General features: G+C 45.0%; 2 protein-coding genes and 1 long non-coding RNA gene across 10 annotated transcripts; 1 reads left to right on the top strand and 2 right to left on the bottom strand.

Annotated features, from left to right (window-relative positions):
- Window positions 1-47,424: 47,424 nt before the first annotated feature.
- On the bottom strand, window positions 47,425-49,253 carry LOC135395693 (uncharacterized). The gene is made up of 3 exons (XM_064626789.1): window positions 49,079-49,253; window positions 48,548-48,823; window positions 47,425-48,452 (listed from the first exon to the last, which is right to left on the bottom strand). The coding sequence occupies exons 1-3, from the start codon at window positions 49,251-49,253 to the stop codon at window positions 47,425-47,427; spliced, it is 1,479 nt and encodes a 492-aa protein (XP_064482859.1).
- Window positions 49,254-63,740: 14,487 nt separating this feature from the next.
- On the bottom strand, window positions 63,741-69,556 carry LOC135394333 (uncharacterized). Of its 2 annotated transcripts, none has more exons than XR_010422843.1 (2): window positions 69,434-69,556; window positions 63,741-68,903 (listed from the first exon to the last, which is right to left on the bottom strand). It is a non-coding gene; the product is annotated as an uncharacterized LOC135394333 (long non-coding RNA). The 2 variants fall into 2 exon arrangements; XR_010422842.1 differs by having other exon boundaries at window positions 63,741-65,037.
- Window positions 69,557-78,073: 8,517 nt separating this feature from the next.
- Window positions 78,074-135,611, top strand: LOC135394331 (RAD51-associated protein 1-like). Of its 7 annotated transcripts, XM_064625026.1 has the most exons (9): window positions 78,074-78,202; window positions 78,260-78,382; window positions 95,006-95,055; window positions 95,122-95,168; window positions 96,382-96,473; window positions 106,404-106,454; window positions 106,571-106,717; window positions 112,437-112,565; window positions 126,557-135,611. In XM_064625026.1, the coding sequence occupies exons 3-9, from the start codon at window positions 95,026-95,028 to the stop codon at window positions 126,727-126,729; spliced, it is 669 nt and encodes a 222-aa protein (XP_064481096.1). In that variant the 5' UTR covers window positions 78,074-78,202; window positions 78,260-78,382; window positions 95,006-95,025; the 3' UTR covers window positions 126,730-135,611. The 7 variants fall into 7 exon arrangements, with proteins under 7 accessions (XP_064481096.1, XP_064481095.1, XP_064481094.1 ...); XM_064625025.1 differs by lacking the exon at window positions 78,260-78,382; XM_064625024.1 differs by lacking the exon at window positions 78,260-78,382 and having other exon boundaries at window positions 95,122-95,287; window positions 96,340-96,473.
- The last annotated feature ends 8,568 nt before the right edge of the window (window positions 135,612-144,179 follow it).

Genomic DNA, 144,179 nt, shown 5'->3' with positions numbered 1-144,179 from the left:
TGTTCTTGAGAATCGAATAATTCCAATGTCTATTTGCGATCAATAAAAAAAATCGTCTCTGTACACCGGTCCAAAGAATATTTCCTTTTGGAGGAAAGAATGTGAAAAAGAGAGGGTTTCCCCACTCCATAGATTGACAAAGGATGTGCGGTTTCTTCGCTTTTGGGCGTATAGAGGGAGAGAGTGACCCCACCGGGCTCAAGTAGCACAGATTGGCTGTACTGTGTAAAGCATAGCTGTGTTGCGTGTGTACCTCTGTCAAAGTAATGTTTATAGTGCCTGAGTAAGATGAAAATTCTATATAGTTAGGTCGCAAGCTTGATTTTATGATAGTTCAAAAGATAGATTACTTCCATTTCAATTTATTAATGATTGATAGTTTGTTTCAATAATATTTTCCTGTCTGTTGTTTACATGTTGGCAGATGCGCCGTTTAGAGTATTTCTCTGCTATTCAGTGTTAAGTGCGTGCATGATTCTCGTTTTGATAGATTGTTCTTCAACTATTTATCCTTTGTGTACCTCTTGTTTACGTGTTGGGTTTTGGTTCTCTATTAGCTGTTAATCTTGTTTCAATATTATTTTCCTGTCTATTGTTTACGTGTGGATGATGCGCCGTTTAGAGTGTTTCTCTGCTATTCAGCGTTAGCTCCGTGCATGTTTCTCGTTTTGATAGATTCTTTTTCAATTATTTATCTTTTTTGTACCTCTTGTTTACGTGATGGGTTTTGGTTCTCTATTAGCTGTTGATCGTGTTTTTTATTATTTCCTCGCGTGTGTGCTATTGTTTACATGTGGATGGTGTGCCGTTCAAAGTGTTTCTCTGCTATTAATTCGTGCATGTTTCTCGTTTTGTTAGCTTCTTTTTCAATTATTTTCCTGCATGTGTCTGTTGTTTACACGTTGGCTAGATGCGCCGTTTAGAGTGTTTCTCTGCTATTCAGAGTTAACTGCGTGCATGTTTCTCGTTTTCATAGATTGTTTTTCAATTATTTATTCTTTGTGTACCTCTTGTTTACGTGTGGATGATGCGCCGTTTAAAGTGTTTCTCTGCTACTCAGCGTTAGCTCTGTGCATGTTTCTCGTTTTGCCACCGGGTGCTCTGAAGTCAAGGTTGCAGAGCAGTACTGTGCCCGCCTGACGTCGACACCTGCCGCTCCTCTCGCGTCTTCCGTTGACATCCCTGTAGCCCTTGAGTCCTCCGCAGATCCGTCATTGGATGTCCCATTCTCGCTTACCGAGCTCGAATCTGCTATAGGGCTCTCGCCTGTGCACACGTCGCCGGGTCCTGACGGAGTCACCTACAAAGCAGTGCGGTATCTCCCGCTCTGTGGCCACCAGCTCCTTCTGGACCTCTTCAACGAAACTTGGCAGGCCAGCTCCATCCCGCCGCACTGGAAGTCCGCGATGATCGTGCCTATCCTTAAACCTGGCCAGTCCCCTCACAATATCGACTCTTTTCGGCCAATCGCACTTACAAGCTGCGCAGGAAAAGTCATGGAGCGGATGTTCCAATCTCGCCTTAACTGGTTTTTCGAAGCCTCGAACTTCTTCCCTGAAGTCATGGCCGGCTTCCGTCAAGGCAGGTCGGCGATAGACAACGTCATCGACATTGTCTCTAGTGTACAACAAGCGCGATCGGAAGGGAAGCTCACAGCAGCGGTCTTCCTCGACGTCAAAAAAGCATATGACAGCGTGGTGCACAGCACTGTCGTTGCGACGCTCCAAGAGGCTGGTATTGGGGGCCGCCCACTCGCATGGATTCGGGACTTCCTCGTTGATCGCACCTTGTTTGTGCGCACCTCTGAAAGGGACACCGCACACTACAGAGTTCTGCGAGGTGTCCCGCAAGGGAGTGTGTTGAGCCCACTGCTGTTCAACGTCATCATGGCCGCTTCACCTGCTCAATTAAGTGAACATGTCAACATCACAATATACGCCGACGACCTCTGCATCTGGGCATCCTCCACCCGTCGGGATGCAATCCAGCGTCGCTTGCAAGGTGCTTTATACACTATCGTGTCCTACCTCTCCGACCGTGGTCTTTCTATCTCACCTAGCAAGACTGTTGCCATGGCATTCACCCGCCGATCCTTCCGCAAATTCCCCCTCCGCGTTGACGGCCAACAGCTCGCCTTCGTACGTCATCACAAATACCTGGGCATAACCATTGACAGGGAGCTGACTTGGTCCAAGCACGTCAAGGCCCTGTCTACCGCGGCGACTACCATCGTGAACGTCCTCCGCCGCATCTCTGGTTCGTCCTGGGGCCCATCATACCCTGACCTTCGCCAGGTGCATACCTCACTCGTCCTAGGGCTCCTGCGTTACAGCTTACCGGTATTGCACGGTCTAAGTTCAACAACAGAGCGCGAACTTTTGAACATCCAGGCGCGAAGCCTTCGAGTGTGCCTTGGTGTCCCCAAAACGACCGACACCTTCCTGGTCTTGGCTGAGGCGAAGGAGACGCCAGCCCACGTCCTACGCGACATGGAGACCCTGCGCTCTTGTGCGCGGTACCGCACACGACATGCTGCCCACTACCTACGGGACATTCACCTACTGTATGAAAGCTCAGCTTTCGGGGCTGCTGTTTGCAGACTGGCACAGTCTCTTCCGCCCCCTCCGTCGCGCCTGCTATACGCTCCACCTTTGTGGACCCTCGAGCTGCCTCCGACGGACCTGCATATTCCCCACATGTCCCGCAAAAACGACACTCCTGTCCTCGCTGCGCGCCAGTTTGCTCTTGACCATTCGAACTGGGTCCACGGTCAGCGTAAAGCAATTTTCACAGATGGCTCGGTTGTGTACGGCGCGTCGTCTGCAGCTTTCTACATACCTCACAGCGACACTACGCAGACTTTCAAGCTGCCGCATGAAACTTCATCCATCGAAGCGGAACTGACAGCCATCTATGAAGCGCTCAACGCCATATCCGGTTCACAGGCCGACTCGTGGTCCATCTTCACGGACAGCAAGTCAGCATTGGAGACCTTGGCGTCGTACCGGTGCAGTGCTATTTGCGATCTCCGCACGCTTGTAATCGCCAGATACAACGAGCTCCTGGCTTCCGGTCACAGCGTACGGCTCCAGTGGGTACCCAGTCACGTCGGGTTGCCCGGAAATACCCGTGCCGACATTGCTGCGAAACGTGCCCATACCACGGCTGCCTTGAGTCTCAGCATCCCGCTTTCAATGTCTGCCTGCCTGCTCCAAATACGTCGCTTGCGCTCTCGCTGTGTCCAAGATTTCATAGAACGTGCCATCTCGCCCAATACATTTCTGCACTCCATCGACCCAAAAATGCAATACGTCCCTCCCCCAAACATCACGAGGAGGGAGGCGTCCGTTATCCACCGTCTGCGGTTAAGCGTGGCTCGAACGCCAGCACGGCTCTTCCAACTCAACACGCTTGACACCCCTACATGTGCAGCCTGCTCTACCGAGGCCAACACTTCCCACCTACTCCTCCACTGTCGCCTGTTCGCTGCTCCCCGTGCCACTCTGATGGAGCGGCTAGCTGCCCTAGGGCTGAGGGAGGTCTCGCTGTCAACGCTACTGGGCCCTCTGCAACGCCCCATTCAGTGGCGCGTCGGAAGGGAATTCGTACGCTTCCTTACTGACACAGGGCTCGCGCTGAGCCTGTGACTGCGCCTCTTCTTTCGTTCTTTTCGTTTTGTCTTTCTTTTTCTTCTTTTTATTTTTCTTTTTTTTGTAAGCGGGAATAGCAAGTCGGCTTCTGGAGCCAGGCTAACCTTTCGCCTCTTTCCTGTTTTTTTTTTTGTTTTGCAATAAACCTATATTCCCCCCCCTCGTTTTGATAGATTCTTTTTCAATTATTTATCCTTTGTGTACCTCTTGTGTATGTGATGGGTTTTGGTTCTCTATTAGCTGTTGATCGTGTTTCTCATTATTTCCTTGAGTGTGTGCTATTGTTTACGTGTGGATGGTGTGCCGTTCAAAGTGTTTCTCTGCTATTCATCCGTGCATGTTTCTCCTTTTGATAGATTCTTTTTCAATTATTTTCCTGCATGTATCTGTTGTTTACACATTGGATTGTGCATTGTTTTGGCTCTCTATTAGCTGTTGATCGTGTTTCTCATTATTTCCGTATGTCTATGCTGTTTACTTCATAAGAAATTGATTAACTAAAAGTTGTGTAATGTTGGAATAATCAACTTATCCTCTCTACTGCGCTCGAAAATGTTCATAACTGTCACAAAACAGTCGTACGCCTCCCGTCTTCAACAAATCAGGGCAGATATTATTAGAGCTGGTTATTGGCTAGGAGTGTGCTATGCGGTGAAGTTCATTTTTTAATCTATTTTCTGTGTTGGATTCATAAAACAAAGTAAGGTTTGTAGTGTCTCTTAGAATGAAAATTGTATGGGGTTCGACTAGATTAAGTCACGAGGATGATTTTATGATAGTTAAAATGATAGATTATTCTCCTCATCTGATTGATTGATTGATTGAAAGAAAGAAAAAAATGGGGATTGTAGCCCTCATTCTCCTCATCTGTTGTTATGATTAAGAATAACTTCTTTGGTTAAATGTAGTGTTATAGATTTTATTTCCTCTTGTGTTCGTGTCATTCGTGTCCCATGGTCTTCCAGGTTCTCTGCTGTCCACAATTAACTACATACATCTATCGGCAGTTGTAATTAAAGCTCCCCTATGGTGGTCACGTATAATATTGTTAGACTTTTTATAATAAAACTTTTAATTTTGATTGTAATCATATTGATTAAAAATATCTTCTTTGATTAAATGTGTCATAATGGAATATTAGCTATTGTTCTTGAAGTTAGATACATCCTATTATAACTTTGTAATTAAAACTCCACTATGGCGCTCACGTATAATAATGTTAGACTTTTTATAATAAAACTTTTAATTTTGATTGTAATCGTATTGATTAAAAATATCTTCTTTGATTAAAATGTGCTACTCATTCTGCTTAATTGAAAACTTGCGTGATTATCACTAATAAAAAATTGTGATACCCCTTCAATGCTGCTGCATCAGATTTTTGGCTAAGGTTTTGTCCTTCACACAGAGTCATAACATAATTCCTGACACTAATGACTTTAATAAATATATTTTCACTTGTACTTTTGTGTATGGCTATCCTTTGCATGTAAACCGCCTACTGCACACCTGTTGTATCAGAAAAAAATTGTGAGGGAAGTCGTCCCAGGCGGAGAAATGACGAAAGAAGTCGGCCCAGGCTGAAAAATGTGAGCGGGTAAGCGCGCACGCAGCCCTCCCCCCGCCGATAAGCGCGCGGACAACCCTCCGCACACGCACCGCGCGGGGAAAAATACGCGCAGGGCTCAGGGGCAGGGGTGGCAGGGGAGCCGTAGTTTAACATGGCCGTAGTTTAACACAAGTCGTATACTACCTCTACGGCTATCGATTGGAATTGTCTTCGTGCTTCTCCCAACTTAACCATATAATGTTCTCATTACATGTAAAAGACAAAAGAAATGTTTGTGGATAAGTTGAGAAGTAAATTAAAAGCAAAGTAATGAAGTAAATTATGTTTGTATTGCTTACTATATTGCTACATTTATTGTATTATTGTTGTCGCATGTCAGTGTCTGTTAGCATTTTTTCTGTGTACATGTACCCACTCCCCCATGTAATGTCCGCGAGGACCCCTGGGGTAACGAGGAATAAATAAACAGATAAAATAGGACCAGGACTGAGGGGGAACATCAAATAGACATAACATTCAGGGAAGCATACGGGAAAACTTGTCAGTTAAACCTTTTGAGGTGTTTCATCTTTGTAACTTCATTTTTTACTCCAAGGTTACACCACTGGACTGTGTGCGTTTTATTTTTATGTTTATTACATTACCAAAGCAGTTGTGAATGTATTTTGCAATAGAATGGGGTGAATCCGGCATGCGCTTCCTGTTTCCGTCAATAAAATGTGAGGTTGACTTGGCAAATTTCGGAGTTCAATTGGGAAAGCTCAATTTCTCGCGAATTAAATTTGACAAACGTGCTCAGAAGTCATGGTAAAATCTTCCCAGAGATAGCGCTGACCCCATAGTGTGCAAACAAGTAGATTTTTTAATACGATTTTTTTTCACGTTAGGTGAAACACCCTGTATACACGCAGTCATATGTAGAAAAATTCATTCTCATTATGCCGTATGGTGCCTTTGTGCGAATATGCAACAACAACAACAATAGATGCTGGCGATGCGATGCGAATATGCAGTTCCGTAAATTATCCCATTTTCCGATATAACACACGATGTTACAATGAATGGATATACCAAAGATTGATCCCTATGTACCACTGCTTTGACTTTCTAAATGAAATGATCACAAATGAATGAGGATGAACAAGACGAATATTTAGACTATGCGATCGACAATAATTGCAATTAATTTCTAGTGTTGAGGACTGTTCCTTCTTGGAATACATAGTCATTCACAGACAGTGTCTTCCTAGACCCTTCCATTTATCCTTGATCATTCCCAACGCACTATATCTGCAATATATACATGAGAGTGACCTACTAACATAGAATATATCTCTTACATGCTGGACAGTTTCACAGTTTCGTTTCGCATGCATGTTGCACAAGTGGTAGCCATAAATAACAGATTTCGATCACACCAAACGAAAATTTTCATGGCCTTTATGTTGCGTACGGACATGCATGCACAGAAAAGCGAAAGCTGCTCAAGGCACTTGGTCTCAAAGCAAAAACATACGCAGAGCAAACGGTCACACCTTAGTCACATGACACGAAACGTTCGCAAAATATTTATCATAGCAGCTCAACTTGAACAGCGAAACTGTCCTCCACAACAAAGCCATTGTTCTCGATATCTTGCATATCCCACCGCACAGAACCTAGCAAAGACCCACCACTTATAGGGGGCCGGACGCTCGCTATTTTAAAAATGTCCTCAGCGGCTACAACATGCGTCATGTTTTTTGTTTCCTCCGCAGGGTGGACAAGGGACAACGTAAAAGATCTCCTGAAAGGCCACGCAATCAGTTCATCATTGGGGCCTTCGGTTAGGTAGAGCCCTGTCTGCAGCTGAATTTTATCACTCAAGACCCACATGGAAAGACGAAGATACGTGCCATACTCATCGAGCACAAATTTGTCACTGACTCTTTCCGCAAAACCTACCTCTTTCACCCGGGTTTTAAGCTCTTTAAGGCTGTTGAAGTACCAGTAACGCACACTTCTTTTTGATTTCACTGACAAGTACAAACCACTAATGGACTTCTTCAACCAACTTAAGTCCTGTTTCACGGCCAGAACGCTTTGGGCTTGTTTGCCGATGCTGTTAATGCTGGTGCGTAAACTATCAACCTTCTGATGAATCGTTTTTAAGGCACCATTTTCTCCATTCAAATGGGAAAATTGTTCTTCATTTTGTCTGGCTAATTCAGATATACATTCCTCCAGTTTTTCGAACATTCCTCGAACGTTAACCGGTTCGTGTGTCTTCATTCTGTCTTGGTCATACGCAGCAATCAGTTCTGCAATTGCTTTGGTGCTTGCAGCTGTGCTTGTACCTTGATCAGCCAACGTGTTAATCTTATCTTGCAGCAGCACATGACTGTCGCTGAGCAAAGTCAAGTTTCGGTCTATATTTTTACTCACTTCGATTATATCTAGCCGCTGAACGCCTCGCCCTTCGTCTGGAGATATGGCAACCTGACAATCGTCGAGATAATGTCGTAATATTCTGGATCGGAGCACATTTCCACCACATTTTCTACACATCACAACATGAAAGCAACATTGATTAACGAAGTGGGCACCGGTCGCGGGTATATCGCCAACGAAATCGCATCCAAACATCCAGTTCTGACAGCGGACATTGTGTTTCATAAGTTGCCTCTTCTTGAAGACGTGGTCCCTTACGGAGCTTTCGTCGAAGTTTCCATCATGATGGAGAGGACAAGTATGACCTTGTCGAGCTATTTCTTCGTAACACATCTCGCAGAATGAGTGGGAACATTCCAGAAAGAAAGTACGCTGCGCTACGACGCCGCAGAGTTGACAGGATCTTGTAGGTGGCAGATCATCGACGAAGTAGAAAGGTTTCCAATCTATATCCAGGCCAAATCCTGACAGGTACGTCGGATTTTCTCGTATCGTACTTCTGCTCAGAGCAGATGCCATCCCGTGTATGCTACGACGAAGGAGCGGCTCGATATGGTATCTCCGACTCAGCGGATTTCCGCAGTGTGTGTATGCGTCTGTCAGAGTTCCGCGTTGCCGAGCAAGCCTATATCGTATCCGATTACCAGCGAGAGAGGCAGCACTGGGGGAGAGGGTCACAACGGTGGCTTCTTCAATGTGCTGAGCTAGAGGTAGAGGTGTGCGCCGATGCTGTTTTTTTTTTTTTTTCGGCGGCGGCGTTGGGCCCATTTTCGGCCGGCGGCGGCGGCGGCGTGATCACTATTGACGCGCTTTTCAAAAATTACATTTTTTGGAAATACCCGAAATATCTGGGGGCCTTATAACGGTGTCCGTTTCAGTTTCTTTTCTCTGTAGGTGATAAACTACTTATAAGTAATCGAATGCGTAGAAAGGCAGCGAGCTGGTTGGTATCATCATGTATCCTGGAAAAAAGAAAATTCCGAAACTGGGAACGCGAAAGAAGCACTCGAACAAGACCTCTTCTTTGTAACTTCAACGTGAACACTATAGATTGTGAACTATAGCAGGTTTGAACACGTTTTGCTTCAGCTATCCAAATTACAGATTTGCTATGCAAACGCGACAGTTGGATGTAGCTGCTGAACATTTCGCAACAAAAGAGTGTGGCATATAAAATCAACTATACAGGGTGTCTTAGAAATCATGGAAAAATATTCAACAGAAAAACGATGGGGAAAAATATGCGATCAACGATACAATTACGTACTACGTCACGGTCACGTACTACAATTAGTTTTATCAAACTTTAATTGAAATTAATTTAATCACGTCAATTGAACCCCGAAGTTTGCCATGGCAACGTAACTTTTTTTTTCGTCAGAAACAGCACATTCTACCCCATTCTATTACTAAATACATTCCACCCACCCACCCCCTAGTAAAATATCGCTGAAAAAATGCGAAAACAGTCGTTCTGAGACCCATACAGCAACTTTATTTTGATGATTGACGACTTTTTGGCGCGATTTTCCTAGGACTACCGTGTTTCCGTGTTTCGTTGCATACATAACCGTTTTTTCTTTCTTTTTGGAACATAGAACAAGCATCGGGATATACGACGAATAAAGGATAGAATCGATGGACAAGCATCGGAATAAACTATGAGAACATAACTAAACTATAAGAACATGCAGGTCCATGCGTACCCATTCGAGAGAGAGAGTGTGTGTGTGTGTTTTCTACACCCATAAATGTCTAAAGAAGATACTTTCTCGCAATAAGTGTCAACTGAGAAAGAACATTTCCCCCTTCCGAGACATGTTCCTCAATCATGTACAACAGTTCGCCTATTTTATGTGAATATTATCGGGGAAACAGCTCAATCTTGCTAAATAATTGCCTTGACGGAACGAGGTACGTCCACCAAAAAACCTGGATGAATTTTTAGCCTTAGCTGGATGAATATTTAACATTTATAATAGCATCAGCCTTTGAACGGTAGTTTATTTTCTAGCCCATTTTCTTTTGTGTGACACATGGTTGTAGTGTATACGCCCAGCGCGGCTGGCAACAAATAGAATAAAAGATGGCGGACTTGACCGCGTACCCGTCTGCGTATTTCGAAACCCTGACCGATACAGAAGAGCGGCGGCGGCGGCGGCAAAAAAACCCTGAAAACCCGATGCCGATGCATCGCGTTGGCGCAGGACGCTGCTGACATAATGGCGGCTGTAGGCGGTGTTACGTTTTGTGGTGTTGGGTTGGGACAGATGAGTTGAGCGAAAAGAAACAGAGAGATTTGGCTTGCTGGTTGACGTGCCTTGAGATTACGCGTTAAGTAATGGGTTGGGACAGATGAGTTGAGCGAAAAGAAACAGAGAGATTTGGCTTGCTGGTTGACGTGCCTTGAGATTACGCGTTAAGTAATGGGTTGGGACAGATGAGTTGAGCGAAAAGAAACAGAGAGATTTGGCTTGCTGGTTGACGTGCCTTGAGATTACGCGTTAAGTAACGCGCAAGTTCTTCCAACATTTATGCTCCTTGTGTTTGAAAGCGTGAGTCCGCAGAGAGTCGGTGTTTTCAGTGTATGAGAGCGATGTTGTGCTGCTATTTGGGTGGTCGTTGCCATTAATACACGGCATGGAAGTTGAAAATGTTCGAATGTAAAAGTGGGACAGAAACTGAAAATGGGTCCTTGCGGCGTGTAGAGAAGTTTGCAGTGAATCTGCAAAAGCAAAGGCGCCGTACTGAAGTCTGTGCGTAGTGCGTGCACAAAGACTGTGTGTGTGGTTCCGACTAGAGTCTCTCTGACGTTTTCAGGTTATATTCCTTTTGTCTTTTTTTCTCTCGCAGAGAAAGTTGCATGTAGTGGTCTTGAGCGTCAAATCCAAATAATGTGCACCCAGTTTAGTTCATGATTGAAACGTGATTGAATTCAGGGCGATACTTGGTTTAACACGAACTCTGGGGTGGAATCGGGTATAACACGTAATCAGGCTGTATTTATGGTGCATTTCAGTGCACTTCACATATCTTTCTGTACCAATATTTATAAGCTTTTATGACCATAGTGTTGATACAGCTTACTTTTGTGGTTACATGTTGGCAAAAAGTCGACTACACTTGCCTTTCATTACTAAATGTTGTGGATAAATGTACACAGCATGACAAATAATGTACACAGGTTTTTATATTGCTATATTTTGTCCTTTATTCAGTGTTTCTGACTGCTAACAGGGAACCGTGGCCTGAACTTGAGAAAACATTATGCATAATATACACATGCATACCTAAAGAGGCAAGTGCGCCAAAATAGCAAGACTAAAATGAATGAAAAGCATACTTCTACAAAAGCTACCAGTAAAAGCAAAAACAATAATGAAGTCAGTATCACTGCATTGGTCATCTTATGATGAGGAATGACATTCACATTGTTTGTTTTCTGGAGAGAGAAGGGATGCTTCGAGTTGGAGCATTTAGGTATAGCTACTTGTGTCTCACTTGATATCACCCAACCAGAAACCTTTCCCTTTCCTTCTTACTTTGCATTAAACATATCCCCCCCCCCCAACCAGAACTGACCAATTTTGTCACACATTTATTCCTGAAATGTTTGTTTTCTCATTTGAACTGCACAAACTAAATGCAAGTATTAGTTACGTTACTTGTTTTAGATTAGTTCATTACTACGCAGCTCAACAAGACATTACTTTGGTAACTTTGTGACTTAGCAATTGCACGTTCCATGAGGAATATTGAAATCGCCATTTGTGGTGTAAATTATATTATCTGATTTCATTTTTTACTCTGTATCCCATGGCTATGATAGTCTCTGTGTCTCATGGTCAACTCTCATCTCTGCTCATGACTGTGATGGTAATGGACAGAGAGACAAAAGTGGTTATCACTTCAGGACGAAAGATCATCAGTTTCACCCGTCACCTGTTTATGCAATACGTCATTCACATACCAGATTCACCACGGAATTGTTCATTGGAGACAACCATTGACCATTACCAGTCATAACTAGAATTGTAGCTCCAGAAAAACATGTCTAAGTGAATTTGGTTAGGAATAGTGACAAGATGTATTCGACATGGTCATGAGATGCTTACAACTTGCTTTTCATGTTTGGCTGGGCCACTGCTGGCTGGGTATTACTGGGAGCCCTCTGTTTTGGCAACTAACACATGACACATTGCTCTTGTTTTTATTATTTAGGAAAGCTGTCATACAATGGTTTCTACAAGGGGGTATCTAGCAAACTTAGAAATCCGTTAACTTATCAAACCAGGGTGGGAATGGGAAGGTGTCTAGGTTCATATGTTTACTGATCAAGGTAAGGGAGGGGGTTAACTAAAAAAAATACAGTGCCAGTGGTTGCACCCACTTGACACAATCTTGATCATACCCACACCATCACATGCTGTACGTATGTATGCACATAAATTAAGCTTTAAGTACAACATGTTGCTCACAAATGCAAAGGCACTGCAGCTCTGTAAAACAGTAACATGCACTGCCAGGTTATGAAACAAAAAGGGCTCGACTAGACAGCAGTGTCTTCAATATAGTGAAGGTGTTGGGACTTTGGGCACCGAACACTAGGGATGCTGCCGTGGAGGCACTTGTGTTCAGAGCTGTGGGATGGATACAACCTTTTAGGATTCTCTGTGCATGATCCTGGGATAATTGTGAATAGTGGACTGCTAGTGAACGTATGCCTAGTGGACTTCTGAACAGCGACCATGTGCATAGTGAATAGCAAACTTGCGAGCAGAGCACATGAGCAGTATTTTTAGGGAGTGGGGGGGATGAGAATTTATGTTAGGAGCAGCAGAACAAGTCTGGAGACAAGTTCAATTTCTCCTCTTTTTTTCATTACAAGCAAACAAAAGGGATTATTTATTCATGTCACTAGAGTAATACTTGCAATGTCACACAGCAATGTCGTTTCCACGAAACCCCCACATGTTGCAGGATAAATTACTTGCTTGGGCTTCATGCATGTCGTTGCAGTTGGACGGCATCAGTGAAGTCCGTAATTCCGTGTAATACAAAAACATCACAACTGTATTCCCCATGTTTTGCCGCTAATAATGGCCTTTTAATATTTCAGTTTGCTGTGCACAAACAACATATCAATTATGGTAGCATCATATCGCTAGAGTTACAACTTTTTGGTTTTCCTATAGGCTGTGTAAACACCTGCCAGAAAGCTTTAAATCGATGAGATTTTCTTTTGAAAAGTGTTGAGTTTTCTGTGCTTAAGAGCATGGTTTTGATGAATTCTGGTCCCGCTCACTGCTATAACGTTCAGATTGTAGGGGGAAACTCGAAGAACACACAGCCTCAACAACACAAAAACATCTATTGGTTAGTCGTAAAAGGTCACCGGGGGGGGGGTATCTTTATTATGTAAAAAAAATAGGAAGGAAAGGTTAGCTTGCGCCATGGCGGGTTGCTATTCCCAGCAAAGAAAGGCAAACAAAAAGAAAAACAAACCACCAAGGGCAATGCGATGAACATGTACAGTACTGGCATGTATATGGCTATCAGGTAACAGTTGTGTTAGTGAGCTTCACGACGTGTCTTTAAGCGGGCCATCGTTGCACAAGAAAGGGTAAATATATTGCGTTTTATGATGTATGGTGCTAATGCCATACAAGCATAGCCCAGGCAAGTTCACGGCAGTTAATAAGATAGACCTCAAACAACCGACAAAAACTTGTCTGGTACCTGCTACATTTTAATGTAGGTGTTCTCTCATTACCTCGAGCTACGATAATTCATACTTTTGCATACTTCATGTCACCTCCATGTTTAGCTCACAGTTTTCAGTGTATTGAAAAGCTTATTAACTGAACGGCATTTTTGCCTAATCAACATTTTTCATTCCCTTGTGAAACCCTCCTACTGGCAGAAGATGGCTTCCGCATGTTGCTGACGCCACCTCTTGAGACACCCTCCTTTGAACATAATGCTCACCTCCAGATGCCTGTCTCCTAAAGAAGGCACCCTTACTGCTTGGGCTTTAGCTGACATCAGACATTTTGTTTTGAGGACTGACGTGTTAAGCTGGTAACCATCGACATGCTTCTTTTGAATATCTCTGCAGTTATTAACTTATGCCTGCTTTCTTGTGTCCCCACTCGTAATAGTGCTTCTTTAGAGGAAAGGCTAAAAAATGTGAGCTGCATCATATATTTGGAGTAATTTATGACAATTTGAACAAAAATATGTAATGACCTGGGGTTTGAATTAATGAGTCTACTGTAATTTGGTGTTCTACACAACGTCTTGCAATTATGCCCATATGAAAAAGTTGCATGCAGGGCCAGTCCATTCGTTTTGCTTCGTTATGCTGCTTCCTTCTGATTTGTTTATTTATGCCTTCAGGGCAGAGCAATGTGATGCTTGATGAACTTTGGCAATTGCTTTTGTACTGCACCATTTTTTGAAACCCGCAAAAAACGTGCTCTGAAAACAACATGACAGGATGCAGTCTTTTCGTGTTGTCTTCAACATTTGCCCATTGCTCAGGGTTGTTTGCATTGCAGTTTGTCCACCAGCTTGCCTGCATTTATGCTGCTCTATCAGTGATTGTAGGTCAAGTTATTGTCATGCAACCACATTATTGATGGAAGTCACTGAAAAGGCTAGTGAGCTGTAGGACTCGAACCCACATCTTCTGGATTACCGGTCCAGGGCTCTACCAATTGAGCTAAGCTAACACACCTCCCCAGCGACTTCCAAGGGTGCGTCATCTGAAGGGACACATTAACTACTCTCTCTCTCTCGCTCATCCTTCTTTCACTCTTACATTTTTGCTCACTCATACACACATTCATACGACGGTATCGACACAAGTGGCAACTGTTGAACATGAGAGAATTAATGTTCTGAGGCTGGAACACTTAGAAAGGACAAATACATAAAAATACATTATTGTTTGTTTGTTATGGTCATGCTTCCTGCTTCTAAGACCAGATAGCACTTGTCTTTGCTATACTATCTGAAAGACAAATGAAGAAACACAATGTTGTAACACAATTGTGTTTAATAAAGCTCATGTCTTGCAGCCACAGCAACCATTTTGTTGAGTGAAATGATCAAGCCCACACATGCTCTGTTGTATTTGTTGTTTAATATTATACTATTATTGTTAAACTAATATTAATAATATAACTAATTATATACTATTATGTTTTATTATTATACTGCATAGTCTTATACGTGGTTGCAGATACCCAGCGCAGGTCTCATCCATCATACAGGCTACAAAGCACACTTTTCGTAAAAGCAAGGGATAGTGGTGTGTGTGTGGGGGGGGGGGGGGGGGGGGGGGTATGTTTATTATATTAAAAAATAGTAGGGAAAGGTTAGCCTCTGCTATGGTGGCTTCCTATTCCCAGGAAAGAAAGAAAAGGGAAAGACAAACCAAAGAAAAACAAGTGGTGTAAGGTTTTTAACAAAAGCTCTGTCTTTTCAATGCAGTCAACTTTTGATCAAACACGAGCATGCGTAATGACAATGAAAACATCATAACCACCAGGCCTATCAACACAACCCCTTTGTTTACATTGATATAATGTATGTCTGTATGTATGCAGGTGTTGGAAGGTGGGTGCAGGAGAAGACTTTCCTCTTGATCTCAGGGCTTTGGGGGAATGGCCCCCCTTTTCGTACATAAGCATTAGACAGGGCACCTTATATTCTTTCATAAGGCATATTTTTACAGGATTTACATGCATTTTGATTACTACAGGTAGCGTCTATTAAATGAGAAGGTTCTGTTATGTGTCATCAATATATTTACTAATAGAATTACTACCCTTCTGATACCAAACATACCTAAATATGGCCTCACATCCTGTGAGTCCTACCAGAAGTCTGCTTACCACAATTTACAATATTGCAGATTAGATTTCAAAAACTGCAGCTGCTACATGGAATAAACTGCCAAAGTGTAAACACCCCATTTAATTGTTACTCCTTTTGTTGTCCACGTCCCATTTCTTTTGGACTTCTTTCGTGAAGGTCCCCAGTCTGAGTATTTTTTTTTTTTAATTTACTGACACATTGCTCGTACACTGATGAAATGTGGGAGTATGAGGCCGCAGCCTGAGTTCATAAACAACAACTGAATTCATAAACAGTTGGTGCTATTGGAGAGCTTTCTTATCGCTAAAGATGAGTTTGCAGTGAGTAGCTTATTTGCATATGCTCACTAATTAAATAAATATCATAACTTTTGAATTTTACTTTGAACACTTTTGGGTAAGTACCTGGGCCTGCTTGCACTAGACTTCTGCTAGGGTCCTAACCTTGAGGAATTCCCTTTGGCGCAGGCTTGCTAGTGCTTGTGTCACATGCTACTGACATAAACTTTCCTATAAGCGAAATGCACTGCCAGAGCTGTGTCAAAGGAAATGCCTCAAGGTTAGCATCCTAGCAGAAGTTTCGTGCAAGTGGGCCAGTACCTCCAGCAAAAAATATTCTGAGAACGAACTGCATTGACACTAAGTGACTTTTTCAAGTTATTAGTTGGATTCTGTTTACATATTTCTTGCGTGAAGCATTGTACAAATGTGCTCTTGGGCTGCTGTCAGTTGTGTGTTCATCCGCGTGGTTCACACATAGGGGGCGGAAATTAAGGGTCACATGGAAGATACACTTCGCTTTTCATTCGTCTTCTCCAGTGGCGTAGCCAGACCTCCAAGGTAGAGGGGGGTCGATACATTAAAAAAAAAATCCCCCCTCCTCCGCTGATCCTGGGTACGCCCACAAACTCATGCTTGCGCACACAGCGAGATGAGAGCTGAAAATACAGAGTATTTGAACGTTTAATAATGAGTTTATATATGGGGTGTCATGAGCTGTGAGGCCGCCTCACGAGATTTCAAGTAGTTTCGATTGAAATACATGTGTCAAGTGTGAACAATACACACTTGTTTCCTGACTGTAGGTCCTCTATGCCCACTCCGAAGGAGAGCTCGATGCAGCGACAGCCAGCCCTCAAAGTCAGTCTCACCCAAAGCGATGCTGCTCGATTACAATTTCTGTCTCTTTACTACAAATATCCAATCATTACATTATGCTTTATTTGACACAATATCATTTTCCTTCAATACAAGTCACGCCACATCTGTCGTTCGATTGACTCGCCTGCAAGTTTGTTGCGGTTGTTGATGTTGCAAAATATAACAAAATTTACAAAAATTCCCTAGAGTATAATAACTATTGGGACCTGTCTACTAGTGTGTGCTGACATTTGTAAGTACTTATTATCTGTATGGAGATATAATAAGTACAACAAGGTCTTCACTTTTGCATTGAAATACAGATAGCCTGTTTGTGTTCCTGCCTTCAGTGTATGTCTCAGCCTTAGCATTACGCACTCTAAAGCAACACATAGCATGACACATCGTATTGACAGTTCAGTACAGTGGATCAATTCTACGCACCCTGTTTACTCACAGCATATGAATTATCAGTGGAGGCTGCTAAATGACAACTGTTTTGACGCAAGAGACTGTTTTGATGTGCTTCGAATGTGGGTCGAGGCACATACTAAATCAGACAGGGAAAGAATGACATTGACATTAACAGTGCGACAGGACATACTGTTCCTTGTGTGACAGTTTCCCAACGTTCAAATTAACAGTTGTTGCCCTATTGCTTCATATGGCGTAACACATTCTCCGAATATCTGTCTGGTTTCAACTACAACTTCGTAACGTTCCGTCTCATCTACAGTCCAAGGGGTAGTCAAATTTGACCCACCCTTGCTTGTAATCCAAACACATAGTAAAGAACTTCAAAATTACGTGCGTGTTCCAACCTAACCTTGTTCTCCAGTACATTTCACCACCCTCCGCCCTGCCCTGTGGGCGATGCGTACAATTTACAAATAGCCACCGTCGGCGCCGGCGTCCGTACAGCAAACGCATCGGGTTTTCGGGGTTTTCTGCTGCCGCCGCCGCCGCTCTTCTGTATCGGTCAGGGTTTCGAAATACGCTACCCGTCTCTCTGTGCTCCAGGGCTAAACTAGAGGTGTGCGCCGCCGCGCCGAAGCGCCGCCGCCGGAGGTCGGGGCCTCGCCGTCGCCGCCTCGCCGTCGCCGCCGTACCAAAACTGTCGGCGCGCCGCCGCCGCCGCCGCCGATGTTGAAAAATCGGCGCGGCTGTGTAATGTGCCCATTTTGATCCACTTTCTATAAACGAATATCTCCCATACCTAATATTTTGTTTGTTTTCCTTTCATCTTAGGCTTCATTTGTGGTGTTTTTAGCAGTGACAATTTCATCTCCTGATATGCTGTTTATGCTTTAGAGTTTCGTTTCATAGTCGACCCTGGAGGCACACAACTCCAGGAAAACTTGTCATTCAATTCTTGCAGGTTGTTTGCCGGTCATCCACCAACACCATAGCACTGGTCATTATCCAGATACAGGGTGTTTTGTTTTTTATTCGTCACAGAATTTTTGTTTAAAAAATAGCAGGACGAAATACATGCCGCTTTTGAGTTGGTCATGCGAATATTATCTCGAAGAAAGTATGTAACTATAAGATCATTAATTACCTCAAATTCATTAATTCTTTAATTAAGGAATTTCGCGTAAAAACGGGATAGCAGAACGGAAGATACTCATCGTTGAAAGCCATTCCATGTTTAAGAAATTCTTAAACGCGCACGTGTGTTGAAATATCCGACGCTGAATGTCGCTATGTAAATGAGCCGAAACAAGAAGTACGCCATTTCCGAGCGCAGAAATGACGCGACTTTCGCCTTATCTGGGTTGGAAAGCGGTCTATCTCATCAACAGATTAGCGCCTACACCAATCAGCTCGATCGCTCCAAAGCACTTGGTCCTCTTACGTGGATTACCCGTCGCTCTTTCTGCGCTCGAAAAGTGCGTAGCAAATAGTGCATTTTGTGTGTGCCGGCGAAAAGCACACAGTCAGAGAGGGTGTTTTCAATCGCGGAATTGCGGGACTTATAATGACCGCGAAGCATGGCAGACTCAACCCACTCGTTCTGGACAAGTTTATGCTGTAAAACCCTTTAATTTCGCGAGACCTTAATTTTCGCGAATTTTGCGAATCGAGAAAATTCGAGGAACTCGTGGAGTGCGCGAAATTTAGTTGTTGCGAATATATCCCTACTCGATTCGCGAAAATTTAGGGCTGCGAAATTAAATGATTTTACAGTATTTATTCATGATAACTACAGCCTCTGCAAAAATACTGTTCAATGACGTGGTGGGTGCGCCTTATGTCATATCGTTTGCTAACGTTCGCATATTTATATGGTTTCCCAAAAAAGAGCCACTGGATCAGTGGACAGAGCGTTCACGCGTTGCCGTCCTGTGAACATTCGATCAGCACTCGCTATCACTGTTACGTGTAGTTGTCATTAAAGGGATGGCTCGTCGTTCTGATTATCTAGCTATGTTGTTTTCTCCAGCGCTTAACGCGCACGTAACGCGCCCAGTCGAAGTTCCTGGGCGACGACCTTCTTGAAGTGCTTTACTTCTCCTAATGTTCCTTTGTGTGTTCGGTTTTCTTTCATAATACTATCCAGTGCTGATGCACTTGTTTGGTGCAAGGTACAGTAAATACTGCCACCGTCGCGTTGACTATGATGGAGAAAATACCCCCGCTCTGAGGTGTTCGTGCGTCTCCGTTGGAGAAGAGAACATATTGACAGCCCACGGGGCGCACGCCGATATGACAGCATCGGCGTGACGCCGCTGACGCCGCCGCCGCCGAGCCTTCAACGTGGTCTACGCCGCCGCCGAGAAAAATGTCCACGGCGCACACCTCTAGGCTAAACCCCGTAGAGTAACCCACGAAATAACAGATTAAAAGATGGCGGACTAGACCGCGTACGCATCTCTCTGTGCTCCAGGGCTAAGCCCCATAGGGTAACCCACGAAATATTACATTGGCGAAGAGGATGGTGCAGAAGGCTCCAATACCTGCAGTGAGTCCTTTCACCATAACAGGAGGGAATCTAGCAGAGAAATGGAAGAGATGGAAACGAAGCTTTGAGTACTACACGCTAAGCCTAAACGTAACGGGCGACGCACGGAAAAGAGCTCTACTATTGCATACAGCAGGAACAGAAGTTCAAGATATCTTCGAAGACCTCGAAAACACAGGCGAGTCTTATGATACTGCACTAGCAAGCTTAGACGCGTACTTTGTGCCGAAAACCAATGTGTCATATGAGAGGCACGTGTTCCGCAGAACAGAGCAAGAAGAGACAGAATCGATCGACACGTTTATTGCTCGTCTCAGAAAACTGTCAACAAACTGTGAATTTAAAGAAATGAGGGATCAGATGATTAGAGATCACATCGTGGACAAATGCAGAAGTACAGAACTGCGTCGCAGACTTCTAGAGGAAACGGAGCTGACATTTGAGAAGGCGACAGCCATAGCGGGCTCGATGGAGGCAAGCGAAAAACACGCAACAAAGATCGGGAAGAAGGAATCCGACACCTCACCTGTGGAGGAAGTGAACTACACGAAAGGCAAACAGCACACAGAGAAGAGAACGTATGGAAAAAACAGATAGGCAAAAAGAAAACGGCTATCAACGCTCAAAGTGAGCAGACGTTTTCAGTAGACACCAACTTGCTTTTTTTTTGCATTTTTTCAACCTCCGCCACCAGCTTGTCATATTCCATTTCACTTCGTTTGTTCAACGTATTTTCGATGACAAAGAATGGGTGCCGGCATTTAAAAAGCAAGACACATAAAAGGTCCTGCGCCATAATAATAAAGGAGCCCACTGCGACAGTGGCATTTCCTTTCGAAGGCGAAACGGATACTATACAATTGCTTGTCTTGCGAACTCCAGCATATGCGAGAGTACTCGTGGTATCGTGGTCGGAATCGTAGCTCCATAGACTCTGTTCTCGATCTCGTCACCACCGTCGAGCAAGCGAGGAGCCAGAAGAAAATAGTCATGGCAGTGTTCCTGGACGTCAAGAGAGCCTACGACACCGTCAGTCATGCCAACGTTCTGCATCTTTTGTTGCAAGCAGGCGTTCCCGACAGAATGTTCTTGTGGCTGGCTGATTTTTTGCGCCATAGAACACTCTCTGTTCGCACAAAAGAAGGAGTCACTTCGAAAGTTGTCTTGACTCAGGGCGTACCACAAGGCAGCGTTTTAAGTCCTATCCTTTTCAACCTTGTAATGGCAGGCCTAAAGTCCTGTATCGCCCCTAAAGTCAATATATCTATCTATGCTGATGACGTCTGCATTTGGACTGTTGGGAAATCGAGGCCTGCAATCCTACGCCGTCTCCAGCATTTCCTGGATAACATCTTGCGGTACCTAACGGAGGCAGGCATGGATATATCAACTGAGAAAACAGCAGTCATGGCTTTTACTCGGAAGCATATGCATCGGTATCAGCTCTTCCTTGGCGATACGCCTCTTAGGCTGGTAGCACACCATAGATTCCTGGGTGTCATCCTAGACTCCAACTTGTCCTGGAAGAAACACATCGATCACCTGGACACAAAGGCACACCGGTGGATTTCCGTCATTCGCCACTTTGCTGGGCCCAAGTGGGGAATGAATGAGAAGTCTCTTCTGGCCATCCACAAAGCCCTAGTCCGAGGGACTCTGCTATATAGCCTACCAGTCTTGCACGGAATTTCACAGACGCAAGAACAACGACTGCGGTGTATTCTAGCACGGAGCTTAAGGGTATGTCTTGGCGTCCCGAGAGCCGCGGAAACGCGGATGGTGATAGCAGAAGCCCGCGAAATACCCATTGAAGTCTTACGGCAGAGGGAGACCATTCGCCATTACTTGCGCCTCAGAGCACACCACCGCCGCCATCCACTAATAGCAAAAGTTTGTCGCCGGAAGCAATGTAACGCATACAACTGTTTCATGGAAGTGAAACCTAAGGTTCCCCCGTTTTCTGCAAGATCAGCGGTGCCCACGACGCCTCCGTGGTCGCTTCCAGTACCATCGATCGCATTGTCAGTTCCTGGTCTTAATGTCAAACGAAACCAAGTGCCTACATCAGTTCTGAAACAGCTTGCAGCGGATATGATGCACAATCGCTATTCTGATCACACTGCAGTTTTCACTGACGGATCCTCCAGTCATGAATGTTCATCGTCTGCATTTGTTATTCCAACTGACGGTGTGTCACATGGATACCGTCTCTCACACCGCACATCATCAACGTCGGCTGAGTTATATGCTATCCTGTTGTTTCTACGTAAGACGCCCTGTGACGATCCGCGGGCCTGGGTCATCTACTCAGATTCAAAGGCTGCTCTTCAATGTATAGCCAACATGGGAATACGTGGATCGCTCGCCCCAGTTGTCACTGATATCCTCCATCAGGTTCAGCTTCTAAGCAATCACGGTCATCATATATCCCTGCAGTGGGTCCCGGGTCACTGTGGTTTGAGCGGAAACGAAGAAGCCGACAGAGCGGCAACGGCTGCCCAACAGTCTCGGACTGTTGTACCAACGGTGTTATCAAGAGGACACAGGAGATCACTTGTGAATGAGCTCATTCAGCCACTAGCTCGCCAGCAGTGGAGTCGGGACATCACTGACAGGTCTCTCATGTATTCGGTGGATCCCACTATGTCCTTCTCAGTTCCTGACCGTTTACCGCGCTATTTTACGTCCCTTCTGCACAGGCTTCGTCTCAACGTTGCCTTCACTCCCCAATTCAAGTGCCGAATCGGATACTGTGACAGCTGCCTATGCTCCAAATGTGGCGTTGAAGCGAACATTGAGCACGTCCTAATAGAATGTAAGCTCTACGAAACGGAGAGGCGGCAACTCTGTGCTCAGCTGAGTGGTGCTAGCCGACAGACGTTCAACCTGGCTGCAATTCTTGGCCCATGTCAGAGCCATGTCCAACACCGTCGAGGACTTCTGATGTTCTTGGAGTTCCTCTTGGCTACCGGCTTGCTCCAGACGCTGTAGGGTCCACCCCTGCATCTCAAGGACCATTGGCTTCTTTCATGTGCATCTTCCTTTTGTGCGACGTATAGCGTTGCGCAACCAGACGACAGGAGTTCGAGTTGTACTTGCACATAACTTCATTTTCATATTTCACATCTCATGCTTCTCGTGTAATGGGGTAGGGTACTGCTCTCAAGCGCTGAATCACCCCAGGCCATAGTCATGATTTTGTTGTTGTTGTTGTTGTTGTTGTTGTGGTATCTGAGTCAAAACGAAGGACAAGGTGCCTAAGTTTAATTTGACTTCATGTATAAGCAACACCGAAGTGACGAATTGCTTGGAGTATTAAATGACAACCAAGAGAAAGTCCATGTTTCTTCCTCAGTTGGTTTAAGACTTCCATCGAAAGTCAAGCACTTGCTGTACGATGCCGTCATTTTTCTGTATCTTCGACGGAAATGCTCCGTGTAGCATTCCGTCAGGGACCTTCCTCGGATGTTCATGGCAACAAGATCACAATGAAAGGTCTAGCAAGCTATATTTTATCGCAAATTGAACCCTGTGCATGGAGCCATTAAAATCATTCAAACTGAATTTGTACCCCTGTATATTTGTTCGTATTTTGTTTGTAGTATTTTTGTAATTCATACAAGTAGTATAGATAGGTTGAGAAACACAGACAATGTTAAACTCAGACATGGACCCCTGGGCCCTGCCCTGAGCCCTGCGCGTATTTTTCCTCGCGCGCGGCAGGCGGCGCTCGGGTGGAGGCTCTTAACGGTGGCGTATTTCGAAACCCTGACCAACGCCTCCTGACGCCTCCAACGGCGTTGCCCTGACGCCCTGACCGATACAGAACAGCGGCGGCGGCGGCGGAAAACCCTGAAAACCCGATGCGTTGCGTTGGCGGCGCAGGAGGACGCTGCTGACATGATGGCGGCTGTAGGCGGTGTTACGTTTTGTGGTGTTGGGACAGATGAGATGAGTGAAAAGAAACAGATAGATTTGGCTTGCTGGTTGAGCACGCGTTAAGTAACGCGCAAGTTCTTCCAACATTTATGCTCCTTGTGGTTGAAAGCGTGAGTCCGCAGAGAGCCGGTGTTTTCAGTGTGTGTGAGCGATGTTGTGCTGCTACTTGGGTGGTCGTTGCCATTAATACACGGCATGGAAGTTGAAAATGTTCGAATGTAAAAGTGGAACAGAAACTGAAAATAGGTCCTTGTGGCGTGTAGAGAAGTTTGAAGTGAATCTGCAAAAGCAAAGGCGCCGTACTGAAGTCTGTGCGTAGCGCGTGCACAAAGACGGTGTGTGTGGTTCTGATTAGAGTCTAGATCTGACGTTTTCAGGTTATATTCTTTTTGGCTATTTTTCTCTCGCAGGGGAAGTTGCATGTAGTGGTCTTGAGCGTCAAATCCAAATAATGTGCACCCAGTTTAGTTCATGATTGAAACGTGATTGAATTCAGGGCGATACTTAACACGAACTCTTCAGACTCTAAGGTGGAATCGGGCATAACATGTAATCAGGCTGTATTTATGGTGCATTTCAGTGCACTTCATATATCTTTCTGACAAATATTTACAAGCTTTTATGACCATAGTGTTGATACAGCTTGCTTTTGTGGTTTCATGTTGGCAAAAAGTCAAGTACACTTGCCTTTCATTACTAAATGTTGTGGATAAATGTATACAGTATGACAAACAATGTACGCAGGTTTTTATATTGCCATATTTTGTCTTTTATTCAGTGTTTTTGATTGCTAACAGGGAACTGTGGCCTGAACGTGAGAAAACATTATGCATAATATACACACGCATGCCTAAAGATAGCAAGTGCACCAAAATAGCAAGACTAAAACGAATGAAAAGCATACTTCTACAAAAGCTACCGGTAAAATCAAAAACAATAATGAAGTCAGTATCACTGCATTAGTCATCTTATGACGAGGAATCACATTGACATTGACAGTTTGTTTTCTGGAGAGAGAGAAGAGATGCCTTGACGAGTTGGAACATTTAGGTATAGCTACTTGTGTGGATGTGGCCGGAGGGCTGCATGCGCGCTTACCCGCTCACATTTTTCAGCCTGGGCCGACTTCTTTCATCATTTTTCAATCTGTGTTGACTTCAATCGCAATTTTTTTCCCCGCTACAACAGGTGTGCAGTAGGCAGTTTACATGCAAAGGATAGCCATACACAAAAGTACAAGTGAAAATATATTTATTAAAGTCATTAGTGTCGAGAATTATGTTATGACTCTGTGTGATGGAGAAAAACTTAGTCAAAAATCTGATGCAATAGCATTGAAGGGGTATCACAATTTTTTATTAGTGATAATCACGCAAGTTTTCAATTAAGCAGAAGGAGTAGCACATTTAATCAAAGGAGATATTTTTAATCAATACTATTACAATCAAAATTAAAAGTTTTATTATAAAAAGTTTCACATTATTATACGTGAGCACCATAGTGGAGTTTTAATTACAAAGTTCTGATAGATGTATGTAACTTCAAGAACAATAGCTGGGCCGACTTCTCTAGCGATTTTTTATTATTTTTTTCAGCGCGCGGTGGGTGGCGCGCAGGTGAGGGGCTGTCCGGGTGCTTACCAGCAGGCTGACGGGCTCGGTGTGCCCTGGGCCGACTTCTTTGGCGATTTTTCCGCATGGGCCGACTTCTCTAGCGATTTTTTTTCAGCGCGCGGCGGGTGGTGCGCAGGTGAGGGGCTGTCCGTGTGCTTACCAGCGGGCTGAAGAGCTGGGCGTACACTTATGGTTGTACACACTGGGCCGACTTCTTTGGCTATTTTTCAGCCTGGGTCGACTTCGTTCGCATTTTTTTCATGCGGCGCGCAAGTAGGGGCATGCACACTGACAACATCGGGCCACATCTTTGGTGATTTTTCACCCTGGGACGACTTCGTTCGCAATTTTTTTTAGGTGGTGCGTGTATCAAAATTAAAAGTTTTATTATAAAAAGTCTAACATGATCACCCTAGCGGAGTTTTAATTACAAAGTTCTGACAAATGTACGTAACTTCATGCACAACAGCTAATATTCCATTATGACACATTTAATCAAAGAAGATATTTTTAATCACTATGATTACAATCAAAATTAAAAGTTTTATTATAAAAAGTCTTACATTATTATACGTGACCATCATAGTGGAGCTTTGATTACAAGTGTCGATAGATGTATGTGAACAGCAGAGAACCTGGAAGACCATGGGACACAAATGACACGAACACAAAACGAAATAAGATCTATAACACTACATTGGTTAATCAAAACAACAAAGGAGGAGAATAATCTATCATTTTAACTACCATAAAATCACCCTCGTGACTTAATCTAGTCGAATCCAATACAATATTCATTGTAAGAGACACTACAAACCTTACTTTGTTTTATGAATCCAACACAGAAAATATATTAAAAAATGAACTTCACCGCATAGCGCGCTCCTAGTCAACAACCAGCTCTAATAATATGTGCCCTGATTTGTTGAAGACGGGAGGCGTACGCCTGTTTTGTCACAGTTATGAACATTTTCGAGCGCAATAGGGAAGATTATTCCACCATTACACAATTAATCAATTTCTTATTAAGTAAACAGCATAGACATGCGGAAATAATGAGAAAGAAAACGATCATCAGCTAGCATTAATAGAGAGCCAAAACAATGCACAATCCAACATGTAAACAACAGACACATGCAGGAAAATAATTGAAAAAGAATCTATCAAAACGAGAAACATGCGCGGATGAATAGCAGAGAAACACTTTGAACAGCACACTATCCAAACGTAAACAATAGCACACACGCAAGGAAATAATGAGAAACACGATCAACAGCTAATAGAGAGCCAAAACCAATCACATAAACAAGAGGTACACAAAGGATAAATAATTGAAAAAGAATCTTTCAAAACGAGAAACATGCACGGAGCTAACGCTGAATAGCAGAGAAACACTCTAAACTGCGCATCTGCCAATGTGTAAACAAGAGACAGGAAAATATCATTGAAACAAGATCAACAGCTAAGAAATTGAAATGGAAATAATATATCTTTTGAACTACCATAAAATCAACCTTGCGACCTAGCAATATAGAATTTTCATCCTACTCGGGCACTATAAACATTACCTTGACAGAGGTATCCAAACACGCAGCACAGCTAAGCTTTCCACTGTACAACCAGACTGGAGTCCGGCGGGGTCACTCTCTCCCTCTATACAGCCCAAAGCGAAGAATCCGCACATCGTTGGCAATCTATGGAGTGTGGAAACCCTCTCTCTTTTTCACATTCTTTCCTCCAAAATAAAATATTCTCAGGACCGGTGTACAGAGGCGAAATTTTTTATTGATCGCAAATAGACATTGGAATTATTCGATTCTCAAGAACACAATAAGAATTCTATCAAAAAACAATAGCACGCAAAAAATCTAAGAATAGACTTTTATGTCAGTGCAAACTGGTTTTAGAGAAACATTATCTACGCAAATGAAAAATATTTAGGCCCCGATGCCGCTTCCAGGTGTGTCGACTGCCTGTTACGTTTTCATAACAAGGTGGTCGATATCAGTCGTCATAGAATATTTTTATTAATATCAATCGAGTGATCATCGAAACAAAGTCAAAGTCAGTAATTAATTTAGGCAAACATTTTTCGTAACCACGCAGCGCAAATATGCATCACAGAAACATGTATTTTTCATTCAGGGCCCACTAGTGGAAACGAAGTGAGAGAGGGAAGCTGAGTTCCCGTACACTTTCGTTAAGGTTACGCCCGCAGGGAGTAGGGGAATCCAACAATGGTCTTGGTACACAATGTATAGTTGACAACCATAAACTCGCTCCTGCAAGTCAAGTTCGGGAAGGAGGGTCTCTAGCGCTGTCTTGTATATAGAATCATTGAAAGCACGCGTTTTTTTCCTTACACATCACGTCTTTTTTGTAAATTGATTTTCATAATTCTCACGGCAGGTGGAACATTCTAGACCTGATAACATAATAAATTTTTGTTAAATAAAATTAGCACCGATATGATTTAATTAAGTGTCGAGGCACACTACAAAACAGAACAGACAATTGCTATACATTGAAGAGATGGACAGATTTTGTACTCGTTATCATAGGTCATGGGAGGACCTGATAAAAAGCTGCTTCGAAAAGGAGGAGCCTCGAAACGATTCAATTACCGCTGCATTTCAATACGTCCTAGACATGGTCGTATTCGGAGATATGGTGCAAATTATGGAATTCAAGATGCGAGAACTTGTATGCCGAATCTACAATAGTTATAAAAATATTTGCACGTCAACATCGGAAGGACCACTGGGATTGATGGTGGAGTTTTTGCTAACGAAGAATAGGCCGTATGCAAAATGGGAAACGCCATCTCGGGGACGTGGTTGCAACTGGGGCGGCCATCTTCGTGTTGTCGAGAGGCAAGTGCGCGCTATTGCCTGCTGCTTGACGGGTCGCTCGCTGGCACGTCCTGAGCCTTCTTAATCCAGCAAAAATGCCTCCACACTGTTGCGTGCCAATGTGTAAACAACGTGGACTCGCAGACAGCGATGGCAACAAGGTATGCATTGTAAACGAAAATATGGAACCATTCCTCAGGCTTAATGTGCGCCTACGACAAGCAAGTAGCAGCAGTTATACGCATATTTGCTAAACCGTGCGAAAATGCAGGCTCTGGTCTCAAATATTCCCGCGTCGTCATGATCTACGAACGCTTAACTTCAGAAGAGCAAAAAACGTTACGTACCTGATGTCGCACGCATTTGTAAATATCGACGAAGATTGGGCGTACGCCTCGACGGTGAAGACGTAAGATTTCTTCTGTTGCCGGACCGACGGCTCTGCCAGCGCGCACAAGCCTCCCAGCGTATCATCTGACAGACAGCGTAGAACTTCCAAGTCGTTTTTCCACATGTCATGGCCAACAGATGGAAAACGCAGTCGAGCAGTCATCGTAGAGCCGATAGACTGCGATAGAAGCACGTTTACCGGGACGATTGAGTCGACAACACAAAGATGGCTGACTAAATCTCGGCGCTCGTTGTTGCCAGACGCAGAGTAATTTTGCATAGCGCCTATTGAAATACACTAGACCAAACGTAATTGTAATCGTTGCAATGGGCATTGCATTAATCAAGAAAGCAATCAGATCAAATTATCATATACAAGCAGTCTATATCGCACGATTCATTACGGATTTGTTGAAATTACACCTAACGGTTGAAATGGAAAGTACATAAAAAATCTTATCACGTGATATATTCCAGCTAGAACCTCTACACATTTATTTTATTCTACCAGTCAATGATGTCGAATGAACAGAAGTTCAATATTGTCGTGCAAGGTCTGATGTATCATCACTTATTGAAACTCAACAAACATATCAATTGCGGTGGACCACCGGACGATTTTCATCTAATACTCTCTTGTACGCCATTCAAGAATCTTCATACAAAGAAAGGAAACATCAATAAGAGACTGTTCAAGTTCATCGCAACAAAGTGCAAGTTGTTGAAGCAATACAAACACGGCGACAACATATCACCTGCGTTAATCAACGCTGGATTCAAGCGCCCAATAATCAGAATAAACTACTTGATGTCTTCAGAATTCATCAATCAATACAACAAACGGAAACTTCAGAGTTTGGAATAGAATTGTAATTTATCGAAATAAACAAGTGTATAACTGAAATAATAAATGTATTCTTTGTCATCATTGTAATGTATTCTACACATCGCAACGAAAACAGCTTATGATTAGATTGAAGATTGCTAAGGAGACACTATGTACAAGGATCTTCGCATGGAATCAGCGCTTGCAATCAAAGAGATTTTACACGATCAAACTCTATACAACACCGACACCCGAAGGAAAGAATTGTAGAAGAATCGCTAATTGAAATTTAGAGGTATGTTACATCAATCTTTGTTTACAAAGAGGATCACTAATATTTTGCGAAAGCTTATTTTATGAATTAAATTGCACAGTGTGTATATTTTCTCAGACGATTGGACAGTTGACAATACTATATTGAAAGGAATCTATTATCAAATGACGCGCAGTCTACAATTCTAATCATTACTGATTTTGACTTTGTTTCAGATGATAACTCGATTGATATTAATAAAAATATTCTATGACGACTGATATCGACCACCTTGTTATGAAAACGTAACAGGCAGTCGACACACCTGGAAGCGGCATCGGGGCCTAAATATTTTTCATTTGCGTAGATAATGTTTCTCTAAAACCAGTTTGCACTGACATAAAAGTCTATTCTTAGATTTTTTGCGTGCTATTGTTTTTTGATAGAATTCTTATTGTGTTCTTGAGAATCGAATAATTCCAATGTCTATTTGCGATCAATAAAAAATTTCGTCTCTGTATACCGGTCCTGAGAATATTTTATTTTGCAGGAAAGAATGTGAAAAAGAGAGAGGGTTTCCCCACTCCATAGATTGCCAACGATGTGCGGATTCTTCGCTTTGGGCTGTATAGAGGGAGAGAGTGACCCCGCCGGACTCCAGTCTGGTTGTACTGTGGAAAGGTTAGCTGTGCTGCGTGTTTGGATACCTCTGTCAAGGTAATGTTTATAGTGCCCGAGTAGGATGAAAATTCTATATTGCTAGGTCGCAAGGTTGATTTTATGGTAGTTCAAAAGATATATTATTTCCATTTCAATTTCTTAGCTGTTGATCTTGTTTCAATGATATTTTCCTGTCTCTTGTTTACACATTGGCAGATGCGCAGTTTAGAGTGTTTCTCTGCTATTCAGCGTTAGCTCCGTGCATGTTTCTCGTTTTGAAAGATTCTTTTTCAATTATTTATCCTTTGTGTACCTCTTGTTTATGTGATTGGTTTTGGCTCTCTATTAGCTGTTGATCGTGTTTCTCATTATTTCCTTGCGTGTGTGCTATTGTTTACGTTTGGATAGTGTGCTGTTCAAAGTGTTTCTCTGCTATTCATCCGTGCATGTTTCTCGTTTTGATAGATTCTTTTTCAATTATTTTCCTGCATGTGTCTGTTGTTTACATGTTGGATTGTGCATTGTTTTGGCTCTCTATTAATGCTAGCTGATGATCGTTTTCTTTCTCATTATTTCCGCATGTCTATGCTGTTTACTTAATAAGAAATTGATTAATTGTGTAATGGTGGAATAATCTTCCCTATTGCGCTCGAAAATGTTCATAACTGTGACAAAACAGGCGTACGCCTCCCGTCTTCAACAAATCAGGGCAGATATTATTAGAGCTGGTTGTTGACTAGGAGCGCGCTATGCGGTGAAGTTCATTTTTTAATATATTTTCTGTGTTGGATTCATAAAACAAAGTAAGGTTTGTAGTGTCTCTTAGAATGAATATTGTATTGGATTCGACTAGATTAAGTCACGAGGGTGATTTTATGGTAGTTAAAATGATAGATTATTCTCCTCCTTTGTTGTTTTGATTAACCAATGTAGTGTTATAGATCTTATTTCGTTTTGTGTTCGTGTCATTTGTGTCCCATGGTCTTCCAGGTTCTCTGCTGTTCACATACATCTATCGACACTTGTAATCAAAGCTCCACTATGATGGTCACGTATAATAATGTAAGACTTTTTATAATAAAACTTTTAATTTTGATTGTAATCATAGTGATTAAAAATATCTTCTTTGATTAAATGTGTCATAATGGAATATTAGCTGTTGTGCATGAAGTTACGTACATTTGTCAGAACTTTGTAATTAAAACTCCGCTAGGGTGATCATGTTAGACTTTTTATAATAAAACTTTTAATTTTGATACACGCACCACCTAAAAAAAATTGCGAACGAAGTCGTCCCAGGGTGAAAAATCACCAAAGATGTGGCCCGATGTTGTCAGTGTGCATGCCCCTACTTGCGCGCCGCATGAAAAAAATGCGAACGAAGTCGACCCAGGCTGAAAAATAGCCAAAGAAGTCGGCCCAGTGTGTACAACCATAAGTGTACGCCCAGCTCTTCAGCCCGCTGGTAAGCACACGGACAGCCCCTCACCTGCGCACCACCCACCGCGCGCTGAAAAAAAATCGCTAGAGAAGTCGGCCCATGCGGAAAAATCGCCAAAGAAGTCGGCCCAGGGCACACCGAGCCCGTCAGCCTGCTGGTAAGCACCCGGACAGCCCCTCACCTGCGCGCCACCCACCGCGCGCTGAAAAAAATAATAAAAAATCGCTAGAGAAGTCGGCCCAGCTATTGTTCTTGAAGTTACATACATCTATCAGAACTTTGTAATTAAAACTCCACTATGGTGCTCACGTATAATAATGTGAAACTTTTTATAATAAAACTTTTAATTTTGATTGTAATAGTATTGATTAAAAATATCTCCTTTGATTAAATGTGCTACTCCTTCTGCTTAATTGAAAACTTGCGTGATTATCACTAATAAAAAATTGTGATACCCCTTCAATGCTATTGCATCAGATTTTTGACTAAGTTTTTCTCCATCACACAGAGTCATAACATAATTCTCGACACTAATGACTTTAATAAATATATTTTCACTTGTACTTTTGTGTATGGCTATCCTTTGCATGTAAACTGCCTACTGCACACCTGTTGTAGCGGGGGAAAAAATTGCGATTGAGGTCGACACAGATTGAAAAATGATGAAAGAAGTCGGCCCAGGCTGAAAAATGTGAGCGGGTAAGCGCGCACGCAGCCCTCCGGCCACGCTCCACCCACCGGTAAGAGCCTCCACCCGAGCGCCGCCTGCCGCGCGCGAGGAAAAATACGTGCAGGGCTCAGGGCAGGGCCCAGGGGTCCATGTCTGAGTTTAACATTGTCTGTGTTTCTCAACCTATCTATACTACTCATACATCATCACTGCTGGTTACGTTGAATTTGGTAATTACAAACAAACCAGAACACTAATTAATGGGCGCAGGCATTAAAATGCACAGCGCAGTATTAATCTAATTTGGTTCTCCTGTATATGTCCTTCGGTTGACGACCGCAGGACGTACGCAAATGACCATCACTGGAAGATCCCATCATGACACTCTATGGACCTCCTCCGGACATCCCATCACGGAGGAGGACGCGATGACACTTTGAGGGCGTCCTGAGAGTCGCGAGTGTTATTGGGGATGTTGCAAGACGTGATGCCACAAGTGCTGCCAACAACTCAAGTCTAGGCAGCGTGTCTCTTCAAGGCGGCTACGCGAGCCTTTGGCAGTACAAATATTACGTAGGTAGTGCTTCCTGTGCCTATTCGAAGGCACACGATGGCCACGTAAGCCTGTAAACTTGCATCACAAAAGATGTTGTCAGGATCGGGACAGGTGTCTGCATACGTTACACGAGGCAGTGCAATAACACCATCGCACCAGGACGATATCCACGTAGAAGTATGTTCAGGCTGAAAGGCTTCATCCCATCCTAAACGATCTACCCATAGTTGTTGAAACAGTATCTTTCCGGTCACAAGAAAGGGAGATACGAGTCCAAATGGATCGTATACGCGTGAGACTCCTTGCAGGACGCCGCGAGCAAGATTGCAGTTTTCTCTTGACCAACTCACATTCGTAATGGCTGGGCTACTGTCTCCACTTACAGAGGAGAACAGAACACTTTGTTCGGCAACGGCAATGCAGTGTAATAGCGTGAGAAATTGCGTACATAATTTGCCTCAGCGTCCTGGATAAAATTTCTTACATATTTTGTTCGCGTATTTTTCTGTCATTGGTTCGAATATTTCGCGTTTAAATTCGCGAAGAAAAGAGCGCTCGAGAATTTGGCGAAAATTCTTACTTATAGAGTATGTCAAAAACGATGCGGACCTTTTTCCTTGTCCCGACGTATTACAGCGTGATGATGCATGTGTACAGTCGAGTGACCGATTATTCGTATTCGCGCACTATCAGAGCATGGTCATTCTGGTGATACAGCCGAAACTCGTTAATATGACCATGTCCATTCCCGCGGATATTGGTCATAAAGGGAATTTTCGGTGTCCACCCATGGTCGAACGCCGTTTGATCGAAAGACGTTTGTTTGAAGGGAGTTCAAAGCTCGCAGCGTGTCTTTAGCACCTGTTTTTCTGTAACTTTTAATTCCAGCATACGGAGCAGGCAATCAGTGTCCTCTGCTTTTCTGTTTGTGTTCTTTTCTTCCTTTTTTTCAGCTAAAAAAGGGCAGACCACTGGTTATTTGCAGACCTTTGTCATTCACGAACAGCACAGTTGAATAGAACAATGCGGAAGAATTCGGCGAACCAGTAGGATACATATTGAAGAAAATGGCCTCAGGTTGGAGTTGGAAGCAGCCGATGGTCTCTGCATCTTCTGGGCACCCTTTTCATTACTGGCGACAAATTTAAAGGGAACGACCTGAAATAGGATAGCCATATGTGCGCAAAATCCACTCGAAGTCTGTAGATGCTAAGAAGGAAATTTCGACATGGTACGAAATAAATATATTAAATTAACAGCCATATAAAACCTCAGTTCAACGTTGTTTAGAGTATGCATCTACAGTCTGAGATCCCTACACATGCACGCTATAAAAAAAATAATAATGTAGAGAAAGTACAGAAATCTGCTCCCCGGCTTATACTGTCTGGATTTCGAAGGACTTCTTCGGTAACATGTATGTTGCAAGAACCAAATTTACATTCACTTGTACATATGCGCAAAGTAAATAAACTAAAACTGTTCTTTCTCCTATACAATGGTCAGTTAACTACAAACATTAATACATTGTTAAAATTTGTCCACGTTCGACGCGAATAAATCATTCAAGAGTGTCATTTATTTATTTGTCAAACATATGTATTACAGTATTTGACAATTGACCCCAATTTGAGTGGGGGATTAGGGTTGAAAGGCATGTATGCCATGTTTGGTCACTACCTGTCAGAGCGGAAAAGCCTATCAAATTGTCGAACAGGAGAGGGTGAACAACCCAGGCACTTGGACTGCTTTCTGGAAACAAAAAAGTGAGTTAGGTTGAGGAACGTGTTTATGAGCAAGCGGATTACACAGCGTTAAATATTCCTTAGGATAACGGCATTTAAAACTGAAGCCTTCTTTTGTTGTTGTTTTCTTTTTTTCCTTTCTTTTGCTTTTTTCATTTTTTGTCATCAACGCTCCAAGTGAACTAATAAAAAATCGATCAAAGGACCGCTGTCGTTTCGATCAAATGGCTTTCGATCAAATGTCCCGCGTTCGATCAAACGGCTTTCGACCAAACGACGTTAGATCAAATGTCTTGGAACCCTGGGTATCAACTATTCCCAGGTGTTCAAGGTCCCACAATTCTTGCATCTTTCTTTAAGACTAAGGTTGCCAGTATACAGGGTGCTTCACGTAAGACTGACCAGAGTTTTTATAAAAACCATATGAAAGCAGCATAGATGCTGTTTTTGCAGTTGAGTTCTACGGCCAGGAGGACATCCTCTCGAAGAAAGTGTGCAACTACGAGATGACTAATTTACTAAAATTCATTAATTAACTTTTTAATTGGGGGATTTCGGGCAAAAGCGAGGTGACAGATTGAGGGACTATCCTGGTTGCAAGCCATTTCACGTTTAACAAATCCTGAAACCCGCACGTGCGTTAAAATATCCATCCTCGAATTTTGATATGCAAATGAGCCGAAACAGGCGACTGGGAACGCGGGGAGTACAGCGCTCATTTCACCTCAGAGGGCCACGTGATTTGGAGCGGTGGAGATAAGTGGAGTAGGTACCGCTCAGCTGGCCAGATAAACAGTCTTCCGGTCCAGATAAACCTCCGTCGGCGTGGGTGATTCGCTTCTCAGGCGCGCTTTTTCGGTTTCGGCTCATTTGCATACAAGAATTCGGGGATGGATATTTTAGCGCACGTGCGTGTTTTCGAAGTTTTTTAAACGTGGAATGGTGTTCAACGAGGATAGTCTCTCAATCTGCTATCTCGCTTTTGCCCGACATTCCTTAATTAAAATTTTAAATAATGAATTTCAGGTAGTTAGTCATCTGGTAGTTACATACTCTCTTCCAGAGGATGTCCGCATGGCCGTAGAACTCAACTGCAAAAACAACATCTATGCTGCTCCCATAGCTTTTTTATAAAAATTCTGGTCAGTCTTACGTGACGCACCCTTATGTACGTGCATGACCCCGACACTTGAACAACGTTGGTTGCTTCTGTAGGATCCCTGAAGCGCCCGCCGTTTCTACGGCTGCAAAGGCTTCTACGGGGCTAACCTGAAAAGAAAAAAAAAAGAGAGAGATAGAACGATACTGACATGCCATCAACGTGCTGTGATGTTCTCCGTTCGCACAAAAATTAGGCAACGCTTCTTTTTTCTCATTTTTCAGCTGTTCTTGTCACCCTTGGCTATCTGATTTTCACAGCCTCGTGAGACAACGTTGTGTTCCTCCTGTATTTTTATGACTGCATGTAGTGTATTGTAGTACTCGTTGTAGAGCCGTTCTGAGGGGAGGGAGAGGGGCAGCCGCCCCGGGTGCCTTCCCTAAGGGGGCGTCGGACGGCGAGTCTGAACACGGTGGGAAATAAAGCTGTAGCCGGCATCAATGTCATGTACCCGCACCAAAAGAAAAAAAAAATTGGTCGTGTGCTGTGTTGGCAACAGCGCCTAGGGTTTATGGTGCCCCAGGCGGACTTTGATGTCGCGACGGCTCTGGTGTGTGGTTATGATATACAGGTTGTCTTTTTTTTTATACAGATTTTTCATTAAAAAAACTAAGAGCTATAGACACCCTGTTTTCACTTCTATCATCTCTGGGCCGGCGGACGTTCTTGGCCACCTGTTGCTCAACCGTCGAATGACTAATTACCTAGAAAATCGTTAATTAACTTTTTAATTATAAAAGCTACAAGGTCGTCCCAATGAGAACATCTGGTCCGTTCGGTCACCTGATACCGTTACCGTTTTCAGAACAAAAATCCGTTCGATAGATCCGCCGCAAAAAATTCGTTAAAGCACACCATTTTTTTTTTCCTTATTTTGTTCATTGCGTCTTCGGAGACGCGTCTTTCCTTCACCCCCAATGTGAGAGGGTGAAGGAGCACAGTGTCGCCTCATGCGTCGAAGATGAGCTTGAACTTGCGAAAAAAAAACAAAGATATATATCGGGTGACGCTATCCTTATCTTGGGTTGCATTTTCTATTTTCTTTTAATCTTTTTCCAGGACGCACGAGGCGATAGTGTGCTCTTTGCCCTCTCGCATTAGGGGTGAAGGAAAGCGCGAAAACGCGTCTCCGAAGATGCGTAATCCGCCGTATTCTCACTTGCTCCTCAGAGCACAGTAAAACCAAGTGCGCTTGAAGGGGTCATCTCTTATTGCTCCAGTCACTCTACTTTTTCCGTTGTGGAAGCTGGCCGTCTTCGCTTAACCTAAAGATGTGTCCCACAAAGTCAACAACAATGTCGCCGCAGTCGTCCGCTCTTTCTGAAGCTCACTCGGGGCTGCTGGAAGGTAGTCCAGCACGTTTTTCAGTGGGGGGGGGGGGGGGGGGAACGCCAAAGGCTCAGTGGTAGCCGGGCGTCCCGGGCCTTCGGAATTCACGATCACTATCATCTGATAAGGCGTGAGTTCGGGCCCTGCTACACACTCATGTGAAGGACGACATGACGAATCGGTGAGCTCGATCATGCCGGATGTTAGCGCACTCACCAGATAACATCACACCTGCTTTATTTACAAATGTGATGTTATCCGGTGGGTGCACTAATATGCGGCATGACCGAGCTCACCGATACGGCATGCCGACCTTCACATGAGTTCGTAACAGGGGCTGAACTCACGCTTTATCAGATGATTGTGATCGTGAGTTTCGAAGGCCCGAAATGCCGAGCTATGGTGGTAGAGCGCGCTTCGAGAATCAAAGAGAGGACATCCTCGAGACGCTATTCACTGCGAGCCTGGGAGGTGACACACCTGGCACCGGCTGTGCTGTCTGAGGGTTTCCCTAGGTATTCCGAATACTTTCCAGACGAATGTTGGCACAGTTCTCCATGAAATCGGCCCAGGACGCATACTAACCCCCTGTCCTCCACTCCTTCCTCCTGTCATCTCTCCGTCTGTCCACTTCTGTACTTCGCTCATAGCCACAGTTGCTTCGCGTCGCTAACACGGAATAAACAAAAAAGAACACCCTCAAGACACACTAGCTCTAGAGATCGCCCATAGCGGAGCGAGAATACGGTGGAAAGAGAAGACCCCTTCAAGCGCACAAGGTTCTGGGAATCGCCTTGGGGGGGGGGGGGGAGCGAGAATACGGCGGAAAGAGAAGGCCCCTTCAAGGCACACAAGAAGGGTTGGGATCCCGAAATCTTAGGATCGAGGCCAAATGCCGGGATTTCGGGACAATGCATTTCGGCTTTCTGGACAACGAATATGCAGTCGTGCGAGTGAAAAGGAAAGAACGATGTCTTACCGACTTTTGGTTTCAACCGGCCTCCATCTAAAAAATATTATTTGCAGTCCCAAACCGAACCAACGTTTCCACGACACATGACAAAGACGTTACGTGCTGAGTTGTGTAAACCACACAAGCCATATCCGAGAACAGCCGTCAAGTTGCACCAAAACTCCTACGAAATCATGACCTCAACAACACCGAATATGTACGATTAACTTCTTAACGTCCGTGGTCGGATTGGTCTGTCTGATGGATATCCCTCTGATATCCAGCGTGGATGAAGAAAATAAACCGCGGAAATGATATCCTCAGGATATCCAGAAACGGACATACGCGGTGATCTATGACCCAACAACACATGGCAGTCCTAAGGACATCCGATGTACGTCTGATGCTGGATGTTGGAATATATGTTTTTGTCTGAGATTCAAGCGCTGGATATGACATGTTTAGTGAAACTAGCATTTTTTTGCACCGTTAGCGTCAGTGGTTTACCCAGAATTTCGTCCTTGGAGGGTGTTGGGTTCTGCAAGGGGATGTATTTACATGCTTTTCACTCAATATTGCGCAATCTCACAACATTTTTCCATTTCTTCCATTCAGTCGAAAGAAAATGAAGACTTTTCAATTGAAGCTTGACGACCAGCCAGTAAGGAGAGTGTCTCATCACCGGTTTTTGGGAGTAATAATCGACTCGCAGCTCTCGTGGGCTGCGCACATTAAACACCTCAGGGAATGAACTGACGCACGCATCAACATCCTACGGCGCATCAGCGGCTCCCGCTGGGGAATGTCGACAGCGTCTCTTCTCGCCGTACATAAGGCACTTATTCGGCAGATGATGGCCTTCCATTTGCCCGTACTGCATGGAATAAGCGACACGTCAGAGAGGACACTCCAAAGCGTACTATCGAAAAGCTTAAAAGTCTGCCTCGGTGTACCTTGTGCAACGTCAAATGTCCTAACTACAGTAGAAGCCAGAGAACTTCCATTAGATGTACTAAGGACGCAGGAAACAGTGCGGCACTACGTTCGTCTATGCACGCGGCATCACAAACACCCCCTTGCAAGGAAGGTGGCACGTCGAAATTCGCAATCCATCAACGTGATAGCTCCATATCGCAGTGCTTTACCAAAAGCACAGTTGACATTAACGGCGGTCGATCCTCCGTGGACACTGCAACTTCCTCCTATCGCGCTGACTGTTCCTGGCGTATATCACCAAAAAGCTTCACTACCATCCCCAGTGTTGAAACAGTACTGTCTGTCTCTGATGGAGAGCCATCGTGCTAGGACCGCAATTTTCACAGACGGGTCGACGTCAACGTCTGGGTCTTCATCAGCGTTTGTTGTACCACAGCATAGTAGAGAAGGAATGGCAAGGCTTTCCCACAGAACATCGTCGACAGCTGCGGAATTGGTAGCCATGCAGCTTGCAATGCAGTATGTGGCCGCACGCCAGGAGCCTGCGCAATGGGTCATATATTGCGACTCAAAGGCCGGCCTCCAAGCCATAACATCATTCTTGGGAAGTGGCTGTATGGCGCCAATAGTACGGGACATTCTCATCGCATACAAGAAAGCAGTAGACACTGGCCACGACATACTGCTTCAGTGGATTCCTGGACATGTTGGCATACGCGGTAATGAAGCTGCAGATGAGATGGCGGACATAGCGCACCTATCGTCAACGGAACACACGGTGATATATTCCACGTCAGATGTGAAGCACATGTTAAAATTGCTGACAGAAGACATTTGCAGAAGGCAATGGTTACAAGTCGACAGGCGGTCATCCTTGCTTCATCAAATTGACCCGGATCTGAAATTCCGTGTTCCGTCCAGCATACCGCGACCTATACAAACACTCTTGCATCGGTTTCGCCTTAACGTTCCGTACGGTCAACAGTTTCTCCATAAAGTCGGCAGGGCTAGTTCAGGAAACTGTCCAGTGTGTGCATCTGTGGAAAACACGGAACACATCGTTATGCACTGCACAAGATATGCATCCCAAAGGGCTACATTGAAGTTTGCTCTAGACCGCTTGGACAATAGAACCTTCGATATAGCCAAGGTGCTGGGTGTATGGGAACCCGGGAAGAGAGATGCGGCATTGTCAGCGCTTGTCAAATTCATAGTGAGCAGTGAGATGGAATCTGTATTTTAGGACCGCATGCTAGGCATGTGTCGTCGAGTTCCCCGTTGCAGTTTTGTTTCTTGCACTTCAGCTCACTTGTAGGGGATGTAGCTACGCATATGCACGTACAGTTCGGTGATTGGGAGGGGTGATGTGTTTCTATTTTTAGCTTTTCACCTTTTCTTTTCTTTTCTTTCTTCTTTTCTCCTTTTCTTTCTCCTTGTGGGAGTAGCAGAATTCGTCAGTGACGAATTCAATATCTTCCGGTTTTTTTTCTATAATCAAACTCAAACTCAACTCACAACATTTTAGGGAGTCTCCTCCAGATTTTGGGGTGGTGTTAGGGGGGTGTAGGGGATCTGGATAAATCACTGGTTAGCGTGGATCGACAGTTCCGAATGCCGTGACTGAAACCGGAATCTGGAATTTCATCATTTTCGAAACATAACACACAAGAAAAAGTGACGGTAGCTGTGGCAGTAGAATCCCCCTCCTCTACGATTACTGTACCCTATAAACGCGCCTTTTCTTTTTCGCAAACATCAGAGAACCAGTATAATGGTGTCTCTTGGAATATTCGAACATGGCAAGTGCGCACAATACGTCAGCGAACCGACACAAAGCGAAAAACGAACGATGGGAGCCGAGAAATTGAGGGGCTCTCCCGTTGGAGAAGTCCACGAGGTTCTGGGCGTAGCATTTACTGTGTTAACAATTAATTGAATGAAGTCCAAAGATTTCGTTTGATTAATTAAATAATTCACATTAGTAATATAGCATGTGTACCTTAAAATTAAGAATATATTCTGCCTGCTTTATTAGGAGCATTAGCTGGAAGAAATGTTCACAAAATGTCCCCTTAACGTTCCTATGGAAGTCTTTCATGCGTCCCAGAGGGCTCCTTTCTCTCATTTGGACATGCGAGCCTACATATGTTGGATGAAACTTTGTTATCTCCAGGATATCCCAACATTCAGTTTCAGATGTACAGCGGATAGGACAGCCGTGTGTTGTTGGGGGAGTCCTCCGATCCATAAGGCTTACACAAAGTATTGCAGATTCTCGCTCTTTATGTCCAGAAGTCCTCTTTTTTGTTCTTTTAACTTCCATGAATACGTATGTTTGAAAGTGAGAAGAAAAACTAAGACAGCCTTTTGGAGAAAACTATAGACTGGGATGCTCCAGACCAGAACACAATAATCACTATGTGGCTGAGTAAAATGAGAGAAGAGCAAAACGCACCAGTCCCCTGAATACTGCTGGAAGATGCGAACAACGTCATTGCTTGTAGAAGCCGCATTAGTATATATAAGTGCTGATTCTGCTGAACGTCATGTATTGTCGTGCACTGCTAACCGCGGGAAATATCCTGTGGCGCAGCCACAAGATATTCTGTAGCGAACGAGAAGAGACGCATTCCAGCGTAAAGTCGATATTCCTGCACGGTGCGAATGCTCGGCGAAACTTTTGCCCGGTGAGCAGTTTTTTTGTGTGTATGTGTGTGTGTGTTTTTCTTCTTCCATTAGAAGGTTCCGCGGAGATGTTCCGCACTGTATCGCAATTTATGATAGTATGGATCTGCTGGTACGTACAGTCGTATACGACATCCTGGGAATAGCTGCAAACAAATCCCGGTCACGTCCCGGGATCCACACTTAGAAATCCCGGGATTGTAAAAACGGTCCGGGATTCCGAACCCTACGCATGAGGCTCTGGGATCGCCTAGGGCGGAGCGAGAATACGGTAGAAAGAGAAGGCCCCTTCATGGCGCACAACGCTCTGGAGATCGCCTAGGGCGGAGTGAGAACACGGCTGAAAGACAATGCCCCTTCAAGGCGCACAGCGCTCTGGGGATCGTCTAGGGCGGAGTGAGAACACTGCGGAAAGTCAAGGTCCCTTCAAGGCGCGCAAAGCTCTGGGAATCGTCTATGGCGGAGTTAGAATACGGCGGAGAGAGAAGGCCCTCCAAGGCACACAAGACTATACGGATCACCTAGGACAGCAGGAATACGGCGGAGAAAAAAGGCCCCTTCAAGACGCACTAGGCTCTGGGGATCCCTAATGGAACGAGAATACGGTGGTTAACTTCAAGAATATTGATAGCCATGTGCGGTTAATGAGTCACCCTGGTATGACCAGGTAAGCAGGCCCTACATCTCCCTTTTCCCTGCTACCACATCATCACTAAAGTATATTAGACGCTGACGATTTCAAAAGACGATGACAGCCGTACTCCAACCAGTCATTGGAAAATTTGTCCATGTCTACATCGACGACATCCCCGTCTATTTTATAGGCCCACAGAAGAACACCGTCAACATCTTCATCTATAGTCTTACAAGCGCTACGCGAAGCGAAACTCAAGATCAACCTGCTTCCAACCATATGCAGTGGTTTTCCTAGGCAGGAGCATCAACGGGGAGACAAAATCTGCAAAGAAGTAGACAAAATGAAAAACATGCAGAAACCACACGATGTACACCAATGGTTTACCCAGAATTTTGTCCTTGGGGGGGGGGGGGGGGGGGGGGGTTGCGCTCCGCAAGGGGATGTATTACATGCTTTTGACGAAATATTGTGCAATCTCACAAAATTTTAGGGGTCTCCTCCAGATTTTTGGGCGGTGTTACGGGGGGCTCTTGATAAATCACTGATGTACGCAGATTGAGATTATTCCTAAGACTTTCGGGCCACTTCCGTGCATTTATCCAAGGTTATGCTGCAAGAACAAAATGTTTAACGGCACTCCTTCGGAAAGAAACTCAATTCGTTCATTTCTTTTTTTTTTTTTTTTTTCTATCACATCACATCACATCGTTTGGACAGCAGAGCGTGAAAATGCTTACCAAGACATCTTGACTGCCATTTCCTCCAACCCTATTTTGACCTCCCAGACTTCTGCTTACCCTTCCAGTTGCATACCGATGCCTCCCAGTTCGGCACGGGTGCTCTTTAAACATGACATGACGAGACCAACCGCAACAACTCACCATTATCGGGTACCACTCGTACACCTTCAACGATACGGAGCTGAACTACGGTACTACAGAAAAGGCCTCATCTGCACTTTCCTGAATGGAAGAACGTTCAAATTTCACAGACCACCAGCCATTACTCACATACACGGATCACTCACCGCTACGGGAAGTCTGCCCAACTGACACTCAAGATGAAAGTTTCGAGGGGTATCCTGAGAATCGCATGTTTCATGCGAGTGATCATGAAAATACTGTAAAAATTTGTCTCACACCGTCACAACACGGGATTCCCGCACCCTGCCCGACCTCTGTGCGTGAAGGGGGGGGGGGGGGAATTTGTGCCCCGGCCCACTCTGGCAGATTGAAAACTCTCCGCTTATGTCTGCGACAGTGGCCCAGGGTTTACCATCAAGCATTTAGCCATGCGGACCCAAAGCAAAAAGATCCAGCTCAAGTTTACAGCCCCTACCACCCTGCGGCAGACGGACAGGCTGAGCGTGTCACCTCGATTTCCCTGGAGGCTGGACATCCTGCTTAGAAGCAGCCACACATCATCATAACCGTTCCCACAACAAAGCCATAGGATGTACACCCTACTTTGCTGTGCATGGTATATCATCAATCCTTCATGCAGACCGGTGCCTGCACATTCCTGAACACACACGCTTAAAGGAGCAGCGAAATACAAAAGTGCAGGATTGTCATGAAGAAACAGTTTGATCGCCGTAACAGTTACCAGATCCCAGACGTCGCTGTAGGGGATTCTTGTACAAAGGCATCTGAATGGTACTCGGGTTTACCCCAAGGCCCTACCCGTCGTACAAACGGCATCAAAGCAAGGCATATTAAAGACTGTCGGATATGTGACACCAAACAATCACATGCACATCACCTCTATAAAAAATATCTCGAAATATCATCCCAGGGGGGATGACGTATGTAGGGTGTCACGGGAGATGATAAAAGAGAGAGGGAGCAGAAGCGAGCGTAGGGGGCTGTAGACTACTGTATTTTTAGGGTTCTTCGTTTTCGGATTAAAGCCGATTTTTCACGATAGTTCCCCCCGAACAAATTATCGAGAATTCGGGTAAAACCCGATATGTACCCGAAATCCTTGCGGTCCTTCAACTTGTCGTTCTCGGTAAACATTCGGAAAAGTTAATCATAATATCAGCAAAGAGAGCTATTTGTGACAACCTGTATGTCCTCCTTTTATAACCCCCTCCTGCAGGAGTCAAAGACGAGCTTTTGTGGAGCTCCGGCAAGTGTTTGAATACCGCGGTCATTCAGTGCCTCAGTTCTGAGCGGAAATATAAAGATTCTTCGACGAAAGATTCTTTCATCGTTAATTTCTTAGGCAATTCGAGGCTTTGTATGTATTTGTCCTTTCTATGTTGTTCCAGCCTCAGAACATCAGTTCTCTCATGATAAAGATTCTTGTTTCTCGTCCCAGTATCACAGCAGTGGATTGTTTCATATGCCTTCCGTTTCACCCGAAAATTCCCCGGTGACATATCAAACAGAGATCATAGCGCCCGATTTCTCCCCGAATTCTCGTGTGTAAATAGCACCCGATTTTTCCCTCACGAATTTGAAAAATCATAAAACCCGAAAACGAAGAACCCTATGTACGTATTCTTAAACAATGACTCTGCGGATGTTGGATGGATTCATTGTTTTCTATTTCGTTTTCAGTTCGTTGTATGAATTAAAATGCTGATATTTTTCATTAACTATTAGACCTTACCTAGTTTCTATTTGTTGTTGTTTTTTCTAGTTTTACGACGAAAAGTTTCTCCTCACCACACTTAAATCTTTTCCTGTACATTTTCCTCACATCACCTCATCGTCCGTGAGGGAAGAGTGAGGTGAGGACGCCGACACCCTCATCTGCCGTTGTAAAGATATCCACCTCTGGCCATTAGGGGAACTGCCGATTCCCGAAGTTTTACTAAAGCAGAGAACGGCAGCTACCTCGGCCTCATTATACATACCTTAATGACAAAATGCACTTGAGAACTTCGAATACATGGTTTTCACGTGACGTCATATCCTGCCTATTAAACTTCCGTCCGCCATTGCTGGGTACCACGATGTTCACGATGTCGCCTTGTTTACGCGCCGTGTGATTGTATTGACAGCAGGATGTCGAAATCTCGAGTGCGTGAATTTTGTCCATCATACTACGATGAGCTTGTGGGTCCTGTACGTGCCCGTTACCAGTCAAAGGTGGAAATGTGTGAAGGCGTCGATCCGTACAGGCTACAAATCGGTGTAGATACTACGTCGGAGGTTGATCTACTGCCTGCTACGACACATGTCGACATAATCAACTACCTCGTGCTGTCTACAAGCTACGTCTCACTCCAGCAGATGAAGGCGTACAAGTCATTAGAAGCCCATAATTACTTTACGAGCGGTTGGGTGCGGAGTCTGACGTCGAAACAACTACCGTCTAAACGGATCGTCGTGCTCGGCGAGGTAAGTTTGTCGTATCGGTGTCTCAAAATTTATTCGTGACTACTGCCAGTGCAAATATATGTCAAATTTTTAGCGTAAAAATCTGAGCATCGTTCTGAGCATTGGTCACTTTTTTCAGGTCGACCATTCTCAGCGTTTGCGAGAGTCGCCACTGAAAGCTTGGATTTTGGCCAACTCCGACGGTAGCATCATCACCGCCCACTGCAACTGCATGGCAGGTGAGGCCTGCTCACATGTTGGTGCCATGCTTTTCGCTGTTGAAACTGCAGTACGTTTGAGGGACTCCAGGACATGCACAGAGAGAAGTAACGCGTGGCTCCCTGCACAGAGACCTACCACAGCCTTTAAGAGACTTCGTGATATTGACTTTTCTTCGTCCAAGATGAAAAAGAAAAATGTGGAGAGGATTCACTTGGCAAACCTTCACCCAACAGCAAAAAAAGCAGATGACTGTCCTCCACGGGTACCACCGCCTGCTCCAACAGAAAAGGAACTTGATGAGTTCTATTCCAGAATTGCAGATAGTGGAGCTAGACCTGTAATATTCATGGTCCACCCTGTGTACAGTGAACTATTTGAACCGCCACGCATCAAGGAGCCACGTCTTCTTCGTGGCTTGCAATGTGAAAAAGCACGATCAGAAGATTTGGAGGCATTGCTTCCTCGTGCTAATAGTTTCCTGTGCGAACTTGTCATCACAGAAGCTATGGCTGAACACGTCGAAGCTACTACAAGGCTCCAATCAAGGTGTCCGAAGTGGTACGCATACCGTGCTGGTCGCATTACAGCTTCCGTCATGAAAGGTGTCTGCTCAACGAGCATAACACGGCCTTCAATGAGCCTGGTGAGGAAAATTTGTTATCCTGAGCAACACAAATTTTCAACTGCAGCGACTGCATGGGGTTTGCAATATGAGGGCTCTGCAATTGAAAGTTATGTAGAGGCAACTCAGAGTGACCATGTGGAGTTTACACATATTAAGACAGGTGTATTTTTAAGTACGCAATATCCCTATCTCGCAGCAAGTCCTGATGCTCTAGTCAGTTGCTTGTGCTGTGGTAAAGGCAGCGTCGAAGTCAAGTGCCCCTATTCTTTAGCTGCAGCCAATATAGTGGAGGCAGCAAGTAACCCAAATTCCTGCCTCGAAATCGTTAATGGGGAGGTATGGCTGAAACGTGCCCATCCATATTTTTATCAAATCCAGACTCAGATGGTAGTGTGTGATATTACGTACTGTGATTTTGTTGTGTGGACTCCATTGTGGATGCATATTGAGAGAGTGAAGAGAGCTGATGCATTCCTGGAAAGCATTTTGGCACATGCAAAGGACTTTTTTGTCCACGTAATTTTGCCTGAGCTGTTCTCAGAGTACTATTCTAGAAAAGATGCAGGCAGTTGAAACCAAAGAGAACGTTGACTCAGGCCCCTTTTGCTTCTGCCAAGGTCCTGACAGTGGGAAAATGCTTGCATGTGATGGCGAACAGTGCAAATATAAATGGTTTCATTACAGTTGTCTTGGCATCAGGCGTGCCCCGAAGCAAAAGAAATGGCTGTGTCAAGACTGCAGTATTGCTGGTGCCAGCACTTCTCAGTGAACATGTGTTCCTCCCGCAACGCACTGAATGAATCCTGAATGCCCAAGTACTTCCATGTTGATGGTACTTTTAGTGTTACATTAAAAACATCTAGTCAATCAAATAGTTGGTTTATTTACATCACAGTGACACAGGTATAATACAAGGACAATGCAGCGATTACAACAAAAGCAGCATAAGGTTTGATAAGTTAATGCTTCACTCAGCTACCTTTGGATTTGGGCTGACAACAGAATGGCAGAGGTTCGTAAGGGCGCAACAGACAGTCACAATCTTGTCAAGCGTTGTGAACCTATCTCCTGCTTTGCAAGTCACAAAATCAACTGGCTGTACACCTTTCATAATTACATACTTGTTGCGTACCAGGCCAATTACACGTTCCACGTGGATCCTTACATTGGCAAGCTTCCTTGTGTTTTCAACTTCTAATGCTGAGAGCTGTTTCTTCCCTTTGGTGAATGCAGGAATGTGCAAGCTAGCACGGTATAGTCCTAACGTGTCCGCAATGTCAAAACCCCTATCTGCTAGCACAACATCACCCTCCCTTAGGTTGTCCAACATGCCACAACGTTCTGTTATATGCTTGTCACTTGTACGCCCTCCCCAACCTTCTGATATAAACACTATAAGACCCTGAGGGGAGATGCCAATGAGGTATTTGCCTGTGTTGCTACTCTTGTATTGGGACCAAGTCTCACATCTTGGGAGCAGGGAAGACGGACGTTCAATCTTTATCTCAAAGCAGTCAATTATGACCGTCACTTTATCCCCAAATGAGTCCAGGAAGGCTTGCGGCATTGTCTTCTGGATGTAGTGTCTTGATGGCCATACAATTTGTGTTTTTAAGCGCCAAAATGCTGCATGCAGCCACTTGTCGAAGATCCTGCTAACAGTTGAGCATGATATGTTAAACCTGTAAGCAAGATCTTGCAGAGGGATGTTCCATTTCAGCTTCATTATAAAAACTACAAACTCTGTGAACTTCTCCAGGCCATTCTGTGGAGAATGCTTCACAGCTGCTTCAACCAGCTTGAACGTGGCAAAGAGAATTGCAAAGTTGGCCAGTCCCGTGTAAAAGAACACCTTTCCTGGGTCTTCACGCAGGGATTCTTCCATCAGTATCACTTGCTGCTTTCTTGTTGCATGCAACTCTGATGCGAGTCTCATGTTGTCTTGCTCAAGCGCTTGCACATCTTGAATGGTCAGATCTGTCTGCACTGCAGCGTCTGCAAACATGAAATTAAATAAGGTATCTCCAGAGTCAAAGCTTTAGTTGATTACGTCTTGTACAATACAGTCAAAACAAGCAAAAGCCACAAACCTCTATTGTTCTCTGAGTCATTGGTAGAAGTTGGGGGCAGTGAGCTGCTCCCCTGCTCTGTGGTCAGTGAGAAGTTTGGGACCTCATCCTCATCACCGGCGTCGTTATTACTGCAAGCAGAAGTTGATTTCGCGGCAACGGCTTTCCTCGCTGCTCGTTCCTTCGAACGGTAGTAGCGCGTTGCGCTGGCCGAACAGCCTTCACCACCACCATGCCCCAGGTGTTGACTCGGAGTCCAGTCGGGGTTGGTCTCGTCCATTAGGGACGATGGCTTGCCTGTAAGGACAGGGAACAGAGGTTCACAAAGAGACTGGCAGCACATCAGAATGAGCAACACCACATCCTAAACACGATCACGCACTGGCATTAAAAAGAGCACTAAGTACTTCCGAACGCGTGCGAGTCGTGATAGAAGAAAATGTTTGTCAGGCATTAGAGCGCGAAAACAAAGCGTGAGTAATGCTTAGGCTGGAATGAAATGCATCAGTACTCACTTACACTAGATTCACAATAATGCAGTTAGTTCCTCACCTGATACGAAGTGACGACCGCAGACTCGAACGTTGTCAAGATTCTTCAAGTCTTTTCTCTTTATTCGGGCAAGCCAGAGGCTCCGACGTTTCTCCGACAGAAGCTTCGTGCGATCGCACTGACGCGTAATCACTTTGGGCAAACAGTACAGTCCAACACTCCCTGTGCTGCTCATCCTCTGAGTCGATTTGCTTCTACTTCGGCAACCGAAAATTGCACAAATAGGCATGATTGCTGGACACGAAACGCGCACACACCATAAACAAGCGGACGACGCTGAACGTTGGTACCCAGCAATGGCGGCTTGTATCCCAGAAGTCCCGGTAATGACGTCAGTGCAAACTATGTATACAGGGTGAGCCTGCATGCGAGGCAGTCGTATGATCTCCACTGCGACGCTCTCTAATGAGGAACTTGCATGTTGGGGCGACACAAAAACGTAAAACAACACAATGAAGTCGCAACTTTCAACCTTTACTGTTGCATCTTGTACAAACAAATGGACCGCTGAACAAGCCTACAAGATATTCATCTTTCCTTCTTTCCTCGCTTACCAGAACCATCCCCCTCGCCTTATCCGGCCTGTTTGCTTTTGTGTCAGGGTCGCCGTAGGATTTCCTTTAAAGCTGTTTATGGCGACACAAATTCCCCTTGCTCTGCGTCTCCGAATGCGGTATCACAGAAGATTTTCGGCTCTCGAATTACCTTACCTTCCTTTCTGAACCCCGAGGACGAACAAGTCGTGTCGCGCTTTTCGTCCGGTCTGACATCCCCGTAGTCCGCCGGACAGTGCGCACGCAGGGGACTGGTGACTACGTGGCCTGCTCCGTTCGTCTAGGCTCCCTTGACCTCACGGTTGTCTCCCTTTACTTGCCCCCTGGTGTTCCCTACGACATTGCTGAATTGGACACACTTATTGCCAGCCTCCCGTCGCCGCTTGTGCTTTGTGGCGATTTCAACGCGCATAATGCCGTCTGGGGTAGCACACGCACCGACGCAAGAGGACAGCGCCTTGCGGACCTCTTCGCCGACAGAGCTCTAAGTATATTAAACGACGGTTCCCCAACATTTCTTCAAGCCACATACCTCTCCTCGTGTCTTGATCTTACCGCTGTGTCAACATCAGTGGCTCGTCTTTTCACATGGGGAGTAGATGCCGACACCCTTGGAAGCGATCATTTGCCCGTACTTATCGGCATCCGACGATCGCGTCAGCCGGCTACATCACGTTCCGTCAAGCGAACCAACTGGCAGCTCTATCAGGCCACACTGGAGTCAGCTTCGTCAAACGATGCACTGGGAAACCAGCAGGATTTTGCTCGTACTGTAGCAGGTGCTGCGCAGGCTGCTACTAACTGCTCCCGTGTCCCGGTGTGCTTCTCTGCCGTCGATGCTAAGTACGAGCGGCTTCGTGCTCTTCGTCGTCGCGCGGAACGCCGTGCCCGACGCACTGGTCATGCTCCTGACCGCCTCGAAGCCCGGCGCGTTCAGAAAGTTATTGGGCGTCATCTGCGTCAGCTTGCGCGGGACCATTGGCGCAGGTTCACGTCCTCTTTATCCCCTCGTACACCACTCTCTCGGATATGGGGAGTACTACGAGGCCTCTCCTCCCCTGTATCTCAGCGGAATCCGTTCCGCTCCCTGTCCCTTTGTACATCACAGCCTGAACTACAAATTGCCGAAGATTTTTGCGCAAGACTTACCACCAACACCCCTAGCTCAGTAACGCCTGCAGTCCCAGTCCACGCGCCAAGTCATCCTGTCCTGGACACGCTCTTCACCCTCTCTGAACTCGAAACTGCACTTGCAGCCGCTCCCCAGCACACCTCACCTGGCGCAGATCAGGTTACCTATAAGGCCCTTTGGCACCTTCCCCTATCGGGCCGCTTGCACCTCCTGCGGCTTCTCAATGAGAGTTGGTGTACCGGACAAGTCCCAGAAAATTGGAAGACGGCCATGGTGGTTCCTGTACTCAAACCGGGCCAATCGCCGCATCACATTGACTCTTTTCGTCCCATTGCCCTCACCAGCTGTATAGGGAAGACACTTGAACGCATGATTTTCACACGTCTCAGCTGGTTCCTTGAGACTGCTGAGTATTTCCCGGAAGTGATGGCGGGATTCCGCCCGGGCCGATCAGCGCTGGACTGTGTCATCAACCTAGTCAGTCAGGTACAACAAGCCAAAGCAGAGGGATTATTGACTGCCGCTGTGTTCCTCGACGTAAAGAAAGCCTACGACAGTGTTTACCATGCTGCCATCCTTGACGCTCTTACTGCGGCTCAAGTTGGCGGCTGCCCCCTGCGATGGATACAAGACTTCTTATCAGGCCGTTATCTCTTCGTGCGCACCGCTGGCGGTGACACCACCAAGCACCACGTGACCCGTGGGGTCCCGCAGGGCAGTGTCCTTAGCCCCCTCCTCTTTAACCTTATCATGGCTTCCCTTACCCCGTTGATCCCTGCTCATACATCCATCACAATATACGCCGACGACATCTGCATCTGGACTTCTGCAATCCGTCGAGGCACGATCCAGCGCCGACTGCAAAGCTCTCTACATGTGATTACCACCTATCTTGCCTCCCGTGGCCTAACAGTGTCGCCGGCGAAGACTGTTGCAATGGCGTTCTCGCGCAAGTGCTTCCGCAGGTATCCGCTCTACCTTGACGGCTCCCCTCTGACTTTCGCCACTTCATGCCGATACCTAGGTGTTATACTTGATCGCGACCTAACTTGGCCCCGCCATGTGAAGATGATTACCACAAAGGCGACTGCCTCAGTTCACGTCCTCAGACGTATCGCTGGTGCGTCCTGGGGCCCGTCCTGCTCTGATCTTCATCGCGTCCATCAGGCCCTCGTGTTGGGGACACTACGCTACAGCCTCCCTATCTTGCATGCCCTCAGCCAAACGCAGGAGCGCGAGCTCCTTAACATCCAAGCCCGCGGCCTTCGCATTTGTCTGGGAGTACCACGAACATCAGAGACTTACGGCACGCTTGCTGAAGCACGGGAGACTCCTGTCCCTCTTCTGCGGGATGCTGATACACTTCGAGTATATTCTCGCTATCTAACCAGTCACCCTCACCACTATCTTTGCCATATTGACGACGAATGCCCTGACTCAGCTTTCGGCAAGACCATCGCCCGCCTGAAGGATCATCTTCCTCCCTCCCCAACCACTCCCACATATGCGCCAGCAATGTGGACCCTTGCGCGTCCTGATATCTGCTCCACCATCCCTGGTCTTCAGCGCAAGCGTGACACTCCCGCACCTGTAGCCCTCCAACTCGCTCTCCATTGTTTGCACTCCACGTATCAGAATCATCGCCAGGTATACACGGACGGCTCAGTCACGGCAGACAGCTCGGGTGCTGCATTTTATATCCCTGATAGTGACTTTCAGCAAGCCGTTGTCCTCCCATACCCAATGTCTTCTATGGAAGCGGAACTCCTCGGCATCCTCTCTGCTCTACAGCATCTGCTCGGTCTGCCGGCTGCACAGTGGGTTGTTCTGACTGACAGCAAGGCCTCACTGGATTTGCTGCTCTCGTTTCGCCCCAGCACCATATGCACTCTCCACACGCTCATACTACAAGCTCTGACACAACTTGCGGTAACTGGCCATTCTGTGACGCTTCAATGGATCCCGGGACACGTAGGCCTTCTGGGTAACACCCGCGCAGACACAATAGCAAGAGACGCAACATCTAACAGAGCTCTTCCTGCCACCCCTCTGCCCCTAACGATCTCTGTCTGCTCCCTGCACATTCGTCGGTGGCGTTATGTCCGTACCCGGCAGTTCCGAGCGGACTCTACCTCATATCATCATTTCGTACGCCTCATTGACCCCATGCAGGACTTCACTATTGCCTGCCGCTGCAATAGAGCTGAAGAATCACTCCTCCACCGCCTTCGAATGAATGTTGCACGGACACCCTCACTCCTGCATAAAATGCGCCAGACGAACTCCCCCGATTGCACAACTTGCTATGTGGAAGCCGACATCGAGCACTACCTCCTATTCTGTAACCGGTACCTCCCAGAAAGACTCGTCCTCCAACGCCACTTGCGACAACTTGGCTACCCTAACGTCTCTTTGGCCACCCTGCTCGGCCCGGTCCTGCACAACCAGGGGGCAGTTACGACTGCCCTCTTGAGCTTTCTCCGTGCAACCGGTCTCTCGACCAGCCTCTAAGGCCCTTTTGTGTATCTGTCTGTGTGTATGTGTGTGTGTATTCCGTTTTCTTTCCTTTTTTTTTCGTTTCTTTCTTTTTTTTCGTTTCTTCTTTTTTTTCGCTTCTTTCCTTTTTTTCCTTTTTTCGTTTTCTTTCCTCTTTTTCGTTTCTTTCCCTTTTCTTTTCGTTTCTTTCTTTTTTTTCGTTTCTTCTTTTTTTTCGCTTCTTTCCTTTTTTTCCTTTTTTCGTTTTCTTTCCTCTTTTTCGTTTCTTTCCCTTTTCTTTTCGTTTCTTTCTTTTTCTTTTCTTTCTTTTTTTTCGTTCTCTCTCTATTTTTTCGTTTTCTTTCCTCTATTTCGTTTTCTCCCTTTTTTTTCGCTTTCTTTCTTTCGTTTTTTTTTCGTTTTCTTTCATGCCGCCTTCTTTCCTTTTTTCGTTTTCTTCCTATCTTTTCGTCCCCTTTCCTTTTCCGTTCCTCTTTACGAAAGGAATAGCAAGTCGGCCTTTGCCTGACTAACCTTTCCTTGTTTTTTTTTTTCTCAATAAACATATTCCCCCCCCCCCCTGTTTATGTTTTGTTTTCTACCACATGTCTCACATGTTTATCAGCAGATGGATACAGAATAGTCGTTGACTGAAAACTTGGCCTACAGCCACACTTCAAGATATGATTCGCCAGTTGGGAATTTACAACATCTTTTCTGTTGACCTTATTCCCGTGTTCCCTTCCCTAAGAACACACTGTGGTCCCTGGGATATCCGACGGTTATCACACCGGAACAGGCAGGACGTCTGCGGGAGGGCGAAATCGGTCCTCAGGGTATCCCTCATTTGTTAAAATGGGACTCTCACATGTCCTTACGATATCATTTTGGTTCTCCTAGGAGGTCATCAAGGACCGATGTAGGAGAGTGTGATGACACAGCAGGGACATAATCTAGCATCGTTTTATTTTACCGCATTTCTTTTCATGACAAACCACACTCGGTCATGACAACTTCTGTTTTACTGATTGATTACTGTCAATTCATATTGACAAGCTGCCGCATAAGGTGTAGTACTTTCCATAACGGGAATGAGCTTGGCGATTTAAAAAAGACAGAAATCTAGAAGGCAAAAAAAAAAAGTCTTGCCCAGAGCACAAAGACCCAGAAAGCCACTTCGAAAGGTACTGGAATTCCCTCCCAAAGAAAAATCAGACACTATATATTGTTTGTTATGCGACCCTCCGTAGGTTGGAGAGTACTGCTCGCCTCCGACACAAAACGAAGGGTGAGCTATTGAAGTTTACTTACATTTAGAAACACGCAATACTCAAGTGACGAATTGCTTGAAGTGTCAACTCTCAAGCAATGCGAAGTCTATGTTTCCTACTTCTTCATAACCTGTATCGATATAAACTTTTGTGTTGCTACCGTTAGAGCCCTGCACGGGCGGACTTTTCCGGGCCCGACCCGGCCCGGGCGCATCGAAAAATGGCCCGGCCCGACCTGGGCCTGGACCTTCATATTTTTATGCGGCCCGACCCGGCCCGGCCCGGTGACCCAGTGACTAGAGCCCGGCATAGTATTTCCAGCCGCCACGTACGCGTTTCTGGCGATTATCAAACAAATTTATCAGTAAATTTATAAAGAGCGAAGACAAACATACAAGTGATGGCGGTTTAACACCATAACCGCACCAGACCAAATTAAATCCAGAACGTACGCGGGCATGGGCGTTATCGTTACACTGTCAAGATTTTCCGAAATATGTCTTTTAAAATAAAACATTAAAAAATCCACGCTTAAAATTCCACCCTTCGAAATCCATTTTCTGAAATAAACCGTTTAAAAATACACTTCCTCAAAATAAACGCTGTTAAAATAAATCATGCTTAGGCTTAGGAAGGTAACGCTCCGTATCAAAGTAGTGATAGCCGTATGGGCGACACGATGTTGTTTTCGGCGAAACATGCTATTATGATGTTTCTTGCTCATGTTTGTATTGTTATCAATTATATAACAACTTAGGATTTCGAAATATCCAGCTTAAAAGTGATGACGACGATGCGCGTATGAATACACGACACGCACACTTGATCATACCTGGGTAGTAAATGCATTATTGTAATGAAATTACAGTAATGAATTACGTTTTCTGGTAATTTGTAATGTAATGCATTACTTTTGATATTAGGTAATTTGTAATGTAATGCATTACTTTTGATATTAGATAATTTGTAATGTAATTTAATTACATTTGGGCTGTAATTTTAATGACATTACTCATTACTTTTTACAAAAGAATCGAGTGTGTGTTCTGTGTTGGCACTTGGCAGAAAGAGAGTTGGGGGACTAGCGAGTGAAAAGAATTCCAACGGCACTATGAACGGTGACGCACTCAATCGGCACGTGGAACGTCAATTGCCCTTTGACGAGCCAGTTGCCTTTTTAGGCAGGGCACCCACAAACAAACGTTGTTAGGTCAACGGTTTGTAGCCCTGGAGAATCATTGTTTGTGGGCCCCATCCTCCTGACAATCTTCCTGTTGTCGTGATACATTGTGTCTCCTTCGTCTCTACATTGTGGAACGATACGTCATACGTGGCACACTAGCATGACATGTAGAAGAGACAAATAGAAGAGTACAAGCTAACTGTTGATACATTGTAAGCATACATTTTTTTCCTCGAATTTCGGGGAAGGCAAGTTTCGTCAACTTGTGTGGCTTTTCTGCCTTCCACAAACTCGGGAACATGTATGCCAATAATGGTAAAGTAATGACATTGTAATGTCATTACTTTTTCGTAGTAATTGTACTGTAATTTTATTACGTTTCAAATGCAGTAATGAGTAACGTAATTTAATTAAATTCTATCTGGAGTAATGTAGATGGGTAGAAATCCAGCGAACCGGTAGAGATGTAGGAAGGGAGTTGCCTCAGGACAGAAGCCGCCGATATTTCGAACAGAGACTGTTCTTCTTCTGGGCACCGTCCTCATCATTGGCATGGTATTTAAAGGGTTAGGTGTGACGTGTTTAAAGGTTCATGCGAATTGTGGGTCAACAGCCCGGAGGGAAGAAAGGGTCCGTACGGGCTTCTACGGCCGGAGTGAATGGCTGCTTTGTTAGAGTGTGGAGGGGATTATGTGAACGTAGTGATCTAGGCTACAGACCGGTTACAGAAAAATGGAAGGTTCACGAACACGTGGACGAAACGGGACAACCGGACAACAGGCAAGTATTGGCAAGCGAAAGATAAGGAGGTTAGTGGTTACGTGGGGAAAATTCCAGAACGAGCAAAGGATTTTTTTTAAATATATATTTGTAATACAAAGTTGTGGCATGCAATAAAGAGAGCAGAAAGCAGTGGCCATGCAGAAGATAACAGATGATAATGAAGGTAGAAGGGAAAAGCATATTTTATTTGTGAAGTGTTTCTAGGGTACCTTGTGATTTGTTGATACCGGACGGGTGAAGAGCGTTGAACTTGTATATGAGATAAGACTCCCTATCACGTCTGTCACGTGTGGATCTAAACCCGGTTTCTAGAATATATAGTTTAATGTTGTCAAAATTGTGACCAGGAACGTTAAAGTGTTCGGCGACTGCTTTGGGGAGTTTGTTGGACCTGTCGGTTCTGTGTCCGGTAAGGCGGTTGTTCATTTGTTGGCCGGTTTCACCAATGTATTGCATAGAGCGGGATACGGACCTTTCGGTACAGGACATTTCGGTACAGGACCTTTCGGTACGGACATTTCGGTACACGGACCTCTCGGTACACGGACCTCTCGGTACACGGACCTTTCGGTACACGGACCTTTCGGTACACCGACCTTTCGGTACAAGGACATTTCGGTACACGGCCATACCGCTGGAATATGGTCTTCGGCTTATTGGTTATGACAACGTGTTTTGTTCTCAATACAGATTTTTTATTAAAAATGTATGAGCTACAGACGTCCTGTTTTCACTTCTAACATCTCTGGGACGGCAGATATTCTTTGCCAGCTATTGTCACCCAAACGGCATATCTGGGACTCTTACAGATTCTTAATAAAAAAATCTGAATAAAAAAAGACACCCTGTATAAGGAAGGGCATTACAAGGTTTTGCACGTACGAAAACATCAGTTCGTTGTCCGTTGCGTTGTTCACTGTAAATTAAAATTACCATGACCTTTCTTTCTTTCTTTTTTCTTTTCAACGAAAATACGTTTGCTGAAAGGTCCGGCAACCTCTTCATTTCCTTTTTTACGAACATAACATTTTTGACGACCTACATTAACAACAGGCATCTGAGATGTCTTCTGTGAACAAGAGAGTAGGGCAAAATAAGCCAGATAAAAATGCCCGCCTGCTATACCGGGGGCACTTTTTTACGGGAACGTTTTCTCCGGGGTCATTCTTTCCTACGCCCTTCTGGTTGCCACCCGTAAGGCACTGCCGAAAGGCTACTTTGCGATCATTGCAGCATGCAGATACAGGCATTTTTAGGGGAACATCTACACTCCCGTCACCACATTTACTACCATTCTTGAGCCCTTATGTGTCCTGCAGAGGGAAACCCATCAGAAGGTCAAAACACGAAAGGCCAAAAGATTAAAATGGCCAACAGACGAAGGGCCGAAAAATCAAAACACCGACCTATCTGAAGACCTAAGGACATTGTTCAATTTTTTCGCACAAGATTTCAACATAATGTCGGTCCAAGCGCGTGTAAACTGTAAACACTCTTTTTGAACTAACCATATAAAGAAAATTTAACCTAACCTTAGCCTTGAATTTTGACTTTGGGTTTGTTCGGGGATTCGATTTTTCGGCCTTATGGCTGCCACTCCCTACAGAGGCAATGCCTGGAAATTATACTTTTCGCGGCGACCATCTAAAGACATGTATCGTGCATGGGATGCTTCGAGTATTTCCCTTGGATGACATACTGAAACAACGCATTGCATGATTAATGCATAGTCTTGGTACTCGCGACTTTAGGTACTCGAAAAAAAAAAGAAGAAACAGTCATCGTTTTATGACTAAGAAGCCGAAGACCACCTTCCATAGGTGTGGCCGTGTACCGAAATGTCCGTGTACCGAAATGTCCGTGTACCGAAATGTCCGTACCGAAAGGTCCTGTACCGAAATGTCCTGTACCGAAAAGTCCTAGACCCGCATAGAGCAGTCGCCGCATTCAATGCAGTATATGACATTGGAGCTTGTGCATGTGAATGCGTGGTTAACGGGGTGGGTGTAATTGCTCGCAGTGCTTTTGATGGAGTTAGCGTGTTGAACGTGCTTGCATGTTTTGCAGCGCGGGAGGTTGCAGGGTCGTGTTCCCGTGTACGGGGCGCTCGTTTTGCTGATTTTGGCATTGACCAAGGAGTCTGCCAGGTTTCTTGCGCGTCGGTATGTCACCTGTATGGGATTTGTGAATATGTTGCTAAGTCGGTCAGTGCTTTGGAGGAGGCGCTCGTGCTTCTGTAGAATGGCTTTGATGTTTGGAAGTGCGTTGGAATATCTTGTGATGAAGCTTATTTGGCACGCGTCGGGATTTTTTCGGTTTTCCAGAACCTCGTTTCGATCGAGTGTGAGTGCCTTGCGACGGAATTGGGTTAGGAGGGAGTCTGGATAGTCCCTTTGGGCAAGTGTACTGCAGAGTTCGTCAAGCTTCTCAGCGTAATCTGTGTCGTTTGACGTCAAACGACGTCAAACGACCCCAAGCGCGAGGAGGGTATTATTTTCCGCGGCGGACGTAGAGCCGTCGGCTGTCCACAAATCAGGGACGATGGATGTTAAAAGATTTATTTCGAAGCGTTTATTCTTCATAGTTTATTTTTCGGAGTTTATTTCGACAGCGTAGATTTTCTCATGATTTATATTGAAGAGTTTATTTTGCAAATTTGATATTTAAGAGATTTATTTTTGAACGTTTTATTTTTACATGATTTATTTCGGCGTCATCCCCTGTCGACAAACTCCTTCTCCCAGTCCATACCCCTCTCACCAAGCTTTGCCAAGTGATTGTGAAATACGTGAGGAGTGAGGAGCAGTGTAAAGTGGCTTTCAGAATGTTCTATAGGGTCGAATCATATGCCTAATGCAGCATCCCTAGCTTGTCTTTGCAAAATATGCACAGGAATGACACAAGCGCATGATGATATGAACTAATGCATCTCCATTGTGTGGAATTAGCTTCGTGGCCTGGCCGGGCTTGACTCTCAGAAACATATTTGTCGGCGCGGGCCCGACCCGGCCCGCGGTGGTGGCGTATTTTAACGGCCCGGGGCCGGCCCGGCCCGCGGTGCTAGCGTATTTTGTCGGCCCGGGCTCGGCCCGGCCCGACACAGCACACAGCCATTAACAAGCCCGGCTCGGCCCGCGGGCCGGGCCGGGTCGGGGGCCCGTGCCCGTGCAGGGCTCTAACTACCGTACTGCTCATAAAAAGTCCTTAGCTAATATCTTATCAGTGTTTGACCTCAAAGAGCATAGTATCCTTATAATCATCGCGCCAAGAGCTTTTGGCATATCCCCCGATGTAGAACCAGATATGGTGAACAGAGTGTTGCATATATATTACCATGTATCTCGAACGAATCCTTTATTGATCCATTAACAGTGTCAAAGAAAGATATTCATATTGCATGCATTTAGTTTACCTTCCATGGATGCTTTTCGTGTCGCTTAACCAATGCCATTTTGTACGGGAGCTGTGAGCCCGTCAAGTCGTTACTGCGACTTTTTTTCACGGCTCCCACCACGACTTAAAGTGGAAATAAAATTCATTCATTTATTCTTTTGGTTTGAGACATTCGGGTAGGACCTTCAAAAGTCAAAATCAGTGCTACAGAATCGTGCTTTTCTGTCTTTCCGCGGTAAATGCTCCAGGTATCATTGACAGACACCCTTTTGGAGGGAAAGAAATTTTACGTAGGACCGCCCTCTCTTCTGACGAATGTCATTCAGCCCCTGGGATCGGCCCAGAAAGCAAAACAAATGTGTCCCTCAATATTTGCAGAGTTTAGCAGGAAAATTGAACAAGGTGACACTTCTCATCCCGAGAGCTACCTACCGGGACTGACACAGGATGTACCTGAATCACGGACAATCCGCGAGTGTCATCCTCAGGACATTCTGGGAATACATATCGAAGGACGAGGACACGATGACACTGTGAGGATGTCCTGGGGACCGTCTGCGCCCCTACATCATCGATTACGTTTCACCGCCGCGCAAAGCCAACGCCACCTTCGCTACGTGGCCATATATAGTCAGAATTCATCTGCTACTGCAGTTCACCGTTCTGCTAATTCAAGAACTCGCAAATGATTGCGGCTAACTTGGAACCTTCAGACTTGAATATGTAGACAAAAAGTGCAACACATTTTCCACAAAATAAGTTTTGAGAAAGATGTGGTATGGGACCATTTTGCGCTTTATTTCCAAGTTTTCCCATTTAGTACGCGGGATGTTCAATCACTACTCGCAGACGACGGTGGTTCGTCTTCGTGGCCACGACCGCTGAATGCACGTTCGTGATTGGCTACCGCCATTGAAAACACGATCCTAATCGGCTGACTCTTAGTTGTTATGTCACGTCGACGAGTAACCAGGCTTCCTCTATCTAGGTGGCGTTGACAAAGCATGCTGGTGGGCACAAATCAACTTTATCAGCCTTTTCGGCCTATCAGCCAACGCGTTTTTCCCGTTTCTTGCCCCCCACAGCAAAATATAACCTCGAACCGGCCTTCTCGTTACGTCACATGTTTCTAAATACAGGGTCGTCTACACCCTTGTCACACCCAACCGCGGTCTCACGTAGTCGCGGTTTGCCGCAGTCACACGGCCGACCAAACGGAAGTTACGCCGCTAACAGCGGTTATGGGAAACCGCGCTTGGCTATACCTCGGTTTTGCGAGGTGCTGTATGACATTTCCCGCAAATAATCATGTGCGTACTGTGTATTTAATGATTGTTAAGCTTCTTGATTACCATTATGCCCTTTTCTTTTCATGGTATACTTGGCGCTTGTGTCACAATCACGTGGTCACTGCTAACAGGTCACATACTGCCGTGTGACGACAACACACCGTGGTTCACGATAACCGCGGTTTCGTCGGGTAGAGGTGGTTAAGACTGCCCGTGTGACAAGGGTATTAATCGCTCATTGAGGCATTTCCCTGTCTCCCCAACATATGCTCTTCCACATGGGAGTGTGTGTGTGTGGGGGGGGGGGGGGTATGTTCATTGCAATGAAAAAAAAGAGAAGGGAAAGGTTAGTCACGGTGTGGGCTTGCTATTCCCAAAAGCTATCAAGCAAACAAAAGAAGAGCGGAATATTAATGGGGCAATCAACGGGTATGCAAGGTGCACTTTTTTCTAATGTAGTATGATTCGTTTCCTACAGTGACGTTTAGCAAAACGTTTTGCCGCAAAAAAGTAAATAATGGCTCCAAACCGACCGAATATTCACTGCACTCTTTCACGCTCATGCCCCGCCCTGCGATGGCCTGGCGACAATAGCCACACGTCATTTTGACGTCGCGCACCATCAACCATTCAAAATGCGGGACGCCTATACATTGACTTCGTCATTGACCATGGTAGTCAGATCAAAAGGTACCAAAAGCCCACAATATTCCATTTCATGTGCGCACTATGTTTTCAGCGCTGTATCGCTGCGCGAGGTCACAGCGATGTTCCCACAACCTGTTCTCCCCACACGCCACTGCTTGTGTCAACAAGGCCCGTCATTAGCTAAAAGTCCGAAATATCTCCCTCCTCCAGTGACTGGAATGCAGCTTTGCTACACGTGCGAGGCGTGTGACGTAGGTGCTCTCCGAGTAGGAAGGAGAGACTCACGCGGATTATGCTCTTTGAATGGCATTGTTTCGTGGTAAAGACGCTCGCTAGAAGTAAATGAATTTCATAATTGGATATCGTGAGCCACGTTCTTTCCTTCAGCATAATATATAATTGGAGAATATTCGTGGAGCTGTTTAGTGCACCTTTAAATACACCCGATACACACGGGACAAACTTATTCCTGTGTCTTAACAGAACATGAGTTGGTGCTCAAGTCTTCGATCAGCGATGGACCCAGTCTAGTCTTAACCGAAGAAATAACCTTTATACCGTGTGTTTCACCAACGTTTTTGGGTCGATGTGTCGCCACGTGTACAGTGCTGGACAAAAGTTAACGGAACATACTCCGGCGCATTCTTTCTTCAGAGTGACACGCTAGCAGCGAATGGTACCGTACGGACTTGCAAACAGGTGACTGGGTTACCTAGCCACACGTCTATGTTGTCCATACGGTCCCTTTCACTGCCAGCGTGCCACTGTGAAGAAGGAATGCGCCGGAGCCTGTTCCGCAAACTTTTGTGAGCACTGTACATATGAAATGGTTGCCAAGGGCAATTGAAATGAATGACTTCTATCTCCCACCGCCTGGTCTCTCCTATCTTTCAGCTTTTTCTTTACTACGCTCCCAATAAGATCAGTGGCAGAGTTGTGCCTAACTCGTTACAAGTAACTCGTTACTTGGTAACGGTTACTTTTTTTGGTAACGAAGTAACGATTCAGTTACTTTTTAAAAAATGGTAATAGTAACGGAATCAGTTACAAAAATTGGTAACTCGTTACTGAGTTACTCGTTCCTTTTCTTCAGCGCGGGGGAGCACATTTCGGCACTCCGTGTGGCGCAATGCGTGGACCTGCGTGACACACGACCACGTGTGACTCAAAGTATTATTGCAGTCCCTCGTTGGATGTGTTGTTGACGTGCTGAATCGTCTTAAACGAAGGCCCTTGTCCTTTCTCTTGTTTCCGTAATCTCCGACCATCACTCCTTCCCAAGAATGGGTACCTATTGTGCTATGGCTACAAAAAACGCGTTTCGACTTCTAGCCTTTTCTTGTCTTTGCTAAGCTTCTGAGAGCCCTAAATTATGATGCAGCCCCTCGTCTGTTTTTGGGGACCGTTGGTGATCGGTGGCACGAAAACCGGTCTCTTTTCTTGTGTTTTCATAACCTCCGTTCACCCCCACTTCGGCAGCAGATGTCATCACACGAAAGAGAACGAAGATCACTGATGTAAATTTCGAGTATCAGCTTCTTGTGAAGTGCAATTTCTCATTAATAATGAGTTGAAGGCAAGTGACGGCATGTTTGTTGGTGACGGTAACGAAAAAGTAACTCGTTACCTGTGAGTAACGAGAACTCGTTACTTTTGTATGTTGGTAACGAGTAACGTATTTAGTTACTTTTTTCTGAAGTAACGGGTAACGGTATTTAGTTCCTATTTTTTTGTAACGGGCACAAGTCTGATCAGTGGGGAACCCCGCATCTTTTAACCTATCTGTCTGGTTATAGAAGGCCTGTACCACTCTGTAATGTAGTGTAGTGTGACTTCGTTGTGTTGTTTTACGTCTTTGTGTCGCCCCAACATGCAATTCCACCAACCAGCCCACTATATATATGTTCTTCAGTTATAATGAGGAAATTTCAGCGATTCATTTCATTCATTTATTTGAATATACTACAAGCCCCTGACAATTAACAATTACACAACAAATTATCTATAAGTCTCAATAATGCTATCTCCCTCTCCGGAGTGTCATGTAGGGCGAGGATGTTTGGGACACGCACGATGAGTTCCTCTCAGCTTTTGTCGCAACGGGGTCCGACTTTGATCATTTCGCATGCTTTTTTCCTTTCTATTCTGTCTTGCAACGTCGATGCAACAGCAGAGCTTAGCGCCGTTCCTGTACAGCAAACGAGGAGCGAGATGGCAGAGCTCATGCGCTTATTTTCTCAAGACTTCTGAATTGGGAGCTGCGTGAGTTACCCTCTTAGCCCCGAAGGATATATCCTCTTCTACCCAGTTCGTTGATCCAGGAATGTCACTGTCGCGACGTCCAACCATGCGCTGAACGTTGTCTCCCTGGAAATCGAATCGAATTGTTAAGTAATATTCAGTAGCCACTACTTGAAGGATAAACGAAGTAAACCAATGTAGCAGTTTTTTCAAACGTATGGCGTATGTGGTGGTGGTAGTGCCGAAAGAGCTCTCCGTTGTCGGCCTCACAGAGGTGGGCAACGTCACGACTGACGCTCTGAGGGGAATGTACATCCTGGGCCGACTTCTAAGGGAACTGTGCGGACATATGTCTGACAGCGGTGAAGAAAACCCAGGGAAACCCCATGCAGCACAGCCGGCACCGGGATTCGAACCCATCTGCCTCCTATATAGTCTCAGCTTGACATGGCAGTCTCAACTTGATCGACTCCTACAGCTGGCTAACCTTTTCAGTGACTTTCATCTTTCATGGCAGGGCTCATGCGCTAATTTGCTCAAGACTTCTGGATTGGGAGCTGCGTGGGTTACCCTCTTAGCCCCTAACCACTAACCACTGAGTCACGCGAGCTGGTAAATCTTAAAGCATTTGCAGTAGGTTTGACTCTCCGCTCGATTTATAAGATAGCCATTATAAAGTTATTATATTTCCTTACGAATAATTGTTGTAGTTGAATTGTTAATCGTTCGAACGGTTCCAGTTGTTTGAAGTGTTGCTCTTTCTCTTCGGAGCCTTTCGTGTCGCACTCGCAAACAGAAGCTGTCAATAGATGCTTTCAGCTCTATTGCGTTGCGCAGGGCTGATTCTTCCCTTGCTGAGTCAACGTCAGATAAAGGCATTCCAGACCTCGAAGACTATCCTTGCACCTCTTTGACCTGAGGTGACTTCTTTCCCCTGGTGACTCGTCTCGTTTAAAGTGATGCAAGCTACGCCAATTAAAAGGTTGTCGCCTGGAATGAAAAATTGGACATAAGAATCTAAAGCAACACGTCTTCCTCATACAGTTCTCAGAACCGTAGATCTTTGTCACCTCCCTCAATAGCCCTTTCGTGGAATCCAACTCTCTCTTCACGACTCTCGGGAGAGGTTCGAAATGGAGACAATAATTGTTATCATAGCGAAGAGGAAAAAAAAAGACACAGAAAACAGCAGAACTGTTCTGATGTTTTCTAGTGTTCCTGGTGTTCACACGATAGACTGATGTGGTGTTTTATGTGCATATCAAAGTGGTCTGGTGTGACACTAGACAAATTCTGGTGCGCACAGGAGACTGGCGTAATGTCTTCGATGTGCAGTGGCCTAGTGCGGCACAAGCATGACTCGGATGCTTTCCGGTGTGCTCTGCACACCAGGCACACTGGGGCAGGACGGCAAGCTGACGAGAAGTGTAAATGGTTGAAATACTACTTAGCGAATCGCTTGAATACTACACATCTTGGAAGCCATGCTGCTTCAACGCACAAATGTCTTTCGGGAGTACGACAAGGGCCCAAATTTGGGTCCTCTCTCTGAGAAGAAAAGGTATAGAAGAGGTATAACGAAGGTATAAACTAGGACTAAACTACCATATTTATACCTCATCACCAACGTCTATACCATGTGAGAGGTATAAATCGCCGAGGCTATACCTTCCACGCCAGATGAGGGTATAATAAGGTACTTCTGTCTTGCATTTATACCTTAGGTATTTTGTATACCTTTAGATATCAACCTGTGGTACCATATTAATTTGTGGTGGAGACAGTATACCATCTCAGCTAAGCAGTAATTTAATTAGGAAACACAGTCAGCAATACAGTTGCATCCTAATTAATAGCAGGAATGGTTTATAGCACCGTCCTAGTTGTTCCTGAAATGACCAAATCTACGCGTCCTGACTCATATAGCTGCTCGCCGGGCGAAGGTGCCCCACATTTTGCGAAGCCACGATGTATTATACCAGTATCTGTTCTATACCAAATCCGCCCACGTTTCTTCTTGTGTGGCGAGTAATCTGCATGAGCTCTTCTTTACATTTTACAGATGCACTTTGTGAATATGTTTGTGAATATGAGTTTGTGGGTACGTTTGTTTGTGTGTGTGCGTGTGTGTCCAGGTATTTTCTTTCTCTCTTTCCTTCTCGGGGTTGTTGCTGTTAAAGCACTTGTCGTTCAATATTATTTTGTTCTAAATTTGTTACGAGCTGGATCAGGAAAGTGCTACTCTTATATTGCGCTGAAAAAATAAAATATTCCAATTTTTGAAAATTACAGTTCGAAAATATACCTTCAAGGGGATATATGTTTATACCATGAGATGCAAATAATATACCTTCAGGAGGTATAAAGTTACCATACCTCGAAGGAGGTATATCGTTTATACCTCAAAAGGTATGCACCCTGGGACAAGCCGTTTATACCCTAAAAGGTAAAAAATTTTCTAACAGTGTACCTGGTATTTGTTAACGATTTGAGTTCGGTTGCGAAGTATTCAGCCGATGATCTTAAACCGAGATTGCGAACGAACTCGTTCGGAAGGATATAGACAGGATCTGTGGATGATGGAACGGCAAATTGCCTCTCTCTCAATGCCGGGAAAACGAAATTATAACACCGAGTAAAGGGGGGTAGGTAACAAATTTTGAATGTGTGGTAAGCGGTGTGGGGATTCAGCATAAGTCTTTCGTTCCCAATCTTGGCGTTACAACTGAGAACTGACAGAGTAGCGTAGCCAGAAAAACACTTTTCGGGGAGGTGCTATGAGAACTTTACATGGGGAGTGTGATGTCACGACATCTCTAAAGAAGATGCGCAAGAGCGCGATGATAGCATGGCGGGTGCCAGATGTGCTTTGATGGAGATTCCGTTTTAATCTCTATCAGTAAACATCTGTCTTTTACCCACTCTACGGCTATCTCAGGGAGGAGGATTTTACCGTGGTATACTTCTTTACCCAAATGCACTATGGCAGGCAGGGGTTGAAGCCCTCAAAGCCCCCCCCCCCCCCCCCGCTTCTGGCTACGTCACTCCGAGAGGTTGTCAAAGGTGCAGCAAGTACGTGTCGCAATATTATAATAATTCGTTGCTTTCATCGCGAGACGCCGAAAATCATGAGCGACGCCAAAGTGGTCGGTCTGTTCATGGCACACCGCATTTAGCGTCCTCGGCCGCGCCGCGAACGGTGAGGCGGCACCGCTTTTTGAAACGCATGCGTGAATGAGCCTTGAGGCTCAACCAGGACAGGGAACTAAGCTCGTTGGTACAAATCCGTTTGAGAATATCTGGTGCCAAGAAGACGCGAACAAAACGGGAGACGACACACAGGTGATCCACTATCCACATGTTTTGCTGGACGGACAAGCTTACATATATATACTTAACGAATGTCAGCACAGGCGCTCTCCGGCGCTGAACCACTAACCTGTGCAGCAATTGCATCTAAAAATCTAGAGTACGGTTCCCGTCAAGGTAAGTTACCTCTCGGTGGATTCGCATCAACGACGGTTGACTCTCCCCACTTGCAGTCCCCTAGTTTTTCAAACAAATATGCTTCTAACGCTTCTGTTTTCTTTCTTCCACGGAGCCCTTTCTGATGGTGCGTCCAAATACCGCAGTACACGCACAGCGCTGCACATGCATCACTAGATGCCACTGACAGAACCCTTGATATTCGAACCTGAACCTGACGTTCACGCATCAGTACCCGTTTGCCCCACATAGCCCTCAATTCCCCCCCCCCCTACAAGCTACGTATGTAGGACTTTTTGTTTGCTGTACTGCATGCGTTCTGGGCCCTGCCTACTGGAGGGCATCAGCACTATATTATCATCGTTGCTGTCTGTCTGTCTCTCTCTGTGTCTGTGCTTGTGTGACGTGCGTGCGTGTGTGTGTGGTGGCCTCTTTACACATGTACCAGAGATTGAATTGGAGTTTAATGGCGCAACAACAACGTCGGGTACCAGAGAACCCACCTAACCAGCATTTTTAGTACACGTGGTCCCATACCTCACAGCGGTTCTCTTGAGACAGTGGAAGCTAGTATATAGGGTCTCCAATACACATAGAATGACCACTGCTTTTCCTTACTGAGCTTCTTATGGTCTTCGCTTATCTTTTATTCTCTTTAATACCTTCCTTCGAGGAGTGTTGACACGGACGTCTCGTAATCCCCTGCTTCTAACTCTTCAACTGCAAATGCAAACTAGGTTACAGCCTGTGGGAATAGGATTTGTTAAAGGGGCAATAAACAGGTATGCAAGGCGCACTTTTTTCTAATGCAGTGTGATTCGTTTCCTACGTGATGTTTAGCAAAAAGTTTTGTCGCAAAAAAGTAAATAATGACTCCAAACCGACCGAATATTCACTGCACTCTTTTGCGCTCATGCCCCGCCCTGTGATGCCCTGTCGACAGTAGCCACACGTCATTTTGACGTCGCGCATCATCAACCATTCAAAATACGGGACGCATATACATTGATTTTGTTGTAATATCGGGAAGTGAGGTCAATTCTAAACATATTTACACTTGTCAATTCCAAGGTAGCCAGATCAAAAAGGTACCAAAAGCCCACAATATTCCATTCCATGTTCGCACTACGTTTTCAGCGCTCCGCAAGGTCACAGCGATGTTTCCACAACCGATTCTCCCCGCACGCCGCTGCTTGTGTCAACGAGGCTCGTCATTGGCTAGGAGTCCGAAATCTCCACCATCTCCAGTGACTGGAATGCAGCTTTGCTACACGTGCGAGACGTGTGACGTAGGTGCTCTCCGAGTAGGAAGGAGAGACTCACGCGGATTATGCTCTTTGAATGGCATTGTTTCGTGGTGAAGACGCTCGCTAGAAGTAAACGAATTTCATAATTGAATATCGTGAGGTACGTTCTTTCATAGAGCATAATAATTGTAGAATATTCGTGGAGCTGTTTAGTGCCCCTTTAAGAGCATTTTTTGTGCAGAAACGTTCTGCCCAGTCTGTTACAAGCTTGGAATGATAAGAATTAAAAGCCAGGGATATGCTACTGGAGCAGCTGATTGAACTCCTAACACGGGTGTTGCTGGTGCTCGAACACACTCAAATCGAGGAATTGCGTAGCTCCATCTACAGGCAGCTCGCAGGTAATTCCTAAGCTATGGGAACACTCCTCTGAGCAGTTCAGGATGGCATTCCCTAACACATTGCCCTCATACAGAATGAAATAATCGTCCACATATCTGCAGACTTTCTGCACGACGACACTGGGGGTCATTATGTTCAGAGACCCGTCAACCTGGGCAAGAAATATGTCCGACAAAACTCAAATGCTTTGCAGTCAGTTAATCTATCTTATACATTCTATTACACTATTTGCATACATCCAGTATACATACCAATCCGAAGAAAAGTATCGAAAGTGTTTACAATATCCACAGCACGGCGCGAGCGGAGAAAGTATCCAAAGAACTTGGAATATCGTGACCCATGCAATACGTGCTGCATAAACAACCTGCACTTGTGAAGACGCAAAAGATAACCAGGTTACTTTGGCAACGATAATCTGAACCTCCTCAGAGAACGGAAAACGAGAGATAAAAGCTCTGTGTGACGAGACTTGTTCATTTGGCGGTAGAAGGTCTTAGTCACATCAACGCAAAATGAATCAGAAGACCGATGATTTAGTGAAATCTTCACGCAAAATTGCAGTAGCACTAGTACAAAAGGTGTGAGGTCCACTATGACCGTGATGTACTATGTAGGACAATGTGAGGAGAAACAACTATGTAATCTATTGAAAACTGATTTCAACTGCCGGTACTAAAGTAACATGGTTTACATATAATGAGCCCTATATAAAGCGTCCTGGAGTAGCCAGTCCAGAGTAGTTTGGGACTAACATCTCTATTTTTTATCAAATCAATCAATCAAAGTAAGATGGACAGATGGATAGGCGAATATGCGTTAATCATGATTGAGAAGCGCCGTTCTATATTAATTATGCATCTTGTGGAGCTTTATTCGCTCGATTCACAAAACACGCTTTGTCTGCACAGGAAAAAAAAAAGAAAGACAATTGAAAATTTACTTTGGAAAAATTTGACTTCCACTTGAGTGGAGCACAACAAGTGCGCAGCTGCTGCGTCACGTCTTGCCAACAGGCGCAGTACGTCACAGGTTCCAGTGCTGTAACTTCTGCAGGTACCTATAGAGTGAATGATATTTACGAGTGAGGTTAACTCTTTCTTAACTTTCTGTTCATAAGTATACATGTAACCTATAGGCCAAGCACAGATTACCATGAAGAGCTACATACATTTAGCGAAAAGGGGGGGGGGGGTAGTCTTTCACGGCCGAGACTCCACTGTCGTGTATTCCAGGGATCGAAACCGTAACTGAACCGTAACCGAAAACCGCAAAAAAAGAAAAACGTTATTTTTTGCCGAACCGAACCGCAAACATTTTTTCTCTCCCCTTGAACGAACCGGAACTAAACCGAAAAAATATGGTGCGGTAACCGGTTCGCCAGACGGTAAGAACGCCTATACCTTCCCACTAGACTACCGCGCACCAGCTCCCTGCATCGCTCGAAATCTTGCCGAATTCATAGAGTGGACAAATTGATAGACCAAGAAGTGGTGAGTCCAGTGGTGAGTGCACCTCCTACAGCCTCACCTCCAAAAGGTTCACGGCATCCCTGTACGTTTTTGTGACTCGAGGTGTAAAAAAAAAAAGATGTGCTACACGACAGCTACACTTTGCATTGTTGCCTCGGCTGCTTCCTTTCATTCAGCGTCGCAGTGTGAAGGCGACGTAAATTTTAATAGTTCACAGTGACATCCACAAGCAAGGCAGACTTAGCGATCACGGGAAAGAGGCCCAGCACATGGAGGAAAGAAGCACAGGAGCGGCCACTGGCCCTCTTTTCAACGGGGAGCAGCGTGCCGGCCTGCGCATGGGACTCTGGGATACACCATTCTACCACGTGACCGCTTTCTTCTCTTTTTTTTTTTCTTTAGAAATTGGCGATAGCCTTTTGCAATGGAGTTCAGTGGTATGCTGTACGCCATTTCCCAGCAGTTTTCGGTACAGTAAAGGATAAGCTGCTGTGAACAGCATGGTTCTTTGTACCTATGATGTGTAGAGGCGAGGGAGTAAGAGGAATGAAGGAGGAGCAAGCCACCTCTGGAACCTGATATTACCTCTCACATGAGGTACACTGATTAGCGCAGCACACGGAAACCGGTTCGAACCGATTCAGATCGGTTCAAACCGTTATTTTGGTTGCGCTGAACCCGTACCCGAACCGGACCGATTATCTTAAACCGGAACTTGGACCGACCCCCCAAAAGTAACGGTTCCGAGCCCTGGTATTCAAGCTTGTCATTGAAATTGATACAACATGTTTGCATCAGTATTCTTCGCGGAATGCAACTTCCATGTGTGCAAAGTAGCATTCACAACTACACAAGGATAAATGACATGTGCAGAATGTCTACCTGTCTGTGGTGGACTGGACGTTGACGTTGAAGCTCGTGCTCCATGCTTCAGCTGCTGCTGCTGATTCCAGAGCACAGTCCGTACCCAGTTTCGGTACCATAAGTATGTTTGCCGAAACAGGACGAAACGTTGTATTTGACGAAACAGCTTTTTGTGTATGTGTTAGCGCCGCGAAGCAACTGTGGCTATGAGCGGCATACAGATGTGGACACATGGAGAGATGGCAGCAAGAAGGAATTGGGGGACAGGGGGGTGAGTATGCGCCCTGGGCCGACTTCAGGGGAATCTGAGCCGACATTCGTCTGGAAAGTCTTCGGAAAACCCAGGGAGAACCTCGGACAGCACGTGGCAGGATTCGAACCCATCACCTTTTTCAGCACGACCTTGGCTACCACCAACGAGAGAGACGCCTTATCCCGCTCGGCAATGCCGCTGGTACGAAACAGCTGTACCCGACTGGGAGTGCACGATCAATTTATAAACATATTCTCCACGTGCAGCCACAGCTTCGGCTATTTTCCCTTTGTATATGTACTTGCTGGCTTGCACTGCGGCCTCCACAGGTGGCGCCGTCACCGTGGGACACTGATGTCTCGCTGAGACACACTGTTTGTGCCGACCCTGCGCCGACCCGGCCTGGACTTACGAGTCCCAAGTAGGACGGAACTGCCCGGCTGGTGCAGCTGAAAAAAACACCCTGTTTCAGAAGGTCGAATCGAAAATGTTATCGGTTCAGCTCCGGAAGGCAGCTATAGCGGTTCAAACTGTTTAATTCTAAAGGTTCGGTTCACGGACAGCTTCAATAGTATGAACTTGCCTTCATCCGAATTAGCGGCGGTACGTGTATTGCGCTGCGACATTTTCGTTGTCATATTTAATTTTCTATTGGGGACAGGGACAGCCCTTATGAAAATGATTTTCCACTTTCTATACAATTCCAATGGATAATCTAACTCCTCTCTCCAGTTCCAAGACACTAGATAGAAAGTTCATTGAGAGTGGATAGGTACTTCATCTGTCATATTCTATAGATTTCCTATACAAACATCGCAAACATAGTTCTTTCCATTTGGATCTGTTCTGTATACATATAAGCGAGTTCATCAATACGTCTGGATTTTGGGCCACGGTGCAGTATGAAATCATGCATGTGGTATAATAATGTTAATTACTCATCTAATAATTAAACAGCATAACTATTAATTGTAATGAGCAGAATTATACTATTTATTAATCATTATTAGGAATATACAATATTTTATCAATTAAATAGCAGAATTTTTATCTGCAATTAACTCCTATGAATTGTTACTATTGTTTATATAGTAAAGCTGATGATGATAATCACGGTTTCACTTAAACGTTGCGTGATTTACAGTGCTGACGAGATCCATATGCAAGCCGCTGTCCGATGCTGGCATGGCGTGTTTATTGTAAGATTAGCAGGAACCTCATCAAAAAGAAAAGAAAAACTTCAGTGGCGCGTTAGCGGTAAATGCGAGAGAAATACGTTAGCGTTATGCGCCTTTTCCGTCCACACTTCAGTTCTGGGTATCCACTGTCTGTCTGAACCAAACTTCCCATTGTCCACTTCCGGTCGAAACTCTCTTCGTGTTGTCCACCTCTGTGCTCTACCCGACTCTAGCGACTCTATAGCTTCAATTACCCTGTAATTACCCTTTCATTACTGAAGGTAACCGCAGGTTACCTAAAGTAATCACGAATATCATATATTTCTGTTGAATTACGCTGATTTGCTTTAATTACTCTCAGTTTAATTGATGTTAATTACATGTAATTACCTCCTGAGGACATCAACGCACATTTGACGGCATGACATTTTTGCACCAAATGTTTATTCAAAAGCTACATAGACTGGCATGTCACGACGATCTGTGTACTTTCTAAATATTTTGTGCAACGAAATAATGTCCTCAAATGTGCAGTAATGTCGTCATTGTAACAAATATGCAGTTTTCACCCATTGTAGAGCGCATTAATACTGAATAGGCACCGAGCAGTGCGAATAAAGACAGAGGAGCTATATACACTGATGAAATTGATTTTCTAGTTTATATACAGCACCTATAGATTATCTATCGTGTCAGTGTCAACTTTGTGCATGGGAAATAGACAGAATCCGTATAGGGATGAAAGATGGAAGTCACTGAAAAGGTTAGCCAGCTGTAGGATTCGAACCCACATCTTCTGGATTACCGGGTTCGAGTCCTACAGCTGGCTAACCTTTTCAGTGACTTCCATAATAGATTAAAATCTGCAGGTCATTCAATGACTAACATAAAAGCGACATAATTCGCAGCACTAGTTCGCTAGCGATATCGTTCGCTGGATGCTAGTATTTCTCTACTGTTGGGCAGACACCAGTTTTGAGTTTATAAGTTTGAGCTTCATTGTAAAAGAAGAAAATAAAAGGATACACGAGTTTGCACCGTGCCCGAGTTGCCCCGAGTTGCCCCTGCACCTTCTCCGTGTTGATGTTTATGGACAATGAAAGCTGTTGCCCTCTCATTCGGTGATTCATTGGCTCTTCAACTCCGCTTCTGCTGACCTAGAAAGTATGACAGAATAACTGTAAAAGCTGTCTGACCAACAATAGGAAAACACTAGCTTGAATTGGGAATCGTAACATTAGGTTGAATTGGGAACTACATCCAACGACCCCCCCCCCCCCCCCCCCCCCGTACAGCAAGTGTGAGGTGGGAGCCAGGCGGCAATGCGCTCAATACAGCCGGTGCAGCGAATGTAATCGCTTTCCCGCCAAATCCACACGAAGTGGACAGGACTAGAAGATGGGTGTGGGCCGTCAAACGTACGTGTCACGAAATAAGCTACTCCAAGAATTCCGTCTTTTTTTGGCCAATGATCCTAATTGATTGCCGTAATCAGACCATATATCGTTCGTGATGTATGTTTTCAATTCAGACATGAACTTCCAACTAGCTTGGACCTTGTCGCTTTGTCCCGCTTAGGTAATGAGCTTTCTGCATCCTTTTGGTGTGGGTGCAACCTTTGCAAAGTTACTGTAAAAGGTATAAAAGAAAACACATGCAAGTGCGGTGCGCAGGAAGAAAAGTTAAAAAAATTGTAATAACGCTGACAAACCTGCTTCTGCATATGGTCTTATGCCTTATTGACCGCTGAGGACAGAAATTAGTCGTTCTCAGTTTAAAGCGATTGAAATCGGCAAAATTACACAACCGATTCACACATTTTTGATCTGCATGACGCCCGCCACATACACTTTTGACTGGTTCCGATATCGGACGACTCACACAAAAAGTTCGCTTTCCCACCGCTACGTGGCCACGCAAAGCGCCACCTTTAGTCTGTGCACGAGGCGTATAAGGAGAACTCGTTGTGGTTCGCCGGTTGGTGAGGGTCAGCGCCTTGTCCCTTTGCCGCTGTAAACTAGTTTTGCCAGTTTTCCCGGAGAATTGGGGAAAGAAGGATAAGGAGCTGGCAATTTCCACAGGTGATCTTGGAGCTCGCGGGGGAGGGAGGGGGTCCCCCCTTGTCGTCTCTCGGAACGCCCATGTCCGTGGTGGCAGTCCCCATCAACTCCCGCACACGTCGCAACAGCTGTGTGAGCCGACGGTCCCGAGTTCTTCCGTTATAAGAAGCTGCTGAAGACGACGTTGCTCAGAGATGGAGGTGTTGGATGAGCTCGTCCTGGAGGGTGTCGACGGTGTCACGGGGTGGGGATCATGATTCACAAGATCGCGTACTTCCGCAGCTGCCTCAGGTGGAAAGTAGGCGATGACATACCCGAACTTAGAAAGGTGGGAAGTGATGCGACGTCCCGCAAGTAGCACTTCAACTTGCGCAAACCGCGACTGCTGATCCGACGCGTATAAGGTGGCAACAGGGGTGGTGATTGTGGCTCCTGCAGAAGGTGGCGTCGAGTAGTCGCTCTCTTGAGCCACCACGTTCGGGTCATCAAATTGCAGAGCAAGTGATTGAGACGACATGCGCTCTACAATTGAACTGATTTTAATGACAGATGAAAGTGCGCTCGGATGGACGTAGAAGGGAAGGGTAATGCGGATTACTACCATCCCAAGCGGCGGATGGTACGATCCCCTCCTCTGTTCGGTAATTGCCGAAGTAAAAGCACATCCAGAATGTCAGCTTTATTCCATCTCTAGGAGGGGTAGATACATACACGTTTCTTCGCTTTGTTCTTTGCACTTGGACTGCAAGAATGAAACAATTGGAACAAAGCAGAATATTAACGGTCATGCATTACAAACCTCACTGATCGTCTGCCGTCAGTAGCCATTTATTCTTTGCAATAATGCACCGCGGATACCAGCTAACCACATCAATACACACAGAACGCGTTTCGGTACCTCGTGTTCGGTACCATCCGGAGTCGGCCTCCCGCCACGGATACAAATTTTCTTTCAAGTAACAGCCGCGCTAAGCGTGCCGGGAAATTGAACATCTGTCTTCCGGTACGGTGTCTACGATCGATCCGTAGGTTCCCGTTTGTGTTTCTAGGGCCAATGCACGAGGCAGAAACAAGCACGTTTCTTGTTCCTTGTATAAAACACTGACGGATAGCGTTACAGTCTCATAGTTAACAAAAATGATGTCAAAGACAACACCTCAAGAGACGCACTGCATGTTATTTCCTTATTTTATCATTTTTATTCTTCTGCCGCTTTCATACATACCTACGCTAGAACAAACTGAATGGTTTATGACGTACCGCTTGTTAAAAATGATGCATCTATTCCAACTGACTTTCGCGCAGTGTATTGCCTGTTTGACTTTACAGGGGATCCACTCGCGGGTTAATCAAAAAGTATCGAAAAAGGGTATACCGGAAGAGCAAGCAGCTACTGAATACATGAGGATGATATAATATGGAGACATGATATGGGAATGCAGCTCGGGAGACTGGAAGCTCACTGAAAAAGTAGTGGCGCAATGGAGAATGTCAAATAAGCCGTACATGCGTGCATGGAGTTTGATGTTGTTTGAGTTTGGATGTTGTCATTCGAGGCAATAAACCACGCTCTGAGTCGCGCGTCTGCCACAGGTCCCGCGTCGGTTTTTTGCAAACCCGAAAGTTAGTCTTTGGAGTGTGGGAAAAAAGGATCCGTTGGAGGTACATAGTTGCAATCAAGGGGTTTCGTGTCGTTGTGTCGCCCGCTACAACGTTCTCATTGACATTTTGGCTCTAATCCTTATAATTATAAACTGACTAATCAATTTCTCTTAATTAATTACATTTTGAGTATGCTCACATGTGATACTTCCTGTTCTGACGTACAGCTTCACCTTGAAGTGGATTATCTCCAAGGGTCCAAGGGATTATCCCTGTAGGGAGAGGTGGGTGGGCTACACAGTGCACTTTGGTTTATGTTACAGTCATAATAGTCGAGGTTCGTCTTGGTATTTTAAGCCTCTAATGACGTAGCCTTGCAATATTTCATAAATATTATCATTTTCAAAATGAATTTAAAAGCGCACTCTTGGCTTATCAATAAAACCCTTTTACCTAACGGCCGGGTGCTCGTGGGTGCCAGGGCGTTACGCTCTCTCTGAGGGAACAGATAGGCGTGCCGAGCGCTCCGTACGCTGGGGCCTTTCTCGGACGTGCCTCTCGAGGATTGTGCGGAGGCCATGGCTTGTCCTGACCTAACGGCCGGGCACCACTGGTAACACTATGCAGTCCATCTTTTTGGTTTGCGATGAACCAATTTTTTAAAAACTTTGGCTTATTTTTCGTGAAACACCCTGCATGTAATAGCCCTCAAAATTCACGTGTCTTTCCGTAATACTATCCCTTCCAATGCCAAGTTTTCCCCAGCTGATAACAAGCTCAGAGCGTGGTGTATTGCCTCGAATGACAACATCCAAACTCTCAAACACCATCAAACTGCATGGGACGCATGTACGGCTTATTTGACATTCTCCATTGCGTCACTATACTTTTCCTTTCAGCTTAATTCCAGTCCCCCGGGCTGCATTCCCATATCATATCTCCATTTCATTTATTTTTCTTTTTTTTTTTTCATCCTCAGGTATTCAGTAGTTGCTTGATCTTCCGGTATCCCCTTTTTCATGGTGGAATTAACCTACGAGTGTCTCCCCTGTAAAATCAAGCAGACAAAACATTGCGCGAAAGTCAGTTGGAATAAATGCATCATTTTTAATAAGCGGTACGTCATAAACTATTCACTTTGTTCTAGCGTATAGGTATGTCCGAAAACGGCAAAGGAATATAAAAACGATAATATAAGGAAATAACACGCAGTGCGTCTCTTGAGGCGTTGCCCTTGACATCGTTTTTGTGAACTATAAAACAGCAACGCTATCCGCCTGTGTTTTATACAAGGAACAAGAAACGTGCTTGTTTCTGCCTCGTGCATTGGCCCTAGAAACACAAACGGGAACCTACGGATCGATCGTAGACACCGTACCGGAAGACGGATGTTCAATTTCCCGGCACGCTTAGCGCGGCTGTTACTTGAAAGAAAATTTGTATCCGTGGCGGGAGGCCGACTCCGGATGGTACCGAAGGTACCGAACACGAGGTACCGAAACGCGTTCTGTGTGTATTGATGTGGTTAGCTGGTATCCGCGGTGCATTATTGCAAAGAATAAATGGCTACTGACGGCAGACGATCAGTGAGGTTTGTAATGCATGACCGTTAATATTCTGCTTTGTTCCAATTGTTTCATTCTTGCAGTCCGTCTCCTAGGAGCTCTGCAAAAGTGTGACGTGCCAAACGCTTCATTTTGCATCTAAAAAGACTGTTGCCAATGCTGAAAATTTTGTGAAGAATAACAACCGCTGGAAGTTACCTGCTCAGGTAACTGACAGCATCAAAAACAACAATAACTTGCAACAGAAAGAGATGCGTTTCTTACTTATTGATTCTCGGTAATTACGAAGTAGTTAACGAGTTATGGAGAGATCTCCTGCTGAAGCTGACACAGCACACAAAAACGTCGACCTCGTAATGTAAGAAGGGTTCATAGGACCGATCTCCCGACTTGTATATTATTGATGAACAAAGAGAGGGAAGGCAACCTGTTGCAAACGTGAGAAGGGCAGCAGTCCCTTTAGTTAATGGAGACACGGGAGGAAAATGGACAAGGCGGACTCGGCGTCGACAATGAACCCTTTGAATATTGTCGGCATCAGTGATTTCCCCAGAAATTCACTTCTGGGGGGGTGCCGAGCTTTCAAGGGGGGGGGGGGGGGGGGGTCATGCTTGGTGAAGGTTCCACTTACGGAATTTTTCCTAGACACGGAAAGAATCGTGGCACAACGGTGACATATCTGCACAGCTTTCCCGGTTTATTTGTACATGTCATTACTTTAGAACATTAGAATAGAGATTCATTGTGAACGGCATTTCAACATTAAGATGCATAATCACACGACCGACAAAGTTAAGAGACTACCATCTTGTCAACGAACACCTAGCAATCAACGGTGAAAACGTTAGAATACCTCGCTTGGTTGAGTTGGGCGCAAATGGCTCTTGATGATCCATATTGAGTTTGCGTGCCCGCACGCATTTTTGCTCTTACATACGCGCAATATATGCATTGCACAGTCGCTTTTAAATGATTTTGGACAAATGCATCGTACGATCATCTGCATGACTGTGGTCCTACAGCCCAAGTTTGAGAGCACAGGATGTAATTCGCTGCGCCGGACTCACTACCAGAACGTGTTGGTGGCCGAGTTGGGTGGGGTCACCTGAGAAATTTCAGGGGGGGTGTTGCAAAAATGCAGGGAGGGTGTACACCCCCCTGATGGGGGTGTAGGGAAATCCCTGGTCGGCATTTGTCGGTGTGGGATTTTCCCAGCACCCACCTAATGCCCCTTAAAAATCATGCACCCCCTTCCCCAAATACCGGCCAGAAAGGCCACAAAAGCAGCAGATATGGATGTCCACCCCACGAGACGAAAATCCTGGGAATATCCCTGAATACAACCGCAACACACAGAGGTGAATGAGGCTGCAAGCTGCAAAGGCTAAAAAGATGGAGTTGCGCAGGCATTTTAACACAGTTCAAAGATATGTGACAACTAAAACGGGATTACAGTTCGCGCAGAACCTCCATGTATGCAGACTCTGGATACAATCGAATTATTCTTTACATTGTTCACTTGCTCCTCAAGGCAGTCAAGATGACTAGCTGTTGGTCCAGTGTGGTTCCCTGCATTTGAGAGAAATGGAATAAACTTTATTTCTTATGCCCAACAAATATAGTTACATGAGCAGCATAGCAACCAGTTGTTTTGGCTCGGGCTCGGGAAAGGTCTGAGGGCGGACAATCTGTGCTTTACGAGATACGCGATGCATAATCCTCATGCGGACAAATTTCTCTAGATGGGTGGGGGGAGAACAGAGAAGGATGACAGGACAGTTACTGTTTTGTGATGGGCACAGCAGCTATCAAGAGGCAGCAGATGGTTTCTAGATTGTAATTGGCCTTGTTATGGTGAATAATTTGCTGATAAAAGAATAGACAATGCTCAGTGTGGGCAAGATTTTCTAATGGTGGTGGTGGTGGAAGACTGAACAGCACCACGTGTAAGGCACTGTGGGTGATACCTGCTTCATGGGAGAGGGGGATCCTTCATCAAACCAGCTGTATTTCCAGCGAAGGTCAGGGTTGAGGAAGAATGTTACGTCCAGGACACATAGTAAGGCATTAAAGGCTTCCTCTGCAGTGAAAACCAAATGCGGGCAACTAGAGTGGGTATGCAGTAGGAACTGTGATGAAGAATTGGGTTGTGATGCAAGAATCACCAATGTAACTACTTACAAGGGCGGTACCAGGGCATGACACAGGAAAAGGAGATAGTGAAGGGTCCTGCATGGCATGGTAAATATCATTAAGTTTGAAGGGAACTGCACATGCTCTTTTGGGGTAGGTAAATGCGGGCCGTTAACACTGACAACAGTCGAATCAAGTAAAGCGTGACTATGTCTAGAAACATTCTTACCAAATGTCTTATGACCAAACAGTCAAATGATCCCTGTTGTAATCACCAATAGCCTAGTTGATCTACTTCATGGGCCTGAAACTCACATGGAGTCGTGAGCGTCGTTGACCTTACACCACACAGAAAAGAAACTACCGTAACTGTCATAAAATACCCCAAAATACCATAAAACAAAAATATACACAAAGAACAGGAGCAGTGTATTTATTGTGCAGCCAGACAGTGTATATCACAATTCATTACTGAAAAGCTCCATTTGACACAATGAATAAGCTGCCTTTCCAAACAGGGTACTGAAAGTATGTATGAAAAGCAGTTTGAGAAAAATACATAGTTATTCAGAAACTAACTAGGACAATGTTCAGGAGCACTGGAATTATCTTCTAATTACACAGTGCTGTATTGTTGCCTCTCCTCACAGTTTCATGCGAATATATTCCAAAAGCCGGGAATCATAATGCACAATGGAAAAACTAACACCGACTTAACATAACAAAATAACCAATTTAATCAGACATTTCGTCTCCCATATAGGAGACATCATCAGGGAATGAGTGACCGAAAACCAGTTAAGTCGTCTTTGTATACGTCGGGAAGTGGGCCACGGTTGACGTTGCAGGCAGTAGGCTCTCTTTGTATATGCCACGATTCTAGGTATTTTCGTGGCCCCCACCGTTGTTCTCGTGCCAAGGTCACAGCGTTGTCAAAGTTGAAAGCATGTCCCGTTCTCCAGCAGTGGTCAACGAGTTCAGTCTTTAGCCTTGTTGCGTTTGTCGCTCTTTCGCCGTCTCGCCGGTGTTCCTTAATCCAGGTGCTGCATGTAACTGCTTAACTGGTTTTCGGTCACTCATTTCCTGATGCACGCACTGATGATGTCTCCCGTATGGGAGACGAAACGTCTGATTAAATTGGTTATTTTGTTATGTTAAGTCGATGTTAGTTTTTCCATCTCACAGTTTCATGAAAGAAGGAAGTCACTGAACAGCTTAGCCTGCTGTAGGGCTCGAACCCACATCTTCTGGATTTGGTAGAGCCCTGGACCGGCAATCCAGAAGATGTGGGTTCGAGTCCTACAGCTAGCGAACCTTTTCAGTGACTTTTTTCTTTCATTGTTCTGAGGCACTTGAGGCTTTGTGTCTTTGTCCCTTATTCTGTGTTCCAGCCTCAGAACATTAATTTCTATCGTATTCACAGTTTCAACTTTGAAAAGGAAACAAAAAGGCAGAGAGAAACAAGAAGCTGACTTTATTGACCCTGGATGGTTTTGGAGTTGCTACTTTAATATCAACTCTTAAGGGGACGGTCACATCCGGGAACCTCTCTATGAAACCGATACCACTATGTTCGGCATCGGCCGACAATCCACCCAGCTAATTTTTGCATTAGAAAAGTGTGTCAATATCAAATAAATAAGTTTTAAATATTAGCGCTGCTTTCGCAGCCACAGCTGCTCCAATAATGACGTGGCTACCTAAGCGGAGAGTGAAAGCTCGTCGATGAGAGGAGGAAAGGCACTGTCCAGATGCCCTCGTAACTGTATGAGACGCTCGCTTGGCCAAAGCATTCCTTTTCTTGAGGCCGCACACCCATTAGTTCTTAGGCTGCGACGTTTTCTTGGTTTTCCAGAGACGGAATTCCGGTATGCCCTCAATATCCGTCACCTGCTCTTGTCATATACTTCGTCGAATAGCAGTGAAACTACGCCACTCTTTCACGTGGGATTTTCGATACCGTCGTCAGTGGTTCACAAAGAATGAAATGACACTGTAGTTTCTAAAGCCATCGAAACAGATGTTATCATTTAAAACATAAAATGCAACAGCCCTTGTGCATAATTATTCCATCTCCATTTCTTTTCTACCCTGTACCTTCTTTGTTTCTTCTGTACCCCTCTCTGTTCCTTGCTAATTTCCTGCGGATGACGTACGGAGAGGATGCTTCTATCATTTTGTAAACTTTGTGTGAGGACTAAAATGAGCCCGTCCTAGTCCTCACTTTACTTATAGTGTTTTACTTGTGCCAGCATGAACGTTGTTATGCTGTCGAAACAGGAACCTTGTGAGTCTACATGCTACTGTCCCCTCCTTCAGCTTTTTCAAAGCTAATTTTGTTTCAGCTACCATTCTCTCCGCTTGACCATTGGTAGTGTGGTGATAGGGTGCACTGGTTATGTGTCAAATACCATTCTTCATACGAAAGATACCCATCTCTGCCGATATGAACGGTGTGCCATTATCAGTCACTAAAACTTGCAGCACTCTAGATGTTGTGAAAAGACAGTGTAGTACCTCCTGCACCACCATTGATGTCGCGGCTGACAAAGGGAGATAGACTCACATGTCGAGCAGGGAGTACTACAGGTTTTCCCGTCTATTTTAGTCCAAATGCCATCTGAGATAATCCAAGTGCCATTCAATTTAATCCGGGTGCCATCTGAATTAATTCATGGTGTTTTTAGGCATTATACCCGTGTATTCACATGAGGGACATCCCCACAGAATATTCTACAAACATGTAGTGGAAGGAAAAGTAAAAAGCTGCTGACAGGACTTAAGTTCTGCTGCACCTTATGTTGAGCATTCGCACGGGGCCGAGATATCGGAAGTTGGAGCGGAAGTATAGCAGACAACACCATTGGTCATGTCGTCTGCTAAGGAATACCTCGTGACTCTGCCGGAATATCCTGTGGTTTCAAGAGCACGGAAAGACATCACGCACGTCCTGCAGCTTAGTCACAAGATATTCCGTAACAGACGACAGCACCAGTGGTGTCGTCTGCTATTTGAGTCATGCCTTTTTGCGCTCATGTAACCATGCAGAATATCCTGCAGTTCAGTCAGATATTCTGTAGCAGACGACAGCACCAGTGGTGTCGTCTGCTATGTGAGTCATACCTTTTCGTGCCCTTCTAACCACGCGGAATATCCTGCAGCTCAGTCAGAAGATATTCTGTAGCAGATGACAGCACCAGTGGCGTCGTTTGCTATACTCCTGCTTTAACTCCCAATATCTCGGCGTCGTGTGAATGTTCAACATAAGACACGGCAGAACTTCAGTCCCATCAGCAGTTTTTTTTCACTTTTCATTCCACTAGAATACTCTACAGGGATGCCCCTGGTGTGAATACATGGTTATAGTGCTTAAAAACACCATGGATTAATTCAGATGGCACCCGGATTAAATTGAATACACCTGGATTATTTCAGGTGGCACTTGGACTAAAATGGGCGGGAAAACCTGTAGAGGGCGTGAAGGTGTCGGCATGGGCTAGTCCAGTGGTTGTCGTTAGGCAAAGGGACGGGACAATAAGTCTCTTTGGTGACTACCGCAGTACGGTCAATGCCTGCGTCCGTCCAAGCGTGTACCCACTGCGAGCTCAAGAGCTATTGGCATCTCTGCGAGGTGGAAAAATATACTCCAAGGCAGACCTAAGACAGGCTTATCAACAGCTGTGGGTGGATGAAGCAACTTCAGAAGTGTTAACTTGGAACACAATTAAAAGACAATACAGAGTAAAAAGGCTGCAGTTTGGCATCTCGGTGGCACCTCTGATTTTCAAACAATATAACAAGCATGAAACCTCAAAATATGGGGAAGGGTATGGTGAAGAACTGCAGAGCTGTTCCATGTCATGCCATGGCATAGCATGATCAATAGAATGTTTTGACACACCCACTTTTCTGATGAAAGAAATGACGAGTCTTGTTGGTGCAAACACCAGCTTAAGGTTGTCATTTTAATATAATTGAGCAAAATAAGATGTGTCTTTATCGTAATATGTATCTTTGAACACCCAACAACTCCAAATTATGAGCCTGAACTCCAGATATGTGGACAGGGATAACTTAATATTGAACAGTAGGGTCTGAAGGAAGAGGCTCAGAGGAGTTCAAAAGGTGCACAGTATTCAAAACAAGCATTCAAAAATGGGGTGCCGGGTGTTTTGAAACGATGGAAACACATGGTATCAACATATTTCAAATGCCTGACATAATGCATGTCAGATGTGGATTATGCTTGATGGACCCTGCTCTGCAGAAGTAGGCTTGGAAACAAAGCCAATTGCCCATACATAGCCTCTTCACATACATTTCTGTAGAGACTGCCATGAGAAATATACGGCCATAACTTGCATCCTCTGCTGGTTTACCTGGCTTATGAATTAGCACGACAACTAATGTTTCATTATTGAGTAGTACTGAACATGAAACAAATCCTTTCAAAGGGACAATAATCATGGAGCAAAACCAAACACACAAAAGGTTGAAATGTTAGTAAGCCCATGGGAGGTAGTATACCTAACCAGAGCATGATGCTCTGATACAGTAATTGTGACACGTTCTTAAAAGAACTTGCAGATCCTTCGTGTTGTTAGATGATGACGGGAAAGTAGCTAGAGGCATGTGGTGCTAATTTTCTGTGTACATATTATTAAAAGCCCGCAATACTGTGTAAAAGACTAAAGCGTGTTCTCTTATTTCACAGATTTAAAAAAATATTCCGGATTTTTCAACTTCTGATATTTCGAAGCTTTAAAAAATGTTCAGGATTTTCCAGCAAGGTGTTTATACAGGTGCATTGCAGATCGCTGCAGTCAGAACTGAAAAATCTTCCAAGAACTATTTAAATTACAATCATAGTAACTGGGCTTAAAAAAATATTAGGTTACATTTTACCTACTCAAGAGACAAATGTTGTTAACCCAAAACGATACAGCACAACGAGGACGAGAAGGATCAGACAAACACAGGCGTATCGTTTTGAGTATGTACCGGTTGTTAGTCAGTGCCTGTGTTTGTCTGATCCTTCTTGTCCTCGTTGTTGTGCTGTATCGTTTTGAGTGTGTACCAACTCGCCCAACTCTCCGCATTAACTGAGTTGTTAACCCCTTCCAGCATATTTGCAATTGGTATTAGTCGAAGGTACTGCAAGAAAACATTAGAGCGTGACGTTTCAGAGCTCAGAAAAGTTGCGAGAAAACAGTTATGGCAGATGCAACAGCGCACTAGGGAAGCACAGGAAACACACATGGTGCAGCATTTCATTTGACATTACTTTGCAGAATTTTAGGTTGCAGTGTACATGGCAGTAGTGCATGCAATGTGGCTACAGTGTGCACAGTGACTAAACAATAGAAGAAATTGTTAAAACTGAGCAGTGATTGTACTCAGATAGTGAAGCAGGATAGTGCATTGTAGCCGTGGTTCATCGTAAGCATGGGGGGGGGGGGCAATTTTTGATTTTTTTTTTTTTTCTGTTGCTTGCATAAAGTGGCTCATAGGCTCTTGTGTGCTTTTTCCATGGCACTGAGCAGTTGGTTTCATCCAGAGATTTTCGGAGGATTTTCATCGGGGGGGGGGGGGGGGTGAGAGGGCCTGCTGCCTTTCTTGCTTTCTTTTACTTTCTGTCAGGTATTTTTTAGGGGAGAGACATTAGGGGGAGTGTGCTGGTAAAATCCCTGGTTTCATCTTTCGATGGTTTCGACCTGGATTTTATTTTGATCGCTAATGGTATTCACTTTTTCTTCTATTGATTTCATCAGTTCCTTAGACTTTTTCGGCGATTACTTCTGGAATACTTGTAGCTGCTTGTTCTAGCGCTTGTTCGAACCTTTTGTGCATTTTACATGTGAGCTCTTCTTGCGATTATTGTATCGCTTCAAAGTCGTGAAAATGCGTTTCCACAACAAACTTCACCGCGGCGGCAGAGATCACACTGGATAAGTTCCTCGAACCGGACCTCGATCTTTGTTCTCTCCGTGACGATGTTCTAGACAACCTGCTTGAAAAGGACAGAGGGCTACTGACCTTTCGGAAATTTCGAACTTCGCGCCACTGCACTTAGAGCACCATCATTTCCTTCGCCACACGACAGGTGACGGCACGGTCGCGTGCTGCGGTTCGCATATGGTTCGCCCTGCTGTTGGCGCGCAATATGGCAGCATTTTAGTTTTACACGGTCTCCAGCACTTACCTGGCGACGTGAATGAGGTTTGCGTTGGCAACAATTATCACGAAGGAATACCTGTCGTCCCGTTCTGTCGGCGCGTTTGAGCAGACGGCGGGACAACGTTCGGTAGAAGCTAAAACAGCGAGACTGCAGGCAGTACGGATGTATGTAAACTGATTCCCTTCGACCGTTCGGAGCCCGGGATGGGACGCAGGTGTTTCGCTCCAAACTGCAGAAGTGGATACAACTCGTGCAATGAGAAAGTATTCACATTCAAGGCTCCCAATGATACACAGCGTCTGCAGGCGTGGGCAAGGGCAATTCCAAGAGGAGATCGGCAGCTGACGTCAACCGACTACATTTGCGAGAGACATTTCGCCGACGACATGATCAAACGAGGTAGATACTACAGTGAGCTAGGTGGCGAAGTAATTTTAGACAGGCCGAAGAAGCCTGTACTTCTTCCACACGCTGTGCCTTGCATTTTTCCCGGTTGTCCACCCTACTTGTCGTCTTTCAAGAAACGAAGCCAAGCGCCAAAAAGTCGATCAAGAACCGGCGGAGGCAGTAAGAAACGAGGGAGAGTGGAAAATTTTGGCGATCAGCACGGCGGCATCAGCGACTCTGGCAACAGATCACAAGAGCAAACAGAATGGCATTTTGCTTCCCCTGTGTGCGAGCCTCATCACCAGCCCAATGATGCTGGTAGCACGTTACAAGTGAAGCTAGAGCCAGAGATAAGTTCGTCCGTGTATGAGCCTTCTGGCCACCCCAGTGACGCCAGCGATGTTGATAGCACATTTCAAGTAAAGCTAGAGCCAGAGATAACTTTGTCTGTGTACGAGACTCCTGACCAGCCCAGTGGCACCAGCGATGCTGGTAGCAGTTTACGAGTAAAGTTCGAGCCTGATATGGCTGCCTTTTTGTGCGTGCCTACTGTACCTATGGAGCTTCCCTTGCCTCTGGATGCCAGTGCTCAAGTGTTTGCAAATGTAAGCCCTACTGACCCCGATGTGTTGGAGGTGCCAGACATAAAATGTAGCACATTCTCTCATTCTGTCTCTGACGTGTCTTCAGAAATGAAACAACATCCATGTAGTTCATCAGCTGAGGCATGCATCCTGCAAAATTTAGTGCGGGAAAGTGAAATCGTGTTGCCCAGCCGAGCGTGGTGTAGTCAAAATATTAGCACGGACGGCGTTGAAAGCCTCTGCTTTGTTGAACTGAAGAAGGCGTCTGCAACGTCTCCAATTTTTGTTAACAAGAGCTTGGAGGTGACAGTAAGTCAAGCAGGCCTGAAAATTAGTCGGTGTGTTCTCGGGTGTGAAGTGAGCAGCACAGTTGTCCAGACTCATGGTCAAATGCTGGATGTGCCAGATATCATAGTCATGCTTGACGCTTTTCACAACACATCTGTTTGTCGCGGTGGTCCTGCATGGGAAAGATATTCTGGCATTCAACTAAAATGTGCCTCTGTTGACAATACTGGACATTGGAGGCACAAGAGGTGTCCCTTCCTTCTTGACACTGCAGAAACGCAATGCGTATTCTGTGAAAGATTGCACAATACGATGCGGGTCCACAAGTCAAGAAAGAGCAGGGCAGAAAGAAGGCTTGGACTGGAGCAAAATGAACATCTAGATTAGAATAGTATTACATTGCAGGGATCATCAGTAGAGAAGTGAAGACTATATTACGGTGCGAAAAATGCAGACAGATGTCTCCATGCAGGAAACATGTTTTCAACTTTGCAAGACATAGCAGTTCTCAATCACCCAAACATGCAGCTGCAAAATGCTTTGTTGTGCTGATGACTTTTTTTGGAAAAATGTGAACTAGTAAGTGTTTCGGGACACTAGGCCACATCCTGCACTAGAGCCGTTTCTATGACTAGATGCCAGAGGGGCAACCACCCCATGCGCGAACGGCAGAGACCCTGGAACCTCACATAAGATTAGGGAAATCCGAGGTAATTGGCACCATGCTTCTCTAGCTCAGTTATTTTTTCAGTTAGAATTGTGCTACAGAGTTTTGAAGCGCACAATATTTACGCAACAGAATGAGTAACTGGTCATGTGTGTAGCTAAAGATGAACACATATGTCAATTCTACACTTCTTTTTTGTTTGTTTTGTTATTGTGAGATCTTTGGACAGTATGTCTGGAGAGGAGGCGGTGCTTTACAGTCGTCGTGCCCCAAGTGGAAGTTGGCCTGTAGAATGCTCTGTCCTAGATTACTTCCTGTAGCACCTGGAAGCTGTCCTTTCTATATGATGAGCACAAAAATTATGGAAAATATATTGTGAACAAACTGTCCCGGCACTGGAACAAACAATTACAATACAAGCCTCAAGATGCCTAAGAGCATGAAAAATTTTTGACAGCTGCCATGTTTTAAACAAAAATGATGCCTTTGCAAAAACTCTAAGCGAAAGAAAAATGTCCAAAGAAAAATAAACAAAAACCTATGCAAGCTTTGCAAAAACTCATTGATACGGATGTCATCAACATTTGTGTAGGCAGGAGAGATGTCCCTCAGGCTTAGCGGCACCAAAGAGGAAAGTGACATACCCCTTTTCATCGAACAGGCAAACTGGAGGTCACTAGTGTTCTTTTTCTTCCTTTTTCCTCCATGTAGCAGTGGATAGAGAACAGCGACAACAGCCTTTTCTTGGTTGGTTGCGTAGCTTTGAAGCTTTGCCTAATGAGAGTTACCACTGCCAAAGTCACCCCAGAGAGCATATTCGCAGTCAGGTTGGTCCAATTTCAATCACCCGATTTATTTTTATTTATTTATTATTTATTTATTGAGCCATCAAGGGGCGTGAGGGCCGTGAGACCTGGGAGCCGTTCATTTTAGAGAGCCTCGTTTTAGCGAACCTCGTTTTAGAGATCCCGTTTTAGAGAGCCTCGTTTTAGATAATAGCGTTTTAGAGAAGATGGCGGTAGGTTACGTTTCAGCGAAAACCGTTTTAGAGAATAACGCTTTAGCGAAATCCACCACGATTTTGGTTTAGGTTTCGCTTCCGACTAATCATCAACGCATTTTTCTTTCCCTTTTCTTGTATGCTCAGTTTAGAAGCCGGTGTTTATGTATGGTGTTTAGGTCTGGTTGGTGAGGTTTATGTATGGCTGCATCCCAACTACTTTTTAAGTAATAATAATTTTTAAGTTAATTAAATTTATGAAATATTATTTGCTAGATTTTCTACACTGTGAGCAATATACAGCGTGTGTTGTTATTTGATTATTATTATTAATATTGATTTTCTTTCTTTCTTAACTGTGCGCTGTGATGTGATGCGTTTCCAAAAATAACACACCCTGTATTCTCACGGGGAGGATACCATGATGGGGAGAGCAAGCAAGACAAACACAAGCACACAACATAAGCTCAACCTGTACAAACTACCCTGTCTTGATACGCTTAGGGAGCACAGGGAGTTAGTTATTACGATGTCTTATGTGTAATAAAACTATGTAAGAAATGTATGCTTGCTGGAGTGACGGTTGCAAAATAATTCGTCTTCGCTCGAACAAGTAGCCAGAACTATATTCATCTCTGCTGTGCTTCCCTCCTCTTTTCATCTTTTATGTTCTTCGGAGCTAGCATACCAAAACCGAAATCTGTTTTCTCTAAAACGGCATCCCTAAAACGTGCCCCGGAGTCTCTAAAACGGTATTCGCTAAAACGAGACTCTTTTTCCCTAAAACGTAACTCGCTAAAACGTGACCTGTTCTCTAAAACGCAATTCTCTGAAACGAGGCTCTCTAAACCGTAGGGGAACCGTGAGACCTGATTTAGATAATTGATCTTAATCTAGAAAATAATTGCAGTTTTTAATAAGGATTTAAGCCGGTCCCCAGGCAGTCTGCGCTTAAAAAAAATGGCGAGCTTGAGCTTGGGCAACAAAAAAACACAACACACAGACTAGAGTCCAAAACAGTTGAGCTCTAGTCTGTGTGTCATGTTTCTTCGTTGCCCAAGCTCAGGCTCTACTCATCATGTAGATGATCCGGCAGCATGCCTGCGTCTGCACCATCTTGGCTGCAGCGCAGGCTCACAAATATGATATGAAAAGACACCATTTGGACAGTGCTGAGATCCATGTATGACTAATACAAAAATCAAGTGTGGGTACATACAATTAGTGGGTGCAATGTCAAATACTTAAGCACACTTTCTGTCAAGGATTTGTATAAACTGTTTTCTCTATTGTTTTTTCGTGCACGGCATGGGACAGACAAGTTTTGCAGCCTTCTCAATTGCCATTCAATTTGGACCTTTGGTTGTGAAACGTAAAATATGTAGCTGGTGTCCACCAGATTTCAAAACTAGTCTAAACGCAGTGGTTCTCAACCAGAATTCCACGGAACCCAGGGGATCCAAGAACCACGAAGAAAGGAAAAGTACACAAGTACACACCTCCTGTCTACTTTGTTCCCCTCAAGCTCAAGGTGATGCTTCCCACCCCAGGAGCCTTCTTGTGAGGTTTCGCGAAGATTATGCTGTTGAGCTGCCGCGAGTGAAACTGGGGTGCGTACCAATGTTTGCCCTTGGACAGCCTTGGTAGCAGACACACTTCTATACAGTTATGTCTATCAGTGTGTAGTAGTAGGTTCCTTGAAGCCGTGCTGGGTACCATCAAGAGTTCCCTCAAATAACATATGTTGAGAACTACTAGTCTAGAGCACTAACAGCTGGGGTGATTTCATCACAACGCATGTAACGGTCTGTGCAACAATCTATAAGGAATCTCCCTTTGCTTTGCAGTTTATAACTACTATTGACAACACCATAGGACGAGACATTGCAGGATGTTCTTCTACAGTACCAAATAGCTTATCTGCATTCCGATATTGGCTAGAATGAGTTCTGAATTCGGCCACCAGGTGTCTGGCCAAGCTCCCGATGTGCTGCTGTACTGCCTGTAGCGCTCGCAATTTGTTACAGCTGACCTTCTAATGTTCATAGATGTAGCGGAACATTTTTTTCGGTTTGTCAAACGCAACTGATATTTGCTTTGGCACGGTAACATTTTTTGGTGCATCTTTTCAGCTCTATGTCAACTATGTTAGCGGCATCTCTTTCATGTACTGCGTTATCATGCCTTACTTCTGATCCGAGGAAGAAAAAGCCTTGTCAGTCAAAAGACTTATTTGAATGAAATAAGTCAGGTTTAGAATCAAATAAATGAGACCTTTTAACTTTTCGTGAAAATCGTTTTCTTTCCTTATTTTCTTTTTTTCTTTTCAACCCCATTTACAGTAGTTGTATAGTTGCCTGCCTCATAAAGTGATAATTTTGTGCATTTGAGGGTCATGTTGGCATGATGTTAACAATAATACTGCCTTTATGTTACGCAATTTGTAACTTGTGCCTAGCAAATACTATGCACTCTTGCTACGGAGCTGTTTGCATTGAACTCTGAAGGGTATATTGAATAAACTAGACAAACAACTTGCACATTGCAGAACCATTTATTTCTGCCTATAGTGTGGATGTTACTGCAAGTCCTTTGCCAACAAAGAGCAGAACAAATATAAAATAAGAAGTCACTGATGTGTCGAGTTCCGTAATCACGTCATACGATAGGGAGTGATTGGTTCCGTAACTGGCACCTACACTTGCTTCTTTTGGCTATCGAGCTAGCAGACTGGGTGCCTGCCTGGTCCTTCATGTGAACAGGCATATCTAAGTGGCGGCCAGTCAATAACTTGGTCCAAGGGAAACCGGGGTAGCCCGCAAACAGGGTGTCTGCCAACCGGGAAATATCAGGGAATATTGGTGCGTCTGGAAAAGTCAGAGAATTGTCAGGGAAAGTGAAAAAAGTTGCGGAAGTTAGGGAAAACGTCTTTACACGGAGGGCACGATGACATAATGAAGAGCACGGTTCATTGGCCATGCCACTGCATCGATCTTTGGGGTGAGCAGTTGCGAAGTATGAAGGCCTCTACATGAAACAAGTGCCAGACGAAGGCAAGGTGCCTCTGGTCTTTTTTGCGTGAAAAGGGCATCGTCTCATGGGTTGCACGTGGTTTTGCACGTGCCGCTCCGGGGGCTGCGAGTGCGTTGTTGTGAGTCATGTCAATTGGGTGCCAGTTCGGTTTGTGCTTGGCATTCTATTTTGAGTAGCGTTGTGGCAGTGACAATGGCTCAAACAAGGAAGTGTACTTTCAATGCAGACTGGACGAATCCAGCCATATCAGAGTTCAACAGCTTAAACCAGAGCAGAGATTAAACCTATGTCAAATGACCCGTACAGTGCCCTCTGCACGAAGTGCAGGAAGAAATTCTCCTTGAGCAACATGAGGAGAACTGCAGTATCTAGTCATTCTATGAGCAAAAGACATCTGTCTGGTGAAAGCAGTTGGGGCTGTCCCCAGGCAAGCCTCATGCCATCCTGCAACACAACCTTAACGAGTGCGTCGATCAGCCTTCATTCGATGTCTGAACCACTGCACCAGTTGTAAGAAACACCCTAGATGACTTCTTGCTGAAAAAAGAATTCACAAAAGCCGAGATTCTTTGGTGCATGAATGCCATAACGACGCACACCTTTTTCACTCTGCCGCGACCTTGGTTGTGATATTTCCGTCATGTGAAACTGCTGCAAAGATGAGATTGGGAAAGGACAAAGTCGACTACACAATTTGCTATGGAATCGCCCCATACTTCCAAAAGCAGTTACTATCAAGCCTCCTTCGTGCGTTATCCTTGGTATTTTCATTTGATGAGTGATTGAAGAAAGTGGTGGAGAAAGAACAGATGGACATGCTTGTCAGGAACTGGGACACAGATAACTCCACAGTGAGGACACAATACCTCAAATGATGTTTCCTTGATGTTTCGTTGATGCCATGCACGTGCAGATGACTTCGCTTTTGCTTTCAAGAAAGTCACTGAAAGCGTGAACGAGAAAAAGAATACTCCAGATATCAATGGATGGACCCAATGTCAACATCAAGTTTCTAAGGTCCATCAGCATGGAGATCAGAGAGTCTGGGGAAGGTCTCGTTGATTCAGGGAAAAATCGACACTCTCAGAAAATGGCACTTATATTAAGGAGCATTAAAAAAATGTTAATTTCACATGGAGTGTCCCCAACCTGTTTTAGGTTCTCTTTTCTTTCAATGAATGTGCCTTTTTTCCATTGTGAACAACTTGTATCCGTATGTTTTCACGTTTTACGAACACAGTAATCAAGGCAAGAACACATGAACCAGTTTTGTCAACCACTTATCGTTGCGTGCACTCAGCGTTTGTTGGACCAAGATACTGTGTCTTCTTTTGAAGCACGCGTCAAGTCAAAGCTTGTCCTCTACAGATGCGTGCCCAGCACATGTGCAAAGTGGCATTACCTTATCACCCTGGCGGTTGCGTAGAATTCTTTAGTTCATGCTTGACGATGCAGCTAGTATTAATCACATCATAGCAATTACCGATACACAGAAACTTTAGCATATTGTTAGGGAATCCACCGTGTTTACAGCAAACCCTCGTTAATATGACCCCCGATAATCTGACATACGTGCTTTATGACCATACTCCTGGGGAACAATTTAGTGAAACCTCTGCAAATGCCCCCCGTTAATATGACAATTCCGCACTATGACCAAAAATCTCGGGAACGACCATGGTCATAATAACGAGGGTTCACTGTAGTTGCGTACAGCCCGGAAAAGTCAGGGAATTTGGAACGTATTATATTGGGTAGACACCATGGCAAAGCTTTACCAAGCCAAGGAGTGAGCATGAAGTGAGAAGGACAACACAAACTAACAGGTTTTGCATTGTGATTGAAAAGTGTGTCTTGTCTGTTTGTATCTTGTCCTTCGGTTTCCTTTTGGCTCAAGGTACACTTTTCAATAACTGAGCATGAGCCATGTGCTGAAGCCCGCCATGTGACAATCGGCTCTATATGTCTTCCAACTGCAATCTTGTCACTTCCATGTGCATTTTTAGTCACTTTTTCTGATCATGCTGATATGCTGATTCTCTGATATGCTGTCGGCTGGGACCCAGGTGACAGCATAACCCTTTGTCCTCTCCATAAATTGTTAGGTCCGCCTTTAGGGTTCTCAATGTAGGGGGCTGATAGTCAGTGCCCTTGATGTTTGCGTTTAAGATGCTGTTTTCCTTGAAACCTCAGTTGAGAGTCTGCAGTTGTCCTGTCTACTTCTATCTATGTCCTTGTCTTCTTGCTGCTATTCGCCATCATGAGCTGCTTTAACATAACTGGTGCAGCATGCCTGCCACATTTATGAAGAAAATAGGTTTCCTAATTGTTACATTCATTGGAGACATGTCAAGCATGAGCAAATATTGAGGAAAATTCTCAGATGAGGGTTGCTCAAAAAAGGGTTGAACCTTAAAAAGTGAAATGTAGCACATTTTTGTGCAGTTTCATTCATGTTCGTCTTCATGTCTTTGTGGCTCTCTATATAAAAATGTTGTACCCTATGTCCACACACGGTACTGTTTTTCCTGCCATTTATCCATCACCCCTGCCTTTCAGGAGCCATAAGTCTGTTAATTATGCCAAACTGGATGCAGGCATTGATGATGGTGAGACTGTTGTCAATCTGAGCACGTAACATTTATTCTTCATGGCACTCTTACTACCTTTTGCAGATGATGACTTCAGACCTGCTGATATTGCCAGCAAAAGACAAAGAAAGGTCAAGGAAACTGCCAGAACTCCAGCTTCAAAAGTGGCCATAAAGATACCTGTTACATGTCCTCTTGAATGCAAAGCTCCTGATGCTTCTTCTCAGTCATCAGCACAAAATGTTCAAAAGTTCGTTACTTTCTACAGAAACCTCTAAATCCTAGCATGTTTTTTGGCTGCAAGATTTCTGTGGCAGCATGCTGTAAAGATTAGGGGATGAACTACCATACTATATTTTATGTTCTGGGCAGAGCCAATCTGAGGGGCTGAGGGAGGGGCAGCTGCCCAAAGCTTCCTCAGGGAGGGAGGGATGCCGGATGCCGGAGTCCCGAAAGCTCATAAGGTTGGGGAATTTTTATCGTAGAATTAAGAACCATTCTATTTTTCACCATTTCACTTGTATTTACCTATGTAAGTTTAAATTTTTCTGTAGAACTTTGAGGTGCACAAATTTTCTGCAGCAAAATCAGTTATCTGTTTGTTCTTTCGTTCCTTCATCAGTTATCTGTTGCAGCTAGATAGCTAAAGATGGAGAATAGACATGTAAATCCTATGCCTATAATGTTTTCTGTCTGTTGCACAATCTTTAGTCTTAATATAGTGCTTCTAGTGGAAGGAGGGGAGGGGGGGGGGGTATTCAGCGCTAGGTCACCTGGGTGCTGACTGCACTCCGCCATGCCTCAGGTGGGAGTTGGTCTCAAGACACCTCCGTTTCTGGGTAAAACTGTCCGGAAAGATTACTTAGTGGGGTTTTTGAATTTTGGGCATATGGTGCACTAACAGTAATCTTAATAATAGTGTTCCTGAGAGTTGCATTTCTGAACTTTACAGGTTCATTCCACATTTTGATTTTGTGGGTCAGTCTGATGATATTCTGCATAATATGCATGCAATTCTATTTCAGTTAACTTTGCACATAGAGTATCTCTGTAGCATGCTTTTGTAGCAGTTCCTTATAGCAGTTGGAAGGCATCAGTGTCTGTCTAGCCTGGGGCTGTCATGTAGGCAACAGTGGTGTGCCAGAATCACACTTGCGACCTCCATACTACAGGTGCAGCTTCAGCGTTGTGCTAGAGTCCAAATGGGAAGTTGGGACATGTTTGGGTGGGAGTATGACAAGTTTAGCTTGTAGGGGGTGTACTGAAAAAAATTAAAAAATCCTTCAACTTTATCTTTTCAAGCTCTGTAGGCACCAGAAGATATTCTTCCGTTTCTGTGTGTAGGAGGCCATCCTTAGACGACAAGCTCTTTGAGAGAGATCTCAAAGTTGCCCTCCGATTGTCGCAGCAGGAACCTTGCGTCGTACCTATGCTAGGTAGGACTATTTGCATCTCCAATACTTTAGTTTGCTAGAAACTGAGAGTTTTCTCGTCAGTGTGTGTATTACGCAAGTTGGGATATTATTCCATATTGCTTTCAAGCTAGCTACGGTACGTTACATGCGGAGCAACAATACATACGCCAAGCGACGCAGATATGTTGGCTTGATTTCAGCTGTGTCCTGTGTGACTTCAAGTTGCTTTTTTGTTCATGTTTTTGTGTTTGCTTGTCCAAACTCCAGCCGTGTTGCCCTCACGAAAATGTGTTGAGTACCTCTCGCTGCAACAGGCAAGCAAGCATATGATCACACTAAAATACCCTGAAGGTGTCTTTAGAGGAGTCGTTTCTATCCCATAATCTCTGGTTTGTTTACTCGAAAGCGTGCCATTAGAGAATTAAAATTTTTATAACAGCTGCGAGATGCTATGAAATTCCGTCACAATTCAGCTTGTTGCAAACAATGAGGTCTTACTTTTCTTTTCCTTTGCTCGCATTGTAACAATAGGGAAATTATTTGCTTTGATATGATACACGGCATGTCATGATATATGAACGGGTAATTAACATAAGCCACATAACATAACATAAGGAATTAACTCACAGGTTTCTAAAGTAGTGCTACGATTTCCGTTGAATACCGTACGACAACCAGACAGTTCCAATGTAGTGGTGATGTAAGGGCGCTCTCTGCATGTGGCCTCGAACATGGGCAAGATCTTCCTCTGATGGTGCTAGCCCATTAGTGTAAAACCCTTTAATGTTGAGGCCACAATTAACCACTTATTAGACACATGGCGCATAGTTTCGCAAATTCTGGCTCCTAAAATTTGTGGCCTGATTGGCGTGCTTTGTGATAAGCCCGATATTGCCTGCGCTGCGTTTGATAAAGGTGACATTGCTGATATTGACATTGATAAAGGTGACACATACTTGTGCTGTAAAGCAGTTCAAGTGCTTGCCAGTGACCTATGCAACAGGCTGTGAAAATAAAACTTGGGATTCTAGCATAATTTTTGAAGTATTAAATCTTGCTAGGCATTCTTGCATGCTCTTAAAATTAGTAATGTTTTCAATTCGCGATGTTCCCCTAAAATTAGGAGCTCATATACATTAGAGTCTTACAATATTTACAAAGTTGCAGTTTCGTTTGAGATCAGTTCCGAAAGGAAATTGGTGTGGAGCACTTTTTCAGATAATCCTGGATATTCTTGTGTACATTAAAATAAAAACTGAATTGAAATGAATTTCATAAACCATGTGGAATTTTCCAAGCATTCATTACCAACAGGCACATATATTTTTACTTAGTGCAGCTCTTATGCATTTCTGGGTACTTCCAGAAAGCCTTCTCTTGCACACACGTTTTGGTGACCTTCAGCTCAGTATCGTAAACCTTGCTCAAACCATAAAGCTTCACATACAAGAGCTGGCCAGTTGTGTTTGTACATAATGCATAAATGTTTAAGATAGATAGATAGATAGATAGATAAGTGCTTTATTTAAACATTCTATACATTACAAATTATAAGCGGGACCGCTAGGCACGCCTGTAATGCGGTCCCCGTAAAAATTACAGTGATTACTAATGATCTGATACGCTCAGAAAAAAAACACAACAACACAAGACAATGAAAACAACAACAACAACAAAAAAAATGATCAGAAATAACTTGCCGAGACAGTTTCAGCATAAATACATAAACAGCAATAAGCGTTACAAGAAGGAATAAATAGAAGAAATCAATCACAGCAGATTCGACAACAGCCGTTTAAACATCTCGAAACTAGGTACTTCTCGTACCTGTGACGGAAGACTATTCCAATGCTTTCCCGCGAAGTAACAGAATAACTGTAGACCATAATTCGTGCGGGGCTGGGGAAGCGTTACACAAAATTCACTATTTCTCAAGCAATACTGACTAGCAGCATAACTAACTGAAATTAATGATGAATTGACCATATTGTGCAAAAGTTTAAACAAAAGTAACAGACATTTGTATTTTACTAAGGAATAGATGTTTCTAATGCCCAGTAAGGCGAAATAAAATGTAACAGACTCATATGGGGGGAGTCCCATCATAATACGCAAGGTTTTCTTTTGCAAAAGAAATATTGGTTGAATACTTGTCTTGTAGGTTACCCGTTAGTGTACTGGCAATTGCTATTTACTGCTGCTGCTGCTGCTGACACCACATTGTTGTTGCATTTTGCTGCCATGGCCACAAAGGAAATTGCTAAAGAAATAGCAAAATTCAGTGAGGAACTGAAGAGGGAAATGAAGTCTAGATTCAAAAAAATGCAGGACGCATTAGAGAGAGACTATCGCAATGAGATGAGAGATATGAAAGCTGCTATGGAACATATGAGCAATACATTTGATGACATGCATGAAAAATTCACCAAACTTCTTGATGAACAAACCAAGCTCAAGTCTGAAAATGAAGAGCTCAAAAGAGAAAACGCAGCAATGAAGTCAGATTTGAAGGCTATAGACGCTCGCGTAACAGAGACGGAGCAATACATGCGTAACCGCAACCTTGAAATTAAAGGCGTTCCACCAACGGAGCAAACGGATGTAAAGACACTACTGTCTAACCTCGGCAGAGTGATCGATGAACAAGACCTAGATCAGAGTGTCGATATTACGCACTCCGTTCCTGTTCCAAATTCTATCGCAAAGAATATTGTCGTGCAGTTTAGGCACCGCCAGGTACGTGACAGAGTCCTTGAAAAATGCAAGAAAAAGCGTATCACGACCAGTGACCTTGGATGTTCAATGTGTACCGCTGTTTTTGTCAATGAGCATCTGTGCCCTGCCCTGAAACGTGTACTAGGCTTTGCTATATCAAAAAAGAAACAATCAAAACTAGCATTTGTTTGGGTTAAAAACGGTAAGGTCTATGTCCGTAAGAGTGAAACAGGCCCGGCAGTATGTGTGTTTCATACAGAGGATGTAATCAGTACTGCCGGTTGACATGTATGTAAACATTAGTCATTGAATGAGAAGGTCTGACTTTTTGTCATGTTGGTTCTCCCGGATACTGTTGTGAAGCCACCTAATACGCTATCATTTCTGCACATCAACGCGCGTTCTGTGCGCAATAAAAATGATGAGCTGATGCTACTTTTTCGATCCTTCAAATTCAAATTTGACATCATCATGTTAACAGAAACATGGCTTACCAATAACGAAACATATGTTCTACCAGAGTATCGCGAAATCTGTCTGAACCGTAAAAACAAAAGGGGAGGCGGTGTAGCTCTTCTAGTGTCGAATGACAGCGCCTATGAGATCATAACAGAATACTCATGTGTATGTGAAGATTTCGAAGTGTTGTGTACTAGAAGCGCAAATAGCTTGTTTGTAGTGATGTATCGCCCACCATCAGGATCCACACGTGCATTTTTTACTTACATTGAAAAGCTTTTTTGTTTTATATCCGAAAACAAATACACATTGTACATGGCTGGTGACGTTAATATAAACTTACTCAGCCATTCACCTACAGCCACCGAGCTGAACTTGCTATTTGATACATTTGGTTTAGTTAATGTCATAAAGATACCTACTAGACATACTGAATCTTCATCATCATTGATTGATGTCTTTGTCACAAACATAAACGAAAATGCTGTTACGTCAGGCGTGTTATCTCATGACATCAGTGACCATTTGCCCATTTATGCCTTTGTAAACACACATCGTCCAATCAAACAGCCTCCAGTACTCTACAGCCTCCAGTCCATTACCAAAGCTGCTCTCGATAGTTTTAGAAATGATGTCCAGCATGCTGACTGGAGTCCTGTACTTACGAAGCAGTGCGTAAACGCTGCTTATGATGAGTTTCTTTATAAATTCAAATGTATCTATGACGCACATTTTCCTCTTAAAACTTACAAAGTGAAACGGCGCATTCGCAAGCCGTGGGTCACCGTTGAGCTTCTAAAGCTGATATCGGAGAAGAACAATCTATACCACTCGTTTATCAAATCTCGCGACCCTAACATACTTAAACAATATAAAATATACCACAACTATGTATCCAAGCAGGTCAAATGCGCAAAGGTTGCTTATTTCAGTAAGCTTTTTGGTGATGTTAGAAGTTCTGCGGCAACATGGAAGGCGCTGAGAAACGTCACAAAAACTGATCAGCGCGAGATTACTGACATGAAGATCAATGATGTAGTGATAACTGGTAACGATCTGTGCGAAAAATTCAACACCCATATTGTAAACATTGCTAGCCGAAGCGCGATTCAACCTGGTGATATCACGGACGCTTGTAGAACATTGTCTACTTTCGTCTCTGATTCGATTTTTTTTGCACCGGTTACCGAAAACGAAGTGCGTACAATTTTTATGAACATTAAAAATAGTAAAGCATGCGACTGTGATAATATACAAATAAGACCTGTCAAGTACGTTATCGACCTGTTGACCCCAGTATTGACGCATATATATAATCTTTCGTTGATATCTGGAATCTATCCAGATAAAATGAAAGTTGCCAAGGTTATTGTTTTGCGCAAATCCGGAAACACTAACGACCTTGGCAACTACAGGCCCATATCTATTCTTCCCACTTTTTCGAAAGGACTCGAAAAAATTATACATGCCCGATTAACAAATTTTTTCTCATTGCACACAGTGATAACAAGTTCACAGTTTGGTTTTCGTAAAAACCATTCCACAGAAACAGCTCTGCTTTCCCAAAAGGAACTAATCATCGGTAACCTGGAAGACAAACTATACACACTAGGAATATATATAGACTTTACAAAGGCCTTTGACCTCCTTGATCGTTCAGTATTGCTTCATAAACTACAATACTGTGGTATTCGTGGAGTATCATTATCACTCTTGGAATCTTGCCTATGTAATAGGTACCAATATGTATGGAATAATAATTTCCGATCAGGTCTACTTCCCACTATTTCCGGTGTACCCCAAGGGAGCATCTTAGGTCCATTACTTTTTAACATTTACATAAATGACATTGTAAACACAACTCTAGTAGCTAAATTTTTCATCTACGCTGATGATACTAGTGTATTTGTTTCTGGTAGCACGATTAGTGACACTGTAACGCATGCAAACATGGCTCTTTCTGCGATCGGGACATGGTCAGAGCATAATAGAATATTTATTAACATAAACAAAACTAAGGCAGTGCTATATAGGACACGTAATAAACCTGTATCCATTCCCTTTAACATCATGTTAGGTAACCAGTCCATTGAAATTGTAAGGTCGATTAAAATCCTAGGGGTTCTATTTTCAGATAATCTGACTTGGGATTGTCACTTGACGTATCTTCAGAACAAAATTGCGAAAGCCATTGGCATCCTGTCTACTTACCGTTACGCATTCCCGAACTTCGTAAAGGTTATTCTTTACAATACATTAATACGGTCTCACCTTACCTATTGTCACCTCGTGTGGGGTACGACATCTAAGACTAACATTACTAAACTTTATCTATTACAAAAAAGGGCAGTAAGATTGATTGCAGGCGTTCCTTTTGATCATCACACAGCAAATCTTTTTGATGGCCTAAAAATTATGAAGGTAGAAAATATTTACGATTTCCTCCTGCTAAAAACATACCTTAAGGCTGTAAAATATAACAATACGTTAATCTTGTCAATATGCAATCTACAACGTCGAATAGTTGGCAAAACACGTCAGGATCTATTTTGGAAAGTCCCAAGGACGCGAACAATATGCGGAGATCAGTCTCTACCCCATAACATCGCAAAGCTGTTGAATTCTTATTTAAAGAAGGGAATTGATCTTAACTCCATGTCGGCTGTTGCACTACGGGCCATGTTTATGCTCTAGTGTTATGTTTATTGTTCTAGTTAATGATGTCTCTTATTTTGCTTTTTTTTTTTTTTTTCTATTATGATGTCTAATTTTCTATGACGTGTATATGTATTTATTCCGTTTCCTTGCTACACTATAGTATTTTTCACGACTAATATTGATGTTCAAAATTAGTATATTCCGCTTGCTGTTGCTGCACTAAATCAGGGGGATGCGCCCTCGTCAAACAGCATGATGCTGTTTTTTGGCCACCCCTATGTAACTCTGACTTGTATTGAAATAAAGATGAATTGAATTGAAAAAAAATATTATTGTTGGTAACCCTATTTGCTTCCAGACAATACGAAATGTGACTATGAATAAGCGCATGATAGACTAACACAGAAACACTCAATGGCACCATGTATCTTAAACGAGCAAGTGCAAATAAGCCCTGTGAAATCTTCTTTCTCACATGGAGAATATGTGGAGACCAAGTGAGACAAGAATCTAAATGTACACCCAGGAATTTGACAGAGTCGACTTTCTGGAGTGTTGCATCACAACAAATAATATTCAAACTGTGATTTGCGATTTTCCTTTGCCGTGGATGAAAAATCATGTAACATGACTTGGTTAGATTAATGTTTAGCTGATTTGCAGCGACCCATAGAGACAGTCTTTTAAGAACCAGGTTGGCCTTAGTAATAACCTCAGGTACAGTATTGCCTTCAACAAAAATGTTTGTGTCATCTGCGTACAAAGCTGTAACTGTTGATAAGTACTTGGGCAGGTCATTCACATAGACCAAAAATAGAAAAGGTCCTAGTATAGACCCTTGCGGGACACCGCAAGAAGTCACACGCATTGACGAGCGTTTGCTATCAATTTTAACATACTGTTTTCTGTTGGTTAAGTAACTCCTGAAGAGATCAAGAGGTAGCCCTCGTACCCCATAGCGTTCTAATTTAATTAATAAAATATTATGATTAATGAGGTCAAATGCCTTTGTAAAATCAATAAATGTGCCCAATGTTAAAATTTTGCTATCCATGTTGTTCTTTAAATACTCAACAATATCAACCAACGCGATTTCAGTGGATTTTTTCTTCGTGAATCCATATTGCGAAGGCGAAAGTAAGTTTTTATCAGAAAAAAGTTTCTGCAACCTGGATAGTATACTTCTCTCAATTACTTTACTGATCACAGACAGAACAGATATTGGACGATAATTTGTGGTAGCCAACCTGTCACCTTTTTTGAAAACAGGCACCACCTTCGCAATCTTTAATTCGTCTGGAAAAGACCCCTCTTGATACATGGAGTTAATTAATTTAGCTAAAGGAACAGATTATACATGTCGGAAGCGTTTCAACACAGAAACAGATATCCCATCATGCCCAGCTGATTTTGTATTGTTTAATTTCTGAATGATACTCTCGATTTCTAATGGAGTAACTGGCGCAAGGAAAAACGAGTCCGGATTGCGCGGAGGCAGTGGCAGTTCTGGAACATCATTATCTCCATCGACATCGCTTATGACAAAAATTTCACTGAGCATCTGTGCAATTGTTTGCTTGTCGTTAACAAGCTGTCCGCCAGTACCACGGAGCGCAGGAACGTCATTCACTGGAGCTGTTCGACACAGAACTTGATTAATCGTACTCCAAACCTTTTTGCTATTACCAACAGCGTTATTGATGCTTTCCTGGTAGTACAATATTTTTGCATGGCGTAGCACTCTGTGTAAAATGGCAGCGTATGCGGAATAACGATCCTTCAACGTTACGTTATGTGGATGAATACGAACTTTTTTATATAAGTTGTTTTTGTGTTTAATGCTTCTTAGCATTGCAGGTGTTACCCATGGCTTCCTTATCTTATTCCTCTTACTGTTACAGTATGTGTCGCAGCTTGTATTGATGTGGAGAGATTTGTAAGAAAGTCATTACACTTAACATCAACTGAGGCATCAGAATTTAAGAACGACCAATCTACCGCTTCCAGCAATGTTCCCAATGCCACAAAATCAGTGAACGTCTTTTCCCTGATGCTATCATCTCGTGGACAAGCTGCTTTAACAGAAATGAAGACTAGTTCGTGATCCGTGATCCCTGTTGCAACAACTTTACAAACAACCTCATTTTCATAAAAATTAGTTGTAATGTGATCAATAATGGTTGACGATCCATCATCTGTAAACCTAGTCGGGACTTTTACCAACTGATTTACACCATAGTTCGTTAGGAGTTCCAAATAGTTGACAGCAACAGAGCCCTGCTTCAGACAATCAATATTAAAGTCACCAAGGATTAGTACATTTGATTTAGTTGTCCATAGTGAGTGCAATGTAGCCTCCAACTCATTTAAGAACACAGAGGCATTTACTGAAGGAGACTTGTAAACTACACCAACAATCAGGGATGAGTTTGTGAATGGCATAGCCCTGCCGATAGTCAGCTTCGGTAACTCGATAAATAAACTTTCGCACATTGGAACACTTATGGACAGGTCGGGTCGCTGTCTGAATGGCAAGTCCTCCTTCACGTATAATGCAACGCCTCCATGCTCTCTCTCAGCTCTGTTACAAAAGATTGCCGAGTAACCAGTTATATGAAAAAACTGAGAGGTTTCATCACCAAGCCATGTTTCAGAAAGAGCAAATATCTGTATACTTGCCGACGAAAGCAACGTTTGTACATCATCGAAATGTTTATTTAAACTACGAATGTTTAAATGCGCGGCACAGAAGCCAGAGTTGTGCGTTTCGTCACAGAAATCATCCACAGAAAGCAGGGACATACCAAAAAAAAATAAGCAGTGACGGCCGCTCTACAGCCTCTGAATATCATTCACATGTTCAATACAAATGCGCTCAGCTTTGTCATTTTTTTTAACGAAGATACGACCATTTCGTGCCCACACGTACATGTACCCTTGTTCTTTCGCTTGTTCTTTGGCCAGCCGCAGAATGTTTTTGTTTTGGCGGGTAAGGTTCTCGCACACAAACAGACCTAGATACGGATGCTCGATAGATAATTTCTTAACTTCTGATTTTGCGAGAAGCCACGACTGTACGTCGGAACGATCCTTAAACCTTATCAGGATAACTGGCGGCTTAGTTGTTGACCTAGTCTGAAGTCGGTGATAAGCCTCTACCGGCGTATTTGAGATAGGCATAACCTTAATCTTTATGGCGAGCTCATCAAGCACTTTGACAAGCTCTTCGCCGTGGGTGTACTGTACGCCATGAATTTCAATATTCAGTCGGCGATCGTACTGCTCATTATAGTTTACAGTTCTTTCTAGGCCGGTAATCTTCTCATCCTTATCTTTCAGAAGTCTTTCCATAGCTGTCACTTTAGTGTCTGTGTCATCGGCACGATGTACAAGGTCATCATACTTCCGTTCTATACTGTCCAGTCTTTTCTCTATAGTTGTCATTCTTTCCAATACCTCACTAGTCTTTTGTCCATTGCTTTGAATAGCAGCAAGTAACATTTGAGGAGTGATCTGATTTGGATCTTGACCAGTTCTCCTCTTGTGCACGGTGCACGTGTTACGAAGCCAAGATTCCCGTTCAGGCACTGTCATTGCTTTTAGTGTCGTTTTCGTGATGGAGCTACATGTTCCAGAGTGATAGCGGTTATTGCATAGGGCACATTTAACAGCACTATCATCAGTAGTGACAGGCTTCATACATGCGAGACAAATACTAGCCTTAACAGTAGCAGTCCACTGGAGCGAACAGAATAACACTCTGATAAAATCACGTACCTAGATAACAAGATGCAAGTTAGCAACCGGCATATCAGATAGCTCCAGAGGACTGCAGAGCGGAGACGATCGTAGGGCGCTTATGAAGTCATAACGTCCGCCAGGTGTCACTTCTGGTGATGACGTTGTAGCTTGATGGCTCTCTTGCGCTGAAGCACGTGTCGCTGTCTTCCCAGTTGTACAGGTTCCTCGATAGCAGTACAGTATCTAGATAACAAGATGCAAGTTAGCAACCGGCATATCAGATAGGTCCAGAGGACTCAATGTTAACAGTACAGTAACTCATTTGGATGCAGAGAGGTATGTATCATGATAAAAAATAAAATTTCCTTCTCTAATAAGGAAATAGAGAGGAGGAAAGGGGGCCCTGTAGCAGCTATAGCATTCTGCCAAGTAAGCAAGCAGTCGTACACTTCGAGTTTTGAATTTATCTAGTGTGTAGGAAGTTGCCTACACACTAGAACCTGTATTGTATGCTAGAACCTGTAACACCAAAAATTAATATGCAGAGGCGGATGAAAGATGTAGAAGCTCTGAGGTCTCCAGTGGTGGTGTGGCATGCAATAACTTGGAGAAGTCGAGACAGCTTATGGAGGAAATTATAAAGAAGAAAGAAAGAATAAAACCTGAAACGGAGCTGCCGAGGCCTGACGCAAGTACGATCACATTCTTATTTTATGTGGATGCCAGTACACATCGCTGTGTTGTGACTAATAAGTGCAACAGTGCAAGCTTATCTGTATGTAGTCATCATTAAAAGTGGTCAAACTTCAGTGCACTCCAATCCTAGAAGACACAAATACACATAGATCGAGAAGTTACCCGTCAAAAAGAACTCATTATGAGTTAAGTTACCGTTTGCAAAATGTAACTAAGTTTATAACAAAGTTCTTCAGCCTGAAATGTAACTCGCAGTTACGGAGTTACTTAAAAAAAAAACGAGTTACTTCCAAGTTACATTGGACACAAAACAGCACTACACAGGTGCAGCATGCGTGAGTAGTTGAGTTAGACCTTGAGTTGCCTGCGGAGGAGTGCAACACGCTTACATCGTTTTCGTTTATGTCCAACAGTTTGAACGCTTTGCATCTTACTCCCTGTGGGTGCACAATGGTTCAGCTTCATTTCAATGGCAGCGGTTCTTACTTCCTGAATAGAATACTATCATCGACTGAATATCACGTTTTATGGCATAAAATGCCATGAAAGAACCGGACAGAAAGCAAGAAAATATGTGGACGCAAGTGAAAAGCAAATTAAAAGTAACTTGGAACTTACCTTAAGTTACTTTGGTAAAGTTACCTGAAAAAGAAACTAGTTCCTGTGAAAGTTACCACGCCGCAAAAGTACCGAGTTGAGTTACAAGTTACCAAGAAAAGGAACTTATAGTTACAGTAACGAGTTAGGTACTTATGACGAGTTACCTCGAACTCTGCAAATACATTTAACACACATTTTTAAGAAAGTTCATGAAATGATTGAGCGATTCTGCATAGAAGGTGTCCCGTGGGAGAGAGTTCTATTCCTCTATTGTTCTTGGAAAAAATGCGTATTTAAAGGTATGACATGGGTGACAGAAGGGAGTGAAGAGGGCTGATGCTGCTGCCTCGTCGTTTTACATTCGTTGAAGGAGAAAAAGTGTCTGTAAGGGGGAGTGTACTACAGCGATTATTTAATGTATTATACGAGGTGCTATTAAAAAAATTCTGAGGCTAGTTCTGTAGCACGATGAGAGATGGCACCACGGGGAGAAGCGCACAGCAGTTCATGTTAATGACCTTCGTTCGTTCTGATGCCAAGTGGCGTCCATTTTTTAATATTGAATGCTGTGCTACACGTTTTTGTGACCACGTGCACACAAGCCATCGCGATTTCAGTTTGGACTGCAATCTGGAGCAGAGAACAAACACCATATTCTGCATCAAACTTTGCAAATATGCAACAGAGACACTTTGAGATGATCCAGCAGGCTGATGGCAATGAGGCAATGAGTTGTGCGAGGTATTTTGAGTGGCACTCGCGCTTCAAGAGAGGCAGAACATCGTTGGAAGATGAGGAGAGGCCAGGGAGGCCATCCACGAGCACAACTTCAGAAAATGTCGATGTGATAAGGGAAGTTGTGCATGAGGACCGTAGAAGAACCATTCAGGATGCTGCTGACATCGGTGATGTGTCATATGGCACAGTGCAGGGAATCCTCACACCTGTTTTAGGCATGCTTCGCATTGCGGCAAAATTTGTGCAGATGATCCTGTCCTCCGAACAGAAGGAGCAGCGTGTTGAACTCTGTCGGGACTTTCGTGAGCAAGTTTTGAATGACCCAACATTCATGTTGAGGGTCATCATTGGGGACGAGATGTGTGTATGGGTATGATCCGGAGACCAAACAGCAGTTTTTGCAGTGGAAGAGCCCAGCATTCCAAAGACCGAAGGCGGCGAGGCAAGTCAGGAGCGCGACCAAGTGCATGCTCATCTTTTCTTTTCTTTAATTTTTTTTTTTTTCGATATTCGCGGAGGTGTGCACTGTGTATTTGTCCCCGAGGGCCAGACTGCTAACACACCGTTTTACTGCGACGTTCTCAGGCTTCTGAGGGACAACATTCGGTGCAAAAGGCCTGAGCTGTGGGGGTAGGGGCAATTGGATGCTCCATCACGACAATGCGCCCACTCACAGAGCCATAGAAACCCAGCAGTTTTTGGATCGCAGCAGAATAATCATCATTCCTCACCGCACTACTCGCCGGATATGACGCCCCTGTGACTTCTTCCTCTTCTTAACGATGAAGCGTAGGCAGAAGGGTCGCTGTTTCGAAACCGTGAATAAGGTCCAGCGTGAATCGCAGAAGGTGCTGGACGTGCTCCGAGAACAGCACTTCCAGCGAGCCTTCTGAAAGTGGGAAAAGTGCTGGGAGCAGTGTATCAGTGGACATGGAGACTTCTTTGAGGGCGATAATCGCCGGACTTAAAGTAGATACGTGCTTGCCTCCACATGCACCTAGTCTTGGAACTTTTTGGTACCACCTCGTACATGAATTTTAAACAATTAAGTTTTTTTCTTTGTTGTAGAGTATCTAGACCTGCTTCCTGAAGCATGACTGTGGGAAACAACTGACTGTCATATCTATTAAAGATAAAGCAAACTGTTTTCCTTTGAACACTTTCTAATTTCATGATCGTTGTAGCTGTGTGGGGTCCCAAACTTCAGAGGCATATTCAAGAACAAGTCTTACACTGAGTTTGTATGCTGATAGTTTTGTTTCATATGAAGATAAGCCTAAAAATCTTAGACAAACGATAATAAAGTTTACTTGTTGCATATATTTTTTATATGCATGTTCCAACTGAGATCAGATGTGAAAATGACTCCTAAGTACTTGTGCTTCTGCAAAGGCTGATACATAACTGAATATGTAAAACATAAAGATATCCTAAAGGTATGCAGAGGAAAGCGAGCATTACTACTGGAATATGCAAAGCAGACAGAAATTTGAAGTAGTAGTTGTAAAAGTGCAGCTTTTACATATTATTCCAATAAAATACACCAGGTTTTAGATGGAAGGTAAGAAAAATTGTAGACATGTGGCACTGTATGTCATCAATAGGATATATAAGGTTAAAAAAGGGGTTTTCCATTTCAATTTGCAGGATCGGCCTCCTTTTCTTCTTTTTCATTAGAATGTGGTGAACAATAACGAAACACCCGTATGTTAGTGGCACTCAACATTTAATATTTGAAGTGTGTTGGAACGTAATGTTGATATATACTTGTTATAGAGTTGTGTTGATAGTTGCAGTAATGAGGAAAACTGGTCATCTGCACCTTGGGGATGCGAAGACTAACATTTCAAGACATTAATTAAAAACCAAAAAGAAAAACAGCTGGGGCCCTATTCTCGTCAAAAGTAATCGATCTCGATTTACTTGACATCACGAAGTGTTGGGCAGAGCTACCAGAAGACGCTCCACTCTTATCTAGGGATATTTATCTCTAGCCAGTGTCTCTAGCGCATGAACAGCGCGAAGTTCATGCTCTCCCATGGCATAGTGGCGCTATACTGAAATAAACAACAGGAAAAATAAAGGCAGGGAAAAGCGTGGCAGATAGGTGTAAACTTGTATTATTATTAATGTGATGCAGTGATATTGCATTTACTATGGAATAACCTTCATGTGCATGGATTGTGAAACGTGATGCGTTGGGCCATGTTGGCATAAGCATGAATGTTTTGTCGTTCGCCGTCGCGCTACAGCTACTATAGTCGCGCCCTGCCACCACCACTATGATGATAGTGGTGGCCATGCCCTTTGTATCGGGAGGACATCGCAGTTTTTTTTGCATGTCCTGGCCTGGAACTCTGATGATCCCTACCCCCCCTCCCCCGTGTCCCATTCGATTCTCTCCACCAAAATTCCAGTCTCGTTCTAGACATACCAATATATTCAGCGCTACGGAATCCGAGTGTATCTGTCAATGAGTTTGTGTCACTTTTAGGAGAAACCCGTCCATGTTCTAGGGCCCCAGACCGTATCGGTGCGCCACATTGCGTTGGCAGCGGCAGTGCTAATGGTTGGGCAGCAGCGGAAGCCCTGCAGCACTCGTTTGTGATTATCAGATATAGAGTGGTGCCATGCTGTAGGCTATGCACTCTACGCACATATCGCTCATCGGAGCTGTCCCTGTGTTGTCCCTACATTTTCCCTAGTACGATGTAAATGTTAATAACTAGAGCCTGAAGTTTTAGGGTTTTACCCGATTCTTCCCCGAATTTGCACCCCGAATTGAAGGTTGCCTCTTTAGGGTGAAACCCGATTTTTACCCGGCAAATTGCCCTCACTGGGATGTCTGTAGGAATGCACTAACTTACTTGTTTGGCAGAAAAATGCAGTTACATCACCGTTTGTACCAAACCACTACAGTTAGTTAGAATAACTGAGCACGATTTCTCCCCGAATTTAGCGTACTGGAAGTTTTTTCACCCGAATTTGCATGAATTTAGTGCACATGTTTATTTACCTGATTTTTACCCCCCGAATGAAGAAAAAAATATTTCCCGAAAACTTCAGGCTCTATTAATAACATATTGTGACCTTCAGTGACATGACAGATGGCTTTTCACGCTGAAAAGTAATTCAGCGAAAGAGGGTCGATTACTTTGAACAGTAACAGCAATAACGATGACTGCAGCATACACGCCTCAGTTTCTGACACGTTTCTAGCTTCCAGTTTCTTTTTGCGACAATGAAGATTGCATACACTGTTATTTCTTTGGATTTCGTGGGAATAATAATGTCCGATGTACATTGCAGTAGGTCGTACTTCACCACATAACGTCTCTGTTTAAGTGTATCTTGCTGGCACTGTGCGTGTGAAAAAGGGGATTTTGGGAACAGAAAGTAGCAAGACTACAGCGCTTCATCAGCGTGGATGCTATTTGCAAGTGTTCATCAATTTCTCCTTTCTCTCGCTAAAGGAAGTACCTGACCACTAAAAATGTCAACACAGACAACAGCAGTGAACTATTAGCCACGCGTTTCCTGATAAAAGCAGTTTTATGGGAGATATAAAAATTGAGGTGTTGAACCAGTTCGCGAACCAGTTTGGGGCTGCGAACCGGTTTGTGAACCACTTCGGTTTTTGGCATGGCTGAACCGGAACTGAACCAGACATAAATCCAAGCAATGCGAACCCGAACCGAACCCGTATTTTTTGCGGTTCGACACCTTGAAAGGAACCATGCTCACACGCTGATATTTTATTTTCCTTATCACCTGCAGACTTCAGAATTTGCTATGCAGAGCAAATAGATTACTCATGAACACTTCCCTTCACAGCCACACAAATTTCTCTTTAACGATACAGTCTTCCGCTTCCGGCAAGAGCACGGAAGTGTGGTCTCGTGATATGTGCGCATCGATAAACCACGAAGAGTGCAGGATCAAGTGCTCGACTATTGGTTGAGGGTTCATGACATTAATTTCTGTTCTTCACGCCTTCTTTGCGTAATGACCAACGACAGGCGAGACACAAAGTCATCGAGGTCGATTACTTTGACGAGAATAGGGCCCCTGATGACATTTTTTATTCCTTAGCCAGAACTGAAACCTGGTTGTGTGTGTGGTGCCCTCATCTGATAGTTGAGGGATAACAACTACAACCTTGAAAATGCATGTTAGAGGGCACGTTACAAATGTGCAGAAAGAACTTTCCTAATTTGCCAGTATTATATAGCAGCAACAGGGGTCTTTGAATTGTTTTAAATTTCATATGATTGTGACATTTTCTCCCATTGAGACATGATATGCATGTACTCATATGGATTGTCTTGAGCAGCTGCTTGAAAGACACTTTAACATTCTCTATCATCTGTCGCTTAGAAAATGACAAAGGGTGCCACAGTCCTCCTGTCTCCTGTGCTAACTCTGCTACTGATGACTCTGTAAGATGCGGTGAACCGAAGAAGAAGTTCCTCAAGGTCGAGACAGTACTGAGCCTTCCAGTTAAAGGTGAGCAAGACCATGTGTAATGCTACTGTATTTGGGATTCAGTCTTACCCTCTACACGAGACTCTCATTTTGTGTGTGTATTGCATACCTGCCAACTCTCCCGATTCATCCGGGAGACTCCCGGATTCGGACCTGTTTGTACCATTGTACGGCCGAGAAGCAAATCTCCCGGAAAATGCAGTTTCCCTCTCTATATCTTATAGAAGGAGGACGAAGATGGGGCACAAACGCGTGGAGAGGAGAATAAAGTGGCATTCTGAAAATGTTCTAGGACGGGAACGGCCAACTACCGCTTTGTCTCTGGTCTTGGCTAGGCACACTACATTTTTGGCGCGGTCGACAGGATCGAACATCATGTGGATCCAGTTCTTCGTAGGGCGTACCCCCGATCCCGAGGCGAGGTTAGTCTTGGAAAAGTACCAGATCGACGGAGAAGACCCCATTACGTTGCCACCGTCAGTGAGTGCAACGGACACAATTCGGTTTATTGTAGGAAAAGCCAAGATGAGCGAGGAGGAAATGTTGGAGAAGGGGATGGGGTACGGATCAACTTGAAAATGACGGATTTTCAAGAACGGATCGCTGCCAAGATCGTGGAAGGTGCCGCCTCACAGGCAACCGTTTCCCCAACATCAATATCGGTTGAGAGCATGATGTCCCGGCTGATTGAGCTACAGCACCAGCAGGCAAAGCAACAACAAGAATTCCTGCGGATCGTTACGGGTGTGATGGCTCCGCAACCGCGGTTCGAGCTAGTCCAACCTGACATTTTTGATGGTACGAGCTCCAGCCCTCAATCATGGATCTCCTTTTACGAGTACGCTTGCGGGAGGAATCGGTGGGCGACGGACGAGGACAAAATTACAAACCTCAGACTCTTCCTGGCGGGTATAGCGAAGTCTTGGTACGAGCTTAGGATATCAAGCCACGCCGAAGATTCATGGGACCTCTGAAAAAAAAACTTCCTCGGCTCATTCCAGGAGAGCGCGGTAGACCGGTGGGACCATGCGATATCGTTCAGGTATCGAGCGGGAAGCCCACTCGCATATTTTTATGAGAAGAGACGGCTCCTGCAGGTGGCAGACCCTACCCTCCCGGATAGATCCATTGTTCCTCTCATCGTCCTAGGAATGCCGAGAGACCTCCAGCGACAGGTCCAAGTGAAGAGCCCCGCCGATGTTGAGGGTCTCCTACAGTGCTGCAGAGGGATCTTCGTGGATCACCCCCAAGACAGATATCCGAGGGAGCGACAGAACGGCGGCGGCTTACCTGGGAATAACCCCCCATTTTGGAGGCAACGCGCACGACTGGGAGAAACGACCCCCTGCGACCAATACAGAGCTCCGCCGCGAGACAATCGTCTGAACTACGTCGGAAGAGACCATCCGTGTTACGAGGCTGTCCCAGCAGAAGAGGAGACAAAAAACGAATAAAAGAGGGTCCACAGTCTGGCCCGACGATAACAATGGAGACTGTGTATCTTGCTAGTCAAAACCTAGTGTATGTCACGATGATGGTAAACGGGAGGCCCACCGAAACCTTGATAGACAGCGGGGCGACAGTGAACATCGTGAACAGGAGAGAGGTCAACCAGGGACTTGTTAATAAGGGACGGCCCATACTCTTACGAAGTTTCGACGGGACACGTCGGGAACTTGATGAGTGGACTACGATTGAGCTATCCTTCCAAGGTCAAACACTTGCCGTTGACGCCCTAGTTATCGACAATGTGGAGTACAATTTCCTGCTGTCTAGGCCCGCCATGAAGGCAATGCGGATGAATTTGTTTTGGGACGACCGCGTGGACGTTGAAGGACTAACAATCGCCTCCGCGCCGCTATTACCCAAGTCCGCGGAAGACGTCTCGGCAATGTACCCGGAGCTCAGGTGTATTGGGCCATGCCCACCAGCAGTTAGGTCGCATGTCGTACCCTTTAAATTGGCTAACACTACACCTATTCCATGCAAACCGTACCCCCTGTCAAGAGAGAGGAAGGCCTGGCTGCAGAAGGAGCTACAAACGATGCTGGACACCAAGATAATAAGACCGTCAACGTCGACATTCGCTTCGCCAATAACAATCGCACCGAAAGAAGATGGAACCTTCAGATTGTGCACGGACTACCGTCTGCTGAATCAGCACACTGATTTGTTCCCTTACCCGATGCCACGAATCGACGACGTAATCAACGAGACGGGAGGATGCAGGGTATTCACATGCATAGATCTAACCAAAGGGTATTGGCAAATCCCTCTGATAGAACAATAGAAGAAGTATACAGCATTTAGAACCCCATTCGACATATACGAATATAACCGGCTCCCGTTCGGGTGGAAGAATTCAGGAGCATGGTTCCAGAAGATCATGGACGACGTTCTCAGACCCTTCAGGAGAAAGTTCTGCGCTGTATATATTGACGACATAGTTATCTATTCGCACACCCAGGAGGATCACAGCCGTCATGTGTCCCTTGTCCTCTCCGCGCTGAGCGAGGCAGGCGTAAAGATAAATTTCAAGAAGAGCAAATTCTTCCAGGAGAAGGTTACGTTTCTTGGACGAGTGTTGGACGGTAAGACGAAAAGTACGAAGCAGGAGTCTGTGGCCAGAATAACGGGATTGCGGAAGCCGCATGACGTCCACTCTTTGAGGGTGTTCCTCGGCCTAGCCGGCCACTTCCGTGCCTTCATTAAAGACTACTCCACCAAGACCAGGAGTCTCACGCAGCTTACCCGAAAGGACACTCCCTTCCAGTGGACAGGAGAGTGCAAAGCAGCATACCAATTCTTAGTGCAGAAGATATCATCCGATCCCATACTAACCTTGCCCGACTTCACGCTGCCGTTCGAACTCAAAACAGATGCGTCACATTACGGCACTGGTGCAGTGTTGTATCAGAGAGGTTGCGAGAACCCAAAGGGACGTCAACTCACCGTGATAGGGTACCACTCCCACACGTTTTCACAGCCAGAGACAAATTACACCACAACCGAGAAGGAGGCGTTGGCAGTGGTGCTAGCTTTGGAGTACTTCCGCCCATACTTGGAGGGTCGTTCATTCTACCTTTTCACCGACAACCAGGCATAATCACACCTCCTCAAATTGTCTAAGCCCAGAGGAAGGGTCACCCGCTGGATCAACGAGATACAACACTTTGACTTCAGGGTGTCTCACCGCAACGCGTCTGACCTTACCGATGCTGATGCGTTGTCCCGGTTGGCTATCTTTACCCAGGCATCTACTAGCGAGGTCACCCAGGAAGTAAACAGCGCCAAACTTTGGGAAGGTTCCGAACAGCTCCAGTTCCTGGAGTCGAAAGCAAAGTTTCATGTACCCGCCACCATGGTCCGCAAAATCCTGGAGCTGTACCATGACAGTCCCGGATCCGGGGGACACGACGGATTTTGGCGAACCTACCTCAAGATAAGGAAGCGTTTCGAATGGAGGAACATGAAACGTGACGTACGAAGCTACGTCCGGTCGTGCCACACATGTCAGCTGCATAAGGCAAAATACTGGCAACAGACGGACACAATGATACTCCCTCCTCATTCAAAGATCCCCTTCGAGGTACTCCACCTGGACTTCGCAGAGATAAAGAAGAAGGGGGAGGGGGTGTCCAGGACACAGGCCTTCTTGCTCGTAATCGACCAAGCGACAAGAATGGTTGCCGCTCGTGCGGGGAAGGAGGATGTACAATCCGTGATCAACCCCCTGGGGCGCGAAATGTTCCGGGATACGAAGCTTTTGATCTCGGACAACGGGCCGGCTTTCCGTAGCAGGAAACTCAAGACGTGGGCCGCGCAGAGAGGCATAGTGGTACGCACAACGACCCCATACCATCCCGCAGCGAATGGGCTTGCCGAGCGAGCAATACGTGACATTAAGGGCTACATAGCATACTACCCTGAATACCAAGGAGGGTGGAAGTGTGCCCTGGAGGCGGCAGTGCACCACCACAACAGGTCACATACCTCGGCACTGGGATGCAGCCCCCAGTATGCAGCTTACCAGACCGCGCCCGTCCTACCGGCTGATCAGGAGCTGGATATCACTGACAAAGTTCAGCTGCAAGAGAGTCCGCGCAGCGCCGAAAAAGAGGCCGAATACAGACACCGTATGAAGAAAGGATTCGATCTCCGCCACAACAGCAGGATCCCAAAGCTCGAGGAAGGAGACCTGGTGCTCGTACGTTGCGGTCTACGGGGGAGTAGGAATCCGTTCGAGGGGCCTTATACCGTCAAGAAGCTCATCACATTCGGAGGTATATTAAAGGCTGTGACTTATCATGGACGAAGAGGAACGGAAGAAAGGGCTACCATCGGAAATATAGTGCCTTACCATCCACGGAGGGATGGACAAAGGAGCTCCGGAGTAATATAGAAGGAGGACGAAGATGGGGGCACAAACGCGTGGAGAGGAGAATAAAGTGGCATTCTGAAAATGTTCTAGGACGGGAACGGCCAACTACCGCTTTTCTCTGGTCTTGGCTAGGCACACTACATATCTCAAACGCCTGCTTTTTCTCTGGGCACACAGACTGACGAAAACGTCAATACAATACCAGCCCAATTCCCATCGGCATCGCTGCCGCTTCCCGGAGCCTCTGTGTTACAGAGTTCAGGTGTTCTGGTCATGGTTCTAGTTGTAGCACTTCTAGTTTACGTGCATTTCCTCCATGTTTTCGGGCGACAAAGGTGCCTTTGCCCTAGCCGTTTCGACCTTGCGTACTGCAGAGACATAGTTTTGCGTCCTCTCGTTCGTTTGAGAAAGTGTCATATCCTTGTCACCAGCTTGACACCCAGATAGTTTCTTGGAGAGGGCAAAGTCTGGTGCTGCAAAACTTGTGCCCAATGAGCCTGCTGGGGTGCTCCTGTTACATATGCAAATAAAAGTCACCCAACATCGGCTTTCTCCTCCCCCCCCCCCCCCCGCGCTTTTGAAATCTCCCTAATTTGGATGTTCCCAAGTTGGCAGGTATGGTATTGAGTTTGTTGTATGGCGTATTAGTGTAAGCTTATGCATTTTTGCTGTACAGGTTATTGCAACTATGCTGAAAGCTTTTGCTGAATGCTGTAGCTTTTGTGCTTGCCCATAAAGTATTTTCAGAAAGTGTCAAACATCTGCAAAATAGCACCGCAGGTTGGGCCCATTCCATGAATGAACTCGAGAAAGAATTTAGTTTTGGCCTATTGTTCTGGCCCCATTATGCATGTTTCATAATTATGCATTCATTACGCATTCAGCATGTTTACCAGATGCTGCTGCCCCGTACTTCTGTTGTATATATGAGAAGAAATGTAGGAGAGAGTGTGATGGGAGCGTGCGTGTGTCCTGTTAGTATCCCGCCGCTGTTTGGCTTTTACCGCTGTCTGGTCCCATTACCACGCTACTGCATTCCACACCCTCCTTGTGACAACGGTCCTGAATGGGAAACTAGTGATGGTGACGTTCGAGAGCGAAGTTCTGTTGGTGCTTTACCCGAAAGTTTTCAGGGACAGTTTCTGACAAAGTCTGAACACAGCGCTTACACCATTTTGACCCAGACATTTGTGTAGCATGAACCAACACCCATTACTTCTACCTGGTTTATGCACTGCAAGACCTTTGTTCAACAGCGACGTCGTCACACTTCACTCACCGTTCTTGCCCACTGCAGCTATGATGTAACAATGTAACGTGAAGAATGAACTTTTCGGCTGCATGCAACTGACTCAAGCACTGAAGGGAGCTTCAGATCTTTTTGTGTTGTTGCACATCTACCTGAGATTTTGAACCTTCTGCATAGTGGCAAGATTTATGGTGATCCCGCTTAAAGGAGCATTTAAACACTTAATATAGTAGAATCTTGTTAATTCGAAATCGTTTAATTCGAACTTCCATAATTCGAACTTGCGTCCGGGTCCCGTCCAAGCCACATGTATTCCAATGGGGAGAAACACCCGGTAATTCGAACAGACGAATGTATACACCGGATAATTCGAACCAACGGCGCTCGCGCATCGGACCAGAACGGGTCGCAGCACGCCATATCTCTCTTGTTATTCACCTTCCGTACGATTCCAGTCCTGTTTCCAGATTTTGTGCTGTAAAAAAGATATCAAAATTAATACAATTTAGGATTACAAGCCCTGGAATACATGTCCGCACAAAAAAGTACGACTGCAGCACACAATCCTGGTGCGCAAGAGAGCTTTCAGTCTAGTGGATCAGAAAAGGTGCTTCCCTCGGATGCCAGTCTGCAACATAATGTCTGCTGCAGAGTAGTGAGGTGTGCGCCTTTTTGCTTTCTTTAGTTTTGCCATTGTATGTTGTGCCACCCATCCTGTGTCGCCTGTCTTTCACTAGCAGGCAATTTTCAGCAGCCAATAAAAGATGCCCCGCTGACCTGACGTCACAACACGCAAGGAGTAGGTGGGGGAGATCTCCGTCACTGTGCACGTGCCCGTAAACTAATGGCAAATTCGAGTGGTCATTTTATGGCAATGCAGCCTAGTGCTCGGAAATAGCTAGGTCGACGCCATGAGTGTCAAGAATCTAGTGGTTTTAGCCGCTTGGATCATGCTAGGGGCATTGCGGTCGCTCGTCTTCAGATTTCATCATCTGCTAGCCCACATGAACTACGACGTGCGGGCCGATGGGGGCCCTCACCACCCTTGCAGTGTGGATGTGACAACACCGGATATTGTTGGGCAACCCGCTGCCGGGTTGTATTGGGGCCGGGCGAAAAAAGTGGTATCCGACAAATTCCTGGCACTTGGAAAGGGCCACATGAACATGCAAAGTCTGGCAAAACTGGCGAGAACTGGCAGGATCTGGCAGGAAACGTTGCCACGAAATGGTCACCCGTATTCGCCATTATTTTCTCAGGAAATTCACACATCCCAAAGGAAATATCTTGTGTGGCAGCTCCTAGAGGTAATATGTTCACATTAAGTGGTGAAAAAATATATGTTTGAAGTCCCTTTCATGCTCTTTTAAAGGAGTACAGAGGGCCATCCAAAAAATTTTCAGATTAAGACATCTGATGAAAGTGTGTGTGTCTTACCGAATAGCACGAAAGGTTTTGATGTGTGCAATTTGTTTCCCAGAAAAAAACTCACATAACATAGCTCAGTGCGTTCACCCTTAACTCGCCACTCCAGGTATAACGAGGAGGAGAAGCATGATGCCACGTCACCAATGACGTTACACAGTCCGCACGTTCTGGTTTGCTGGTCAATGGAGGTCAGGCCCTGTCCCTTAGCCACCGTAAACCAGTTCTGCTAGTTCCCCCGGAGAATCGGGGATAGAAGGAGCGGCCGAATCATGACCGAGCCAGGAGCAATGCTTTTTCAGAGCCCCGAACAGCCGAGTAGCAGACGATAGCTGAGTAGCGGACAACATTCGTCTGAACCAGTCAGCGAGCGCGGACTCCGTAGCGTCAGCGCGATGTCACAGGCAGATCACAGGCTGGTACTACTCTTCACCACCGGTGCGCACGGTCGCTTTTTGAGACGTTCTTTAAATTCAATTTCTGCGATAATTATGACTCTGTGGGGTGAATTACACTTCTCATGGTGCATCTGGCCTGCTTAACAGTTCTATAGAAAGAAAACAGAGTGTTAACAATGACTTCTGTGCTACTTTAAACTCACATATGCATCTGTGGCTCCCTTGCATTCAGATGTATGTGTTTTTGCCACAACTTATTTGATCATACTCTTAGTCCTGTCAGCATTGTAGATAAGGCTGCAGGGAGCTTGCTATGGCACTTGCAGAGGCAGCACTCTTGAATGCTCTAGACCCGGACTGCCAACAGCATCTTTGATATCCTGAAATGGACACTGTGCGTTTGTTACCTCGATGGTATCAAAGTATCTTCCTGAGTATTGGTTGGTCAAAACTAGAGCTCATGATGTGAAAATGAGACCTTGGAGAAAACGTTGCCAGATGCCTGCACAGAATACGGTGGACTCTCATTAATTCGAACTCGAGGGGACCGGGATATTTGTTCGAATAAAGCGGAGTTCGAACTAACGGGAGACGCTCTCCTGGAAGTGGGCTTGGACGCACGGAGCGCATGCAGACGCGTTGTGACGCACTTCGAGTCGTGCTATACGTTCGCGGTACCGGTTTCACTTTAAGACGTGTAGTGTGCCTAGCCAAGGGCAGAGACAAAAGCGGCTGTTGGCCGTTCCCGTCCTAAAACATTCTGAGAATGCCACTTTATTTTCCTCCCCACGCGTTCGTGCCCCATCTTCGTCCTCCTTCTACATTACTCCGGAGCTCCTTTGTCCATCCCTCTGTGGATGGTAGGGCACTATATTTCCCATGGTAGCCCTTTCTTCCGTTCCTTTCCGTACATGATAAGTCACAGCCTTTAGTATACCTCCGAATGTGATGAGCTTCTTGACGGTATAAGGCCCCTCAAACGGATTTCTACTGCCCCGTAGACCGCAACGTACGAGCACCAGGTCTCCATCCTCGAGCTTCGGGATCCTGCTGTTGTGGCGGAGATCGAATCCTTTCTTCATTTGGTGTCTGTATTTGGCCTCTTTTTCGGCGCTGCGCGGACTCTCTTGTCGCTGAACTTTGTCAGTGATACCGGGCTCCTGATCAGCCCGTTGGACGTGCACGGCCCGGTAAGCTGCATACTGGGGGCTGCATCCCAGTGCCGAGGTATGTGATCTGTTGTGGTGGTGCACTGCCGCCTCCAGGGCACACTTCCACCCTCCTTGGTATTCAGGGTAGTACGCTATGTAGCCCTTAATGTCACGTATCGCTCGCTCAGCAAGCCCATTCGCTGCGGGATGGTATGGGGTCGTTGTGCGTACCACTATGCCTCTGCGCGGCCCACGTCTTGAGTTTCCTGCTACGGAAAGCCGGCCCGAGATGAAAAGCTTCGTATCCCGGAACATTTCGCGCTCTAGGTAGGTTGATCATGGATTGTACATCCTCCTTCCCCGCACGGGCAGCAACCATTCTTGTCGCTTGGTCGATTGCGAGCAAGAAAGCCTGCATCCTGGACACCCCCTCCCCCTTCTTTTTTATCTCTGCGAAGTCCAGGTGGAGTATCTCAAAGGGGATCCTTGAATGGGGGGGGGGGAGTATCATTGTGTCAGTCTGTTGCCGGTATTTTGCCTTATGCAGCTGACATGTGTGGCACGACCCGACGTGCCTTCGTGCGTCACGTTTCATGTTCTTCCATTCGAAACGCTTCCTTATCTTGAGGTAGGTTCGCCAAAATCCGTCGTGTCCCCCGGATCCAGGACTGTCATAGTACAACTCCAGGATTTTGCGGACCAAGGTGGCTGGTACGTGAAACTTCCCTTTCGACTCCAGGAACTGGAGCTGTTCGGAACCTTCCCAAAGTTTGGCGCTGTTTACTTCCTGGGTGACCTCGCTAGTAGATGCCTCACTAAAGAGCCAACCGTGACAACGCATCGGCATCAGTAAGGTCAGACGGTAAGACACCCTGAAGTCAAAGTGTTGTATCTCGTTGATCCAGCGAGCGATCCTTTCTCAGGGCTTAGACAATTTGAGGAGGTGTGATAGTGCCTGGTTGTCGGTGAACAGGTCGAATGAACGACCCTCCAAGTATGGACGGAAGTACTCCAAAGCTAGCACCACTGCCAGCGCCTCCTTCTCGGTTGTGGTGTAATTTGTCTCTGGCTGTGAAAACTTGTGGGAGTGGTACCCTATCACGCTGAGTTGACGTCCCTTCGGGTTCTCGCAGCGTCTCTGATACAACGCTGCACCGGTGCCGTAATGCGACGCATCTGTTTTGAGTTCGAACGGCAGTGTGAAGTCGAGCAGGGTTAACATAGGATCGGATGATATCTTCTGTACTAAGAATTGGTATGCTGCTTCGCATTCTTCTGTCCACTGGAAGGGTGTGTCCTTCCGGGTAAGCTGCGTGAGACCCCTGGTCTTGGTGGCGTAGTCTTTAATGAAGGCACGGAAGTGGCCGGCTAGGCCGAGGAACACCCTCAAAGAGTGGACGTCGTGCGGCTTCCGCAACCCCGTTATCCTGGCCACGAACTCCCGCTTCGTACTTTTCGTCTTACCGTCCAACACTTTACCAAGAAACGTTGAAACCTTCCACCAAGACCAAGAAACCTTCTCCTGGAAGAATTTGCTCTTCTTGAAATTTACCTTTACGCCTGCCTCGCTCAGCGCGGAGAGGACAAGGGACACGTGTCGGCTGTGATCCTCCTGGGTGCGGGAATAGATCACTATGTCGTCAATATATACAGCACAGAACTTTCCCCTGAAGGGTCTGAGAATGTCGTCCATGATCTTCTGGAACCATGCTCCTGAATTCTTCCACCCGAACGGGAGCCGGTTATATTCGTATATGTAGAATGGTGTTATAAATGCTGTATACTTCTTGTATTGTTCTACCAGAGGGATTTGCCAATACCCCTTGGTTATACCTATGCATGGTTATACCTACGCATTTACCTTACGTCGTCGATTCGTGGCATCGGATAAGGGAACATATCAGTCTGCTGATTCAGCAGACGGTAGTCCGTGCACAATCTGAAGGTTCCATCTTCTTTCGGTGCGATTGTTATTGGCGAAGCGAATGTCGACGTTGACGGTCTTATTATCTTGGCGTCCAGCATTGTTTGTAGCTCCCTCCGCAGCTAGGCCTTCCTCTCTCTTGACAGGGGGGTACGGCTTGGATCGAATAGGTGTAGTTTTAGCTAATTTAAAGGGTACGACATGCGACCTAACTGCCGGTGGGCATGGCCCAAGGCACCTGAGCTCCGGGTATATTGCGGAGACGTCGGCGGACTTGGGTAATGGCGGCTCTGAGACTATTGTTAGTCCTTCGACGTCCACGCGGTCGTCCCAAAACAAATTCATCCGCATTGCCTTCATGGCGGGCCTAGACAGCAGGAGATTGTATTCCACATCGTCGATAACTAGGGCGTCAACGGCAAGTGTTTGACCCTGGAAGGATAGCTCAATCGTGGTCCACTCATCAAGTTCCCGACGTGTCCCGTCGAAACTTCGTACGAGTATGGGCCGCCCCTTATTAACACGTCCCTGGTTGACCTCTCTCCTGTTCACGATGTTCACTGTTGCCCCGCTGTCTAACAGGGTTTCGGTGGGCCTCCCATTTACCATCATCGTGACATACACTAGATTTTGGCTAGCAAGATACACAGTCTCCATTGTTATCGTCGGGCCAGACTGTGGACCCTCTTTTAATCGTTTTTTGCCTCCTCTTTTGCTGGGACCGCATCATAACACGGATGGTCTCTTCCTACGTAGTTGAGACGATTGTCTCGCGGCGGAGCTCTGTATTGGTCGCTGGGGGTCGCTTCTCCAAGTTGTGCACGTTGCCTCGAGAATGGGGGGTTATTCCCAGATACGCTGCCGCCATTCTGTCGCTCCCTCGGATACCTGTCTTGGGGGTGATCCACTAAGAGTACTCTGCAGCACTGTAGGAGACCCTCAACATCGGCGGGGCTCTTCACTTGGACCTGTCGCTGGAGATCTCTCTGCATTCCTAGGATGATGAGAGGAACAATGGATGTATCCGAGAGGGTAGGGTCTGCCACCTGCAGGAGCCGTCTCTTCTCATAAAAATATGCAAGTGGGCTTCCCGCTCGATACCTGAACGATATCGCATGGTCCCACCGGTCTACCGCGCTCTCCTGGAACGAGCCGAGGAAGTTTTTTTTCCAGAGGTCCCATGAGTCTTCGGCATGGCTTGATATCCTAAGCTCATACCAAGACTTCGCTATACCCGCCAGGAAGAGTCTAAAGTTTGTAATTTTGTCCTCATCCGTCGCCCACCGGCTCTTCCCGCAAGCGTACTCGTAAAAGGAGATCCATGATTGGGGGCTGGAGCTTGTACCATCAAAAATGTCAGGTTGGACTAGTTCGAACCGCGGTTGCGGAGCCATCGTACCCGTAACGATCTGCAGGAATTCTTGTTGTTGCTTTGCCTGCTGGTGCTGTAGCTCAATCAGCCGGGACATCATGCCCTCGACCGATATTGATGTTGGGGAAATGGTTGTCTGTGAGGCAGCACCTTCTGCGATCTTGGCAGCGATCTGTTCTTGAAAATCCGTCATTTTCAAGTTGATCCGTACGATCCCCTTCTCCAACATTTCCTCCTCACTCATCTTGGCTTTTCCTACGATGAACCGGATTGTGTCCGTTGCACTCACTGACGGTGGCAATGTAATGGGGTCTTCTCCTTCGATCTGGTACTTTTCGAAGACGAACCTCGCCTCGGGATTGGGGGTACGTCCCACGAAGAACTGGATCCAGATGATGTTCGATCCTGTCGACTGCGCCAAAAATGTAGTGTGGCTAGCCAAGGCCAGAGACAAAAGCGGCTGTTGGCCGTTCCCGTCCTAAAACATTCTCCTAATGCCACTTTATTTTCCTCCCCACGCGTTCGTGCCCCATCTTCGTCCTCCTTCTACAAGACATATTTAAATGATATAAGCGTAATTCAAATTGTTACTGCTGTTACTGCTGCCAAACTTCGTCACTGCCATCATTACCTTCCCGATGCCTAACCAATGTTATGGCGGAGAAAACCGACAGAGTGTCGCGACAGTTACGACTTTGAAGGAAATACCGGCCTTATATGTTCACATAAATTAGCTTACAGAAATTACGAAGCAAGTTAGGCTTGAAAGCAGTCAGTAGTTCGCTGCTGCAACGTTTCCTGGAGCGGGATTTTTAGCATCGCATTCGATTTGAACAGATGTTCAAGCACAGCTTCCGCGGTTTCCTCAAAAGGAAAATAGCGCACTGTCATATCCTGTCATATCCAGCGCCAATACTTCATCACATGCACTTGGTAAAGGCACTTGTTCGCAGCTTGGGTCATTTGAATCTTCGTCGCTGCAGTCCGCACGGTCCTGTGGTCTAGTTCTGCAGGCGCACCCGGCGTCAATGATGTCTGCGTCGGTCAAGAGCCCGGACGCAAGTTCGAATTATCCGGAGGTTCGAATTAAGCGATTTTGAATTAACGAGATTCTACTGTATAAGAGAAGTCACACATCCTCAAAATGGTGTTGCCTATAATGTGAGACGAGGAAAAGATGGTAATTTTCCCACAAGCGACCACGTGAGGGTGGCTACAAATGGCGAGTGCAGGCAACACCACCTTGAAACAAAGCCTGTTCGCTTAAACATGACATAACAATTAAGTATCTGCCAATCACAACCTGGCTGTAGCCCTGGGGACAGTAGGTAAGGGTAATTGGAATAGAGTTACACGTAAACCTTGGAGACAGTTGTCATCATCAGCTCCATGGGCAGCCACTGGTAGTCACAGAAAGCCTGTGATTGAAATCGTCTGCAACAAATGACTGATATCTCAACTTTATATGTCCACGTGCGAAGGAATGGGAGGCTACATTAAGTAGATTTTCTGTGTCTAGGTGGAGTTTGTTGGTGTAGGGCATCCGTGTTCCTAAATTCCTATGCACATGCATGCAGCGTGCACTACCTTAGGATCACCTCAGAGATCATTCATTCTGTTCCTTCTCCTTTTAACCGGAGCAAGCTATTTTGCAGTCTCGTCTGTGTTGAAGTGCTGCTGCTTCAATCATGTTCCACTATGGGGACAGTAAGTGTTAATAGCATGTGACTAAATGATAGCTATGTGCTGGAGTTTAAACTAGCAAGGCACATACATTTGAAGCTGACTTCAGGTATCACTTTGTACTGGAAACTTCACCTACTGGTGAAAACAGCAGCAAAAAAATTGGTCACGTGCAGTTCTGCTAAATTGTGTGACGTGTGAAAGGCAACTGCCTCGAAGTTAGCCATGACATTAGTTAGGCATCGGGTAGAGTTGGTCCAAATGGCCAGAGGCACAAACTTTTCCAGCTAGTACTAAAGAACTGTAGAAAGTTAGGACGTCCAGCAAACTGGTAAGGAAACGTTAAGGGAATAGCAACCAAGATTTTTAACAGATACTGTTTGTCTTCTGGGACTAAAGAACTGGATTTTCCTCTCATTATTATTTCAGTCCCATGTCACAAGCCAGTCACGCCATCCCTGAAAGTGAACCATCTCAAGACGGCCCACAGTGTATCGAAAGTGCCAGGCAGTGGAAGAGCTCGTACTATACGACTTGGGCTATCCAGGAGACTGAGTGCCGGAAAACCCCTGCACAGCACTGTCAGAGTGGAAAGTCGTTAATGCTGAATTTTTAATACCTTTGCGTCCATCAAACTGTACCAGAGCTTCTGCTCTGGACATGTATTTTAGTGGGTGCTTATTCGATCAATGTGGAATTGTTTTCAATGGATTTTAGTATAGCTTGACAACTAGTATTGGGCAAAATTGTGAATGTGTACTTTCACTCAACCAATGAAATCATAATAATTGCAATTGTAATGACATCATCATTTTTGCAGAGGCTTCATACGGAAACTAGACAGTGAGTACTGATGTTTCCCTAGCATGGCAAACTTATTCGTTGCAAGTCTCAAGTGAGCACCAGGGGTTGGGCCAGAATGTGAGTCCCTCTTAATGAGCAAGCAGGAGAGCATTGATGCCAGGGGTGTGCAGTAATACTATTTTTTGTATTGTGCTACTAATACATAATATTGCACAATAATACTTCTGAAACAGTGTGTTATAATATACAGGGTGTTTTTTTTACCCTTTAAAGAATTTTTATAAAAAAGCTATGCAAGCAGTATAGATGTCGTTTTTGCAGTTGAGTTCCAGGGGCAGGCGGACGTCCTCTCGAAGAAAGTATGCAACTACAAGATGATTAATTACCCAAAATTCATTAATTAACTCTAATTAGAGGATTTCGTGCAAAAGCAAGATAAGTAGGATCTCGATGATACGAATCTCTCGGGGCGACAGAAAATATTCGTATGCAAAGAAATCGACCAAATCTAAAAATTGATCGACAAAAGCGAAATCGTGCTGACAAGCTGGTGCATGACTGCGAAATAAAGCCGAGACAAGAAGTACAGACAAATAGAGGCAAGAAAATAGACAGTGACCGTTAATTTTCCATTACTCTCAGTGAAAGAGGTCAGTCGTAACTGTGATGTTCCCGGCAGGAAGGAGGAGGCACCAGCCAAGCAGGTCCCAAACCAACAACAACCTTTATTTCAAAATCCACTGTTTATATAGCTTATGTCAAGCACGCCGCCTTGCGGCATGAACTAAACAAGATAACACAAACGTGTATTAAGATAACCAGATAAGGAACGAGGAAAGCAGATGCGTGATAATAAACATAACCTACGACACAACATCTCTTCCCCCTTAACGTAACTGTTAGTATTTGTTAAACGAGTTAATTTAGTTAGAACCACAGAACGCAACCATAGACCGTCCCAACATTCCACACATTTTCAAAATTCCTTCTTCTAATCCAAAACATAATCACGGAGATACGCTGGGGGTCGTCGCACTCTCTGAGGTCGACTTGCGTGCTGTCCCTCGGGTACAGTTCCCTGCACACTTGCATCCTCATCCCGCTCCTCGGTAGAAGTAGCTGGAGGCACTGGCTCTGGGGTCTGGACATCACTCCCTGTGTCTATGTCGATTGGTCCTTCAGGTTCTTGAGCTGCTTGCACATCACCACACAATACATCTTGCACCCCACTGTAGATGGCAGGCGACAACAGCTCTGACGAACAGGCTGCATCCGTAGAGACAGGCCGAGAGTATAGTGCTAACTTTGATGCATTCCACACCCGACGATCCTGAAGCAGAAACAAGTTTTTCCCGCATTTCTTCAATACCTTCAATGGCCTTGAAAACCGAGGCATTGCCTTCCCTTTTTCCTTCAATTTTATGCGAACGAAATCCCCGGGATTAACCTGTGGTGTCTTTGCACCTCGACGCGCGTCCGTGTATCTTTTCATATACTCTTGTCGGTCGCTCACCTTCCGACGTAGATCATCTCCGGGAGGGGTTGAAGGCACTGCTATGCCAACCACGTGGAACTTCGTCCGAGGCATTCGGCCGTGCAAGAGCACTGCTGGAGCACATCCCGTTGTAGCATGCGGCGTGCACCGAAATGCTAGCAGACCCTGCTTTACTACCTCCATCACTGGCTTCCTTTGCAAAACTGCAAGCTGCACTTGATCTTTCAGAACACGATTAAACCGTTCTATCAATCCATTTGCCTGCGGATAATACACAGACGAAAATAAGTGCTTAATACCCTGCTTCTTCAGGAATTCCTCGAATACTGCTGACGTAAATTGAGGTCCGTGGTCCGAGACTAATTCGTTAGGCAGCCCCTCACGGCAAAACACACGCTGAAGAAACCCAATGACCACCTGCGCTGTTACAGTTCCAACAAAAGCAACCTCAGGCCATCGGCTAAAATAGTCCATCAACGAGATGGCAAATCTGCACCCTTGTGGAGCACACTGAAATGGCCCGACGATATCAATCGCCAACTTCTGCCATGGTCCTTCAGGTAATGGTACTGGTTGTAGTGGTGCCGGTGACACTCTTGCAGACTTATCTGCTGCTTGGCAAACTGCACAACTCTTTACATATTCTTCAACTTCTCAATCCATGCTGGTCCACCAATATACCTGCCTAATTCGTTGTTTGGTCCTTACCATCCCCTGGTGAGCCTGATGAGCTTGGGAAATGATCCTTCTCGACAACTGTTTTGGAACCACTAGTCTTTCATCCCTGTACACAAGACCATCAACTACGGACAGTTCCTCCCGTACCTGATAGAACGGTTCTTCCTCTGTAGACACACTCTGCTTCACTGGCCAAGACGTCCTGATGTATGTGATAACTTTCTTCAACAGGCCATCCTGCTCCGTTGCTCGCTGTACTTCTGCCTTTGTCAGACAGGTAGTTACCCATGAAACTACCTCCTCATCGAATTTTGTTTCCTCGCTGTTGGACAGAGGCAGCCTAGACAGGGCATCGGCTATGATGTTTTCATAGCCCTTCTTATGTTCGACCGTGTAGTGGTAATTCAGGAGTCTGGCTGTCCAGCGCACAATCCGCAGAGGTCGATGTCCCTGCCCTCGGGTTGACAGAAGAGTGACCAGCGCGCGATGATCAGTCCTAAGTGTAAAGTGTCTCCCCCAAGAGGTAAACATGCCATCGCTCACAAGCCCAGATGCAAGCGAGCGCTTCTCGCTCACCTGTCGAATAGTTCCGTTCTGCAGTGGACAAGGTCCTCGATGCAAAAGCTACTGTGTGCAGGCTCTTCTCGTCTCGCTGCTGCAACACCGCTCCAACTCCACAGCTAGAGGCGTCCGTTGTTACAATAACTGGCATCTTAGGGTCGAAAGGACGCAATACCCCTGCTGCTCCTAGAAGCTGTTTGACTCTCCTGAAGGCTTCGTCCGCTTCCTTATTCCACTCAAACGACGCACCTTTATGTAGAAGTTTACGCAGGGGTTCCACCACATGCGCGTAGCGAGGTACGAAGCGGGCATAATAACCAGTAAGTCCTATGAATGCACGGAGTCCTTCTTGATTTTTGGGCGCTGGGGCTTCCATGACAGCATCAATTTTCGATTGCAGAGGCCGAATTCCACCGAAAGACAACTGGTGCCCGAGGAACTGAATTTCCTGCCTGTCGAATACACACTTCCTGTTAAGGGTTAGTCCAGCCTCAGCTATTTTCTTCAAGACCCTTCGCAAATTTCTCCGGTATTCTTCCCGATCACTGCCGAACACCACAACATCGTCCAAGTACACAACGACTCCTTGGCAGTCTCGAAGAAGCTGCAACATCAGTTTCTGGAACACCGATGGTGCCGACGCTAGTCCAAAACACACACGCCGAAACCGGAACAGTCCCTCATGTGTGATAAATGTTGTCAGCGCACGACTTTCCTGACTCAGATCAACTTGATAATATGCTGACGCCAAATCCAATTTTGCAAAATAGTTCGCTCCTGATAAAGAATTCAGCAATTCCTCCACTGTAGGCAACGGGTACGCATCAGCTACTATCGCTTTGTTGGGCTCCCTCAGATCGACACAAAGTCGAATGTTACCGTCCGGCTTCTGAACCACCACAATTGGTGACACCCACGGCGATGCATCAACCCTTTCAATGATGCCTTCACTTTCAAGCTTATTCAGTTCTTTGGACACCCTGTCTCTCAACGCCAGCGGTAGCCGACGCAACTTCTGTGCTACAGGCTTGACATCAGCCTTCACATGCACTTTATGCGTAAATCCTTTTGCAAAACCAATTCGTTTCTCAACCAACTGTCCGAACTCTCTTCTTAGATCAGGCGGCAAGACACTCTCATTAGTCCCATCGATACTCAAACACTGCAACGACTTGCCCTCAATGCATATGTTCAACACCCGGACGGCATCACGTCCCAGCAAAGTTGTTCCCCTTGGTACAACATAGAACAAAATTGTCCCCACTTTGTCCTTGAACACAACTTTAGCTTCGAAGCAGCCCGTAACAGATATCTTCTGATTACTGTAATTCACCAGCTTGCGCGGCGGTGGTGCTAACGGGTACTTCCGCTCGAAATTGACCTTGTACACATCTTGACGCATTAACGAAGCCGCTGACCCAGTGTCGACAGTTAATCTCATGGAGACATCTTCCACAGTAACTTCGGCGTACACCTCATTCGCATGTCCGTCCCCAATTCTTAATACAGCGATATCCTCGTTGTTTAACTGGATTGCGTTAATAGTCTTTGAATTTCGGCAGACCTTGATAAGATGTCCAATCTTTCCACATCCTCTGCATTTCTTATCTATGGCTCTACAATTTCCGTCATTGGCGAAATGACCAATTTTTCCACAACGATAACATGCCAATTGCTTACCGGCACGTTGTAATGTTGGTTTAGGACCCCCCGTTGGTTGTCAGTCTGCGCCCTTGGCTTCCTTTTGCGGCCATTTCCCTTTCCTTCTCTCCTGCTGCCGGTACTTGTCAACTTTTTGTACTTCACCAGACTGCTGAAACTCTTTGGCGGCCTTTATGCTCTCTTCGTACGTAGTTGCCAACGTCACCGCAGCACTCAGTGATAACCATCCGCCTTCTATAAGTAGTCGCTCCCGTAGTCCCGGGACCATAGTGCCTTCCAGTAATTGGTCCCTGACGGCATCATCTTCAAATATCCCATACTGACATTTCGCTGCGTGGCATCTTAGTCCTCCGACGAATGCTTGCGTTGACTCTCCAGGCTGCTGTCGTCTCGCACGAAACCGGTGGCGAAGAACGGCTACGTTCGGCGCACTTCCAAACCTCTTGTCCAGGATCTGCAAAGCTTGTTCCAACACTTCACTCTGCTTGCTCTCGTCCTTGCCACCATCTTTCCCGTCTCCCTCGCCCTCTTTCATGACAACAGTCGCCGTCTCCAAAGCCCGAAAGATCCGTTGCCCTTCTGCACCCAAACAGTGCAACAACACTGCCTTCTTCCTCGGGCCCGTGAACGTAGTGTCGGTAATGGCAGCCAAGTAGTTCAAAAACATGCTGCGCCACTGCTCCCATGGCAACTCTGGGTCCCCCGGCAATGGAAGAAACGGCACCGGCGGCTGAAGACCAAAGAAGCTCATCCTGTGGCCGTGGCTCGTGGTTCATACAGCACTTAAGCCCTCGTCGCCATTTTGTGATGTTCCCGGCAGGAAGGAGGAGGCACCAGCCAAGCAGGTCCCAAACCAACAACAACCTTTATTTCAAAATCCACTGTTTATATAGCTTATGTCAAGCACGCCGCCTTGCGGCATGAACTAAACAAGATAACACAAACGTGTATTAAGATAACCAGATAAGGAACGAGGAAAGCAGATGCGTGATAATAAAGATAACCTACGACACAACAGTAACGCTTTTGCGTCTTCGTTTTTGGCCAACGTTGCCCAAATTCGCGAGATGAATTAAAATGCCCAAGCACGTGCTTTACACTCGCGAGTCGCATGACAGTGCCGCAAAGCGAGCTTCAACTAAAGCACGCAGGCGCTAGGTGAAGCTGACCTGCGGAATGGTGACGCCTGTAGGGGACACTGCCGTCTAAAATCGGCACTCCGTGGTTTATCTCATCTCAAATCTCCAAGTGTTGCAAGACTATTTCTTTCAAGTAATAAACACGTGCAGCACATGGTCCACCTTCAAATACAGTATTGGCACAACACTTTCAAGCGCAACAGAGGTAATGTGGGACGGCGAAGTACTGACAAGCGATTTTAGCTAACCGTGTCCCTAACAGTACATATCAGATTGAGAGACTATCTTTGTTAAAAGCTGTTCCACGTTTAAAAAAATCCTGAAACACGCTCGTGCGTTAAAATATCCAGCCCCGAATTTTGCTATGCAAATAAGCCGAAACCAAAACCGCGGCGACCGGGAACGCAGGGAGTACAGCATTCATTTAATGTCAGAGGGCCACGTTATTTGGAGCGATGGAGATGATTGCAGTAGGTGCCACACAGCTAGCCAGATAAACTGCTTTCCGGCCCAAATATGCTTCCGTCGGTGAGGGTGATGCACTCCTGAGGCGTGCCTTTTCCGTTTTGGGTCTTTTGCATACCAAAATTCAGCTATGGATAGTTCACATCACGCGCTGTTTACTTCATTTTTAACACATAGCATGGATTTCAACGAGGATTGTCTCCCGTTCTGCTATCTCACTTTTGCACGAAACTCTCTAATTAAACAGTTAATGGAGGGATTTAAGGAAATTAATCATCTTCTAGTTGCATATTTTCTTCGAGAGGATGCATGCCTCGCCGTAGAACTGAATTGCAAAAACGACATCTGTGCTGCTCTCATAGCTTTTTATAAAAATTCTGTAAAGCCTAAAAGCACCCTGTATAATATGAATACTGTATTATAATATGTTATGGTAGTACCAGGAATGCATAACTTTTTGAAAAGACCAGGGCGTGCACAACATCCATTTCACAATTTACAGTGCCTGTTGTATGAAACAATAGATGCATTACTGGCTATTTGACTTTAATAATAACATGTTCTCAAAAATTTAATCTTCGAGTGCTCGCCTGTTTGGTTGAAGCAAAGAACGTGTTATGCCATATTTGCCGTTACCAGCTCGCGTGATGTTATGGTTAGGATGATCGCCTTCCACGCCGAGATTGGGAGGTGATGCGGGTTCGAATCCTGACAGTGGCTGTGTTGTCTGAGGTTTTCCTTAGGTTTTCTGAAGACTTTCCAGATGAATGTTGGCACAGTTCCTTCTGACCTGCCCCAGGATACATAGACTACCCTGCCTGCCACTCCTGCCTGCTGTCCTCTCTCCTTGTATGCCATTCATAGCCACACTTTCGCGGCACTAACACGGAATAAAAAAAAAAATTGACCTTGCACGTCAGGCCCCGGTACCTCATGAACCATTACAAAAAATTTACTATTTAGAATGGTGGGACTTTCCATGGTGAAAGTGACAGCAAAAATGGGGTATTGCATCTCCCTGAGCATGTCAGCCATGGCAAGTTTGAGACATTCACCAAGGATGTGTGCGAGATCTCCCTGTCACCTAGTGTTCCGATTTGCGACTAAGACAGGGAAATGAAACAATGCAAAGGTGCAATGACATGAAGCCATTTTCTGAGAACATGGGCCCTTGTTATCAGTGCATACCATGAGTAATACAGGGGCAATGACCAGTGCCCACTGGGAAGGCCGAAAAGTATTTCTGTGTCAACAAGTAATACAGCAATACGGGTAATACTACATATTTTTGCTTATTATCATCATACTAATACACATGCTTTTTGAAAATGTGTATTATAAAATTTATAATACATAATACTAATACAAAATGTATCACAGTACTACCAGTACATGTATACTACTGTATAACACAATGTGTTATAATACATGCCCACCCCTGATGAGGGCCAATGCTCTGAGTTTGTCTGTGGTTGCAGAGCTGCTTATGGTGCAGAGGAAAGTAAACAGTGCAAAGGGCCTGCAGAGGAATAGGAATCAAGAAGCAGCAGGGTCGGTATGCCCCGGACAAGCACCTGGCCGTGTTATCTTTCTCAAAATTACTCCCATCACTTTTGAAGTAGGTTGACTCAAAGTGAAACTAGTTTGTTGATCGGGATCATGAGTTGTCAGGTATGGTGGGGGAGAGGGTATTTTTTTTACCGAGTCCTCTTCCACTTTCTTGGAATACACCAACCTTGAGCAAAAATGTGGCAGCACTGAGCAGTCATAGTGTAGTGTTGTAAAGCAACTCTACTTTGGAACAGAAGAGGTTTTTGTGTGTGACACTGCAGGGACATAGACGGAAAGGAGGCATGTGGTTATGTCTTGAATCCTGCCGAGTACAAGAGAACAACGTCTTTATTCCACACAGGGACATAAAGGCTGCATGGTATACTCAGTACAGGCATCAACTGCCTAACAGACTAGCATAGAATATAATGAATGTGTCCCGCACATGCTACACGCTTCTTTGGTTGTCAGTAATGCACCCCGGAGAGAGAGCTTCCCGTGAAGCACTCATTATCTCGCAGATTATACAGCAGATAATCCCAATAATACCACAATACACAACAATGGTCTACCCATTTGTCCGGTGCAATGGTGGCGCAAAGGGTAGACTTGAGAACAGGGTTCACACCGAGCCTTGAAAGCCCTGAATTTGGAGCCATGCTTGAAAAGCCTTGCTTCCTAAATCGGCCACTCTATATAAATGTCTTCACCTATCAGATCAAATGTAGATGGCATTGCTCCTCTGGCCACACTGAGCGTTCTGAGTGCATCTAATACTGCCTGCAGCCTACAGTCACCATACAAGCCTCACTTAACGAATCACGTCACTGCATCAACCAAGCCTATGTAGTGACTGTATTACAGCCTGACAGCATTTCTTCTGGCATGTCGTCTGTCAACTCTTCGTGGGAAAGCTCGCATTGCGCTTGTCTGCACGTGTATCCACCCACATTAGTGTGTTCACCATCTACTTTCTGTTGAATTCTCTGTCTTTATTGATTGTTGCTGTGAAGTATTAAGTTAAAATGAACAAATATGCCCAGAAAGTGTACCTTCCAAGCATCGTGGCAAACCCACGAAGGCTGTCATCACTGGATATTACATGCAGTATAAAGAGTTGTAACAGTTATTTTGCTTTCATATTTTTTTATTTCTGGAATATCGTTTCCTGTAGCAGTAGCAGGCACAGAACCAATTCTAAGCCTAGTGTTTTTGCCCTAAATGTCCACTTGGGTCCTTGAAAACCGCTGAAAAGTTTATCGAATTATCTGCCGAACCCCGCGAGAATAACCATCATTATCAACAAGAGTTCCAAGGACACTCAATTGATGTACAAGTGGCGTTCAAGGTTGACACACTTTTATTTCTTTAATACTATGGAAAATTTGGGAAGCACCAAACTATGTCAATTTTTCAAAGTATTCACCGTGCACATTTACAGGTTTCCCCGTGGGATTTAATCCTCATACCGTGGAATTTCATCCTCATGCTGCCATTTTTAATCCTTATATTGTAGGATTTAATTCTTGTTCTGTAACATTTAATCCTCGAGCTGCCATTGTTAATCCTTATGCCGTGGAATGGGTTCTCTTTTCATTTCCTCTTTCCACTACAATAGGATTGTATAGGATTACCTAAATGATTTATCACCTGTTATGACTATTTCCCAGAAGTGTTAAGTAACTACTTTTTTAATAGTTGAACTACAACTACTAACTACTTCCCCAACTACTAGTTGAACTACTAGTTGAACTACTTTTGGTTGGCAGTAGTTACAACTACTTTTGTAATTACTGTGAAGTAGTTTAACTACTTTGTTAACTATTTCATCTTTTCCAAATTTCTTTACCCTGCAGTGCACCTGCAGGGTGAATTGAGGTACTGTACATCCAGAAGGTAATTATTATGGTAAAACTTTCTATAGTGACGTTAACAGCAATAAATAGGAAATAAGTAGCTACCATGATGGCTGTTACGGTGTACTGCCCTTTTTCAGTTTTGCCCCCCCAACGGAAGAACGGTGTCCCAATCGAAATAGTAACCTTCAATGACCGGCCATTACGGATGCGTCTGTTCTCGCACTCTCCTGTACGCACGTGGGCGGTATTGAATTTCGACAGCGGAACCTCTCTGCATTACTGTATGCTGTACAGCACGATGAATTCGATCAGGTAACTGCCTAAAAATGTGTGCTCATAAACTAAGCCTGTTGCCTGAGCCAGCTGACCTGATAGTTCTCAGGAAGTACTGTTTTATTCGCACATAATTACACTCGCTTCCTCCGTATATCACTGTTTCGCTCGGTGATAAATATAAGTTAGAAATGGATAAGGAAGAAAAAAATAAAAAGAAAGAAATGTTTGGGAATGTACTACACGTTGCGTTGTTGCTAACTGAAATTAGCAAAATGTGCACGCAGTAGCGCCATGCTCTCGAAGATACTGTCCGATGTACTACATCTTCGTGTGGTCAAGATCTGGCCAGCAACACTAAAGAGCCTTTCGACAATTGCACTGCTTGGGGGTGAACAGTTGTATTTTTGGTAGCATTCCTTCACGTTTGGGTAGTGCATCAAACAGGTCACTTCTGTGGACTTGCAGCTTAAGTAAGCCTCCACTTCTGAGAGGATGTGGTCGTCAGCGTCCTATGAGGCATGTTTTCTTTTGTTTATGAAGCTGAATATGTCACTGGTGTCTGCACCTTCCTCCTCTTGCAATTCATGTCGCTCCATGTCACACAGCTCAGCCGGTGCAGCATGGATTTCGGCAGTTTCTTCGTACACCTCCCTAACGGCATTCACCAGCTTCTCACGCGTCTCAAGACGCAGTCCCTCGGATACACAAGAAAGCTTGAACTGTGGAGCGAGCACTGTTGCGATTTGGTACTTTTCGTCGTTCAGGATACCTTCAAAGTGGTTACGGATGCTTGAAAGTAGAGCATTTATGAGAGGAACTACGATCTCGAATTTCTCTCTGTCCATTGGCTTTAACCTCTCCTGAATTCCAATGATAACTCGGATCATGTGCCCCAAAATGCAGCCCTCTCGGCCTTGAAGAACCTTCATGCCCTGCACTATAGGGCTCATCACAGCCAGGTACATGGACAGAAAAGAGAAGTCTGACTCTGTGAGAGGCGCCGTCTCAAAGTTCATAGCGGTGCTGCACTCCGATGCCTTTTCAAGTCCAGTATCGACAACTCTTTTTACAGCATGATAGTCGGAAAGCCATCGGGTTGATGTTGGGTTCAAGTAAGATTTCCCCGCGATGCGACTGGCAATGTCGGACATCTTGGAGCTTCTGTGCACCGCGTTTGAGAGATCCTGGACCTTCTTCATGGACCTTTCGTACACAGTTCTGTACGAAACGTTGCTTTTCCCCACTGACACATCTGTTGAAGCCACAAGGTTTAAAGTGTGATTGCCGCATCGTTTTTGCATTGGCAACGTCAGGAAGAAAGAATCACCATGTGCAGTGTTCATGAGAGAGGCCAGGTCCACCGTTTCTGCGGATCTGATCGTTTCTTCTTCATCGCTGCATTCGCCAGCGTTTGTACTGTGGCATGCTTCCTTCTCTCTTGAAAACAACCGGAACGCCTTTCCAAAGTTTGCAGCGTTGTCTGTAACACAGACCTTGACTTTATGAGAAATTCCATATTCGTCAAAAATATTTGCCAGCATGTCGGCAATATTTTCTGCTGTGTGTTCGTGTGCGAACCGCCGACAAGCAAACACGAACATCTTCCTTTCTAGATCATCATTAATGAAATGAGCTGTCACACCCAAGTAGGCCCTCTGGTGCGAGCTCCAAAGTTCCGCGGTAGCGGCCACCCAGTGAGCCTTCCCGAGTTTCTTGATCATTTCGGCCTGCTCCTTTGTGACCAGATCCAGTACACGGCAGGATATAGTCTGTCGACAGGGTAACCTCAGCGATGGTGCTACCCTACTGCAAAATTTTTCAAAGCCTGGGTGTTTTACAGCAGCCATTGGCATAATGTCTGTAACCAGGAGCTCGACAACTTCGCGCTCGAAATCTGACTGTGTTAGCTTAGCCTTGGGTCTCAGGAATCCTTCTGCGATTGCCTGAAGTAAGGAGGGTTGAAAGGATTGAGAGCAGCCGGAGCTGTCTTGTGATGTTTAGTGTTCCTCTTCTTCGCTGTCATCTAGAATGGCCTTACATTTTCGGCTGTTACCAGCAACGGCCTTCTCCCTTTCATAGCACCCGTACTTAGTCGGGTGTTGCTCCTGCAATTAACATTCCATGTTCAAAAGCAAAAACAGCAAAAACACTGTTTTACGATGTCTTTTTCATGTGGCCTTGTCTGTTTGTGAGGTGAAAATAAATATTTTTAAAACGAGAAAGAAAACAGATTCCAACACTGCCGTAACATCAACTGTCATACACGGGCCAGGGGACGTCACTCGAAGTCTAAAAGTGCCCGTTTTTGTCCTGGCAGCTTGTGTCTCTCAGCTGTTACTCTCATGGAAACCAGGCTGTCGTTAACCCCGGCAAAGCAATATTACTCAATCATCGTCCTCCTTGAGCACAAAAGAGCGAAATTAACCAGCTGAGGCTGTCAAGAAAGAAATGGCTACAGCTGTGTTCACTAGCAGTCACAATAGTTACTAGCCAGATACTAAAAATCATCATTTTTACCACAAAACCCAAAAATATGAAGCAGGGGTCGAGCACCCACTATGGTACCTTGAGGAAGTTGCTGGAATTTCTCGCATTTCCAGAAATTGCCGTGTTTGGGCAGAACGTGCAGTATGCCACAAAACTGTTCCCATCGGGTTTAACTGTGGCTCTCCTGTATGCAAATTTAACGACGAAGGCCTCCATCACATCGTCAGCAACAACACAATACGCTTTGAGACACTGCAGTGCTCAAGCTACAATGACCTGTCACTTCTAACGGCGTTCGCTTCTGTCACCCCACCCTCCTCACACCACGCGCAACGTCTTGGTGGCACGGCTGGAACGGTGTTCGCCTTCCTGACCTCGAGGAGGCGGTTGTGTGCCGCTGCGACCCGTCCAAACCAAACGAAGAGTCGCTTGCCCAGCAATCTGAGCGCAGAGCAAAGAAAATTGGAAGTACTTGCAGTAAGTAGTAACCTAATTACTGTAGTTAACTACTGTATATGGCAGTTTAACTTGTAGTTGTAACTATAAAATCGTAAATAGTTACTAACTACTTGTTAACTACAATATATGTAGTAGTTTAACTACAAGTAGTTAACTACTTAACACCTCTGCTATTTCCTTGTTTACAGCTACAAATTGACTATCTATGACCACTTTGTGCACTACTATGGGATAGTATAAGACTACCTGCATGATTAGGACCCAGGAGTTCATGCAAAATGCATATTTTTTAAATACAGTCTAACATATCCGATTGTTTCTCCACATATTACCAATCACAACGACGCAATTCTACAATGTTTCGTAGATCATATAACTGCATATTTCGGCATATTTCTTTCTGACCATCATATAATGTGACGGTTGCATATCATGTTATATTCGGCGCCATTTGGTTGCATAGTACTGTAGGGGACATGGTTGTTTAAAATCAGCACTAGGTGGTTTATCTCATCTCAAATCTCCAGGTGTTGCAATACCATTTCTTTTTAGTAGTAAACACGTGCTGCATGTGGTCCACCTTCAAATACAATATTGGCACAACACTTTCAAGCACAACAGAGGTAATACGGGACGGCGAAGTGCTGACAGGCGATTTTAGCTAACCGTGTCCCCAACAGTACGTTGTATTTCGAAGCTGTTTGTACTGTTTTTCTAACATTTGCTGTTCCCTTTGTGTTGCCACTGCTCACGTTATTTCAAGAGGGATGTCAATGGCCCAAAACCCGTGTTCCAGCTACACATCTACTACGCTGCTTTTAGGCTGATTCTTGCTACGCGAAACAGAATTGCCTGAGAAGTAGTCAGCGAGTTTAAGTTGTGCTTGATAAAAATAAGGAAATCAAAGTATTGCTCGAAGGCAATGAACAGCACATCGAAGAGATGTCAGCACGTGGCGTAAATGAGCTAGGTAGCAAGCCAGTTCGTGGGAATGACATCCAGCAACATAGTGCACATTTCCGTGGTACATGGCTTTATTAACTCGCAAAACAGGAAGTTCTTAATTGTCCCATGCAAAAATACATATGTACATGTGTGTGCACTTTTTAAAACCTGATTATGGATATCGTGACAACTGCAATGGCCAAGAGGAATGTCTGAGTATGCCGATAAGGAATGCACATTTTCATTTGTAGAGCCTTTTTTAGACAATTTGGGTATTTATACAGTTCCAAGGACCGCAAAACCTCCCGAAGCAACATTCCCGGAATCATAACATTCCGGGCCCTGTGCATGATTTATGACCTGTGATGTATAACTGTTTCCTTGTTTACAGCCACAAATGGGCTTTTTATGAGCCACATCCAGCCCACCAATGCTCTGCCCTCAAAGTTCTCTTCACCTTTCTAGATACCACAGGACTTCGATCCTTATTGTGAAGCGGCTCGTTATTTCACTCCCCGCATCACCACCATGGGGTAGAGTATCGCCCCTGGCAATGAAACTCCCCATTCATCATCTCGCAATAAAGTTTGTTGTTGCACTACAGTGGGATAGTATAGATCTAGGATAGATATAGATAGATATAGATAGGATAGATCATAGGATAGATATATCTGCGTGATTTATGACCTGTTATGATGATTTCGTTGTTTACAGCTACCGACTTTTTTCCACTACTATAGGGTAGAAAAGACTACCTGCATGATTTATGACCTGTTATCACATTCCTTGCTTACTGCAACAAATGGACTTTTTCTGACTATGATTGCTTTTTGCGCTAAAAGCACTTGTAAATTTGTTGGACACCGTAGGACTTCGGTCCTCACTGTGAGGCGACTCATTATTCCATTTCACTACATTACCGCCAGCAATGGGGTAGAGTATCGCCCCTGGTGATGACGCTCCACAATCATCATCATTAAATAGACTTGTTCCACTACAGTGAGATAGTACTGGGAAGACTATCTGCAAGATTTATGACCTGTTATGACTATTTCCTTGTTTACAGCTACAAATGGACAGACTTTATTTGACTGTGACAACTTTTTGCACTACTATGGGATAGTGTAAGACTGCACGATGGACGATGCAGTGGAAGGCTGTGACATGTGAGGTGCCAGAATGGTCTACTTGTACTAAACAAAACTACCCCCATTTTCCTGATCGCAGTATCGCCCCTTGTTATTCAGTGCCTTATCATCTATAGCAATGTTATTAGTCCGCAAGCATTTATCAATTTACTCGCTTTTGTGCTTGTTTGGCACTCATTTTAACGCAAGGGATGTAATCACAACATTGTAGCAGCACTGGTTAACAACATTGGTCAACTGGCATAATTCATACATGTAGCCAAGACTACCCTATTGCAATGCACAAAGTAGGTGTAGACCTATGTACCATAAAAATGGGTCCCAAAGTCCGGACAGCACCAAGCGGCTATGTTTCCGACAGATAGTCGTCGTTTACCACATTATAAGCAAACACTAGCCACAAATATACGCACTCAACTTTAATATGTTAGCATGAAAGTTGTCAAAAAATGTCATTTTATACAAGGAGTCGTATAGCATAGCGTTGTTGTGCAAAGAGTAGTAGTCAAAGTAGGTCCATTTGTAGGTGTAAACAAAAAAGTAATAAAAGGTCATAAATCATTCAGGTAGTCTTTACTATCCCATTGTATCGCATAGAGTAGTCATAGTCATAAGTCAATTTGTAGCTGAAAACAAGGAAATAGCCACAACAGGTAAAATAAACCATGCAGGTAGTCTTATTCTGTCCCATTGTATGTAAAAAGTAGTTATAATCATAAATGCATTTGTAGCTGTAAACAAGGAAATGGTCATAACAGGTCATAAATCATGCCTGCAGTCTTATACTATCCCATTATAACGGAAACAGAAAATGGAAGAGAGAACCTGAGAATTTGGGATTAAATTTAATGACAACTGTTAAATTCGACGGTATAACGATTAAAAGTGGCGGGATGATTAATTTCCTCAGTATAAGGCTTAAATGTTATGGAAGAAGTTAATACCACGGGAAAACCTGTAGACATCGCTACCGTCGCTGTGGCAACTCCTTGATGCCTTTGGCATAGAGAGAAGTGGGCTGCTGTCATGGCCACTGCAGGACGTCTTTTGGGGCTAAATCTGGGCTGTAAGGGGCATGGGGCCATTTTTTTTTTTTTTTTTTTTGCGAATTACATTTCGCACGACACCCTTTATCAACGTGGAGTGGTACTGTGCATTAATCGTGGTCTCTACTCCAAAAGTCCACATGGATAACACCTCGCATGTCCCATAAGACAGTTCCTATGGGCTTCCCATCTTGCTTTTCTTTGGCGGCAAGGAAGCCTTATACAGTAAACTTCCGTTAATTCGACCCTGACGGGAACGCGACATTTGATGGAATTATCCGAAGGTTGAATTAAAGAATAGGCGGAAATATTATAGAGGTCAATGTCACCTTTGTGCGTTCCTCTGCTGTCGCTCGAGCTTGAAACGCGCATCAGGAAACATTGCACATAGAGCTCACGCGCGCGCTACAACACTACAACATCGTTGTCAGACGTGTCCTGCCCGCGCAAGATGGCGGAAGCGAAACTGAAGACTATTTCGCCGAGAGCACTCAGTGTGTGTTTGTGCGTGCACGCACGCATACTGAATGCTCTCGGCGAAATCGTCTTCAGTTTCGCTTCCGCCATCTTCCCCGGGCAGGACACGTCCGACAACGTTGTCCACTTCCACGAAGTCATCGAAACTCACAATCTCTCACAGTCTGCACAGTGCGCACCAGCTCTGGTGGCGCAGCGGTAACGCGTGCGCTTGGAGACTGGGAGGTCCGCGGTTCGAATCCGCGGGCCGGCTGTGCCGTCTGGGGTTTTTCATGGGTTTCCCTCAGATGTGTAATAGGCGTATGCCGGCACAGTTCCCCTGAAGTCGGCCCATGGACGCAGCTATCCTCCCCCCGAGCGGATTCCGCTCGGTCTTCCACTTCACCCTTTCCTCTCCTCCTCTCCACCACCTTTCCCTTCCCGAGAAACATGCCGCCTAATCAGGCAGGCAGACCTCTCGGTTCCTCCCAACGACACTCCTCCTCCTCCTCCTCCTCCTGCACAGTGCGCGAAGCCCTATGTTTTGCGCGTGCGCAGAACTACAAACACTATCGCGCTTACGTACGCAAATACGATAGCGTACGGTACGCAAAAACTTCGGGTTATCGGAACGGATCGGTACTGCTCAGTCGCCATCTGCTAATCTGCCACCTGAGCTTTAGGGCGAACTTTCTGTTGCTATATGTGCGGTGCGGGCGACGCGAGTGCCTGGTTCGCGGACGCATCGATCGAATCATAGGGCTGTTGCGCTAAAGTTTGAGGAGAGCGACTGGAGCGCCACTCTGACCCCTACCGTCGGAATGCTACGACACGCGGCCGCTCCCGCCTCGTATGCGTAACTGATAGCAACGGGTAGGACGCGTCAGAGTTCGCCGTTTTTTTTCGAAATCGAACTCTGCTCGAATGGAACCGAACTCTACTAAAAATCGCAAACTAATGTTGCGTACGCATAGCAGCAAGAAGATGGCTACGGCAATGACTTGCCCACCCAAGAAAAGTC

This window comes from Ornithodoros turicata, chromosome 5 (genome assembly GCF_037126465.1).
Source record: "Ornithodoros turicata isolate Travis chromosome 5, ASM3712646v1, whole genome shotgun sequence".
Taxonomy (NCBI): domain Eukaryota; kingdom Metazoa; phylum Arthropoda; class Arachnida; order Ixodida; family Argasidae; genus Ornithodoros; species Ornithodoros turicata.
Note: the sequence above shows the minus strand (reverse complement) of the source record. Positions and strands in the feature narration are given on the sequence as shown.

Coding starts and splice junctions, on each gene's coding strand:
- LOC135394331 (XM_064625021.1), top strand. CDS start 90,722: ATGGGACAGACAAGTTTTGCAGCCTTCTCAATTGCCATTCAATTTGGA. Junction 91,024..95,005: donor CTGCCGCGAGTGAAACTGGG/GTGCGTACCAAT, acceptor CCTGCCTTTCAG/GAGCCATAAGTCTGTTAATT. Junction 96,474..106,403: donor TTGCGTCGTACCTATGCTAG/GTAGGACTATTT, acceptor TTCTCTAATAAG/GAAATAGAGAGGAGGAAAGG.
- LOC135395693 (XM_064626789.1), bottom strand. CDS start 49,253: ATGAGCAGCACAGGGAGTGTTGGACTGTACTGTTTGCCCAAAGTGATT. Junction 48,824..49,078: donor CGGTCGTCACTTCGTATCAG/GTGAGGAACTAA, acceptor CTGTCCTTACAG/GCAAGCCATCGTCCCTAATG. Junction 48,453..48,547: donor TGACTCAGAGAACAATAGAG/GTTTGTGGCTTT, acceptor TCATGTTTGCAG/ACGCTGCAGTGCAGACAGAT.